Source organism: Panthera pardus, unplaced genomic scaffold, assembly GCF_024362965.1.
Source record: "Panthera pardus isolate Hobbes unplaced genomic scaffold, ASM2436296v1 HiC_scaffold_20, whole genome shotgun sequence".
Taxonomy (NCBI): Eukaryota; Metazoa; Chordata; class Mammalia; order Carnivora; family Felidae; genus Panthera; species Panthera pardus.
In genome coordinates, this window is record NW_026526766.1 from 65,055,791 (window position 1) to 65,169,360 (window position 113,570).

The 113,570-nt window shown below is 36.2% G+C and overlaps 1 protein-coding gene across 2 annotated transcripts; it reads left to right on the forward strand.

The window, feature by feature from the left end:
- Positions 1-27,427: 27,427 nt before the first annotated feature.
- On the forward strand, positions 27,428-96,729 carry SMC2 (structural maintenance of chromosomes 2). 2 transcript variants are annotated; one of them, XM_019454307.2, is made up of 26 exons: positions 27,428-27,620; positions 28,701-28,926; positions 29,871-30,020; positions 31,965-32,087; positions 33,322-33,360; positions 36,368-36,478; positions 36,657-36,701; positions 37,795-38,028; positions 38,239-38,388; positions 41,029-41,262; positions 42,664-42,823; positions 50,437-50,554; positions 51,235-51,373; positions 51,730-51,849; positions 53,836-54,040; positions 63,528-63,663; positions 65,956-66,080; positions 69,874-70,067; positions 71,035-71,178; positions 74,410-74,604; positions 77,074-77,274; positions 79,446-79,562; positions 85,610-85,770; positions 89,484-89,631; positions 90,642-90,818; positions 93,482-96,729. In XM_019454307.2, the coding sequence occupies exons 2-25, from the start codon at positions 28,759-28,761 to the stop codon at positions 90,798-90,800; spliced, it is 3,576 nt and encodes a 1,191-aa protein (XP_019309852.2). In that variant the 5' UTR covers positions 27,428-27,620; positions 28,701-28,758; the 3' UTR covers positions 90,801-90,818; positions 93,482-96,729. The 2 variants fall into 2 exon arrangements, with proteins under 2 accessions (XP_019309852.2, XP_019309851.2); XM_019454306.2 differs by lacking the exon at positions 93,482-96,729 and having other exon boundaries at positions 90,642-92,785.
- Positions 96,730-113,570: the final 16,841 nt, after the last annotated feature.

Genomic DNA, 113,570 nt, shown 5'->3' on the forward strand with positions numbered 1-113,570 from the left:
CTCATCAATACAGCTGTCTTTAATCTCTGGGGATAAATAGTGACAAATGAGGCTTAGTTTTTGACTTGTTTAGCTGCTGCTGAAACAGAGTGGCTGTTTTAATGGGGCTTTGAAGTGGATAATAGACATGCAGTAAGCATTCTGAGGTATGATAATGAGCTCTATGTATGGATGCAGGACTATATTTTTCAGTGTGTTTCTGCACAAGAAAGTATTTGCAATTTATAAAAGAATCAGAAGTCTATTTACATGGCCACTGGGATGTGTGCTAAATTTCCTTATGCATTTAAATATCCCTATTTTCACACCCACTACAACCATTATTTAGTTTGCAGATTCATTAAACTGTATAATGTGTTCTTATTAACTGCCAAAGAAATCATGTCAAATTAGGTGTGGATTTTTATTACTTAAAAAAAATAGCACACAATAATGCAACATGCTCAGATGTTTGAATGACAAAATGGGTATGAGGAGAAAAAAAATCTCTGGCTAAAAATATTTCATCCTAGCCTTCAAATCATGTCTTTAATGTTAATGCACGCCAATTACAGGAGAGTACTAGTGATTTCAGGATAGGTTTGAGGAAACCAAAACTAGATTCTCTAGTTGCTGAGCACATGAATGACTACAAAAATGACTACAACCAGAATACAGGAGCCATGGAATCCTGACAGAGAAGTAGAAACTCTTGCTGTTGCAAATCTAAATTTGGTTAGTCTGAAAGAAAGAGTAAGCAGAGGTAATAGTAAAAGCTGTGGTTGAGTGCTCAGACAAAATATTCTGATTTCCTAATAAAACCAACAAGTGGTTTCCTGCAAATAAGATAATGTGAAAACACACGCAAGAATGAAGAATGTCATAAGGCTTCATATTTCCCATTATATGTACCCAACAGAAGATGGGAAGATGGTTTTACGAAGACAATGTGGACTTTGGTGCAGACACAAAAATATTATCCTATGTATAATACTTCCTAGTTCGAGGATTGTGAGCAGATTATATATCATCTTTGTTCTCAGTTTTCTTATCAAAACGTGGCAGGGTGTGTACTTCTGACTCAACTGATCAGGAGACTTCATTCTGAAGGGACTTCTAAATACTAAACAAGATAGATATTGTATGTATATATGCTCTTTAAAATATTACTGGACTCTCAAGAAATTAAAAAAATTTTTTTAATGGAAAATAAAAAGGTTTGGTTGCCCCAGCACAAATTCTAGTATCAGACCTGCTATCAGAAGACTACAAAACATTAGCAAATCTAACAATATATAAAATACCCATAAACATATAAAAAGGATAAGACATCACGTGCAATTAAGTGGCCATATAAATAGACTAAGAAAACCTACATGATTATCTCAGTAGAAAAAGCATTTGCCAAACTTTAACATTCAATAAGAATCTAGGAATAGGGGCGCCTGGCTGGTTTAGTCAGTAGAGTGTATGACTTGGGATTGTGAGTTCAAGCCCCATGTTGGGTATAGAGATTATTTAAAAATAAAATCTTTAAAAAAAAAAACTGGAATAGAAAGGAATTTTCTGGAACATCCTGGGATTGTGAGTTCAAGCCCCATGTTGGGTATAGAGATTGTTTAAAAATAAAATCTTAAAAAAAAAAACTGGAATAGAAAGGAATTTCCTGGGTGGCTCAGTTGGTTAAGCATCCGACTTTGGCTCAGGTCATGATCTCATGGTTTGTGAGTTTGAGCCCTCTATTGGGCTCTGTGCTGACAGTGCAGAGCCTGCCTGGGATTCTCTCTCTCCCTCTCTCTGCCCCTCTCCCACTTGTTCTCTGTCTTTTTCTCTCAAAATGAATAAATAACCTTAAAAAAGAGAAGAATTTCCTTAACAGGATAAACAACATCGAAATCTAAACCTGTAGTTACTATTATGCTTAATGGTGAGAGACTGCTTTTCTCTAAGATTGAGAAGACAAGGATGTACTCTTACTACCCCTAATCGACACAAAACTATAAGTTCTGACTAGTGCAATAAAGCAAGAAATAGAAAAGACTGGTAGCCTGGATAGAAAAAATGTATGCACAGAAGACATGTTGGTTTATTTAGAAAATCGCAAAGAATCCACAAAAGTAGCTCAAATAATTGAGTGAGTTTAACAAGGTCATAGGATACGAGGTCTATATATAGAAGGCAATCATTTCAAAATGCCAGCAATGATGGGACACACATAGGCCAGACGTTCCCATTCCAAAAGGGAGAAAGGGGAAAGAATAAAGGAGTGACAGATTTCAAGTTAAGTCCAAAACCCAGTAAGGCAAACTCCATTAAACCTTAAGGCTCAAAAATAATCCTCTTTGGTTTGAAGCTCTTCCCTCCAGACCCACTGGGATGGCAGCAAGAATTTGGTTGGAGGCCATCTGGCCTGTTGAGGTGGTCATCCCAATGATCTCTGGATCACTCTTGGAGTCCTCTCTCTCCCTCTCTCTCTCTCTCTCTCTGTTTTTTGTTTGTTTGTTTGTTTGTTTTGAAGGACAGCACAAGTTCACAGCTAAATAGCTCTATGGTCCAGTTCTGTGGGATTAAAAAGTCCAGCAACTTTCCTTCATTTCATCCCACTTTCTCTGTCCTCTTAAGTTCAAACTGGCAGTGTCTTCTCTGGTGTAATGTCATCCCTATTCTTTTAAAAAAAAAAAAATTAATGTTTATTTATCTTTGAGAGAGAGGGAAAGACAGAGCATGAGTGCAGGAGGGGCAGAGAGAAAGAAGGAGACACGGAATCCAAAGCAGGCTCCGGGCTCTGAGCTGTAAGCACAGAACCTGACGTGGGGCTCGAAATCAAACTGCGAGATCACGACTTGAGCCAAAGTTGGACGCTTAACTGACTGAGTCACCCAGGCGCCCCATGTCATCCCTATTCTGTTTCTACTCTTTTTTTAAGATGACTAATAAGATCTGTGGTTCATGCCCATATTTAATATTCTTAAAAAAATGACAAACCCTTGGTGGTCTCTTTTTTTTTTTTTTTTTTTTTTTTTTTTGTAATATGAACAGGCTGAGAATTTTACAAAGCTCCATGTTCTGATTTCTTTTTGCTAACCAATTCCATCTTCAATTTATCTCTCACCTGTAATATTTTAATATAAGTAGCCAGGAGGACCCAAGCCACTCCTTCAATACTTTGCTTAGAAATCTCAGCTAAAAATACAGTTTTATTGTTTGTAAGTCCTATCTTCCAGAAAACACTGGAACACAAACATAATTCAGTGGAGTTCTTTGCTACTTTATAACAGGGATTACCTTTTCTCTATTGTCCAGTAACATGTTCCTCATCTCCATCTGGGACCTCATCAGAATGGCCTTTACCATCTGTATTTGTACCAACATTCCATACATGATTATTAATGTATTTTTAAGAAGATAGAAGCTTCCTCTATAGCTTTCCTCTTTCCATTCCAAGCACTCACCAGGACAATTTTAATTGCCTTTAAAAATCCTTTTACAGCAATATTGGATTTTGCTAGCATTTACCTCAAAACTCTGCTAGCCTCTGCCCACTATCTACTTCCAAAGACACTTCTATCTACATTTTTAGGTATTCATTCCAGTGGAACCCCACTTCTTGGTACCTATTTCCATCGTAGTTTTATCTCCCATCATGGGGTTTCCGCTCCTATGACCTCATGTAAACCTAATTACTTCCTAAAGGACCTACTTCTCAATACCATCACATTGGTGATTAGGAAGTCAACATAACAATTTTGAGAGCATAGAAACATTCAATCCATAGCACTACCATACTACCCTACCACAAAGTGTCAAATTCTACTGTTACTACCTATTCACTTTTCTACCTTCCTGTTGGACTGCAGAACAAGATCTTTGCCATTTTTATGGTCGTATTGCATGTATCTAGCACAGGGACTGTAGGCCCCAAATTAATATTTATTGCATGACCAAGGAATTGATATGTAGAATAGAGTAATATAATTTTTTTCTTTTTATAATAGAATGTTTTCAATATTTATTAATACCTCTCTAAGGGGTAGCAAATACAATTTTATTTTATGTTTTCCAGTGAATTGACACTTCTTTTCATTAATTTATCGTTTGTTATAACTTTTCCTGAGAAGCAGAAGAAAAAGAGAAATTGCTCTCAGCTTACAAATAAGATCATTGAAGCTGAAAGCGAGTAATATCTCTTTTAGAAGTTAGTGCTAGCTTTCAGATAGAAATCTCCTAAAAGTCAGCATTCAACACACAAAAATGATTCTTTCAAATGTTCAATATTATGATGGTTCCTTCTGTGATGTGAATAGAAAAAGAAAGAGCTCTGTATTTCATATAAAGAATTATAGGGTGCCTCTGTGGCTCAGTCAGTTAAGCATCTGACTCTTGATTTTGGCTCAGGTCATGATCTCACATTCGTGAGGCTCAGTGGAGAGCATGAAGCCTGCTTGGGATTCTCTATGTCCCTTTCTTTCTGCCCCTCCCCTGCTCTCTCTCTTTCTCAAAATAAATAAATCTTTTAAAAAGCTTAGAAGAAAAGAATTATATATGTTAATGTGGAATGTGAATGATGTAATCAGCTAAAATTCACACAGCTAAAAAAGGGTGTTCTCATTTTTTCAAAACATGGCCCAAAAGATATTGAAAATACCATTTTTAAGAATTCTTTTTTTTTTTCTTTTTCCCAATCCAAGATGTAGTGAAGTGTTGAGGTGAGTAATTGTTTCATCATTCATTCTAAACTCTACACAGTGCAGACTACATAAATTCAAGCCTATTATTCCTATGGTATTTATTTCAGGTTGATGTCAATTTACAGCTACAAGAACATTTAATTGAACTGTTGAAGAAAGGAGATGAAGCATTTCTGGAAATAAGAAATTACACTGATATTGGTAAACTGTAAAGAATCAACTTATAGGTGCCTCTAAGATCTGACATAGGAGTAATTAGTTCCATTTTATTAATTTCTAATTCTGTCTTCTATTTGTAGCACTAAAGGCATTATACTAATAATGGAAGAAATAAATAAAGAGGAAAATCTCTTACAATCCCACCTCACTAACAAATCCTGTGTTTTCACATTTTGTGTTCTCTTGATCAAAGGAAAACAATTTTGTGTGTTTGGAAGGATAGTGTACATTTTAATGTTGTTTTTTTTTTCACTTGACATTATGTTATAAACATTTTTATATGTTCCTCTTCTTCACAATAATACTTTTTTTAATGTTTATTTATTTTTGAGAGAGAGAGAGAGAAAGAGAGAGAGAGAGCACAAGCAGAGGAGGGACAGAGAGAAAGGGAGACACAGAATCCAAAGCAGGCTCCCAGCTCTGAGTTGTCAACACAGAGCCTGATACAGGGCTCGAACCCACAAGCCATGAGATCATGACCTGAGCAGAAGTCGGATGCCTAACCTACTGAGCCACCCAGGCACCCCCACAATAATACTTTTTACTGCATGGTTTCTAGTCTACAAATTGATATCCTAGTATTTACTGAACCAGTTCTTAGTTTTCAGACATTAAACTGCTTTCAGATTGTCACTGTTATAAATAAGTTAGCAATGAGTACTTTTGCATGTGATTTTTACTCTTTCCTTAAAATAATACCGAGTGTCAACAATAGCAACAGCAGGTCAAAAAACTTGAAAATTTTCAAGGTTTTTGCTACTTTGTGTTCAAAAAATGACTACAATTTATACTGTCAGTGGTGTGCAGTAGTGCACTGGTTTCAACATAAACTCGCATATATTTGCTAATAGTTGTGAAAAGATACAGCACTGGATTTTACTCCTTTAATAAATAGTCACATTAGTTTTGTTCTGTATCCGATTGTTGGTGTGTGGACTCATTATCCCTTTGTAGATTGTAGCTGCCTGATATAAGAACTCTTAAGACAATGACAAGTTTACAAGGGCAGCTGATAATCCTCTGAAGGGAAAGCGATCCCACCCCTAATTTACCCCTTTCCAATTTGCTGGTTCATTCTTTAAGTGTGTGTGATAGGGACTCATATTACACTGTATTCTTACCACAAAATCACCAATTCAGTATTTTCTGATGTTGGAACATGATATATATCATTTTGCACTTCATGTTGTAGAGGAAGTAGGGATTAAGATGAGTTTTTGCAGGCTCCATAATTGCATAATAGTGTACGTATTTCTGTTTGACATATAATCTAAAATTACAGAAGTACAATAAGAAGAATCCCTGCACTTATGAGCACCACTGAAATTATTCATGATTGTGTCCATCTTTGAGATCACTATTGACACTTTGATTCTAAGGGGATTTATTTTTTTTAAGATTTAATTTTTTTAGTTTTATTTATTTTTGGCAGAGAAAGAGAACATGCACATGTATGCACAAGTGGGGGTGGGGGGTGGGAAGGAGCCAAGAGAGAGGCAGAGAGAGAGAATCCCAAGCAGACTCTGCACTGGCAGCACAGAGCTCCTTGTGGGGCTTGAACTCACGAACTATGAGACCTCGACCTGAGCTGAAATCAAGAGTGGGATGCTTAACCCACTGAGCCACCCAGGCACCCCACGGATTTTTTTTAACACATGAAATGTTGAAATGTTTTTAAATTATGAAATTTTGTCAAAATAACTGCTATGTACCACGTGCTGCCTACATGCTAGATATTTCTATATACCTTATATCTAATTTTCCCAACAATCCTATGAAATACACATTCATTGTCCCCACTGTGCAGGGTAGGAAAAAAGGACTCAGGGATGTTAGGGGTGTTGTCCAGGTGCAAGCAGGAAATGGCTAAGCTGAATTTCACATCCAATGTTGTCTCTCTAACATCTATAACCTTTCATTTATATTGAAGTCATTTAAAAGTATAAGTATATTTTCTTCTCTAAACACCTATTTTTTATTATAAATAACACTTTGACATTTGTATATTTTAATTCAAAACATGATGAATTATAACCAAAGTAATCAAAACACTCAACCAGTTATTATTTCTGCTTATAAACTAATAAAAATGTCTTTCCATATGAATGAAAAAAAGAACTAGTATAAATAAAAACCACTTTGGGAGCCTTATCTCCCAGTGCTCTTTCCTGACAACTGTGCTTTGTGGGTAACAGCCTCATTGGCTAGTCTTTGAACACGATTTTCACCTTCCTGCTTTTGTATCTTAGTTCATTTTCAACTGCAAGCCTCCTTCTCCCACTATTAAGGGCACAATCCAAAGACTATCTTCCTTGTAATAGGTTTTTAAATCATGTCAATCAAAGTTGGTCTTCCCTCTTTGGAATAGCCATACTACTTTAGCCGATAACACTTCTCCATTATTCATATCCCATGCAGTGTATGGAAAGAACGTGAGCTTTGAACTTTTACAGGTGTGATTAAATATTCACCTCTAATCTAAATTATATCACTTTTTAAAGATCAGTGTGTCAGTTAACTATTGCTGTGTAACAAATCACTCCAAAATCCAGTGGCTTAAGACAATAAGCATTTCTGAATGCTTTTTTTTTTTTTTTAGAAAATGAGAACTTTTAAGATTTACTCTTAGCAACTGTCAAATATATAGTCAGTATTTTTATTTTTAATTGCAGTTTTTAAATGTTTGTTTATTTTTGAGAGAGTGCAAGTGGGAGAGGGGCAGAGGGGGCAGGGGCAGAAGATCCAAAGCAGATCTGCACTGACAGCAGTGATCCCACTTGAAATCATGAACCCTGAGGTCGTGCCCAAGCCGAAGTCAGACGCTTAACCCACTGAGCCACCCAGCTACCCCCAGTATTATTAATTATAGTCTTGTAATTAACTGATAGTCCTAGTTCTCTTAAATCTATGAGTAAGCTAGGTGGCTAATGGGCTAGCTGGGCTTATTTCTGCATCTGCAATGAGACTTATATCAAGGGTGCAACTTTACTGATCTTGGTTGGGTTCCTTTCCATGTTTGGTAGTTGGCTAGCAATAAGATGATCTGGGATAACCTCTCAGGACAACTGGTTCTTTCCACACAATTTCTCATCCTCCAGTAAGCTAGCTTCAGCTTTTCCCACACGGAGGTGAGAATGCCAAGAGAAAGTAAGTGGAAGATTTCTTAGAGCGGAGCTCAGAAATGACAGTCGATTCTACTGCATTCTATTGACCAAAACTAATCAAAAGGAAAGTTCACATTCAAGTCATGGGAAATAAACTCTACTTGATGGGAGGAGCTGCCAAAATCAGTGTAATGGGAATATCTACATTTCAGAGCTACTATAAAATAAGGTATATGAGTAAAAAGTACTTGGCAAATCCTTTGAATATATAAATTCAACACATGCTAAATTATGTGTTCCTTATACATCTTGGTCCCCACATCCTGCACATGGTAAGTCTACAAGAAGTACCAAATGAATGGATTATAGAAATCTATAATTTAGAAGACTTGAAAAAATATTTTAATAAAATTTGAAAAGTTGAAAAAATATTTTAATAAAAATACGCAATTAAATAGACACATTATTGTCTCAAAATTATATTTAATTCAAGTTATGTAAAATACCTAGCAAAATAAAAACTGATCCTAAAAGCATGACAATTTTAACCATTTTTCCTTAAACTCTTGTTTCCTAATTCATATTTTTATGTCATATAAAAAGTGGGAATTTTAAAAGGAGGTATTTGATCATTTTCAATATATAATTTGTGCAGGACCATTATTTTTGGCAATAGATTTTCTTTTATGGGAGTGAAATAGAGTATATAAATTCTGCATCGCACGCTGGGAGAAAATCAGTATGGCTACACACTTCTCATGCTTCAAGGATTTTTACTATAATAGAAATCTACAGGAACATAACACCTTCGAACTTCACTGCCTCAATGTGTCTTAGACAGACATGGTGAGAATGCATTCCTGTGAGTTTTACTTGCTGAAATAAAGCACACATAGGGTTTAGTAGCCAAACAAATATGCTGACTTTACTTACGATTTTAGAAGCTACCTTTTCTTGTCAAAGAGCTTTGCAACAATAATCTGAAAAAAAAACCAAACAAACCAATATGTCAATTTTAGAAATGGGTAAATTAGAGAAAATTGAAATACCTGTGTTTATATATGTAGTAAAACTCAGAGCTGGAATATGAGTCATACAAATGGATAAAATTTCTCTCATTCAATAAGAGAATAAAATCTTCTATCATAATGAAACCCATAATTTCCCTAATTTATCTCCTTTTGTAGGTTCATATGTTTCTACAGAATCCTGAGGTGGTAATTCAGTGTTTCTACCATGTGATTGGCATCTCATCTTTTATACATGTCAAAGGCAAGTTTTTATACCCATTAAAAAATACACAAGCTTGAATGTGCTACATATAATGTTTAAGATTTTTAAGTTAATGTTTCAAGATGAAGTAGTTCAAAAACTCAGACAACAATACTGAATAACATAAAAATCATATGCTCAGGACCTGGTTTTTTCATACTTTCACATTATTCCATATTTGCTTTTGTTGTAGTTGGGGTTCTCTCTAAAATCCTTGGTATTTCTATTACCTTTGCTCCTTCTCAGAGGTAATCTGGTCTCATTAATTCAATGTTTATCATTTATAGTTAGGTTTTCTAATATTTCCATACTTGCATTTATCTCTAATAACATATAATTTAATTTTGCAGAATTTTAAGCTTGATATAAATGATATCCTATTACAGGTATTATTTTGCAAATTGCTTTGTTTTACTTAACATTATGTTTGTGAGCATCGCCTGTATTAACGTATGTGTTGCTCTGGTTTGTTTATTTTGACTGTTATATATTTATAGCATTCTATTTTGTGACTGTATCCCACAATGTATTGTTTCTCTTATTGATGGACATTTCAATTATTTCTAATTCTTTCCATTTTCAACCAGTGCTGTGCTGCCGTAAAATCTTGAACATTTCTCTTCGTATACACATGGAAGAATTTCTCTGCTAGAAAAGAAGATGCCGAGTTGTAGGGAATATACACCTTCAACTTCACTAGACATTACCAATTTACAGCTCATTCACTGCATATGAGAGTTCCCTTTATCCACATTTTTTTCCTTAAAGTAAGTTACATGCTTTCTTGTTATAAAGTAACATACTGTGATCCCTTTCTCCTCTTTGACCTCAGGGTATACTCAGCTACGTAGCTGCCAGACACTTTCTTCATCAAGATCATGGATCATCATTACACAGTAGGGAAGAACCATATCAATTCCTCCACCATGGTTTGCAGCAAGAGAGGTTTGTTTCATTCTGTGGGAGGAAGATATCAGGAATATTGAAAAGGGGCACCTCTCCCTGCTTCCATACGGAGGGAATGTGTGATTAAAGATTGACTATCTCCAAGTGAGTCCTCTGCAAATAAACATACAGATCTCACAGGATAAGACTCACGGAATTGTGTAGCCTGGGAATCACTAAACATCCTTACCCCTTCACCCCCAGATTCTCCTAGAAAGATTTATATTAAAAAGCTCATTTTGTCTTTGGAACGAGGCACCTTTGGTATGCGTTGTGTGACCATCCGGGAGTCAGCAAATTTCCCCATCCTCCCTCCATCCCCCAGAAAGTGATAAACCTGTTTTGCCTAGTGCTCTCATTCTGATGTTCCAGGTAGCATCGGGTTTGCCTGATATTACAGCAAGACATTAACCTCTTCACTTCCTAACTGCCTCATTGATGATAGGAGAATCAGAGGGAGAGTTGGGAATCAGAGGGAAAGCATTTTCTCAACACAGCCGGAATGTAGCAAATCCTGAAATGTAACTCAGTCCTGCTTCTTAGAAAAATGTTTTTTCTACTATACCATTTTTCCAAAATGATTCCCTTCAGTTTCTCTAGTTTGTCCTCTGAGGTGGGTGTTTTTTATGTCTTTTTTTTTGGTATTTTCTAGAGAAAATTGGGTTTTATGATATATTTCTAGAAATGATATATAAGCATGAACTTTAGACTCAATATTATATAGACCCTCTGCATACAGTATTCTGTCTCCTGTCAAGTCATACAAGACACAGAATTTCAGAGCAAGAAGGGATCCTCAAAAAGATCCTCAAAAAACCCTGTATGTATGTTTGTGTGTGTATATATATATATGTGTGTGTGTGTGCGTGTGTGTGTGTGTATATGCATATATATACACATATATATATGTATACACACACACACACACACGCACACACATGTATATATATACATATACATATATATATATATATATATTTTTTTTTTTTTTTTTTTTTTTTTTAGTAGGCTTCACACCAAGCACAGAGCCCAACACAGGGCTTGAGCTCACAGGCCTGAGATCAAGACTTGAGCTGAGACCAACAGTCAGATTCTTAACTGACTGAGCCGCCCAGACATCTGGTAAAATTAAATATGGGAAGAGGGTGTCTGCTAGAAACATGCAGAGCCATAGTCATATTAATTTTTCCTTATTGTAACAGTAAAGAAAGAATAAAACTAAACTACAAAATCCTACCAAACAGAGATAACTATTAAAATATCAGTGTCTGTTTCTCCAACTGAAGGAAGCATTAACAGGAGAATAGATAACTAAATTGGGTATTTACTTAACACCACAATAATTACCATAATCCTCTTGGGTTTGATTTCAGTCTAGGCATTTATTAAAATGTCTTGAGCAAATTATTTAATCTCCCCGAGCCTCAGTTTCCCCATCTGTAAATACAGGGAAATAGTTTTGAGGATTAGATGTAATACATTAGAAACTGAGAACAATATCTGCCAATTATCAGTGCTAGATAAAGCCTAACTCTTATTCTAAGTGAAAACATAGATTGTGCTTCATTGCGATAGGAAAGATATTTTTATACTTCATGTATATTTTATTTGGCTGTATACACATAGTTTTACATAGAGTACTCTATATTTTTCAATGTGCTGTGTGTTTCTCCCTTTATTTTCTTAAAGTTTATTTATTTATTTTGAGCGAGAGAGCACAAGTGCAAGTGGGGGAGGGGGAAAAAGAGAGGGAGAAAGAGAATCCCAAGCAGGCTCAGTGCTGTCAGCACAGATCTCCATGTGGGGCTCAATCCCACGAACCTTGAGATCATGACCTGCGCTGAAATCAAGAGTCGGACACTTCACCAGCTGAGCCACCCAGGCACCCCTCTCTCTCCTTTTTTATAAAGCAAGCTATCAGATCAATCAAAAACTTGATTATGTTGACACAATTTTATCTTAGGAACTGGCATCCTGCTAGGCCACACCCAAAAAGTAATTATGTCGTGGGAAAGACAACCAGTTCGGTGGAAGCATTTATATCACACACCAAACCACAACTTCCTCTTGAGCAGTTAGATTTATATGTGCATTACAGATCAGAAAAAAGTGACAAGGTCTATAAAATATGACTTATATTAATATTAAGAATATGTGTATAATACACAAACATATATTTAAATTAGGAGAAAATATGCCAGAATGTTATCATGTACTTTTCTACATTTTCTGAATTCCCAGTATGAATTATGGTACTTTTATAATAAGAAAATTCATAAAAGAAAAGTAAAGGGATGTCTTCTCCCCTCTGTTAATTGTTTATATCTGAAACATAATACTTTTTTTAATGTTTGTTTATTTGACAGAGAGAGTGAGCAGGAGCAGAGGAGTGGCAGAGAGAGAGGGAGAGAATCTCCAGCAGTTTCATGCGGGGCTTAGTCTCACCAGCTGTGAGATCATGACCTGAGCTGAAATCAAGAGTCAGACACTTAACTGACTGCGTCAACCCAGGCACCCCAATACATTTTTTAATGGAAGACAAAGACAAGTCTGCAGGTGTCCAAATTGATATAATACTTCAATACATGACTGACGGAATACTTTATGTCATGAGTTAGGCTGCCTCTTCATGGCTTTGACTGTGCTGCTGCAACTGCCTGTATCCCCTTTTCTCCTTTTGCCTCCAACATTCCAGTATCACCTTAAAGAAGAAAATTTAACCGTATCTCCAGGTACAACTTGTTTCTCCTCCTGATTTGAGATCTTATTAATTACCAAGAATTGACCTCTCCTATCTTTGTGACCCACTGTGGCTTGAACATAAATATATTTATCATGAAGCTGAAACCATTTTTTTTGCACTTTTCCAAGGAGATACCTGTACCTTGGGATTACAGACTGTAATTCATCTTTGTTTCCCCAGTATTTAACAGAATAGGTGCTCTGTGAATATTTGTTAAAGTAGAAAGGAGAAAGAGGGAGAGGGAATGAAGGATGGATTGTGTTAAATTGGAAATAGGCTATTGTAATGGACAGTAGGGCTTCAGTCAAGAGAATTCTCTTTAAGAATGGCAGGAATTAGTTTGAAAGGAATCTGGCTGCTTTCAGTGTTAAGTTTTTATCTGTATCCATCCTAACCCAGCTATGATTGTGTATAGGTCCGGGGAGAATAAAAGGGGCTGTGTGTCAGTTGAAAGGTCTGTTTCACTAGACTCAGTAATGATTTGGGACTCCAACATCTCTGCTGTGGAATGCTTCTTTTTACAACTGAACATAACATACTTCACCAGTGCAGAGGCATTAGCGTAGTGGTGGTAGTAATGCTGGCTTTTGCCACCATAGGCCACTGGACATGGTGCCATTAAAATAAAGACAAAACAGTTTTGGAGGCCAGAAGCTGGGAAATCTCCATCATGTTAGTGATCCTGGCTGTGACATCAGCAAATCTTAAGAGTAGCTGGTATTCAATAAATAGCGGTGATAGAGATGGCCTGATTCTAAGGCCACCAAGAGCTATCTCTTCTTAGGGCAGATCCATCTTCTTGGGGCAGCATCTCTATAGAATTGTTAAGGCTGGTGGTGGCTGTGGAATCCTGAATTAGTTAAAAGAATTTAATTAGAAGTTAACTTCTTTACCAATTTATTTATCATAGTCCTAAGTTTTTGCAGGTGCTGGACACATAGGAGTGGAATGAATTTTCTTTTCTTATAGAGCTATAATTTTAGGAGGAAGAAACAGAAAATAAATAGATGAGTAAATAAATAATGTAATTTCAGGTGTTTACACCCAGGATGCAAAAGAACGGAATCCAGGATGACTTCTAGGTTTTGGAGAATGATTATGCTGTTTACTGAAACACAGAGTGCTGGGGTTTCAGTGGGCAAAATCAATGTTTGATTTTGGATAAGTAAATTTTGAGACGTTGACTTGCATGGAAACATTGATTAACCAGTTGGATAAAGGATTAACCAGTTGGATCACAGCAATGAATCTCCACTGCAGAAAGCCTGAAATTAGGGCTAAGAACATTGGTAGTGCAGCCTGGAGCAGTAAGTAAAGGCTGACAGCCAGCGGCTCCCTGGACTGACTTGTTGTCCTTATATCCCGTCTAGGGGTATTCCCACATATGTTCAAGGATGTTTGCTCTGAAAGGAAAGGAGCTGGAATTGTTTGAGGAGCACGTGGGAACTTGAAGGGAGCAAGATTTGAGTGCTAACGCTCATGTGATCTCATTGATACCTACAAATTAGTAAGGTATGGTGTGTTCTGGTAATAGATGCACATGCAAAGTGTTGCATGTAATTATGTAACAAAGTGTCCCAGTGTGATTGTGTGTTTTCACTGTATGAGTAATTCATAACATTTATTACTGTCTCCAGGTTAGTGATGTTATATTAGTGGAGACAGTGTGGTATAATAGGAGAGTACTGGATTTGGAGCCAAAGTGAGGTAATTCTCCTTGAATGAAGAACATGTTGCCTCAGCTGCTGGATGTCCTATTGGCAGACAGTCTTCAGCTGTCACCTTCAGGGATTGCTTCCATTGCAGACAGGCATGTTTGCTAAGCTCACAACCGTTCCTGGGGTGGCCCACATCCAAAGTGGAAAGACTGTTTACAGACCACAGAGAGAGCTAGGCCTCAGAAGCCCAACAGTTCTCATGCTGGATGTTTGAGTCTTCCCAGCCCAGGCATCAAATATGTGAGTAAAAGTTTTAAGGTGACCTCAGCCCCAGTGATCACCTAACTACCACTGCATGACCCCAAGTGAGGATTGACTAGCTAAGCCTAGTCAACCCTCAGATGAGCAAACTAAATGAGTGTCATTATTTTAAGCCACCATTTCAAGGTGGTTTGTTCACAGCTATGAATAACTGCAAGTATAATTGAATTATTTTACTTCTTTCTGCCTCAATCTCTCTATCTATGATATGGGAATCATTTTATTAAAACTTCTGAACCTATCTCATGAGAATGTTGTGGAAATAACCTTAATAGTGTATGTAAACTTGCTTTATAAGCTGTAAAATGCATTAGAGGTACAATTTATTATAATTATCACCATAAATCATCATTAACTGGGAAGAGAGTGTACAGAATACCAGAAGAGCATGGCTTCTGATTTCAAGGGGCAATGATACCAGCTTTCAGTTAATTATAATTTATCCTAAGCACATAAAGATTCGTGGTCTACATATGGGGAAAAATTAAATGTAAATAGAAGGGTCTTAAATGGGAAGGGGAATGGAAGTCAAGAAGTAGGTTTAAAAACAATAATGTAACATTCATTTTTCTTTATCTAGCTCTTCCATATGTCTCAGATCAGAACAGTATTTTCAAGTATACTTATAGAGGGTACAATTTTGTCCTGTCCAGCTTCAAACATAGAAACTTGGCACTTAACAATTTGCTCTTTTGCACTCACTTAGCATCGCCCCATCCTGTGTTTGTTCTCTTCCCCTATATACTTCAAATGCCTGTATCTCCAACTTGATTTAAATGTATGTAAAGAAACATTCCAGAGATTTTTCATAAACAATCATAGGAGTTACATAACACATGCTTATAAAATAAATATAAAATCTAAATAGTGCAAATGTGATTTGAAAGATAATAAAGGATCGATGATTACTTACTACCAAGCTTTTTAAAAATTTCATTGAAAATTGGGAATTCAACTACCAATGTGACCAGATTTTTAAAAAATTTTATTGATTTTCTAGATTCCAAGATTTTCCCCAAATCTTCATTAATGCAGCCTGCCAATTATTCCAGTTTCTGCTCCTTCCTTGGCTTTCTGGGCACCTCTGGGATTGCACTTCCTGAGCCCCTTATGGCTAACAGTTGTGGTAAATTGTGAGTGTAAATTATTTTACTTTGGGTGGAACATTTTATTTTTTATTTTTAAATTTTGTTTATTTTGAGACACACACACACACACACACACACACACACACACACGAGTTGGAGAGGGGCAGAGAGAGAGAGAGAACCCCAATCCCAAGCAGGATTCGTGCTGTCAGCTCGGAGTCTGATGCGGGGCTCGATCCCACAAACCATGAGACCATGACCTGAGCCAGAATCAAGAGTCAGACACCCAACTGACTGAGCCACCCAGGTGCCCAAGTTGGGTGGGGCAATTTAATTCTGGTTTTAGATCATCCCAGAGCTCATGTTCCCTCTGGAAGAGATCCCTCTTCCCCCTGCTGACCTACAGTGGATCTATAACATGAGCAAGAAATAAACAGTCGTTGCTTTTTAAACCTGTGATATTTTTTTGTTTTTGTTCTGTTTTCTTTTCCCATAACATAACTTCCTGATACAATCTTACTGATAGAGCCCCTAATACTTAGTGACCAGAACTGATTGATGGGCTTGGCAAAGCTTGAGGACAGCTGAATCACAGCTCAAGTACAATTTCTCTCCTTTCCAGTTCTTTGTCAGTGGAATATAAATTGGTTTAGTAATTCAGCACTTAATTTGAGATGCCAACTTGTTACCACAGCGAGCACAAGCCAGCACTTCTAATCATATGTACTCTTTAGGCTTTCCAAATTCTATGTTAAACGTTGCTAAAATAGGCTAGCTATAGTGTCTCAAATTATATCTGGAGTTTCCCGAGGTGGGTTCCACAGAGAATACAGTGAGACTAGAGATTGGTATGCAGAAAGTTAATGCGAGAGTGCTGTCCAGAACAACACCTGTGACCAAGTGCAGAAAACAGAAGTGGCCCCAGGGAGATGCCAAACTACGATGCAATCACAAGGCCTCAGCTGACTGTATGGACAGCTATTTAGATGGCCCTTTCTATTTGCCCTAGTTGAAGCAAAGGAGCTTTTGTGTCTATGCACCAACCATTCACTGGCGGTAACTGATCACAGAGAGGTGTCATTTCAGCTGGGCAGCTTGCTTCAGAGGAGAGCAAACTGGGAAGGGGCTCAGTTGTGAGCTATCAGCAGCCACCACTCCTGGCAGCTGAAGGAACTTCTGCCTCTGTCCTGAAGGGGAGTCTGTGGTGCAACCCAGCATCTAGTACAAGAGTAATAGAAATTCCTAATAAGATCACTGGAGCCTATACTAGGTTATCTCCTATGGAAACTGCTACCTCTTAGTTTTTGTCCACAATGATCTGTGCACTTAGACTGTTGTTTCCCAACTCCAACTGTCAGAAGCATATTTACCCTTAAGGATTCAGCTCAGACACCATCCAGGAAAACCCTACCAGGAAATACCTCTTGATGTTGTTTTCAGCTATGATTGTTTTTCCTCTTTTGGACTCTCTTGACACTCGACGCCAGTCCTGTGTTATCAGTTTGCTTTGAATGGGGAAAAGGTCCTCTAAGTGAATGACTATGAAGCTGCTCATCAAATCTGAGGCGTAGAGAATTGAAGATGGAAGATGGTAGGGTTGGGGGGATAACATGAGAAATTCAGATAGGACATTCTAGTGCCATTTGTTTCTCTGGGGTCCCACACAGATGACACTAAGCCTGGGAGACCCAGAGTATCTGCTGTTCCATGTTATGTCCTGTAAGCTAGGTTCTTCTCTCTTTCTCCATATTCTGTGGGCTTTCCTTATTATTATCCTAAAGCTTCAGTAGAAGATTGTTTACATGTACCATTCTTGACTTGTCCTTGTTTCAGAGACTTAGAGGGAGAGCTTGGCCTTGTTTCAGAGACTTAGAGGGAGAACACGTAGTTTCCAGGCCTTCTGCCCCCATTCCCACCCCTGACTCCATCCCATGATGGTTGTGGTGTTAGATATTGAAAATTTTGCTGAGGGTGAGGGAAATGTCAGAGAATAAGAATCTGAGCTGTCAGGTCTAACTGTTCTTTTCTAAGTAGAACTCCTCCCTAGAGAGTCAACCTCTGCTTATCTGTTTTAATTTTTATTTTGCAGGGAAGTAATTTCTTTATACTTTAAATTAACATTATTCATATGCACGTTTTATTTCTTCATTAGACCTTAATTTACTTGAGATAAACAGTAAATTTGGGGAAATCACTAGAAGACTTAATTTTCCCATTGGCAAAATGAGTGGCTATAATTCTTCAAGGGCTCTTCTATCTGCAGAAGTTACTAATTTTATGTGAGTCAGCCTAAAATGATAGGATGTCACAATTCTAGAAAGGTTGAGAATACCTTATCTCTGGTTTCCATATTAGTTTGCTGGCAGATATGCTGCCTACATTTTTTTGTTACTGTCAAGCGAAATAACTGCTCTGGAACAGAGGGCGAGAATAACACAAAGAAAGTAAAACAAAGAAATTGCACAACAGCCATCATCAGGAACTCAGGGGCAATTTGACTTAAAGCAGCTTGAAATTTTAAAGGAAAAACAGAAAATGCAATCTGTTTTCTCTTCTGCTTCCTGTTTCTTCTTTAAATAAGCACAGTCTATCTCCCCAAAGATTTCCCCCTAAAAAGAAAACACATTGCACAGCTTGTCCTATAATTTAAATCACAATTAAGCTTCCAGTTAGAATGTATCATCATAAATCTGCTATAAATCCCCCAGTGTTCCCTTAAATTCCCTTACCCTAAACAGCATGACCCCAGGTTTATTTTCCCTAGACATAAAAAGTTGAATTATAGCTTATTTATGAGTTTCATGAATAAGACTAATTTGATTGCCATTTGTAGAGAAATTCTCACCAGGTTATTACACTCCTAGATCCCATTAACTAATAAAAACTATACAAAATAAAAATGACTTCAAATTAGCTCAAGCAAGATTGCTGGCAACATTTCTTTATATAAAAAGAAGATGCCACTGACCATCACTATGAAGAATATTTCCTCCTGTTGCCCCTGCTCAGCACTTTGACCTATGTTAAATACAACCTACTTTTTATATACATTTACAAATCTGCCTTTTAGCCTGTCATTTATTCTTGGTGGGATATTGCTCCTTCACTGAGAATCTACTCCCTGTGAACAGTGGTTAAAGTTGTTCAGATTTTATGTTTTGACCTAAACCTGGGTACCCACTATAAATCCAGACTTGACTTGAGAATGTCCAGCATCTGGTAAAATAGGTCAGCTGAGGTTTCAATGACTCGAGGGCTTCAGTAATCACAGAGAAAGGAAAATGACCGGAGGCATTAAGACTGCTAGCTACTTCTAGGGCAGTGTAAGATTATTGCAAAAAGTCATGCTTTGTAATCAATAAAATAACAACTGATAGCCACTACAGTATAAGCTCCATAAGGCAGAAATTTTTTGTTGTACTGTTCACTGACATTGTAAGCACTCAAGCATTTGTTGAATAAATGGATGGACTTTAGTCCTGGCTTTTTTCTATGATCAAAGTCTAGTTCTGTGATCCTGCTTCTTCATCTATAAAATGGAGATAAAAATAAAAGAATTGTTGAGTTACATAAAGTAACTTTGGAGAAGTGTTTGGAACTTGTGCAGCACAAGTATAAATACATCAATATTTTAAACAATAAAATTTTTAATAACTTAATAAGATGCCTCAAGCTAAGTCTGAAATAAGATTATTTTAAATCCCTTGAAGGACAATGATGGGCAAAACTGTTTGAAATTTGCAAGCACTGTTTTTTCCCCTAAAATGTGAAGGATTAGTTAAACTTTTAGGCCTGAAAAGACTCTGTTTTTGGAGAATCCTCTGAATGGATATTCAAGTTTATACAAATGTAGAACAATGACTCTCTGCTGAAATAGAAAGATTTTAGATATACAGCATAAAGAAAATAAACAGCATGCTTAATATTGTAACATTTTTATTAATTTAGGCAGAATCTGTCTTAAAAACATGTTTCCCTACTATGTATCGATCTCAATTATTCTATGTCTGTACATTATTGCTTGTCCTTATAGAAGTCGATAAGCATTTTGTTTTTCCAAGCAGTGACCCATAGAGATTGGGAGAGGAGACCTAGAAATGGCAGAAAAGGGTGAAAGACATGATTTTCATTGCCATAGGAACACATTGTCACAAAGGACATAAAGAGAATTTAATTTGGATTGCTGAAGCCCCACATGAATATCCCACAAATGCTGTATTTTGAAGTAAAACAACAACAACAACAACCTCAAACTCTTAGAAATGTATTAATGTTACATTATCCTGGCCTGAAGTCCCTTGGGAAGCAAAGGGCAAGACCCCACCCTTATGGATGGGAGTGGGATTTGGGGAAAATGGAGTATTCAGAGAATGGAGACTGAAAGGGAATAGCCAGAGGGCTGTGGATTCTCTATCTGCCACCCACCCAGAGTGGGGAGGAGGTAGAATGGAAGTCAGTGTTTAGAGATAGGGTCAGAATGGGAAAGGGAGGAGAGTGATCAAGGTAATTCCTGAGGTTCTGTGCATGTTAATGTTTGATGGAGTATACAGGTTAACTCTAGGAATTTTTAAAAGGGCAAAAGTACAGGGGCGCCTGGGTGGCGCAGTCAGTTAAGCGTCCGACTTCAGCCAGGTCACGATCTCACGGTCCATGAGTTCGAGCCCCGCGTCAGGCTCTGGGCTGATGGCTCAGAGCCTGGAGCCTGTTTCCGATTCTGTGTCTCCCTCTCTCTCTGTCCCTTCCCCGTTCATGCTCTGTCTCTCTCTGTCCCAAAAATAAATAAACGTTGAAAAAATAAAAAAAAAAATAAAAAAAAAAAGGCAAAAGTACAACAAAACAACAACCAATGTTCATCTGAAAAATCTAAAAAACAGAATGAGTATTCTCTGGTTTAGAAAGAACGACCACCTTTATAATCTTTATATGTCCTTGTAGCTGTTCAACAGTTCAGTAAATATTTATGGAGCACAACTGTGTCAACAACTGGGCTGGATGCTAAGTTTACAGACTAATAAGGCAAGACCACTGATATCAAGGTGCTCACAGTGGGGAGAAACAGCATATAAATGATTAAATACAATAACATGTTAACAGGAGTCTGTGTGTGTAATAAAGGAGCACAAAGGAGGAGTAGTAATTATACTGGGCAACAACCAGGAGGTGGTGATATTTGAATCATATTCTTTCAGTCTGAAACTGCAGCTGTTCCTCTGCATAATAGATGCCTGTTTTTACTTTACAGGTCAAAAAAGTAGGATGGGGAAACTATATGGTACTGACAGCCCTCTGAAGCGAAACACTGGAATGTGTATTCCATGGCAGATTACTCAGTTTTGTGATTATCACAGTGGTCACTGATGGTATTACACAAATAGAACACTGCTAGCTGGCATAAAAAAATTGCTTCAATGTTATATCAGTGAGAAATAATCACTACCATTAACTTGCTGAACTTTAAAATATTGAATAATTTGTGGAATATATTAAATATTGCAATATTCTGCATTTTCAAGTATTTTTTGAAATCTGTTCTTTCCCTTTACCTTAATCAGAAAGCGGCAAATGAACCCTCTAAACTTATTCATATACAACCAATATTTATTGTCTACCATGTGCTAAGCATTGAGGTATGTCACAAAGATACGTCACAATAGGAATAAAGGTCAGAAGAAAAACCTGAATGAAGGACTAAGAGATTAAATAGGGTGCAAGTAATTCCTCCAGAAATGGATCAGATCTGGGGACTGAAATAGAAATAGAAATGCACATGGGGGGAGATATAGAGACGATGGGTATTTCAAGTTCAGCGTGTGCAAAAACACAGAGATGGAGAACATCAACATTTCAGAAATGACACAAAGTTTTTTAAAATGGCACATACAGGGACACCTGGGTAGCTCAGTCGGTTAAGCTTCTGACTCTTGATTTTGACTCAGGTCAGGTGTCTCGTGGTTTGTGAAATCAAGCCTCACAGTGGGCTCTGCACTGACAGCGACGAGCCTGTTTGGGAGTCTCTCTTCCTCTCTCTCTGTCCCTCTCCCATTCGTGCTGTCTCTCAAAATAAGTAAAGAAACTTAAAAAATAAAATGGCACATACAATGCTCCATTATCTGAGGCTTCTGTGATCTCCTACACTAAATCTTGATACTTCTTGCATCAAACATTATGTCTCTTCTATGCCCTTGACTGTGCAGTCTACTTTATTTATAATGCATTCTACTCTTTTTCTCTGGTTATGTCTTTATACAGGTCATCTCTACTCAACTATGGACTCCTTAGGGACAGACTCACATCTTATTCATCTTTGTATCCCAACACTTAACATACTTCTTGGCATAAGGTAGGCATTCTATAAATGCTTTTTGAATTCATTCATTCATTCATCCATCCATTAACAAAGTTATCACATTATCTTTTGTCATTGGTTGGTGCTTGGTTTACAGTAAGGAACACAAAAAAAAAAAGACAAGGTGATCTAAGGAAGAAACAGGAGACTGGGAAAGTAGGTTGAGAATAAATTATGGAAAGCCTGGCATGCCACCTTAAAGAGATTAGAATTAATTCTGTAGGCAATTTTCACCAAGGGTTTACACAGAATGAAGAGATATCATATTTCTGATAGAGTAACATAAGTATTTTGTAGAACTTCAGAGAGGGCAGAGACTGGCACTAATAAGTACTACAGAAGTAGGAATTTAAGTCAGAATTCAAAGAATAAGAAATACTTGTGACTCTAGAGAATTGAAAAACAATGTAGATGACTACAGAGAAAATGTTAATTACAGAAGAGGCAGAATTTGTGAAATAAAAATCTAAGGGTGAAGATGTGTTTGGATCTCATAAGAAATAATAGTAATAAAAGGGAACCAATTGGAAGAAGATAAAGCAGATGTGTATGGATTTGAAATAAAAAGATACCATCATGACATAGAGAACAATGAATAAAATGAGAATTGTATTTGAGACAAAGGAGCCAGTAATTATCTCTATAAAGGAAGGGGTGTGGCAGAACAGAAGAGGTAAGCTGAGTAGCTTTGGCCATAAACCATGGAAGTGATAAAAGCCTGGAGAGCTGAAAAACTAAAATTACAAATATGAAATAAGAAGGGGTGCCAAGGTGACTCAGTCAGTTAAGCGTCCATCTCTCTCTCTCTTTTTTTTTTTTAACTTATTTTTATTTTTTGAGAGAGAGAGGGCGCAAGTGAGCCAGGGACAGAGAGAGAGAGGGAGAGGCTGAGAGAGAGAAGCAGGGGTCACCCGAAGTGGGTGAGCTCACCTGATGCGAGACTCATCATGACCTGAGCTGAAGTCAGGTGCTGAACCAACTGAGCCATCCAGGCTCCAGTATCATATCCAACTCTTGATTTCACCTCAGGTCATGATCTCAAGATTTGTGAGATTGAGCCCCGTGCTGTCAGTGAGGAGCCTGCTTGGGATTCTCTGTCTCTCCTCTCTCTCTCTCTCTTAAAATAAACAAACTTAAAAATATACATATATGAAATAAGAAGATATTGCATTTTATGAATATTGTGTGAAAATATTTTCTTAAAGAGCTGGTTGGCACAAGACTTCTCTGTTTTCTTAGGAAAAGCTACTTTCTATATGGAATGTAAGAATGTGAAAGCAAGGCTTGAAGGAGCAAAACAAAGATCTGACTTACGTTTTCAAAAATGAGACCTCCTCTAATATGGTTGAACTTCCCTTTATAAACTAATACTGGATAAAATATAATTATTGTTATATAAGCCATATGCCAAACTCAACAGCAAAAAAACAAAAAAATATAGGAAACTCACAGTGCCAGAAATAAACTGAAAAACAGAAGAGCAGAAACTGATGCCATGGCAGCCCTCCCAACATTTTATCCTTAGTTATACGGCCCAGGAGCCAGCTGCCGGGTTCCAGTGCACAAGAACAAGGCCTTGAGCCTCAGTGAGGCAGAGAAGCAGGAAAATCCTGGAGGCTTAAACAACAGCCAGTCACTGGGACTGGAAAAATTCCACCTCCTAGTCTGGAAGAAGCAAAGAAGTTTGTTCTTTGCTTGGGGCTTTGAATAGGGGTTAAAAACAAAAGGTACCTGTGAGAAATAAAACACCTCGGCCTGCAAGATATAAATTTACAGTATCTGCATAATTCAGGAACTACAAACTGAGAAATAATCATTTACAAATGCCCCAGGATATTTAAGAGCCAAAGAACCCTGGCAGAAACAAATACATAACTGTTCTGAAGGGACTCTTTCACAACTCAGGGCATAAGAGACTTCCATAAAACAAAACAACGCCATCCCAGAACAGCACCACGGGAGGATATAAATCACTATGAGTAAAACTCAGCAAATGTTGTAAACAGTAGAGTTAGGAACTCAAAAGCTGGAAATAATAGAAGTACCTGAAAGAGAAGATAAAGACACTTGATTAAAGAGGCCAACTAATGGAAATTATGATGAAAGAATATAGGTAGATTTCACAAAGAACCAAACAGAACATGTAGTACTAAAAATAATATTGTCACTGAAATGAAAATGAATGGGTCTAACCAGATCCCATAGGTGAATGAATATAGTCACCTCTTTTTCTGTTCCTTATTTGAAATTATGCTCAGCTATATTTCTTGTCATACAGGCTATATGTGGTGTATTCAAAATGTGCTGCCATGCAGTACAATTTTACAATATGAACTTCCCATCATTATCAGTTCATGCCCTTGAACCCCCGTTTATCTCTCAACAAAATGAATCAACCTTTCCTTACATCTGCAGTCAAGGTAAACTCCTTTTATTTTTTTCTTCTGTCCTAAATTGCAGGGAGAGAGGATTCATCAACGTCCCAAGAAGAGCTACTTTAGGACTCTAAAATTAGAAATGTGCATCCAGGGAAAGAGGGTCCTTCCCAGTGCTCTGGAAGAAAAGACCAAATCTTTTTCCTAGGTCCCTCTTATGGCTTGATCAGTGCCCCTGTTGGTACTGCTGCCTTGTACATAAGGACTAAAACTCTACCAGCCTGCCCATCTTGAAGCTTTCAAAAGATTTTGATCCATGATAATGAAACAACAACAGTGCTCTATTTTTACTACATTTACTCTGCAGCCTATCTTTACTTCCAGACTTTCCCTTTCCAAATTAGGGGAGTGTTAGTGGCTTTGTGCCTTGGTCTTCTTCACTTCCCTGTGATCTTAGGAGGCAGTTGTAAGTAAGCCATTAGTTATTTTGTCATCATTCCATACGAACAGAAATTCCTTACTGTTCCTGGCCTGCTGGAAAACTAAAACAGATACATATCTCTCCCTTTATAAGCAATTTTCATTTAAGTAAGTACTTTCAGTGGGAGTAGGTATGTATAGTCTTATAACTACTCATAAGTGCTCATCCAGAAGTGCATTTGCATATGTTTTCATTCATTTGACTTAAATATATGTGAATTATTAATCTATTAAATAAGTGCAAAGGCTAATTGTGTCCATTTCACCCCAAAGAAATGTTTATTTCACAACTAGGTAAAACCCATTTTAGGGTTTGTTGGCAAATTAAAATTCTTTACTCACAAAGTGATGGAGACATAGTTGAAAATAAATGTATATTAAAATTGAATACACCATTTGTAACCAGGATGGAGCCAGACAGTAGAATGCTAAGCGAAGTAAGTCAGAGAGAGACATACCGTATGATTACACTCACGTGGAATTTAAGAAACAAACGAGCAAAGAGAGAGAAAGAGACAAACCAAGAAACAAGACTCTCAACTAGAGAACAAACTGATGGTTACCAGAAGGGAAGTGGGTGGGGGGAATGGGTGAGATAGGTGATCGGGGGATTAAGGATTGCACTTGTAATGAGCACCGAATGATGTATAGATGTGATGAATCACTATATTGAATACCTGAAACTAATGTAACACTCTATATGTTAACTATACTGGAATTAAAAACTTAAAAAAAAATTGAATAGAACCAACATATGTGAGCTGTAGAATGTAGGGAATGCAGAAACCAAGGCAAAGAGATAAATGCTTAACTAAAAGATGTTAGGCCAGTAACCACTGACATTACAGAAGGAGGTGGGATATGACAATACATAGTTCTTAAGGAAACAAAACTAACCCCCCCCCCAAAAAAAAAAACTTATTTTATCCTCTTAGGAAGAGAATGAATTTCAAAACATAGGCCCATTATTGGCGGTTCTTGATAGTTCTACTGGCGTCCAATGCTGCAAAGCCATTCCTGGGTGAAGAAATTTTAAACATATGGCTTAAAATAGCATACCAGCTACACCATCTTTTTATACCTCACATAGGGACAGCACGACAGTGCAATCTGCCGCTGTCCCTCCTTAGTAGTATCAGAACGCTCAACTGTGAGTAAACTGGTCAGTTTTGTTTGTTGATAACAGCCCACACTGATAAATACAGAATCCTATTAATGGTACTGGATTCTGAACACGAAGAGGAATAGTATATAACCATTTAACAATACGCGATATGAAGCTACACTGCTTGGGACCAAATCCCAGCTTCTCCACTTATTATTTGGAGTAAGTTGCTTGACCTGTGTTCGCTCACCTGTGAAATGAAAACAATGTCACGGGTTTCACAGAGTTGCGACAGGATTTGAAAGCCCTTGGAACCCAGCCTGGAATAAATATTAACAATCCGGTTTCCAAAGAAATTCTGTGAAATGTTAGTTCTGCCACTGCTTTAACGGAAGTGCAGGGAAGGAAACACCTATTTGCCCACCACCTGCCAGCCCCACACAATTTCCTATGGGATCAGCACAGCTCTCGACAGCGAGTACTAACGTCCCGCCCCCACGCGAAATTTGAGATGAAAAAGCCCGCCAGAGACCGGAGCCGCGAGGGGCGGAGCCAGAACGCCACCCCCCCAACAGTGCCCCGAAGTTCCGCGCCTTCCAGCACCGACAAAGCACAGATTCTATTTTTGACAAATCTGAGCCAAATCGGATAAATTCTGAGTCTTCTGAAATACACTGGTAACACTACTTAGAAGCCTTCCCGCCTCCCTGCCTTCAGGACTCTGAGAAAGCTGCCGTCCGCACCAGCTAGTTTCTCCCCTCCCTCCCGCCGCAAAACCCGCGAGACTCTGGACGGGGCGGGGCCTCCGGGACAGCCAGAGGCCAGATGGGACTTGAAGTGGGGTGGGGTTGGCGAGACGCGAGGCCCTTGGCTGCAGTATGGGGCTGCCCGTGGGGTGCCGGACGCCGAGCTCAGCAAATGCCGCTTTCTCCTTTAGTCTTCAGGTCCCAGCTCTTGCATCCCTGGAGTTACCATTGTCGTGACGCTCTTTCCTATCCCTCTGTCACTTTGATTGTTCGATGGGAGGGAAAATTAGAACCTCTAAGTTAGGCATCTCGTAGGCACCTGGCAATGAAATCTGCAGTGGAGGTGGGGTCCTTTGCTCGCGCCGAAATTCAAAGGCATAAACATTTCCGGCCTGGGTGTAGATCGCGGAGCGGGTGTCTTAGCCACTATGTTGCAATTCGCTTAGTAGCGCCCAAGGCCAGGCAAGGGTGAACCCAGTCTCTGTTCTTGTGACCAGGAGTAGCTTCTGGGGAGCCTCAAGCCCGGAGGGCCTGGCGCAGTGGTGAGGCAGGTGGGTGAGCGGGGCCGGTTGGGCCTAGTCAGGCATTCCTGGCTGGAGAGGAGGATAGGGGTGTGTGTGTGGGTGTGTGTGTGTGTGTGTGTGTGTGTGTGTGTGTGTGTGTGTGCGTGGAAGGAGGGATTAGCAAGACTGGACCTCAAACTAAAATTAGTCCTAAAGGGTTCCTGGAAGAATGTCTACTTTCTCTCCAGCCTTGGAGTGGTGCAAACAATTGTTGATAGAAAGGCCTGGTGGGGCGAGGGAACAGGCTGAGTGAAAACAGAATCTCGAGAATATATGGGATTCATCTATTTAAGTAAATGTTGACTGACTCCCCGCGCCCTCGAGTCAGGCACTATTAGGGCATACAGCGGTGGAACAGGCGAAGATTTTACAGAAACTTTCATTATGGTAGTTTGGGTAGACAAATACAAAAATACTGTTTAGCGTCATCTTTTTAATTTCTTAAATGTTTATTTATTTTTGAGAGAAACAGAGTGCGAGTTGGGGAGGGGCAGAGCGAGAGGGAGACAGAATCCAAGCAGGCTCCAGGCTCTGAGCTGTCAGCACAGAGCCCCATGGGGGGCTGGAGCCCACGAACCTGAGATCAAGAGGCTTCACCGACTGAGCTACCCAGGCACCCCAGTTTAACGTCATCTTTAAGTACAGTGAAGGAAAAGGCAGAGGGGATGGGGACAGGTGCGTTTTTATATAGAGAAGTCAGGACCTCAGTATGGTGACATTTAAGCAAAGTCGTGAGTGTAGTAAAGGAGAGTGAGTCATGTCTGTATCAGGGAGAAGGACACTGGGGGCAGAGGGAGTGGGATATGAAATAATCGGTAGTTTCTGTTAAGAGTATGATAAAGATGGAAGGGAAGGCTGGAAAATTAAGTCGTTGACTTCCAGGTTGAATTAATGGTTTAATTAACTTCTAATTAAGTTGGAAAAAGTGTCCTTACTTCAGAGGAAGTAGCTCAGCAAGTGGCTCTTTTATTTATATTAAGCCATTAAGTCGTTTTTATGTTTTAGTCTTTCTACATACGTCATGATTCCAGATTTCTGTTCCACTTATTGTATTTCTGTTTTGTACAGAACTGCTTTGTGGCCTGTTTGATTCCTAGCAGTTTACCTGTCCAAGTCAGTAGTGAAGATGCATGTTAAGTCAATCATTCTTGAGGGATTTAAGTCCTATGCTCAGAGGACTGAAGTCAATGGTTTTGACCCCCTCTTCAATGCTATCACCGGTTTAAATGGTAGTGGGAAATCCAACATATTGGACTCCATCTGCTTTTTGCTGGGCATCTCCAACCTGTCTCAGGTAAACTTTCTGATATATATGAATTATAAGTTTGGGGAACCTCAAGAGAATCCTCATTGAATTTGGACACTATTGCCAGTTTTCATTTGCATTTTTAAGTTTATGTGAATTATCTTTTTTTTTTTTTCATTTCTATTGGGTTTTTACTGAACTTAACCTACCATTCTTTGTTTAAAATTAGAATAAAGCTTGAGTTTTCTATAATCCAGGACACTTTTTTTTTGTTTGTTTTTTTGAATGAAGTATAGTTGTCATAATCTAGGGCACTTTTAAAAGCCTTGACTGCATTCACTATAGGAGGGGGGGTCAGTAAAGTTTTTTGTAAGAATCAAATAACTTGTCTTATAATATCAAACAACTTACGAGTACTTTAGTACTTTACCAAATTCTGAAATAACCATACAGAATTATTCAATATGTTTTTATATGGAGTTTAAATACAGTGCATATACTTCACTGCGGTCCTTTAGAGGTAGATGTTATTACTCTACTTTTTTTTCTACTCTATTTATAAGATGAGAAAATAGAAATTTAGTGTTGCCTAAGGTTCATCCCCTTAAGGTATTTGGAGCAACCCTCAAACTCGGGCATTTGGGAGTCTTATTCCAGAAGCTGTATTCCTACCCGCTCACTCTGCGTTATAATGCCTTTTCAGGATCTAATGGGATTGGATGAATAGTGAAATTCTTAGATGCCGTCTTCCTAAATCTTTCAAATGAACTTCAGCTACGAAATGAATAGAAAACAATCCAGTGCAGGGTTGGAACAGTTTTGTGGGGAAAGGCACTCATTTTATGTGGTTTCCCATTTTCCTTGCTTTCCTTGCCTGGCTGGCTACTTAGTGGATACTACATGGGTGGTTTTCCAACAGTAAGAAACCCATTTTTAGTGCCATTTTATGCAATATGGGGTTTTGTAATTGACAAACTTTTCTTTTGTTTTAGGTTCGGGCTTCTAATTTACAAGATTTAGTTTACAAAAATGGGCAGGCTGGTATTACCAAAGCCTCCGTGTCAATCACATTTGATAATTCTGACAAAAAGCAAAGTCCTTTAGGATTTGAGGTTCATGATGAAATTACAGTAACGAGGCAGGTGAGTGACTCCTAAATATTTGGATATCTAAGAACTTTTGTCTGACACGGTTTTTGGCAATGAGACTGCTGGAGAGAGAAAGTTTATGAGCAAAATTGATCAAAAACTGACTAGGTTTCTTAAGAATATCTTCCTTATGTTAAAAATTTGATCGTGCAAATTCCACCATTTACCAAGAGGATTGAAAGGGATCTAAAAAGCCATCAATCAGGATAAGCACTAATAACTATGCTTTAAATCTTGAACTATACTTGAATTTTCTCTGTACTGGAGTACCTATAATAGTTGGGATCTTGCCATCTTCTGAGGTAACCTATTGTTACTGGATGAGTCTAATTAGAAAGTTATTCCTATAAAATGAGCTGAAGTACTGTCATCAAATTTTACACATTAAATCTGATTCTTTGAGAGCATCAAAAAGCAAATCTAATGTATTCCATGTTTTAATATTTAGGTGTTTAAATGTTTAATATTTAAGCTAAATCTCTCTAGGTATTTGAATTGATAATTGTTTCTATTTCCTTAACTTGTCTGATCACACTGAATACAAACTTGCTCTAGGTTCTTTATGCCTTTTTTAAATTATTTTTAATGCATGGTATATCAAATTGCATGTCCCAGAATTGGTCTCCTTAGGACAGGATTAAGCAGAATTGTCACTTCTTTCATTTTACGTACTCTTCTATTTTCCCCAGTATGTCTTTGGAGAGTTCATAATATGTTATGAGTTCATATCCACTTCACTTAAACTCTGATTTTTTAAATGTGTGTTATTAGCTGTGTTACTGCCATTTCTGTATGTAAGCAGGTTTTTGAAACCAAAGCAGGGACCATACATTGTCCCTTTTTCTTACTATAGTCCTACAGTGTTTTTACTTTGTCAGTTTTATGTTTAAAAATTCTGTTAAGTCCTTTTGACTCTCCATCTTAGCATTATGTAATTTATTGATTCCCTTTTCTATTTTAATAAAAACCTCTAGTTAAAAAAAAAAGTAAGGCATTGACTAGTTTGAGACAAAATCCTGTTCTTTGTCATTAAGCATCCATCAAATACTCACCTTTTAGGAATTTTTAGTAAGTCTCCTACTAATCTACCTAAAATTCCTGTCTTCATATAATCCATATGCCTATATTTTCACCAAATTTTTGTTAGAAGGACTTTGTTAAAATACTTACGTGTATACTAGGTTTATTGTTCCAAATATAGTAGTATGTGATCTATCAGCTTAATGCTTCTGTCAAGAAAAGAACTGAATTAACACTCATTCAGTATTTTATTAAGTGTTTGGTATGTGCTGGGCAATCTTGAAAGCCCTGGGAAATACAGATAGAAGAAGGACCTCAAAATAGGATGGGTGAGATGATTATGCCCAATAAGTGACAATGTAAGTGCTATAGCAGAGTGTGAACACGCTGATGTCTGGTATAAGTTGTTCTTTGAAGCTCCATAATTACTCTTTTTCTTTCAAGTATTCACAAGTCATGTCTTTATTGACCCATTTTAGAATCTTGTCAAGGATCAAACTATCACACTGCTATCAAACTCCTTGTCTTTAGTTTTTAGTATCTGACTTCTGTTTTTTGGAAATTAAAAAGTGGAGGAAGGAGGGGTTAACCTCTGAGGGTGGGAAAATTCTAAAGAATGATTAGGTATAGAATATGTTTTATACATACTAGGAAACATAAAGTCAAAAGTGACCTTAGAGATTTAGTCCAACGCATGAGAGATTAGGAGGCTTGTGTGTGGAATGTCCTTGGATTAGAAACCAATTGACCTGACTGTATTCTTTTTGACCATGTCACACTTCCTCCATTATTTATTCAAGATTGGTTTTATTTATCATTAGTAGGACAGAACAAACAAGTGAAATATATTTGGAAAGGTATCATCTTACTTCAAGATTTATATATTCATTTATATCTTTTAAAATATTTCCCTTTTAGGTGGTTATTGGTGGTAGAAATAAATATTTAATCAATGGAGTAAATGCAAACAATACCAGAGTACAAGATCTCTTCTGTTCTGTTGGCCTTAACGTTAACAACCCTCACTTTCTCATCATGCAGGTATTTTGTTTGTGGCCTTTATATACACTTTGACATTGTTTATTTTTTATGATACTATAATACGGGAATTGCTTCTTTTTGGGTTTTCCGTTTTTTATATACCATTACACTGGTGTTTGGGCACCTGTTAAGAGGTTGATTTAGTTAATATGTACTGATGTTCTAACATACACATTTGAAGTTTGAAGAATGTCTAGAAATAATTTTCCTTGACTTACAAGAATACACTATAAAATTTTTTAAAAAGATATTGTCATAATATATTCCTTTTAAAGGAATTCCTTTGAGTGTTGGACTCAAGCATTTTGTTATTTCAAATATATATTAAATTTTAAGAAATGTTTTTACTTAGGGGCACCTAGGTGGCTCAGTCGGTTAAGTGTTGGACTTCGCTCAAGTCCTTATCTCACGGGTTCATGAGTTCATGCCCCGCATCGGGCTCTGTGCTGACAGCTCAGAGCCTGGAGCCTGCTTCAGATTCTGTGTCTCCCTCTCTTTTTGCCCCTCCCCCGCTCATGCTCTGTCTCTGTCTCAAAATTAAACACTAAAAAAAAAAAAAAAAAAAATTTTCTTACATGGAGACTTATTCAAATGAAAATTAAGTGCTAATATTATCTTGTCCTTACTTGCCCCATCCAACTGTCCTCTTAAAAAGTTACAGCAAGGTCAATGGCAGGATCCTGATGGGACCAAAATAACGTTATTTTCAGTATATCACAGCCTCAAGGCTGAAAATTTATTTTAAATGAATCGAAATCATAAGTAATATGATGGTCTGAGAATTGGGTAGTGGAATTTTGTTTTGGTTTTTTTTGGTACTGATAATCTGGCATTGAAATAAAACATGTAACTATTCTGTTTGAGGCCCAGAATTTCTATTTCTAGAAATTATCTTGGAGTGCAGCAAGTAAAAAGAAAAATCAAAAGATGTCCAACAATTATGCTAAATTGTATATACTTATGTATTTATATACTTATTGGAGACTTCTGTATCATTAATATTGTTTCAGAAATATGATCTGAGTTGACTTTGTGTTATTTAAAAACTATATTACTGGTAAGTGAAAGTGTGAATAGCAGAATTCTAGAAGAAACATCTTTTCATGTAGGTAAGAGAAAGAATTCCCAAAAGGTTGGTATATTAGGATATAACAACTTCAGTGCAGGTAAATGTGTATGCCTTTAGTTGACTCTAATTTGTTATCATTACAGTAACTGCCATTTTATTTTTCAGGGCCGAATTACAAAAGTGTTGAACATGAAACCTCCAGAGGTAAAGATACTATTTGTAGACAATAAAAGTAATAATTGTAGATACTGTTTTAATCTTCTAAGTCAATTTTTAAACATAATTTCTTCTATTCTTAAAATTCTTAGGAACATTATTAAGAATAATTAGTAAAGAAAGTTTTTTGTTTTTTTTTATTATTTGGCACTCTGGCCCCCTACCTTTTTAAAGCTATATGACATTACCTTTCTGAGCTTTAGTTTCCTCATCCATAAATTAGAGTCAAGAGTCCTTACCTCAGGTATTTTTTGAGGATTAAATGAGAATGTATAAGAAAAGGCACGGGTGGAACATTGTCGAGCAGATTTTTTTAACATTTTTTTTTTAATGAAGGTATAAGTGACCTATTAGTTTCAGGTGTGCAATATAGTGATTAATATATGTAGACATTGCAAAATGATCCTTATAAGTCTAGTTAACATCCATTACCACATAGTTTCAATTTTCTTTTTCTTATAACTTTTAAGGTTTATCTTCTTAGCTCTTAGCAACTTTCAAATATAGTATTATTAACTGTATTTTTACAGTTTTATTAACTGTAGTCACCATCCTATACCTTATATCCCCAGAATGTTTGTAACTGGAAGTTGTACCTTTGATCACCTGTACCCATTTTGTCCACCCTTTAACCCCTATTTCTGGCAACCCCTAATATGTTCTCCAGGATCTCATTTTTTTTCTTTTTAGATTCTACATACAAATACGATTATACAGTATTTCTCTATCTCTGCCTGACTTATTTCACTTAGCATAAAACCCTCCAGTTCCATCCACATTGTCACAAATGGCAAGATTGCATTTGTTTTAGGGGCGCCTGGGTGGCTCAGTCGGTTAAGCATCCGACGTTCGGCTCAGATCATGATCTCACGGTCTGTGAGTTCGAGCCCGGCGTCAGGCTCTGTGCTGACAGCTTAGAGCCTGGAGCCTGCTTCACATTCTGTGTCTCCCTCTCTCTCTGCCCCTCCCCCACTCGCGCTCTGTCTCTCTCTGTCTCAAAAATAAATAAACATTAAAAAAAAAAAATTTAAGATTGCATTTGTTTTAAATAGCTGAATAATAGTCCATTGTGTATATATACCACATTTTCTTTATCTGTTCATCACCAACACTTAGGTTATTTCCATGTCTTGGTATTATAATGCTGCAGTGAACATGGGGATGCAGGTATCTTTTCAAGTTAGTGTCTTTGTTTTCTTTGGCTAAATACCCAGAAATATAATTGCTATATCATATGGTGGTTCTATTTTTAATCTTTTAAGGAATCTTCATAGTTTTCCATAATGGCTGCACCAATTTACATTCTTATCAACAATATAGAAAAGGTTTCCCTTTTCTCCACATTATCACCGGCACCTGTTATTTCTTGTCTTTGTGATAATAGCTATTCTAACAGGTAGTTATCTCATGGTTTTAATTTGCATTTCCCTGATGTAATGATGTTGAATACCTTTCATATACCTTTCATCTATCTTTTGTGAAAAAAATGTTCGCATCCTCTGCCCAGGTTTTAATTAGATTGTTTTTTTCCTATTGTGTTGTATATGCAAGTTTTTTATGTATTTTGATATTAACCCCTTAGCAGATTAATGATTTACAACTACTTTTTCCTCTTCCCTAGGTTGCCTTTTCATTTTGTTTATGTTTTCCTTTGCTATGCAGAAGGTTTTCAGTCAGAAGGTAGTTCAGTCAGATAGAGTCCCACTTGTTAATTTTTGCTTTTGTTGCCTTTGCTTTTGGTGTCAAATCCAAAAAATTTTTCACTATGACCAGTGTCAAGGAGCTTAACTTCTGTGTTTTCTTCTAAGAGTTTTATTGCCCAGTATTAAAAGAAATTTTGACTGTATCAAGCAGCCTTTCTCAACCAGTGTTCCATGTCAGACTTAAACCCTACAGAAAAAGATTTCAGTGAAATTAATTCATTGCATTCAGTGGATTGCTTAGGGTATTAAGACTTAAAGTTTTTTTTTCTTGGAGCCCCCTTGAAAAGAGTTGGTGTAAAGGAATGAATGTTTTCAACAAGAACAAAGGCTCTTTAGTTACTATTTTTTATTGAGAACTAAGGGGAAAACTGATAATTGGTAATAGCAGTCTGATTTGAACGTAGGTCATGCATATTTTCTTTAGATAATGTCTTAAGGGAAACTTCTAATTTGAAACCTGCCAAATACATAGAAATGAGAATAGTTTTGAGAGAAATAATCCTTTTGAGATAAGGATTGATGGTGTGTAGAAGCTTCTGAAAAAGGAGTGCTGGTAAAATTGTTTTACTTAGGAAATTATAATTGATAAGTACTTGCCTTTTTTAGAGTGCTTTTTACATGAATTGTTTTGTGTAATTCTCAACAGTGTTGTGAGATATTATCCATACGCTATGGATGAAGAAACCGCAGCACAGAGAAGATTAAGTTATTTGCCCAAGTTCTTAAAGCACATGCCACAGTTGGGATGCACATGTTATGTCATGCTTCATCCTGTTGGCACAAAATGGCTGAAGTCTCTTGGAACAATTTTAAGTAGAAGCTTCTAAAATGAAAACTGAATGTTGGTAGCCTTTATTTTTTTTAAACTTATGTTTGAAGGAAAAGAGGAATTATTGGCTTCAGTTTTATTTTTTTATTTAAAAATTTTTATTTTTAAGTAATCTAAATACCCAACATGGGGCTCAAACTCAACAACCCCAAAATCAAGAGTTGCACGCTCTACTTGCTGAGCCAGCCGGATGCCCCTGGCTTCAATTTTAAAAGAGATTTACTCTGCCTCAGTGTTGCATGAAGTTCAATTTTAGAATTGGAGTAAAGGCCAGAAATGTTTCTTGAATGTTAGGGCTGTGGGCAATACGTGCGTTTTTATGTACTTAATGTCTCTGGTCCATTTGGGCCTTTTTTTTGATAAGCATGCTTAGTGAGGTTAAGACCTTAAATGATATACTTAATGTAAACTCCAATGAGATTTATCTTGTGTTCTTGAAACATTAATGTAATTATCTTTCCAGATTTTATCCATGATAGAAGAAGCAGCTGGAACCAGGATGTATGAATACAAAAAAATAGCTGCCCAGAAAACTATAGAAAAAAAAGAGGCTAAGCTGAAAGAAATTAAGACGGTAATTAAATTTATATAAAATGTTTGTAAAGAGAGTAATTTTGCATTTAGAGTTTCCCTGCTGTAAAGAGGAAATTTCCCCTCCCCCAGTTTTCCTTAAACTTCCATGCTACTTTTCCTTTCAGATTTTTTAATGGTACTTTACATACTGAAAATTTTGATTTTCCTTTATTTTCCAGATACTTGAAGAAGAGATTACTCCAACCATTCAAAAATTAAAAGAGGTATATACTGTGTATGTGAGGACAGCCATCTAGAATGTCTCTCAAAATTGGTGACAATTTTTCATTGTATTCAAGATCATACACATAGAGATGAAATGTACACCACTTCTCAGGAATTTTTCTATGGGATAAGATAAGGAGTTAGAGTTGGTACTTGTTAATCAGACTTCTGCTTATAGAGGACATGTACTTCATTCATACCTATTAATCATAGTGATTTTGGAGATTGCTCTTCATAATCTCAGAAAATGATCTCCCAGATGGAGAGGTAGAATTGAGCAGAACAACATTTCTTGAGGACATGACACTCCTAGTAATCCTGTTGGTAGAGTGAATAATTTCTAGGATAATAGGGGCTACCACTGCAATTATTGCTGTCAAGACCATTGATAAGTGAAAGGTACTAAAACAAATGTCCAGGTCTTTTCTATCATCTTTGTAGCTTCTGACATAATATTTCAGTGAAAAAATGCATTTATAGCACATTGGTTTTAAACTTTCACATTTAGGATTTCATTAAATGCTCATTAAAATTTGATACTTCTCAGAGTTGTATTCTGAATCCATAAAGTATTATGGATTTGCCAATAATGTGGATGTTATTGGCAAATCTGAAAAGGTGTGGTTAGGGATTTTGATTATTCTGTCTGCCCTAGGGGGTCCTTATCAGAATCAAGTTTAATAATGTGTGAGCAAATGTTTGTAAATAGTTACATGATTGAATGTTGGGTAGGCATCCTGGTAAATACTATTTCAAAATACATGTAATAATGTATCATTGGTGGTTGTGTAGTTTGTAGACTACTTACTACCCCCCAGTCTGTGAACCTTGTGTCCACATTTCTTTGTTAATCTCAACTGCCTGATTATATATTAAAAGAAACAACCACACAGGATTCACTGGAGATGGTATAATGGTATCTGAAAAGCTAGAGATCTAATGTTAAAATTTCTATAATCCATGATCACTAATCTAAGACAAAGTCTATTATGTGATGGGAAATTTTATACATGTTGCTGTAGTTTGAGTCTTTCTAAGTTTGTTGAAAATTTTGAAGTTTGAGTTATACTTTATTGGTGATTTCTCTTCCAGGAAAGATCTTCCTACTTGGAGTACCAAAAAGTAATGAGGGAAATAGAACATTTGAGTCGTTTATATATTGCTTATCAGTTTTTGCTGGCTGAAGATACAAAAGAACGCTCAGCTGAGGAGTTACAAGAAATGCAAGATAAAGTTGTAAAGCTTCAAGAAAAATTGTCTGAGAATGATAAAAAAATAAAAGCACTTAGCCATGAAATAGAAGAGTTGGAAAGAAGAAAAGATAAGGTCAGACATAATATGTAAGAACAGATAATATACTGTAGGAAAAAAAATTGTAATAAGTGAGGTCCACTGGCATTGTCTTCTGTATTGATCATCTTAACGTGTGATAATAACATAGCTTATAAAAAGTAAATCTTACAGAAGTTATACAAGAACATGATGACATGAACAAATTACAAGTATGCTGATTGGATTGGCTGCATTTGATTACAGGAAATTGGAGGTATACTCCGATCTTTAGAAGATGCTCTTGCAGACGCTCAGCGAGTTAATACTAAATCTCAAAGTGCCTTTGATCTCAAGAAGAAAAATCTGGCAAGTGAAGAGAACAAACGCAAAGAGCTGGAAAAAAATATGGTTGAGGTAAGTAAATAAGCTTGATTTAATTTCTCTTGGTTAACACTTATCCATTTTATTAATATTTATTGAGTGTATGCTACGGACAGTATAGTTGTTTGGGCTGGGGATATAGCAGTGGACAAAATGACAAATATGGACAAAATGCCTTTTGGGTATTCATTCCAATGAGGAGAATGATGATAAAATAAATGAAATCTGCAGTGTGTTATATAGTGATAACAGATTTGGAGAAAAAGCAGGGTAGAGTTTTAGGAATATAAGGGAGGTGGGTAAGGTGTGGGATTTTAAATTGGGTAACCACTGACGGTCTCATTGAGAGGGTGCTATTTCATTAATAAGACCTGAAGGAAGTCAGAGAACCATGTAAATAAATTGGTTGTGGGAGAAGATGTACGAGGCAGAAGAGCAATTGCCCCAGGTGCCAAAGATATTGGAAATATAAGATTGATCAGTGTGGCTCTTCAGCACTAAGTAGTAGGAATGCAGAAAGGTAAAAGGTGTAGGATCACATGTGATTTTATAAGACACGTGAAGGACTTTGACCTTTATTCTGAGTGACATGGGAAGCCACTGGAGTTGGCTGAGCAGAGGAACAACATTTTTTATATTTTAATCATACTTTTCTTGATGTTTAGAGAATAACCTAACGGGAAGAAGCAGGGAGGAAATCCAGGTAGTAGGTACCAGTCTAGAGGATAGCCCTTGGATAAATGCAGTATATAAGCAGGTGTATTGAGAGAAGTTTTGGGATTTTATGAGTATTGTAAAGGTAGGTCCAACGAGTTAGACCTGGCAGATTGGTTGTTGAGTTGGTTGTTAAAAGGACTGAAGGATACTGCAGATTTCTCTCCTTGACAATTGGAAATATCGTTAGCTTAGTAGAGAATAGGAGGAAGTACGGTGTGAACATAATAGGCTTGAGGTGCCTGTTAGACGTCTAAGTAGATCTGTTGATTAGGTAGTTGAATATAGGAATATTGAAGCCAGTCTAGAAATAGAAATCAAAATAACAGATGTTGGCATGCCCCTGGGCTAGTGCAGACTTCTTTTATATACACTCCTTTCTCAGCTAATTCCATCCAGGCCTGTAGCCCTATAATATTTATATGTTGATGCCTTTCAGATCTATAATTAGCCTTGACTCCTTCCCTGAATTCTAGATTTTTTTGTCCAGCTATTTAATTGACATTGTTACATAGGTGACTAAAAAATGTCTAAAACTTATTTGTCCAGTTATTTAATTGATATTTTTACATAGATGACTAACAAAAAGTCTAAAACTTTACATATCCAAAATAAAACTCTACCTACCCAAACCTCCTTGAGTTATTGAATTTTTCCCTATGTCAGAAAATGGCGCCACTATTAATTTAATTGTTCAGTCCAGAAATCCTAGAGTCTTCTTCATTCCCCCCTTTTTCTCAAACTCTGTATCTAATCCATCAGCAAATTCTCTTGACTTTAAAAGTACTTCCTGAATATAGCCACTTTTCATGTCTATCGCTGCTTTACTGCAGGCCATCATTCATGTCTTAGGAGGGATGCTGTAATGATGTCCCTGTTAGTTGCCTTGCTTTTTACTCTTGCCATTCTACAATCTGTTCTTTACAAAAGCTAAAATATAAACTGGATCACATCACTCTTGTTCTTAAAATTCATTAATGGTTTCAAAGTCACATGTATAATTAAATTTAGTCTTCACCATGGCCTATGAGACCCTAGCTCCTTTCCACTTGCTCACGGTGGTCCAACACCAAATAGTTCCTCAAACACCCAAGCATATTTCACAGAGCTTGCCTAGTGTGGGTCCCCGTAGTATTAGCATGATCGATCACTCCTTTTATTTCATTTAGGTTTCTGCTCAAAATGTCATCACAAAAAGGCCTTCCTTCATTGTTCTTAAAATAGTTTCCATCAGTTTCTATCCCTTTACATTGCTTTATTTTTTTACTATGCTTCTCTAGAATATAGGGTCCCTGAGGAATCTGTGTCTTTAATGTCTAGAACAATGACTGATACATGGTAAACCTCTAATAAATATTTAATGAATCATGAATTAAACTTGTGAGCCAAAATTTCTGGTCACTCTCATGTAAATAGTATAGCTGGATTTTTTTTTTCCAGTGTTGGTATCTTAGTGTTTATGGTGTTCGTGTATATAACTTAAAAGGGGTTAATTATTAATAATGCTGTTTCCACTAGTATTTAATATTTAAATTTTATGGTCTTTAATAGTTTATAAATATGTTTTCATGTACATGCTCTTCATCCTACAATCTCTGCTTTGAAGCTTGGAGTAGGATAGTTATTAGTTCAATTTTAGAGCTTTAGGAAGTGATTTTTAGTTGTTTCAAATCGTTTGTTTATGCTGTTTTAGCTAATTTCTAGATTAGACCGTAACACACAGAATGAAAGTATTTCCAGTAGTATTTGGAATACTAAGGACACATTTATCCTAAAAACAGGGTGAATTTTAAAATGAGGATTAAGTATTTAAAGTTGGGATGGTTAAATTATTTTCCTTTTAACCATGCCCACTTCAAATTGCTATGAAATTTGATGGCATAAGGGTATGGGTAGATAAGAAAAAATGGATGTGTTTCCTAAAATATAATACTCTTCAATATTAAAATCTTCCTGAAGGATTCTAAAACTTTAGCAGCAAAGGAAAAAGAGGTTAAGAAGATAACAGATGGGCTGAATGCCCTTCAGGAAGCAAGTAATAAAGATGCTGAAGCTTTGGCTGCGGCACAGCAGCACTTCAACGCTGTTTCCGCTGGACTGTCTAGTAATGAAGATGGAGCAGAAGCAACTCTTGCTGGTCAAATGATGGCCTGTAAAAACGACATAAGTAAAGCTCAGACAGAAGCCAAACAGGTAAATATAGACATTCAGCGCTGTGTGATTGCATTTTTTTAGAAGCTCCACATTATGGTGATCTGATTATTTTCAACGTTTTATAACCATTGCCAATGTCAAGGAATTTGTTACTCTGCTACTCAGTAGCGCTCAATGCAGTGAAATTCAAATATGCTAACTGCTAAATATTGATGATAGTTTAAGATGCTATAAAATATTAAATACCCTTATAGGTTAGTTGAAATTATAAATGCAATAAATGCTTTATTCTATTTTGTAGTATTGTACGGAATATTTGAGGTTAATTTTTTTTTTGCGCTCTTTTCACTTTTTTATTGACAACATAAAGTCGAAGTCTTAAGCTTTAACAGGAAAACAAACATCCTTTCCATTTCTGTGGTCACCACACTTAGTTCTTACCTTTCATCCTTGGAAGTATCTCTCCCTCCCACTTACCCCCTTCTCGTCTTTGGTTTCCCTATACGGATTTCATAACCTTTGAAGCTTGTCAGTAAAGACTTTCAAATTTGTTTAGATAGTTGTGCATCTTTTAAAGTCCTATGAATGCAACAGTTTTGATTGCAGAAAAAAAAAAATATATATATACACACAGTCTTTATTTTTTTAACAGAGGGCTCATCTTTACAAATATACATGTTCCTGTGTGTGTTTGTATTAATCATATTCAGCATTTTCTGTTAAATGTTTGCAATTTTTCCACTCAACACTGAAGGTCACAAAAAATTTGTGAGAAATCAATAACAGAAAAACTTTTAAATCCTCTCAGTTTTTCTGTTAACTTATTATATGTTGGGAAAAAGCCATTACTCAGTTTTAGGGGGAGGAGACATCCAGCCAGATCTCAAAGTACTAGTTCATGCTTTTAAGGAACGGTACTCATTTATATAAACTAGCATTCGCATATCAGACTCCAAGCATTGAAATTTCTCTTGTCAGCTTAAGTTCACTTTCCTGTATAATTTTCTTACTGCTCAATACAGTCTCTCCACTGTTAATTGAACAACACTCACAAATAGTATACAAGTACAAATATGCATACCTAAGTGGAAAGGAAGGGAACTAGTTAGTGTTCTGATTAGTCGCTTTCTGATGTGTTTTTAATTTAATCAGCTAATGACAATTACTCTTTCATATAATTTTTGGACTCATTAATGTCATCCTTTGTAAGTATTAAAAATATGGAGTAAATAACTTAGTGATTTATGTTAAGCATATATTTTATACTCTGAGTAGTTTTATGAGCAGAAAGTATTGGGAAATGATTGATTTCTTTAAGATATTAATGCAAGTGACCAGTTACATTTTCCAAGCTGACGTTTCTTAAACTAATCTGCATCTGTGGCCATTTAATCACTAGCACTATCTGCCTCACATAGTCTATTAAATTTTCAATAACAGGCTCAGATGAAGTTGAAACATGCCCAACAAGAATTAAAGACTAAACAAGCTGAAGTTAAGAAGATGGATAGTGGCTACAGGAAGGATCAAGAAGCTTTAGAAGCTGTGAAGAAACTTAAAGAAAAACTTGAAGCTGAAATGAAAAAGCTAAATTATGAAGGTTTGCATTGAAACACATGATATTAAATCATTAGGAGGTAGTGATTGTTGATAAAAACTAAATAAAGGAAATAGCAAGTAGGAGTTTGGTTTTTTTACCGTATTAATGGGTGTTAGTATAAGACATACTCGTAAATACAACTGATCCCTGAACAACACGTTTGAACTTGCATGGGCCCACTTACTTGATGCTTTTTTTTTTTTTTTTTTTTTTGATAAATACAGTTGAGTACTGTAAGTGTATTTTCCTTATGATTTTCTTAACATTTTCTTTCTCTAGCTTACTTAATTGTAAGAATACAATATACAATACATATACAATGTGTGTGTAATGTTTATGCTACCAGTAAGGCTTCTTGTCAGCATTTCGCTATTAAGTTTGGGGATCAGAAGTTAAACACAGATTTAGGGGCACCTGGTTGACTCAACTGGTAGAGCATGCAACTCTTGGTTTCAGAGTTGTGAGTTCAAGCTCCACAGTGAGTGTAGAGCTTACTTAAAAAAAAAAAGTGAAACATGAATTTGGAACTGTGTAGGGAGGAGGTGTCTGTCAGTGCCCCTGATCTCCTGCAGAACAACCCGGTTGTTCAAGGGTCAACTAAGTATAAAACAGGTCTTTGATTTTTTTTTTTTTTTTTTTTTTTTTTGCAGTGCTATATTAGTGTCAGGTATAAAACCTAGTGATTCAACAGTTCCGTTCATTACTCAGTGCTCATCATAAGTGTACTCTTAATCCCTATCACTTATTTCATTTCACCCATCCTCCCACCCACCTCCTCATCAGTTTGTTAACTATAGTTAAGAGTCTGTTTTTTGGTTTGTCTCTTTTTTTATTGTTTCCTGAATTCTACATGTGAGTAAAATCATATCGTAATTGTCTTTTTCTGACTGATTTATTTAATTTAGGATTGTAATCTCTAGATCCATCCACATTGCAAATGATACGATTTCATTCTTTGTGGCTGAGTAATATTCCATTGTATATGTATAGCACATCTTTTTCCATTGTTCTATTGATAGACATGTGGGCTGCTTCCATAATTTGGCTATTGCAAATAATGCTGCAATAAACACAGGATGTTTATATTTTTTCAAATTGATGTTTTAATTTTCTTTGGGTAAAAACCCAGTAGTGGAATTGCTGGATTGTATGGTAATTCTATTTGTAATTTTTTGAGGAACCTCCATACTCCTTTCCACAGTGACAGCACCACTCTGTATGCCCATAAACAGTGCATGAAGGTTCCTCTTTCTACATATCCTTGTCAGCACTTGTTTCTTCTGGTTTTGATTTTAGCTATTTTCACAGGTATGAGGTGATAACTCATTGTGGTTTTGATTTGCATTTCCCTAGTGATTAGTGATGTTGAGCATCTTTTCATGTGTTTATTGAACATCTGTATGTCCTCATTAGAGATACCTCTTTTCATGTCTTCTGCCCATTTTTAATTGGATTATTTGTTTTTTTGGTGTTGAGTTGTATAAGTTCTTTGTATATTTTGGATACTAACCCTGTATCGGATATGTCATTTGCAGATATCTTCTCCCATTCCATAGGTTGTCTTTCAGTTTTATCATTTGTTTCCTGTGCTGTGCAGAAGCTTTTTATTTTGATGTACTCCCAAGTTTATTTTTACTTGTTTCCCATGCCTCGGGAGACTAGAAAAATGTTGCCATTGCCTGTGTTGGAGAAATTACCGCCTGTGCTCTCTTCCAGAACTTCTGTGGTTTCAGGTCTCACATTTAGGTCCTTAATCTATTTTGAGTTTATTTTTGTATAGGGTCTAAGAAAGTGTCCAGTTTCGTTCTTTTCGTATAGCTGTCCGGTTTTCCCTACACCATTTTTTGAAGAGACTGTCTTTTATATTGCATATGCTTTCCTCCTTTGTTGAAGATTAGTTGACCATATAACCATGGGTCTCTGGGCTCTGTCTTCTGTTGATCTGTGTGTCTATTTTTGTGCCTGTACATACTGTTTGGATTACTATGCCTTTGAAGTGTGTCTTGAAATTTGGGATTATGATATTCCCTGTTTTGTTCTTTTTCAAGATTGCTTTCACTATTCAGGGTCTTTTGTGGTTCCATGCAAATTTTAGGATTGTTTGTTGTAGTTCTGTTGGTATTCTAATAGGTATTTCATTAAAACTGTAGATTGCTTTTGGGTAGTATGGAAATTTTAATGTTATTTTTATTCTTGTCTATGAGCATGGAATATCTTTCCATTCATCTTCAGTTTTCTTTAATCAGTGTTTTATAGTTTTAAGAGTACAGGTGTTTCACCACCTTGGTTAAATTATACCTAGGTATTTTATTACTTTTGGTGCACCTGTAAATGGGATTGTTTTCTTAATTTCTCTGTTACTTTGTTACTAGTATATGGAAATGCAACGGATTTCTGCATATTGATTTTTGTATTCTGCAACCTTAGTGAATTCTTTGATCATTTCTAGTAGATTTTTGAGGGAGTGTTTAATGTTTTCTATATATGGTATCATGTCATCTGCAAATAGTGAAACTTTTACTTCTTTCTTACCAATTTGGATGCCTTTATTTCTTTTTGTTGCCTGATTGCTGTGACTAGGACTTCCAGTATTATGTTGCGTAAAAGTGATGTGAGTGGGCATCCTTGTCTAGTTCCTGATCTTAGAGGAGAAGCTGTTTTTCCCCATTTAATATGATAGCTATGGGTTGTTCATATAAGGTCTTTTTATGTTGAGGTATATACCCTATAAACCCACTTTGATGAGGGCTTTTATCATGAATGGATGTTGTACTTTGTGAAATGCTTTTTCTGCATCTACTGAAATGATTATATGGTTTTTATCCTTTATCGTGTTGATGTAATGTGCTAAGTTCACTGATTTGTGAATATTTAATGTTCTTTGCAACTCAGGAATAAATCCCACTTGATGTGAGTGATTTTTTTTAACATATTGTTGAGTTCAGTGTGCTAAAATTTTGTTGAGAATATTTGCATCTGTATTCATTAGAGATACTGGCCTGTAGTGTTTTTGTTTTGGTTTTGGTTTTTTTTAGTGTCTTTATCTCGTTTTGTAACAAAGCAATGCCGGCCTCTTAGGAGGAGATTTGCAAGTTTTTCTTTTCTATTTTTGGAATAGTTTGAGAAGAATAGGTATTAACTTTTCTTTAAGAGAAGGTAGAATTTGCCTGTGAAGCCATCTGGTCCTGGACTTTTGTTTGTTGGGAGTTTTTTTGATTACTGATTCAATTTCATTGATGGTAGTCAGCCTGTTCAAATTTTCTTAAAAAAAAATTTTTTTTTTAATGTTTTTATTTATTTTTGAGGCAGAGACAGAGCATGAGCAGGGGAGGGGCAGAGAGAGAGAGAGAGACACAGAATCCGAAGCAGGCCCCAGGCTCTGAGCTGTCAGCATAGACCCTGACGCGGGGCTCACAGGCTGTGAGATCATGACCTGAGCTGAAGTCGGACGCTTAACTGACTGAGCCACCCAGGCGCCCCATCTTTTTTTTTTTTTTTTTTTTTTTTTTTAATTTTTTAAAATTTTTGAGAGAGAGAGAGAGAGAGAGACAGAGCATGAGTGGGGGAGGGGCAGAGAGAGGCAGACACAGAATCCAAAGCAGGCTCCAGGCACTGAGCTATCAGCACAGAGCCCGATACAGGCTCAAACTCATGAATCGTTTTTCTTGCTGAATCTTTCTAAAGGTTTGTCAATTTTGTTGATCTTTTCAGAAAACTAACTCCTGGTTCCTTTTGTCTGTTCTACTGTTCTTTTAGTTTCTATTTCATTTGTTTCTGCTGTAATCTTTATTATTTCCTTTCTTCTGCTGGTATTGGGTTTTGTTTGTTGTTCAAAGCTCCTTTAGGTATAAGGTTAGATCCTTTGAAATGTTTTTTGCTTCTTGAGGTAGGCCTGTATTGCTGTAAACTTCCCTCTTAGAAATGCTTTTGCTGCATTCCAAAGATTTTGGACCATTATGTTTTCATTTATGCATTTTCTTGGTTGACCCATTCATTATTTAGTGGCATGTTTTTATCCTTCATATATTTGTCCAGACTTATTCTTTTTTTTTTTTTCCAGACTTATTCTTGTGGTTGATTTCTAGTTTCTTAAGTGCTGTGGTTGGAAAAGTTGCATGGTAGGACTTTCATCTGTTTGAATTGAGACTCCTTTTGTGGCCTAATTTGTGATCTCTTCTGAATATATTCCATGTGCACTTATTTGAAAAGAATGTATATACTGCTATTTTAGGATAGAATGTTCTGAATAATATCTATTGGATCTATCTGCTCCAGTGTGTCATTCAGACCCACTGTTTCCTTGTTGACTTTTTGTTTGGATGATCTATCCATTGATGTAAGTGGGGTGTTAACATCCCCTACCATTATTGTATTACAATCAGTTAGTTTCCTTTATGTTTGTTATTAGCTGCTTTATGTATTTGGATGCTTCCATGTTGGATGCATAAATATTTATAACTGATATATCTTCTTGTTTGATCGCTTATATAGCACCCTTCTTTGTTTCTGTTCACTTTTTGGATGATAAATGCTTTTCTATCCCTTCACTCTTAATCTGCATGTGTCTTTAGGTCTGAAATTAGTCTCTGTAGGCAGCACTCTTGTTTTTTTATCCATTTTATTACCCTGTATATTTTGACTAGAGAATTCAGTCCATTTACTTTCAAAGTAATTATTGATAGGTCTATACTTATTGCCAATTTGTTACTTGTTTTTATAGTTCTCTGTTCCTTTCTTCTCTTGCTCTTCTCTCATGGCTTGCTGGGCTTTTTTTTTTTTTTTTTTTTTGGAATATACTTGGATTCCATGTCTTTATTCTTTGCATATCTATTACTGGCTTTTGATTCGTGGTTACCATTGGGTTTGTATATAACATCTTAGTCACATAGCAGTCTATGTTAAGTTGATAGTCGCTTAAGTTTGAACCTGTTTCCCCCCCCCCCCCCCCACATTATAGGTATACTTCGTTTTACTGCTTCTGTACTTATTTTTCTTATTTCTGCTTATGGTCTTTTCCACTCAGAGTCTCCTTTAACATTTCTCGTAGGACTGGTTTAGTGGTCATGAATTCTTTAAACTGTTGTTCATCTAGAAAACTCTTTGTCTCTTTCTTGGGAATGATAGCCTAGAATAATCTTGGCTACAGGTTTTTTTTTTTTTCTTTCAGCATTTGAATGTATCCTGCTACTCCCTTCTGGCTTGCAAAGTTTCCACTGAAAAATCAGCTGATAGCCTTATGAGGTCTTCTTTGTTTGTAACTATCTTCTCTTAATTGCTTTTAAAATGTTCCATATATCACTGTTTTTTGCCATTTTAATTACCATGTGTCTCACTGTGGGCTTCCTTGGGTTGATTTTGTTTGAGGGTCTCTGTGCCTGTTGGATCTGGATTTCTTTCTTCTTACCTAGATTTGGGAAGTTTTCAGCTATTATTTCTTCAAATTTTCAGCCCCTCTTTTTCTTCCAGGATCTTTATAAAGGGAAAGTTATTACACTTGTTGGTATTGCAGAGCTCCCCAAATGTGTTTTCATTTTTTATTATGTTTTTCTACCACCTGTTCAGCCTGATTGTTTTCTGTTACCCTGTCCTCTAGGTTGCTGATCCATTCATTTGTCAGATTCCTCTTGTGTGCTATGTGTGCTATCTAGTGTATTTTTAATTTCACTTATTGAGGTCTTCATCTCTGATTGGTTATTTTCTATGTTTTCTATCTCTTTGTTCACTCTTAAGTCCAGTGAGTATCTTTATGACCATTTCTTTAAATTCTCTATCAGACATATTACTCATCTCCATTTCATTCAGCTCTTTTGCTGTGGTTTTACCTTCTCTTTCCTTTGGGATATATTCTCTTGTCCATTTTGTCTAACTCTGTGTGTCTATTTCTACATGTTAGGAATACTAGTTATGTCTCCTGCTCTTGAAAGTAATGACCTTATGAAGAAGAGTTCCTGTAGTGCCCTGCAATGCAATGTCTGTTGTGCACTAGAACCTGATGCTTTAGCTGTATCTCCTATGTGTAATGCATGTACCTTAGTATTGTGACTAAGCTGTTTTTGCTTTCAGTCCAGTCATCTGGAATGTTTCTGTTTGCTTGTCTTGGACAGGATTTGGTCCCTGTGTTGTTAAGAGGGCCAGTCTGGAGCCATTGTGGGCTTGAGTTGAGTCAGATCAAGTGTTTGCCAGAGATGCGGTAGCACGGAAGTGTTTCTTGCTTTCCCTATGTTGTACCCTGAGAAACTTTCTTTGGTGGGTGAGGCCTACAGTCAAACCAGATATCTGATTGTAGCCCACTGCTAGGGCTGCAGTAGGACTGATATGTGTAATTATCCTCTCTTCTCCACAGTGTAGCTGTTATTTTGGAGTGGTATGGGTCCCCTGTCAGGGCTACTTGTACCCTGCCTGGCTTATAGCACTGGTTTGGATGAATTCCAACCCAGGGCATATTGGAAGCGGTAGGCCCACAGCCGAAAGTGGGGTGGGGCAGCAGAATTATCAAGGTTTGCACAGGTCTGTTGTGGGAGGGGACCTGGAACAGAGGTCTGACTAGAAGGGACAGTTTTATAACATGGGGTTGAGCACTGTTAGCAAAGCTAGATAGAGAGCTGTGCTGTTTCCTGTAAGTGTCTGTGTGTCTAGGCCGAGGGACTAAAGAAGGAAATGGTGCCTGCCAGTTCTTTTGTTCCTGGAGAAGTCTCTCAAGGATTCCTGCCCCTCCAGCACATTCTTTGAGATTAATAAACAAATCTCCCATCAGTATATTCCAGGCGTTTTTCGAACTGCTACTGTTAAATGCTATACATCTGCGGGGCTGTTTGTTGTGCTGTCTTTTTAAGGGTGAGGAGTTAGTTTCCTCTCAATTTCTTGGCTCTCTTAGAGCTGACCCTACTGATTTTTAAAGTGCCAGGAGTTAAGCCCTGCTAATGATAAGAACTTGTGAAGTTATGCCCCTCTGGTTTTCAGAGGCAAATATTATGGGGATTTGTCTTCCCCTTATGGGTTCCTTGCGCTTGGGGTGCCTGGTGTGACTGAAGGTCCATTTCTTCTGTTTGTGCCCTTAGTGTCCTTTCCTCCCATTGGCATTCCTGCAGTTCTGTTTGGCTCCTGACTCTATCTCTGTCCTTCCTACCCTCTTCCTTGTGGCCTCTTCTCTACATTTAGCTGTGGAGAGTCTGTTCTGCCAGTGTTTGGGCCATTTTGGGTTGTTTACACTTATGTGGGTGTTATCTGGTAGCATCTGTGGGACTTGGTGAAGTTGGGATTCTCCTATTCCATCATCTTTCTAGCTCTTTGAAGTTGTGAAAACTTACTACTGACAGTTTCCTGCTTCAGTTACTGAAGTGCCACTAGAGAATTCCCAAAATGTTATTTATTTCCACATTAGTGGTTATTCAATTCATATATTGTTTCTTAGAGTGAAAATTACTGTTATTTGTTGGTAGTATTGTCTACTTGACTCTTCATGTTAAGCATGCTTTTTATTTGATGCCAGAAATTTGTATTTTGCTTCTAGGAATGCTTTGGAAACAGAGGTTTCCAAAACTGATAGTTTCTTTAAAACAGAATATTTGTATTTTTAAAATTTTGTTTCAATTTACTTGTAATTTACTATTCAGAAAACAAAGAGGAAGGACTTCTGGAAAAGCGCAGGCAGTTATCTCGTGATATCAGTAGATTGAAAGAAACATATGAAGCTCTCTTAGCCAGATTTCCCAATATTCAATTTGCCTACAGGTAAGAGATTTAAACCTAAAATTTTAATGTAGCAATAGCCAAGATATATTTTTATTTAAGCTTGGAAGACAGTGAAAATTTCATTTACATCAAGTTTTTTGTATGAAAGTATTGTAAGCTGCTTTTCCTTAATTGGGATTTTTTTCCCTAAACATTTATTGAAATGTTAACCAAGATATATTTTCATTTAAGCTGGAAGGCAGTCCGAAAATTTTGTTAACATTACGATTTTTCTATGAAAAATATTATAAGTTGCTTTTCCTTAATTGGTATTTTTTTCTTAGATGTTTATTGAAACGTTTCAGATGTTGGCAGGGGAATTCTTAAGATCAAAATGAGGGAAATTTAGTCCACAGTTTCTGTAAATATCTATATTAGCATTTTACAATTTGTTTTGCTACATGGGTTTTTTTTATGGAATACTCAAAGTAATGTGTTAAAAAGAACATCAACATTATTTTTGCTATGTTGAAAACAATATATACTGAAAGAGTTTTTGATTGACTTAAAGCAATAGCTGACTAGTCATCCGGAACATTTAAAAATTTTTGTTTTTCTTAAAACTGTATATGCTTCTCTTTCGAATGAATGTGTTGTCAGAAAGAGCTCTTGACTAGTAAAATATAACTTAATCTGTTTTATTGTTTCACATTAATTTTTTGTCATCTGTTGTATTTTAGGGATCCAGAGAAGAACTGGAATAGAAATTGTGTGAAAGGACTTGTAGCTTCTCTGATTAGTGTGAAAGATACTTCTGCAACGACAGCTTTAGAATTGGTGGCTGGGGAAAGGCTCTACAATGTTGTAGTAGACACAGAGGTAAATTAATTATAATGAAAGAAAATTTACAATTGCTCTTTAGCTGGAAAAATTATGAGTTTCTACAATGGAGTACTTTCTTTATGTTTTAAGCTGTTCCTAAGGTTTATAAGTACAGTAATTCAGTTAATGACTTTTATTTTATTACTGATTATATCGTATTTGATTAACTGTATTCCCAAAGAAGTCACATGCTTATTCAGGAGCCCAGAATGCTTATTATCAGTCTTAGACTTTTGATTATTTAGGATGGTAGGCACTAAATATTTAATTTTGGATTCCTAAACTTGTACTCTTTCCATCTGCATATTTTCTGTCATTAATATTTTCTTTATTTCAAATGCACAATGTTTTAGGTGACTGGAAAAAAGCTACTAGAAAAGGGGGAATTGAAGCGTCGATACACTATAATTCCACTGAATAAGATTTCAGCCAGATGTATTGCTCCAGAAACTCTGAGGGTCGCACAGAATCTTGTAAGTCTTATTTATATGTTTTATGTGCATCTTACTTGGTTTATTTAGTTAGGGGACATTAACTTGGGGGACATAATCATATATGGAACCATAAAATTGTATTGTTACCATACTTCAAATAGTTAAGCTACAAAAAAAAGTAAGAGTTGACTTATGTGAAATTAGATAGAAAGAGAATAGAAATGGGGGAAGACAAACTCCCTTTGATATTTCAGAGTTGTAATGTTAAAATGTCTTTAAACCTTAAGTGAAGTCACATGACTATCACATAACATTAAATTTCTGATCTCTGAGTTGTTAGATATACAAAGCTTATAAATACCAGAATTCTTCAGTTTTTTTTTTTTTTTTTTTCCTGTCAGGGACAAAGTGCCCACAGTGACAATGGTTTTGGAAGGTGTCCATCAGTCTTGCAGAGATGCTTCTCTATTAAAGTATCTCTACATTGCCTTCCAACCTCTGGGCATACAAAGGCAGGAACTGGGATACCCAGTCAGGTGCTAAGGTAGACCTAAAGTGGTATTGCTATTAGTTAAAAAACAAAAACAAAAACACACACAACCCCCCCTCCCCCCAAAGGAGTACAAGACCATACATTTGGTTATGGTTGTGTGACTGTAGGTAATAACATGAAGCCAATCCTAATGTTCACCAGTGATACCATTTTTTTATTGAGCATCAGTTGAAATGGCAGTTAGGAAACCTAGAAATGCATTTGTATTTAAGATACTAAATGTATACTCAGTGTTCTTGCTGATGTTGAGAAGCCTTCAATGAAAATTATTTCAAAATACAGTTGTATTGATACGTATACTATTAGGAGAAGGAAAATGAGTGCAGAGTAATTAAAAGGTGGTGTTCTAGTTAGTACTTCATTTACTTTAAAAAATTACCAATGGGTCTGGAAGGTTTTGGAAGTTATTTCAGCTTTTGGACAAGTCCGAGTGTAAGTAGTAAATTGGGATTTCAGGTAACGGCAAAAATACTTATATTCAGATCTCTTAGACCTTTTTAACGGTAGCTGCTGTGTCAGAGAACAATGCTGAACATTTGTTAAACAGCTGCCTTCATTTTGATTTCTCTTGCTACTACTAAGCTCCTTAAAGAATGCTTAGTTATTTTAAAAAGATGAGCAGAAGAAAATATTATAAACAAAAGTTGAGAAGAGGCAGTTGGATTAAAAAAAAAAATGAAGAATTAAAAAAAATTTTTTTTGACTCTTGCAATTGTTAGTTGTGTTTTTACTTTGGTAGTTGGTAGGTGGCTGCCCTAGCATGTGTTTTTGTTGGTCTGTTTGTTTGCCCTAGCATGTTTAATTTGAATGAAAAAGTATTCACTGTGGAACAACCAAATTACTAATAGTTGAAATAAAACATTTTATATAATTGGGTTGATCCAGCAACAGCTGTATTTAAATTTTTTTTAATATTTATTTATTTATTTATTTATTTATTGAGTGAGTGAGAGAGAGAGAGAGAGAGAGAGAGACAGACAGCATGAACAGGGGAGGAGCAGAGAGAGGGAGACAGAATCGGAAGCAGGCTTCAGGCTCTGAGCTGTCAGCACAGAGCTTGATGCAGGGCTCAAGCTCACAAGCCATGAGATCATGACCTGAGCCAAAATCGGACGCTTAACTGACTGAGCCACCCAGACGCCCCAAGCAACTGTTGTATTTTAATTAAGAGAATGTGTCCATAGTCCATTTTGAATTTAGAAACTTTGTACTGGCTCTTGCTTAATAGACACTCTCATAATGCCTGGTGCCTTAGCTAAATATTTTATGTAGCTGTAGAACTTTTAGTGTTTAAACTTGAAATTTGTTCTAAAACTCTTGAGTTTTCCATAGCATTTTAGAAAGTTCGAAAGGAATTATAGTGTTCGGTTAAGTATTACTTAAATTTCTAGTATAGCACTTCTGTTTTATAAAATAATATTTGAAATGAAAGGAGTAGTATTTACTGTGATAGATCTGTTGTTTTTCCATAGGTTGGCCCTAACAATGTTCATGTAGCTCTTTCCCTTGTTGAATACAAACCAGAACTTCAGAAAGCAATGGAATTTGTCTTTGGAACAACATTTGTTTGTAATAATATGGATAATGCAAAAAAAGTGGCCTTTGATAAAAGGATAATGACCAGAACTGTTACTCTAGGAGGTGATGTATTTGATCCTCATGGAACATTGAGTGGAGGTACGTTATGTGTTTGTTTTTTTGCAAAAAATAAAAATAGTTAACATTTATTTAATTCATATTATGCCAGGTGCTTTACAATTTGCTTTTTTTTTCTAAAAAAATTTTTTTTAACGTTTATTCATTTTTGAGAGAGAGAGAGAAAGAGAGATTGAGACAGGGCATGAGTTGGTGAGCAACAGAGAGGGAGACACAGAATCTTAAGCAGGCTCCAGGCTCCGAGCTGTTTACACAGAGCCCAATGTGGGGTTCGAAGTCACAAACCACAGTATGATGACTTGAGCCAAAGTCAGACACTCAGCTGACTGAGCCACCCAGGCACCCTCATATACATATTTGCTCTTTTTTCTCATTCCTTACAACTATTTTATAAAGTAGTTTTTTTCCCCATTTTTTTTTAGGGAATTAAATGAGAAAAGTTTAGTAATTCACTCAGTGGCAAATAGTGTTAGAGCTAGTATTTTAACTCAGTTGGATTACAGAGCTAATGTTGAACCACTACTATGGTTTCCTCTGTATGTTTATTGATAACTTATGATACTCCAGGAACCATGCCATTAATTCATTTAACGTTTCTATAGCTTATCTATGAGATAGGTATGATTATAAAAAGTAGAAGTAGAAAACAGTTATTAAGCATACTCGTTTTCTAGTGACTTGAAAATCTTTTATTGAAGTGCAAAGATCTATGGATTTGACTTTCTGTTTATTTACTTTTAAGGTTGATTGTGGTTTTTTTGGCTTTATTTACTTTTGGGCTTAAAACTAAATGATGAACAAAAAGGTAAAAGTAAAATATTAACAAGATACACAAGGTATGAGATAAACAGCAACAAAAAGAAAGCCTAGAAGACAAGAGTAATACCAAAAAAATACTCAGTACTAAATGTATTAAAAGAAAAATGATCATGCTCTATTGATTATATAAGTTTTTTTTTATTAAATTTAATTTTAGCATAGTTAATATAGTGTGTTATATTAATTTCAGGTGTACAATTTAGTGATCCAACAATTTCATACATCACCCAGTGCTCATCCCAACAAGTACACTCCTTAATAATCCCTGTCACCTATTTCACCTATCACCCTACCAACCTTCCATCTGGTAGCCATCAGTTCTCTATAGTTACGAGTCTGTTTCTTGGCTTCTCTTTTTTCCTTTGTTCCTTAAATTGCATGTATGAGTGAAATTGTATGGTATTTTTCTTTTTCTGACTGACTTATTTCACTTAGCATTATACTTTCTCAGTCCATCCATGTCCTTGAAAATGGCAAGATTTCCTATTTTATGATTGAATATTATGTCTATATATATATATATATATATGTATATATATACATATGTACATGTACACACACACCACCTCTTCTTTATCCATTCATCAGTTGACAGACACGTAGGGCTGGTTACATAATTTGGATATTGTAAATAAAGCTGCAATAAACGTATGGGTGCATGTATCCCTTTGAGTTAGTGTTTTTGTGTATTTTTGGTAAACACCAAAATCGTACCAGTAGTGCAATGGATGGATGATAGGGTGGTTCCATTTTTAACCTTTTGAGGAACCTCTATACTGTTTTCCACAGTGACTGCACCAGTGTACATTCCCACCAACAGTGCAAGAGAGTTCCTATTTCTCCACATCCTCTACCACACTTGTCTCCTGTGTTTTCATTTTAGCCATTTTGACAGATGTGAGGTGATACCTCATTGTAGTTTTGATTTGCATTTCCCTGATGATGAGTGATTTTGATGAGCCTCTTTTCATGTGTCTTTTGGCCATTTGTATTTCTTTGGAGAAATGTCTCTTCATGTCTTCTGCCCACTTTTTAGTTGGATTTTTTTGTTTTTTGAGTCAAGTTTTGTCAATTCTTTATATTTTGGATACTAATCCTTCATCAGATATGTCAGGTACAAATATCTTCTATTCTGTAGATTCTCTTTCAGTTTTGCTGATTGTTTTGTTCACTGTGCAGAAGCTTTTTATTTTCATGTAGTCCTTTCCTTTGCCTCAGGAGACGTATGTAGAAAAATGTTGCTATGACCTATGTCATTGACATCACTGCCTGTCCTCTCTTCCTGGGTTTTTATGGTTTCAGGTCTCAGCTCTGTCTTTAGTTCATTTTGAGTTTATTTTTGTGCATGATATAAGAAAGTGGTCTAGGTTTTTTTTGTTGTTGTTTTTGTTGTTGTTGTTTTTTGCATGTAGCTGACCAGTTTGCCCAATGCCATTTGCTGAAGAGACTGTCTTTTTCCCATTAGATATTCTTACCTTCTTTGTCAAAGATTGACCATATAGTTGTGGGTTTATTTCTGGGCTTTCTGTTCTTTTCCATTGATCTAGGTATCTGTTTTTGTGCTGGTACCATACTATTTCCATTCCTACAGCTTTGTAATCTAACTTGAAGCTGATACCTCCAGCTTTGCTTTTCTTTTTCAAGATTGCTTTGGTTATTTGGGTCTTTTGTGGTTCCATATAAATTTTAGGATTGTTTGTTTTAGTGCTGTGGAAAATGGGTTGCATTAAAAGTGTAGATTACTTTGGGTAGTATAGACATTTTAATAATATTTTTTCCAGTCCATGAGCATGGAATATCTTTCTTTGTATCATCTTCAGTTTCTTTCATCAGTGTTATAGTGTTCAGAGTACAGATGTTTCACCCCCTTGGCTAAGTTTATTTCTAGGTATTTTCTGTTTTTGGTAGGATTGTTCATTTCTCTTGCTGCTGCTTCATTATTAGTATATAGAAAGTGCAGCATATTTCTGCACATTGATTTTGTATCCTGCGTCTTTACTCAATTCCCTGATCTGTTCTAATAGTTTTTTGGTGGAGTTTTAGGGTTTTCTATATATAGTATCATGTTATCTGTAAATAGTGAAAGTTTTACCACCTCCTTACCAATTTGGATACCTTTTATTTCTTTTTGTTGCCTAATTGCCTGAGCTAGGACTGCCAGTGCTATGTTGAATAAAAGTAGTGAGAGTAGGCATTCTTATCTTGTTCTAGATCTTACAGTAAAATCTGTTTTCCCATTGGATATTATATCAGCTGTGGGTATTTCATATATGGCCTTTATTATGTTGAAGTATGTTCCCTCTAAACCTACTTTGTTGAGGGCTTTTATCATGAATGGATGTTGTACTTTGTCAAATGCTTTTTCTGCATCTGTCGAAGTGATCATATGATTTTTATCCTTTCTCTTGATGATGGATCACATTGATTAATTTGATTATGGTCAATGACTTTTTTCATGTATTGTTGGATTCGATTTGCTAGTATTTTGTTGGGGATTTTTATATATATATGTTCATCAGAGATAGTGGCCTGTAGATGTCTTTTTTTTTTTTTTTTTTCTAGTACCTTTATCTGGTTTTTGTATCAGGTTAATGCTGGCCTTGTAAAATGAATTTGGAAGTTTTCCTTCCTTTTCTACTTTCAGAATAGCTTGAGAAATGTAGGTATTAACTCGTCTTTAAATGTTTGGTAGAATAAGCCACTTTGTCCTAGACCTTTGCTCTTTGGGAATTTTTATATTACTGATTCAGTCTTCTTGCTTGTAATCAGTCTGTTCAAATTTTTTATTTCTTCCAGTTTCAGTTTTGATAAGTTATATGTTCCTAGGAATTTATCTGTTTCTTCTGCATTGTCCAATTTGTTGGCATATAGTCAATATTCTCTTACAGTTGTTTGTGTTTCTGTGAGGTTGGTTATTCTCATCTTTCATTTGTAATTTTATTTGAGTCCTTTTTCTCTGTTATTTCATGGTTCTGACTGAAGATTTATCAATTTTGTTCATCTTTTTAAGGAACCATTTATCTGTTTTGTTCTTTTAATTTCTATATCATTTATTTTTGCTCTAATATTTATTTTCTCCCTTCTGCTGTTTTGAGGTTTTGTTTTTTTCTTTCTTTAGCTCCTTTGGATATAGTTGTTTGAGATTTTTTTTTTTTTTTTTTTTTTTTTTTTTGCTTCTTGAAGTTGGCCTGTATTGCCCTAAACTTCCTCTTAGAGCTGCTTTTGCTGCATCCCAAAGGTTTTGGACTGTTTTCATTTTCATTTGTTTCCATGTATTTTAGGATTTCTTCCTTGATTTCTCGGCTGACCCATTCATAATTTAGTAGCATGTTTTAATCTTCCATATGTTTATTGTTCTTTCTAGACTTTTTCTTGTGGTTGATTTCTAGTTTCATAGCATTGTGGTCAGAAAAGATGCATGATATAACTTAAGTCTTTTTGAATTTGTTGAGACTTCTTTTGTGGCCTAATATGTGATCTGTTCTGGAGAATTTTCCATTTGTACCTGAAATGAATGTGTATTCTGCTATTTAGGATGGAATGTTCTAAATATATTTGTTAAATCCATCTGATCCAGTGTGTCATTCAAAGCCACTGTTTCCTTGTGGATGTTTTGATCTTTCCATTGACATTAGTGGGGTGTTAAAATCCCCTACTATTATCGTATGACTATTGATTAATTCCTTTATGTTGTTATTAACTATTTTTTATATTTGTGTATTCTCATGTTGAGTGCATAAATATTTAAAATTGTTATGTCTCCTTGTTGGATAGTTGCTTTTCTTATTATATAGTGTCCCTCTTTGTCTCTCGTTACAGTCTTTGTTTTAAAATCTATTTTGTCTGATATAAATATGTCTACTTAGGCTTTCTTTTGACATCCATTTACATGATAAATGTCTCTCCGTTCTCTCATTTTCAACCTTCAGGTGTCTTTAGGTCTGAAATGTGTCTCTCTTTTTTTTTTTTTAAATGTTTATTTTTGAGAGAGAGAGACAGAGGCTGAGTGGGGGAGGGGCAGAGAGAGAGAGAGAGAGAGAGAGAGAGAGGGAGACAAGAATCTGAAGCAGGCTCCAGGCCCCATGCTGTCAGCACAGAGTCCAACATGGGGCTTGAACTCAAGAACCGTGAGATCATGACCTGAGCCCAAGTCAGATGCTTAACTGACTGAGCCACCCAGGTGCCCCTGAAATGTGTCTCTTGTAGGCAGCATATAGTTGGGTCTTTTTTGCATTCTGTCCCCCTATGTCTTTTGATTGGAGCGTTTAGTCCATTTACATTCAAAGTAAATATTGACACGTAGGTACTTATTGTCGTTTTGTTTCTGAAGTTTTTCCCTCATGCTTTCTCCTCTTTCATGGTGTGCTGGTTTTCTTTAGTGCTATATTTGCATTCCTTGTTCTTTATCCTTTGCATGTCTATTTCTACTTTTCTATTTGGATACCATTAGATTTGTATATAACGTCTTTTGCATATAGCAGTCTATGTTATGTGATTTGCTTAAGTTTGAACCCATTCTTTACTGCTCTCCTCCCCACCTTTTAGGTATTTAGTGTCACATTTTACATCTTTGTATTTTGTGAATTCTTTGACTGATTTTCTACAGAAATACTTAATTTTGTAACTTCTGTGTCTCCCGCTTACATATGGTCACTTTTGGTCTTTCCTTTCCAGTCAGTTTCCTGCAGGTCTGGTTTAGTGGTCATGAACTCCTTTCATTTTTGTTTCTCTGGGAAACTATTTTTCCTTCTATTCTGAATGATAGCCTAGCTTCATAAAGTAATCTTGGCTGCCTATTTTTCCCATTCAGCACTTTTAGTGTGTTAGGCCACTCCCTTCTGGCCTGCAAAGTTTCTGCTAAGAAAGCTGCTGATAGCCTTATGGGGTTTCCCTTGTATGTTACTGTTATTTTTTGTCTTGCTCCTTTTTAAAATTGTTTACCACTACATGTTGATATTTTAATTACAATATATCTTTGTGTGAATCTGCTTTTGTGGATTCTGTTGGGGGTTCTCTGTGTCTCTTGGAAGTAGACATGTTTCCTTCCCCAGATTAGTGAAGTCTTCAGGTATTATTTCTTCAAAATTTCTGCCCCCTTTTCTCTGTCTTATTCTTTGGGATCCCTACCATTCAAATAATATTACATTTGATGGGGTCACTGAGTTCCCTTAGTATACTCACTTTTTGAATAATTCTTTTATCTCACTTCTGTTCAGTTTGATTATTTTCCACCCCTCTGTCTTCTAGGTAATTAATTTGTTTCTCTTCCATTGCATCATGGGTGTTTGTAATCTCATCTATTGCACTCTTCCTCACTGATTGGTTCTTTTTATCTCTGTATTAAGGGTCTCACTGATGTCTTCCACTTTTTTCTCAAGTGCAGTATCTTTATGATTATTACTTTAAGTTTTCTATCAGTCATGTTACTTGTATGTGTTTTGTTTGGATCTCTGGCTGTGGCATTGTCATGTTCTTTCATTTAGGATAAATTCCTATGTCTTCTCATTTTGTCTAAGTCTCTACCTGTTTCCATGTGTTAGGAAAGTCAGTTACATCTTCTGTTCTTAATGGTAATGGCCTGATGGAGAAGAGTTCCCTGGAGTATAGCATCCCCTGTTCTCCAGGTTTGGAGTTTCTGGGAGTATCTACAGTGTGTCCTGTGTACGTTCTGCTGTTGTGTACTGGCCTCTTTATCCTTCAGGCCAGTGGTCTACAGCAGCTCTTTTTGCCTGTCATGGGCAGTGTTTGGTCTCTGGCCTGAATGTGAAGCATTTTATTAACTAGGTATGCTCTAGTCTCCTTGTGAAATGAGACCTATTGCCAGTGGAGTCGAGGCTGCATAAAATCATAGGTTTGGAGGGACACCTGGGTGGCTCAGTTGGTTGGGTGACCAACTTCGGCTCAGGTCATGATCTCAGTTCTTGAGTTCGAGCCCCGTGTCGGGCTCTGTGCTGACAGCTCAGAGCTTGGAGCCTACTTCAGATTGTGTCTTCCCTCTCTCTACCCCTCCCCTGCTGAAGCTCTGTGTCTGTCTCTCAATAATAAATAAACATTAAAAAACAATTTTAAACTCCTATGTCTGGAGATATGTGTTGGCAAGGGTTGGACTGGTCTTTTGGGGCTAGGAGCCTACAGTGATGGGACTTGAGGCAAGCATGACTGGGAAGGGTGCATCTACCTGGGCATGGGAGATGGAACTTGGTATAAGCATGTTAGGTAGCAAGTGTCTGTGCTGTATTGGTTTCCACAGATGGCCCTGTGTTTATGCTGAGGAGCAGGGAGGGAAATGGCGCCTGCTAGTTCTTTGTCCTAAAGGGATCTCTCTGTGAATGCTGCCTCTCTGGGACAAGCTTCCAGATGAGCTCACAGCTTCCCCACCATGTGCCCCAGATGCTCTTCAGAAAGCAGTTACAATACTGTTTGTAGCAGGCTGTTTGCCCCACTGTGTCTCCAAAGAGGGGCTCCAGTACCCTTGGGGCTTTCCCATAGCCAAGCATGCTGACCTTTAGAACTCCAGGTTTTAATCCCCACTGGTTGCCACAACTCACAAAATTTGGTCCCTCTTTCTTTTGAAGCCAATTGCTACAGGGATTTGTATTCTATGTGCTCGTGCGTCTCTGTGACTGCAGCTCCCACCCCACCACAGTGGCCACAATCTGTTTCTCTCCCAAACTGTGTCTCTACACTTCCTGCCTTCTTTGATGTGGTCTCTTCTCTGCCTTTCCTTGTGGAGTTTCTTCTGCAGTTCAGGTCAATTTCTGGGGTATTTCAGGTGATTTGATTAGATTCAGGGGCCGAGGTGAGCCTAGGGTCTTCCTACTCTGCTTCCATCTTCCCCACAAATCTTGAAGGTAGGTTTTATATCATTTTGTCCTCAAAATTCTGTGTGGTAAATAGGATGGGGGTTTTTGTTGTTTTGTTTTTAAAATAGGAAAGTGTGGGTTTGGAATGACTTAATCCAGAGTTCTATTCCTAATTTAAGGATTGGGTTTTCTTTTGAATACCTACTGTGTCACAGCTACTTAATAATACTGAGAAATTATAAAGTGTCACAGCCCTCAAGGAGCTCACAGCTTAGTAATCAACAGTATTGCTTTCTTCTGTTCTTCTCATGTAGTCTGTTCCTGTTTTGTTTTTATTTTGTTTTTCTTGCATTTTGCCCTATTAGGATATTCTAGCCACTGGGAAATTTTTTTATTCAGTACATTTTTACTTTGCCCACTTCATCAGGAAACACTAACTTCGAATTTTTGTATGTCACTTCTCCTTTCAAAAGTAAAAGAAAAAATTAAATCTACCCTTGAGAATAAGATAATGATCATATTCTTCTTATGTTTGTCACATTGAATTTGCAGATCTATGTTGAGTGGTCGAGTAATAACAGACTGAATAGTACTTAGTACCAGACAACACTGTAAGACTGTGCTGTCCAGTACAGTAGCCATACGTGGCTGTTTACATTTAAATAAGATAAATAAAAATAATAACCTCGATTGTACTAGTCACATTTCAAGGACCCAGTGACCATTAATAGTTAATGGGTAACTGGGCAATGCAGATAGAGGACATTTTTATCCTTTAATGAAGATCTATTCTCAGTGCTTTTTCATCCTTATAGCAACTATATGGGGAGTATATTACTGTCATCTCCAGTATGCAGTGAAATAACTTGCTGGTAAGTGGCAAAGCCCAGGATTTGAATTCAAGTAGTCTGTTTTTACAGTTTGTGCCTTTAACCAAACCAAGAGACTGAATAATGCCTGTTAAGATACTAAGTGACATAATTTCTTTCTAGGCCAAGAAAACAATAGCCAACAAAGAATACAATAAGAGGATTAGTATCTGCAATTGGAGGATAAAGAGAGATCAAATATTAAGTATCTAAAATAGGAGAAACTTTAGATTTCATTGATTTGGATGTTCTTGAAGTTCCTACTTAGGAATGGCAAATATGCAACTCTTTATCATATTAACAAATAACAAAGTGCTCATAATAGCATTGCTAATTGACTTTTGTATTCTCCCATCAAACCTAGAGTATTCTTGCCAATGTAACCTAGTATTGTCAGACATTCACAGTTGTTTGTAAAGTGAAACCAATTTAGCTGCTTCCTCTGCTATATCAAAGTTCAGGCCAGGTTATGATGTGGTAGTAAATAGCCCCCAAATCCCAATGGTTTACAAGTTCATTCAATAATTATGCTTCTTTACCTGTAGATCAGTTATTTCTGTTCAGTGTTATTCTCATTGTGGGACCCAGACTGAAGGAAAAATAGCCCTTACTTTGAACATGCTTTTCTCATGGGAGAGAGGAGACAAATGATGAATTATGTGCTGCCTTTTAAGCTTACTTTCAAAAAAGGCACATTTTTCATTTCATTGGCCAGAGCCAATCACGTGGCTAAGCTGATACTATCGGAGAGATTAGTGGCCCTGGGAGGGGTGGGCCTAGAAGGCAGGGGCAGTGATTATTTGAATGAATAATCCATCACATCTTCTTAGAAGCATTTCTTATCAAGTATGTATGTCCTGAGATTCCAATGATGCATTGAAATCTGTATCTTCATAAGCTCACTATAAAAGATTTGCTGTTGAATCTTTTCAAGTATAATTCTCAGAAATTTTTTTATTGTTTACTAAACATGTGGTAACTTAATGACTAAGGTCTGTTTCAATTTGCTTCAATCAGGTGCTCGATCCCAGGCAGCTTCTATTTTAACCAAGTTTCAAGAACTGAAAGGTGTTCAAGATGAGCTGAGAATTAAGGAGAATGAGCTACAGGCTCTAGATGAGGAATTAGCAGGTCTTAAAAACACAGCTGAAAAGTAAGACTTTGTTGAATTAAGTTGTATTTTTAAGTTTCTTTTTGGTCAAAGATTTGCATGGTAGAAGATGAAAGAATTTTAGCTAAAGAAATACACCTTCTGACTTTTATCAGTTAGCTTTTTCTGATAAGAATGTCATTGTTATAAGAAATTAGGGAAAGCTAATTAAAAGGAAGAAAAAACATCAGCCAAATATTTTTCTTTCCCTGTTGAGATACACTGTTAACATTCTACTGGGATTGGTGGGGAAATCCATACTCTGGATGTTGATACCAGAGGGTACTGGAGTCTTTGATTTGAAATGATACACAATGTAGCATTGATCAGATACCAGCATTAAGTTTAGTAGCATCGTGGCTATCCTATACATTATTAAAGATCACTGAGCTGCCTACTGAGGCATGTAAGAAAGTCACTGTTAAAGTGTTTCCTTACTGTGTTTCTTTTGTAGGGGTATGGGTATGCATATGTATGTGTACCTTTCAATATTACTTCTGTTTGTGTATGATACAAGTACATTTTTTTTTTTTTTTTTTTAAATTGGCGTCATGCTACCTCATGTATCTTTTCATCACTTAACGTCAGTGCCCAGTACTCTTGTAGGAGCTGGGAATACAGCAGCGAACCAAACAGATAAATCTCTTCCTTCTTCTTGCTTTCAAAGTTAAATTGGTAAAACATGTTAGGTAACACTGAGTTCTAAGAGGAAAAATGCCACAAACCTACAGTCTCCAAAGATGACAAATGGGAACTGAGTTAAAATCAGACATTTTATTCAGAATTCACAATACTGAACAAAGGTTAAAAATCATATATAAATAAACTTCAAAATATATATGGTTTTGTAAATTTTAAACATTCATCTTCTGAAATTATCAAAACTTAGAATGTTGCCAAGACTTTTTTGGAATATTATATGTATAGAAGAGATGCTCATATTTAGTCAAAGTGGTCATTCCAACATAGATATTATATCAAAATGTCCACTCTCAAACATATACATACAAAGCCTGCTTTTACCTTCTTTAACATAAATTACCAAAAAGTGAATATCTGTGGAAACTTTGGCAAGGCAATGAGTTTGCAGCTGGCATTTGGCTTGGTGCTGTTACCTTTATTCAGTAGTATTGGATCATTTATTTTGCAGAGTTGTCTTGTGGACTGATAGTGGCATTGAGGTCAAGGAAAGGAAATAGATTTTTAAAAATATGAGAGTGGAAGTATCAACTAAAGCCATTCTTTCACAGACCATATCAGGAAAATAGCTTTTATCTTTTTTTTTTTCAAGTTTCTATACTCCCCATTTTTAAATGAATTGAAAAATGGCTTTAAAATTACAGTTTTAATTGCTGTCAAGCATTCTCAGCCAAGAATACTCAAGGGAGTATTTATGTTTTATAAGTTGCTTCCTTTTTCCTCAGACCTCATGAATTTCTAGTGTCAAGCTGCCTTGTGAATTTATTACAACTTGATATTTCACTGCGGCTGAATTAGCTAAATACCTTCCAAAGAAAATATTAAGCAGCTAGAAATGGGCTAGATTACAGGGTTTGCAAGAAGAGCACAATGTAATGTTTAGTTCAGTACTAGGTCTTTTAAAACTATCAGTCTCATTACAGAATGTTGGGGGGAACTTTTTATTAGTATTTGAAAATGGGAATTGATAACCAGATTTTTGAAATTTTGTGTGATTGTTGCATATTAATGTATTCTTGTGGGAAGCTGTTGTGGAGTTTGGAGTTTTTCTTCTTGGTAAGGCTCAGTAGAAGAGACCATTTTTAAGGAAACCTATTTATTTAAAGGTTATATTTAGTGCTTTCTAAAATTAAGAATATTTCTGTAAATAGTTGTCAGCCTTGGCCGTTTAGAGTCGTTTACCTTCGGTGATCAAATCAGACTTGAATTTGATTCCTCAAAAACTGAGTCTTCAAAACTATTCTTGTAATAAGTGGCATCTTAACATTGTTTATATTGAGGGGCACCTGGGTGGCTCAGTCGGTTGAGCAACCAACTTCAGCTCAGGTCATGATCGCATGGTTTGTGAGTTCGAGCCCCACATCGGGCTCTGCTGACAGCTCAGAGTCTGGAGCCTGCTTCGGATTCAGTGTCTCCCTCTCTCTCTGCCCCTCCCCACTCATGCTCTGTCTTTCTCTGTCTCAGAAATAAATACACATAAAAAAAATTGTTTATATTGTATGTGAGTTTATTTTAGGTAAGAGCCTATTGTTTGAATGCATGTCTCAAATATCAGAAAAGTTGTGATCATTTATTGTAAACTTCTTTTTTTCTAAGGTATCGCCAACTAAAACAGCAGTGGGAGATGAAAACTGAGGAGGCAGATTTATTACAAACCAAGCTCCAGCAAAGCTCCTATCACAAGCAACAAGAAGAATTAGATGCCCTTAAAAAAACCATTGGTAAGATAAAAACATTCTGTGCGTCCTCTGTTTATACTGATAACCTTACTTTAGATATTTAGATCTCATCTTTATTATATATTTGTTTGAATTAGTTACCTTAAATATTTTAATTATTAGATACTATTATTATATTGCCAAGTTCTGCCCATTTGGAGCAGTATACATTTCACCAGTGGCATATGAAAGTTGTCAGTTCTCTAAATCCTTTCTTTTCTAGAAAGTCTTTAAAATATCTCCAATGTGATTGTTAGAAAGAGGTAACACATTACTGTTTTCACCTGCAGATATTGCAGGGGAAGCCTAGAATCTATTTGATCTGTTCCTCAGACCTTTTGGTTTCTACTTCTGTGAATATTCTACTTCTTTCAACCATTTTTCCTATTGACTTGCTTATGGTTTGTTTCTATTCTCATACTTAAGAGTTACGATTTCTTATAGATTATCTGCATTATGAATATCTTTTGGTTTATGTGCTTGTCTTTTAATTTTGTTCATAGGATTTTTGTTAAACAGAAACTTTTAATGTTTAATTCAATTTATAGCTGCTTCTACAGAACCCTCATTTTAAGAACTTGTCTTACACTTTTAATTAGAATTTAATTGTATAGGGTAGTTTTAGTTTTTCTCATTCCATAGGACAATATCCACCTACCTATTACCCACTAATATTTTCTTTCCTTTTTATAAAATTTAAAAAATTTACCCATTTTGTTTACCCCCTACCTCTGGCAACCACCAATCTGTTCTCTGTACTAAGATTTTTTTAATTGGTTAAGATTCCACATGTAAGTGATATTATATGGTATTTATCTTTCTCTTTTTTCCATTTAGTATAATGGCTTTGAGTTCCATCCATGTTTTTGCAAATGGCAAGATCTCATTCTTTTTTTTATAGCTGAGTAATATTCCAGTATATATACACACACATTTTCTTTACCCATTATCCATGAGTAGATGCTTACCTAAGTTGTTTCCATATCTTGGCTATTGTAAATAATGCTGCAGTGAACATTGTGGTGTGTATATATTTTTGAGTTACTGTTTTGTTTTCTTCAAATACCCAGGAGTAGAACTTTTACATCATATCTATTTTTAATTTTTTGTGGAACCTCCATACTGTTTAACATAGTTGCTGCAGTAATTTGCATTCCTCCCAACAGTGCATGAGGGATTCCCTGTTCTCCACATCATCTCTGACACTTGTTATTTCTTGGTTTTTTTTTTGATAATAGCCCTTCTAACGTGTATCTATCTTATTGTGATTTTGATTTGCATTTCCCTGATGCTTAGTGATGTTGAGCATCTTTTCATGTACTGGGTGACTATGTATCTTCTGTAGAAAAAGGTCTATTCAGATACTCTACCCGTTTTTTAATCAGACTGTTTGGCTTTTTCTTTTGAGTTGTAGGAGTTTCTTACATATTTTGGGTGTTAACCTCTCATCGATATGATTTGCAAATATTTTCTCCCATTAATTATGTTGTCTTTTCAATTTGTTGCTCTATAGAAACTTTTTAGTTTGATAATTGTCCCAGTTATTTTTGCTTTTGTTGTGTTTGCTTGTGGTGTGAAGTCCAAAAAAAATCACTGTTAAGACCAGTGTCAAGGAGTTTATCACTTATGTTTTCTTCTAGGAGTTTTATGGTTTCAGGACTTACATTCAGGTCTTTAACCTATTGAGTTAATTTTGATATGTAGTATAAGATAATGGTGCAGTTGCATTCTTTGGCATGTGGCTGTCCAGTTTTCTAAGCACCATTAATTGAAGAAACTGTTCCTTCTTCATTGTATGTTCTTGGCTCCTTTGACCATTCATGCATGGGTTTATGACCATTTATTTCTGGGCTCTGTTTTGTTCCATTGATTGGTGTGTCTTTTTTTTATAATTTTATTTTTTTTTTAATTTACATCCAAATTAGTTAGCATATAGTGCAACAATGATTTCAGGAGTAGATTCCTTAATGCCCCTACCCATCTAGCCCATCCCCTCTCCCACAACCCCTCCTGGTTTGTCTATTTTTAATGCCAATTCCATACTGTTTTGATTACTATAGCTTTGTAATATAATTTAAAATAAGGAGTGTGATGCCTCTGCCTTTGTTATTCTTAAGATGGCTTTGGCTATTCCATACAGATTTTAGGATTCGTTTGTTTCTGAAAAAATGCCATTAGAATTTTGATAGGGATTTTTAACAGATCTGTAGATTGCTTTGGATAGTATGGACATGTTAACAGTATTCTTCCAGTCCATGAGCACTGAATATCTTTCCATTTATTTGTGTCTTTTTCAGTTTGTTTTATCAATAAGTGCATTATAGCTTTATGTGTACAGTTCTTTCTACCTTCTTGGTTAAATTTATTCCTAGGTATTTTATTCTTTTTGATGTAATTATAAGTAGGATTATTTTCTTACTTTCTCTGATAGTTATTATTGTATAGAAATGCAACAGATTTTTTTACATTGATTTCATATCCTGCAACTTTACAGAATTTGTCTATTCTAACAGTTTTTTAGTGAAATCTTTAGGGTTTTCTATATATAATAGATCATCTAGAGAAAGTTTTACTCCTTTCGAATTTGGATGCCTTTCTCTTTTCTTTCTTTTTTTTTTTCTCTTATGAATTCACTCAAATGAATTCAATCAAAAATTCAGAGATTTTTGATTACTGATTCCGTCTCCTTGTTAATAATTGGTCTGTTCAGATTTTCTGTTTCTCATGATTGTCTTCGTAGGTTGTATATTTCTGGGAATTATTGTTTCTTCTAGGTTGTCCAATTTGTTGGCATATAATTGTTTATAATACTCTCTTGGGATCCTTTGTTTCTGTGGTAGCAGTTGTAGTGTCTCCCTCGTTTTTCTGATTTTACTTGATTCCTCTCTTGTTCTTAGGCTGGCATGAGGTGTATCAATTCTTTCTGAGAAGTAGCTTTCACTTTCATTAATCTTTTCTATTATCTTTTAGTCTCTTTCATTTTACTTTTGCTCTGATCTTTATTTCCTTCCTTCTACCAACCTTGAGCTTTGTTTTTTGCTTTGTAGTTCCTTTATGTGTCAGGTTTTTTGAGATTTTTCTCCTTCCTTGATGGAGGCAGCACTATAAACTTCACTCTTAGAACTGCATTTGCTGCATCCCATTAAGTTTTGGTATGTTGTATTTCCATGTTAATTTGTTTTAAGGTACTTTTTAAATTTTTTCTTTGATTTTTATTTGCAGTGATATTGTGCACTGAAAAGTAGCATAGGATATTATGTAGTTAATGGTCTCCAGGGTTGTATTTGTATCTGCATTCTAACACAGTGTATGGCAATTGTGACACTAATCTACTCATTTTATCTTGCTTTTTTTCCTGTACAAATTAGAGCTAAATAGGCAAAGAATACAATGTAAGTTTGTTTATGAAATTAAGCTTTTTGTCCACTAAGTAAAGGAGAAATACCATAGTTATACTCTTGATTCTGGCTTAGGAAGCATATTACAAGTATATTAAAAGGTGGTCTGTGATCTTTTTAATAAGTTAAAGACAAAATTTGTTACTCAGTTTCATAGGCTGGGAAATAATTTCCTCATAGTCTTTAGGTAATTCAAGTGTGGTTCTTAGGCAGGGTTTATGTTTCAACGTAGCATTTCTGGAATAAGGTTGGAACAGTTTTTTTAAATTTTAGCCTAAATTCTTTAGATCATATCTTCTATTAAAAGGTGAATTCATAAGGCACTCATAAACCATTGCCTGTAACTGCTAATAGTTCAAGGACCTCATTTAGCTACATTTGCCTGCTTTATGATGCAGAGGAAAGTGAGGAGACTTTAAAAAACACCAAAGAAATTCAGAAAAAAGCAGAAGAAAAATATGAAGTATTGGAGAATAAAATGAAAAATGCAGAAGCTGAAAGAGAGAGAGAACTGAAGGATGCTCAGAAAAAACTGGATTTTGCCAAAACAAAAGCAGATGCTTCTAGCAAGAAAATGAAAGAAAAACAACAGGTAATACCTTTCTTGAAATGGAACCAATCTTTAACATCAGTATAGAGCTGAAGGTGGTAGAGCATCTTGGGTTAGCCTCACTCATCAGTGTTCATCACAAAATCTAAAAGCACAATATGCTTCTTTAGGAAATAATTATGCGTCGTATGAGTCAAATTAAAACATTCCGTTCTGAAAACCCTGTAATGGAGTGTCATAATGGTAAGGATAGGTTGCATTGTCTTTCTAATTTTAGAGAAAGAGCCAAATTGCCTTTTGGTAAATGCTGCACTTAAGAGTAGACCAAAGCTTATGTCATGCGGTGGAGGTATGTCCTATCAGCTCCAAGTGTTGACATTTCTGTTTGGTGATCATCTATGAATGGATCCTGTGAAAGATTGATACATGACAAAGCATGTTATATTTACAAAGTACCATTCAGTTGTAGACTGGTGATACCTGGTTTTATCTTTCGATAGTGCCACAGATGGAATTTGAACCTAGCCTTGTCTGCCTCCAAAGGCTTTGTTCTACATCACTTTTCTATATGATTCTATTTAAATCTGCTTTTCTTCATATTCTGTCACTAAATAGCTGCACAAAGTATTTTCTAACAAACTAAAGGCTATAGAGGGAAAGAAGAAAATTGAGCAGCTGGGTTTTTTTGACATTTAAAAAAGGCTTTTCCTTTGCTAATTTATCTGTTACGTAGAATTCTAGATTATTTTGTTATTTGTCCAGGGAAAAACAAACAGTTTATGCCCAGTTCTTTGAACCTGTAAAAACTGTACATACATTTGTAATGTTTAACTAAAGGAAAATAAATTTCCTTTCTCCTCACTTCTTCTGGAGAAGCAGCTTACATGTGTTTTTGGTAGTTGAATAAGCTGTGGGTGTTACTTGCATGGGAATCTTAATAATTTTGTTGACATGTATCTATTTTTCAGTAGTTAATAGTCTGTTGAATGTCTGAATAACATTCTTTTAGGAAGTTGAAGCTATCACTCTGGAGCTGGAAGAGCTCAAGAGAGAGCATGCATCCTATAAACAACAGCTTGAAGCTGTAAATGAAGCTATCAAATCCTATGAAGGTCAGATTGAAGTAATGGCAGCTGAGGTGGCTAAAAATAAGGTACTTACCGTGCTGGAGAAATTACAAATGTTAATCCACTTATGAAATGTTGGCTTGAAGATGTTTGACTTTAGAAGTCTTGATCTCTTCATTCTTTACTTATTGAGAGAGAGAAAGAGCATGAGTGGGGGAGGGGCAGAGAGTGAGAATCTCAAGCAGAGTCTGATGTGGGGCTCAAACTCACAAACCCTGAGATCATGACCTGAGCCGAAATGAAGAGTCGGACGCTTAACCGACTGAACCACCCAGGTGCCCCTCTTCATTCTTGTCTTGATGAGAGGCAAAAAGGATGATTCCTGATCCAGAAAGAGTCCTGAAATAATATTACTAATTGTTTTAATCTGGGTCTACTCAGAAGACGAAAACTACACAGTAATTTGAACAGGCAGAGTTTAAATAAAAAATTTAACTACAGTAGGAGTTTGGAATGATAACGGATGATCACTAAAGAATAAAGAGAATTCTAAATTATATAGGAATAGCCCTTACAGGGAATAGCCACTACCACCCTTAGGGCTGAGGGAGTGCACCCATGGAAGGAACAAATTGGAAAAGAGCCATAGCAACTATAGGCTGAAAACCAGATCTAGTTGAAGATGTAACTGTGGCCCCCTGGTTGTGAAGTTTGCTGGAGTGCCATGGGTAGTGCCACGTGGGATGTAGGGGAAATTAGTCCATGTGAACATGTTGCAAAGCCCTGTTCCCCTCTCCCCATCTGCTGGATGTCAGGGAAGCCATGTAGGTTGCTGGCCCTTGCACATGACAAACTTGCCTTTGAGAAAAGCACACCAGAACTGGGAAGTAAAGCCTCTTCTTTCTACAGTTTCCTTACAGCATCCTTTACTGTTGAGGCTGACTATAGTTGCAGCTGGTTGGGGAGAAATGTTCTATCAGAAGCAGGGAAGTGAAGGATGGATTTAGGACTGAGGGTATTTCAAATGTTATGAAGACATTCTGTCACCTGCAAATTCATACTGTGGTATATCTTTATTAGAGATTGTCCCTAATGAATATTGGAAATTCTCTTGCCCCTTTCTTTGATTTTGTCTTTGAATTGCTTTGTTTCATATTGAGGTATAATTGATCTATATTAATTTCAAGTATACAACATAATGATTTGTTATTTGTATATGTTGCAAAAAGACCAACCCATAAATCTAGTTAATCCCTCACCACACAGTTACAAATATTTTTTGTGATGTGAACTTTTAAGATCTACTGTCTCAGCAACTTTTAAATATACAGTACCACTGACTACACTCATCATGTTTTTTAAGTTTTGTTTTGTGTTGCTAATTGATACCGTTTGTAACTAACATTGATTTTTATGTTAACTGAATGTAATAGCTTTCAACAGGGTAGTTCCATTCAGTTTTCAGTGTGGTATTTTTGTCTTGTTTGTGTCCTCTACATGCTTTTATGTTTTCCTTTGATATGATTGTTGTAATTGTTGTGGCCTATGGTGTTTTTGGAAAGTAGGTCTTTCCTCTTGATTCTCTTCATGGATAAATTCAAGTTTTTTGTTTTTAACCCATTATTTATCAAATCAATAGAACAGTTTTTAACTACTTTTTTTGAAGTTAAGATCAAAATGCTTTTCAACTGTGTGTTCTGTGTTACTGATTAAATTTTTTAATTTCTGTTCAGTTTTTATTTTGCCTCCAAAGTAAATTTTAGTTTTTAAAAATATTTTTAGCTCCCTTCTGATTTGTTGTCTTAATCTCATTTTTCCCGTGCATATTTTTGCTGTCTTTCATGGACATCATGTTGTAGAATTTTAAAAGTTAGATATGTTTTTAAAGATAATTGTGAAAATAAATAAGCTACTCCTTTCCTGATCTAAATAAAGTCCGAACATGTACATACTTCCATTTCTCTTTATGGAGAAGTATAAAATAGATCACTTGGTTGTTAAAGGTTGTTTTTTTGGGCTCTGCATTCTAAATTGTTTCCTTTGCAGATAAGAATATCAAAGCAAACTCCCAGGGAACTAAGAAAAGAAACTACCTACTAATTAGACAAACAAAACTAAAATTTCATTTCTGTTCAATCTTAAGTAACAGATTTCCTATCATTGTAAAAAAAGGTTAAAACAGTGAAAATTGCATTGCAGTTTTTAACCTGTAGGCATGAGAGAATCTTCTTCATAAACACTTTTTTTTTTTTTTTTAAAGATACAGTGTTAGTTAATAAACTTATATTTCCCTTTGGTTAATATCTTAAGCAGAGTATTTTTCAGTTTCTCTTCACAGGTTTCAAAAAGCTAAAATATCTTCAGGTTTTTATATGAATGTCATGTTTTATTTTCTTTCCTCAAAAGACCTCTGATGACACAGATTAAACATTATAGGGAAATTAAGGCACTTTGAGTACCCTAACCATAACATCAGGTATTCTTTGTTGCTCATCTTGTTTCCTAATGAGCATGCCTAAAAACATTCCTAAATTTTTCCTTGTGGTTTGCATCATGAAGATCCATTCTTCCTCAGAAACTTAAAGCAGGTTGTCCTACTTTGGTTTTCCCCCTACCTAAATATGGGTTGAACTAGGTTTTTTTGGTTTAGATATTTGTGTGAGTTCTTTCAAGATTTGGGTGAAGCAATGGGATTTGCAGGGCAGGTTGGTGATAGACTGAATTGCAGTTACAATTACCACTTCTGACATTGAGTAGCTCCAACCTTGGGAGGTAGGGGGATATTCAAAGTCAAAGCAAGAAAGTTTTTCTTTGTGCCACAAATCTATTTATTGAAAAAAGTTTCTTGTATTTTTCTGTTTTGACCCTTGTGCTAGAACCAAACATTATGACCTTCTGTTGCACCGATAAATATGGCTTATATCTACAAAGGGAAGAGCAGAAAACCCGGCCTACATCCTTCCCTTCCTGATAAATGACATGTGGGGATCTGGCATAGTATCTTCTTGTTAACTACCCAGAAATGCCACTTTACTGAGACCTCACAAGTCAGTTTCCTGTAGTTCACTGTATCCCCAGAAACTTTGTTGCTTCCAGCACGAACACTGTATCCCATCTTTTTTCTAGTGATAGAACAAGTTTTCTCCTGTATGCCAATTAATTAGTCATTTTAATGGGGATATACAATGTAGAGGGTTAGGTGACCATCTGCCTGTAATCACATTGCCATCTTGCGCAGACGCTTTTTAGATGATCTTTTAATAAACTAAAAATATGCCCACATTACTTTGCTATATATCATCTTCTATTTGTTCCAGGAGTCCGTAAATAAAGCTCAAGAAGAGGTGACCAAGCAAAAAGAAGTGATAACAGCCCAAGACAATGTAATTAAAGCTAAATATGCTGAAGTTGCAACACACAAGGAACAAAACAATGATTCTCAGCTTAAAATTAAGGAACTGGACCACAACATCAGCAAACATAAACGGGAAGCTGAAGATGCTGCTGCAAAGGCACGTTTGTGTTGCTTATTTCTACTCGTAATCAGATTTTTGCTTCTGAGTTGTTGAGATATTCTGGTAAAGTGCTCAATGGAGAATTCAGTATAAATGGCAGAAATGTGGTATAACAGAATTTTGAGGCTTACTGCTATTTTAATGGCTTCTCAGCAATGCTTATTTTTACCACCTGGCATAAATCTTTCTAAATTTCAAGTATTTATTCCTATGTATAAGATGTTTCAGTGGTCTCCCATAGAACTAGCCATTTTTTAATCCCCAGATATTCAGATTAATATATTAGTTGTGATTATATATTTTGTTGCCTGTGAGTTTTCAATTTATTTTGAAATAAGGTAAACGATATATATTTACAGGCAACTTCCAAAACCTGGACTTAATTGGCTTCCAGATGTCCTTAAGAGGATCAGTATAGTCAATTTTGCAGCCTCATCTGAAATCTGATGTTGTGCTAGCAGCCGTCTTTTTTGAAGTTATCTCAGTTTTTTGTTCACTCCTGAAAGTTTCTTTCTGGGGCACCTGGGTGACTCAGTCGGTTAAGCGTCTGACTCTTGGTTTCCTCTCAGGTCATGATCTCACAGTTCATGAGTTCGAGCCCCACATTGGGCTCTCTGCTGACAATGGGGAGTCTGCTTAGGATTCTCTTTCACCACCTCTCTCTATCCCTCCCATCCCCCTCAAAAATAAATAAGTAAACATTAAAGAGAATACATGCTTTTGCAGAAATTCGCTGCTTGGTTAAGAGGCTGCACTCATGAAATCTTAGTAATTTGCCCATTATGTTTTCTTACGAGTGTGTAACCGTTTGATGCCTTTTAAATCTTGTTTAGCATCTTAAAAGTATGAGATTTAACTTCAAAAAAGTCAGAACATACAAAATAGTCACCCCACCCTCTGAAAGAGCCCTGTGTGCCTGTTCAGGCTCACACTTAAAGAAAATATTTTTTCATAGCCACATCATTAATTTCCTAATATTTTTTTGTATTGATTTTCCATTAGCCTGGTAGCCTAGTATTAGTGGATTCACTGAAATGTTACCAATGTTAATATTACTGTTAATAGGTTTTTGGTAATTGAAAGTGCTAGTAGTGGTGATTGCTAGGGGATTTTGTTTACGGTTAAGGTGAAAAGGAGAGTTAAAAGTGGAACTGCTAAAAAGTCCAGGATTCTTTGAAGTCTATAGTTGGTCAAATATTAATTACATACCAACTAGTATCAGATAGTAGTAGGCCAGGCACTAATGATAAGGATGAGCAACATGTACCCAGAATGCTTTCATTGAGCCTATGGATCAGCAGGGAAGGTAGATTGGAAATGATCATCTTTGGAGCCTGGAGGTGAGACTGTTCCCCTGGAATTAATGAGGATAAACAGACTGACAAGGATTAGACTCTATCAGTCAGAACCAACCTTGAACGATTTTAGTAGAAGAAAGTCTTCTTTAAGCACTAAAATCTAAAATTTTTTTTTAACTCTTTTTACCATATAAAGAAATACATTACTGTGCCTTGTCAAAAGAGGGTGACTAGGCAATGGAGTCAAAGTTTAGAGCAGCTTTTTATTTACCTAGTATATTTTAGAATTATAATTAGTCAGGGGCGCCTGGGTGGCTCAGTCGGTTGAGCTTCCGACTTTGGCTCAGGTCATGATCTCACAGTCTGTGAGTTCGAGCCCCACGTCAGGCTCTGTGCTGACAGCTCAGAGCCTGGAGCCTGCTTCAGATTCTGTGTCTCCCTCTCTCTGACCCTCCCCCGTTCATGCTCTGTCTCTGTCTCTGTCTCAAAAATAAAATAAAACATTAAAAATTAAAAGAATTATAATCAGTCGGAATTAGGCTTCCACAAGTTTACCAAATCTATGACTTCAGTATTCTTAGGAGAATTTTAATTTTCACAAATTATTTTTGAAGCAATAGATTGAGTTTGGTAAAATCTGAAGGAGGCTTATATTTATTCTAATGGAAATGATTTACATGTATAAATTTCTCTGAGCTAGCTTTTCTTTTAATGCTTAAGTAATCTTTTTCCTATACAATTTTTTTTAACCTATTCTCTAGGTAAAAATATTCATACTTAATAGTAAACCTATACTAACAGTGAACCTCATTTTTGCAGATGAGTCATTGTGGGGTTTTCTCCTAAATACTTAAAATTTGTAAACATTTAAGAAACTAGTTTTTGTTTTTGTTTTTTAATTTTTTTTTTTTAATGTTTATTTTTGAGACAGAGAGCATGAACAGGGGAGGGGCAGAGAGAGAGGGAGACACAGAATCTGAAACAGGCTCCAGGCTCCATGCTGTCAGCACAGAGCCTGACGTGGGGCTCGAACTCACGGACCGTGAGATCATGACCTGAGCCGAAGTCGGATGCTTAACTGACCGAGCCACCCAGGTGCCCCAGAAACTAGTTTTTAAATGTCGGTTTGTAAACAATGATAGATTCCTCCATTATCCTCCGTGGCTAGGTCTCCAAAATGTTGAAGGACTATGACTGGATTAATGCAGAGAAACACCTCTTTGGGCAACCTAATAGTGCCTATGATTTCAAAACCAACAACCCAAAAGAAGCTGGTCAGAGACTTCAGAAGTTGCAAGAAATGAAGGAGAAACTAGGAAGAAATGTCAACATGAGAGCTATGAATGTACTGACAGAAGCTGAAGAGCGGGTAAGTCCTTTTCCTTGGACTCTCTGGCCTCCTTAGGGCATGAGTAGCACTAATAGCTCTCTGTGACCCTTGTGGCAATTACTAGAGTCAATCTTTGGCTTGATGCTCTTGATACTGGATTTGTTTTCTTGTTCTCCCTTTTCAGTTCTCTCTTATTTGTTTTTGCATCAAATATTTATATAGTCCATTGTCCCTTGAAAAGCTTTTCTCCTGGCTTTGCCCAGAATACCATCTATCCTTTTCTTATTCTTGGTATAAATAAAAACATTTTTTCATGATTACTCCTCCCATTTCTATAATTTCTTTCAGTTGCCTTGAAAAGGCCTTGAAAAATAAGGCTACTCTGCTGTCTGCCTCCTTACCAGTCATTCCATAAATATGGTGTTCCTTTTGACTCTAGGGTATACTAGAACCATTACATAAGTAATGACTAAAATTGTTATATGCATAACCACTCCTTTCCTAATCTGTAAATCCATCATCATCTTCTGTTTTAATGTTCACTTACGCAATGTTATCATCTCCCCAACCCTGACAGAACTTTGAATCCGCTGTGTCACTAGAAAAATCCACAGGGAAAAGCAATCCGTATTCTCAACAGCTCCATAGGAGATAGCAGTCTAATTTTATATAATGCCCTATACTTTATTTTTTCTAAGATTCTGTTTGAATTTGTATCAGAGAGTTATGAGAACTCTCTAAAAGTGGCAATACTTATGAGCTCCATTACTTCTAAAAAGTTTTGCTGTACTGGGTTTTTTTTAAATTGTTATTGACATTACTATCTACAAAGAACCTGTATTATGTTAGATACCAAACAGGCTAATAATGCCCGTGTTGTGATCTCTCTATAAATGTTCCCGCTGGTTTTTATTTCTCCATTAAAGCTTTGCAATATATGTTTTGTGGAAGAAAATCTTTCGTCTGAATTTGAACTGTGTATCGTGAAACTTGTTTGGTTTTATTAGATAATAATAATTGGGTCTTTTTTTGTTTGTTTGTTTTAAAGAATTCACCAACTCGCTTTCTTACCCAAAGGGAAGGCTCTATTGTTGATAAGCAAGATGGCCTTTTTTTTTTTTTTTAATGTTTATTTATTTGAGAGACTGAGAGCGCATGGGGGAGGGGCAGAGAGCAGGAGACAGAATTGTAAGCAGGCTCCTCACTGTCAGCGCAGAGCCTGATATGGGGCTTGAACTCACAAACTGTGAGATCATGACCTGAGCTGAAATCAAGAGTTCGACGCTTAATCGTCTGAGCCACCCAGGTGACCCTTGTTTTGTTTTGTTGTATTTTGTGTCTGTACACATAAGAAATTGAATTATGCAAGGAATAAGAGAAAAATGTAGAGGAAGTTTTAGGAGCTTTGCTATAAAGGAGGGAGACAGCAAGGAAGCTAACAGGACTGGTTACAATTTAAGGGAGAATTTGAAGACTACTTGAAATGTGAGGCTTTGAGGAGAAATGAGTTAAGATTTTCATAAAGTTCTGTTGCTACTTATGGTGTAATAATTCTCCCTTTGCAGCCTCCTTTAAATTTTTTTCCCAGAGTTTCTACATTAACCAGGAAAAGCCCATTCTGAAGATGTGATGTTTGAGCTGAAACTTGAAGCACCAATTCTGTCGTATACAGAAAAAGAGCATTCAGGGAAGAGAGAACAATGCAAGGGCTATAAGGCTATATAATGAGCTTCTTATGTTCAAGTAACTGAAAAAAGACCACATGGCTGGCCCCTGGGGAGGATTGGGATGTCAAAAAGTCAGAGATAAATAAGGGCCCAATTATGTAGGACTTGGACATCATGGTGAAGAACTGAAACTTTGTGTTACTGCTAAGACTGACCTCAAGAAGAAAGCATGCAAGGCTACTTTTGAGTTTACATACATTTTCCTTTTTGCCTTGACTGCTAGAAGGATATGAGAATATCAGTATCAAAGTACCCCAGGAGCTTGTCCTATAAATTCTTAATTATGGCAGCTAAATTTTACATATAGGCGATATATTTACCTTTCTCATAACTTGGTTCACATTATGACTCTTAATGAAGTGTATCTTTCTGGTAAACAGAAGTGTATATATTCTACATACAAACTAAACCTCTATTCCTGACTGAATTCTAGAATAGAAAATTTTACATTTTTTCAATTAAGCATGCTTTTTATCTTACCAGTATAATGACTTGATGAAGAAGAAGAGAATTGTAGAAAATGATAAATCCAAAATCCTTGCAACTATAGAAGACCTTGACCAGAAGAAAAACCAAGCCCTAAATATTGCGTGGCAAAAGGTATTTGAACCCAAAATATTATCATTTATTCTTTGTGAGGCAAAGATGAAGAATACTGTCAATAGATTTATACTCTAAGATGAATTTGAAATGGCTGATTTGTGTTTGAATGAGGCACACGCCTTAATTAAAACCTCCTGACTTTTAAATGCATTTTGTACTTTTGGACTTGAGTACTACTGATAATGCAAAGCTAAGTTTGTGTCTCTACATCATAGTCTCACAGTCTACTTCTCTGGTCCTTAAGTTATATTAAATTTCTGACCTTCTAGTTTTCTTTATTTTTCATTCTTACCTTGTTTCCAGGTCTGTGTTACCTTTAAGGGAGATGCTATTTGTCTGAAACCTTGGAGTCTGTCCAATATGTGCCATACCCCACTCCCTCTGCTTGAAGCTGGAAGCAAGCTCGGTTTTGCACTGGGAAAGCTCTGATTGTTGGAAACTTCCCAATGATCCGTTCTGTTCTAACTTCCTTGGTTTTTCTTACCCAGACTCAACAGAGCTCAAATATTTGTTATCAGGACATTTTTCTAACAAGATTGGCATATTCCTTACCACTTACAAGTTATTCATGGCATTTCAGAAATCATTAAGAATTGTGTAGATTTCTGGCAGAGCATTTTGTACATGTTATTAGTTAACACATATGAAGCAGATACTCTGTTTTCTCTTAAAACAATTCCATAACTGATAGTTAACCATCCATATTTTATAGATGAAGAAATCAAAGCTTAGAAAGGTTAAATCGATCCTTAACAAGATACTAGCCAACCAGATCCAACAATACATTAAAAGAATTATCCACCATGACCAAGTGGGATTTATACCTGGGATGCAGGACTGGTTCAATATCCACAAAACAATCAGAATGATACATCACATCAATTAAAGAAAGGACAAGAACCACATGATCCTCTCAATAGATGCAGAAAACACATTTGTCAAAACACAGTATCCTTTCTTGATAAAAACCCTCAAGAAAGTAGGGATAGAAGGATCATATCTCAAGATCATGAAAGTCGTATATGAAAGACCCACCCCACCCCATCCTCAATGGGGAAAAACTGAGAGCTTTACCCCTAAGGTCAGGCACATGACAGGGATGTCGTCCACTCTTGCCACTGTTATCCAACCTAGTATTGGAAGTCCTTGCCTCAACAATCAGATAACAAAGAAATAAAAGGCATCCATATCGGTGAGGAGGAAGTCTAACTTTCACTCTTTGATACTCTATATGGAAACATGATACTCTATATGGAAAACCCAAAAGATTCCACAAAAAACTGCTATAACTGATCCATGAGTTCAGCAAAGTCGCACAATATAAAGTCAGTGCAAAGAAATCGGTATAGGTTGCATTCCTGTACACCAGTAATGAAGCAACAGAAAGAGAAGTCAAGGAATCGATCTCATTTACAGTTGCACAAAAAACCATAAACTACTGAGGAAAAAAACGTAACCAAAGAGGTGAAAAATCTGTGCACTGGAAACTATAGAAAGCCTATGAAAGATATTGAAGAAGATACAAAAAAATGGAAAAAGATTCCATGCCCATGGATTGGAAGAACAAATACTGTTAAAATGTTGGTATTACCCAAATCAGTACATATTCAATACAATCCCTATCAAAACAGCACCAACATTCTTCACAGAGCTAGAACAAACAATCCTAAAATTTGTATGGAACCAGAAAAGAGCCTGAATAGCCAAAGCAATCTTGAAAAAGAAAACCAAAGCAGGAGGCATCACAATCCCGGACTTCAAGCTGTATTACAAAGCTGTAATCATCAAGATGGTATAGTACTGGCACAAAAACAAGACACTCAGTTTAATAGAACATAATAACCCAGACAGAAATGGACCCTCAAATGTATGGCCAACTAATCTTTGACAAAGCAGGAGAGAATGTCCAATGGAATAAAGACCGTCTCTTCAGCAAGTGGTGGTGGGAAAATTGGACAGCGACATGCAGAAGAATGAACCTGGACCATTTTATTACAGCATACACACAACTAAACTCAAAATGGATGAAAGACCTAAATGTAAAACAGGAAACCATCAAAGCCCTAGGGGAGAAAGCAGGCAAAAACCTATTTGACCTCAGCCGCAGCAACTGCTTAGTCAACACATCTCTGGAGATAAGGGAAACAAAAAGAAAACTGAGACCTCATCAAAATAAAAAGCTTCTGCACAGCAAAGGAAACAGTCAGTAAAACTAAAGGGCAACCAACAGTGGGGGTGCTCCTGGGCAGCTCAGTCGGTTAAGCTTCAGATTTTGACTCAAGTCATGATCTCACAGTTTGTGAGTTCCAACTCTGTGTCGGGCTCTGTGCTAACAGCTCAGAGCCTGGAGCCTGCTTTGGATTCTGTGTCTCCCTCTCTCTCTCTGCCCCTCCCCAGCTGTGCTTTCTCTCTCTTTCTTTCTCTCTCTCTCTGAGTAAACAGTAAAAAATAAGAAAATAAAAGGCAACCAACACTGGGGCGCCTGGGGGGCTCAGTCGGTCAAGCGTCCAACTTCAGCTCAGGTCATGATTTCACAGTTTGTGAGTTCCAGCCCCGCATTGGGCTCTGTGCTGACCGCTCAGCGCCTGGAGGCTGCTTCGGATTCTGTGTCTCTTTCTTTCTCTGCCCTCCCCCACTTGTGCTCTGTCTCTCAAAAATAAATAAATGTAAAAAAAAAAAATTTTTTTTTTTCCAAAAAAGGCACCAGCAGAATGGGAGAAGATATTTGCAAATGACATATCAGATAAAGGGTTAGTATCCAAAATCTACAAGGAATTTATCAAACTCCACACCTGAAAAATAATCCAGTGAAGAAATGGGCAAAAGGCATGAATAGACACTTCTCCACAGAAGACATCCAGATGGCCAACTGACACATGAAAAAATGCTTAATATCACTCATCATCAGGGAAATACAAATTAAAACCACAATGAGATATACCACCTCACACCTGTCAGAATGGCTAAAATTAGCAACTCACGCAACAACAGATGTTGGAGAAGATGCAGAGAAAGAGGATCTCTTGCACTGCTGGTGGGAATGCAAACTGGTACAGCCACTCCGGAAAACAGTATGGAGTTTCCTCAGAAAATTAAAAATAGAACTACCCTACAACCCAGCAATTGCACTACTAGGCATTTATCTAGGGGATACAGGTGTGCTGTTTCAAAGAGACACCTGCACCCCATGTTTATAGCAGCACTATCAACAATAGCCCAAGTATGGAAAGAGCCCCAGTGTCCATGAATGGATCAAGAAGATGTGGTATACACACACACACACACACACACACACACACACACACACTGGATATTACTTGACAATCAGAAAGAATGAAATCTTGCCATTTGCGACTACGTGGATAGAACTGGAGGGTATTATGCTAAGTGAAATTAGAGAAAGACAAATATATGACTTGTGAGGAATTTAAGATACAAAACAGATTAACATAAGGGAAGCAAAAATGATATAAAAACAGGGAGGGAGACAAACCATAAGAAACTCTTAAATATAGAGAACAAACAGGGTTGCTGGAGGAGTTGGGGGTGGGGGAATGGGCTAAATGGGTAAGGGGCATTAAGGAAGACACTTGTTGGGATGAGCACTGGGTGTTATACATAGGGGGTGAATCACTGGAATCTACTCTTGATATCATTGTACTATATGCTAATTTGGATGTAAATTTAAAAATGAATAGGTAGGTAGGTAGGAAGGCAGATGGATGAGTGGGTAGATAATGCATACATACATAGATGATCTAGCCTAAGATCAGATAGCCAGAGGTGGAAAAACTGGGATTCTCTTTTCCTAAATTAAGACCAGTTAAAATTGTCTTTAGTTGCCAACTCCTGTCACCCTTGTTGCTCTAAATTTGGGGCAGTAAGCAAAGAGGTTTAGAATTGTTTTTCACCGGATTCTCATTCAACAAAATCCCAAGTACGTTTGTTTTGTTTTAGGACAACTTTGGCAAATTTCACAGTTCTTTACTTTTATTTCTGCTTCCCTAGTTGCATATGTTTGTCTCCTTTAGGATAATTCCCTATCCACTTATGTGGAAGTTTTCCTGTATCCATCCTAGCAAAAGACTCTCATTCAGAAGATTCCAAACATAGTTACTATGCTGTTTGGTACTTTAACAGTCCCATGCCTCTGGGATTTAATTGGGCACCTTGCCTCTTTTTTGCTTTTTAATTCTGTAATTATTCTGAATTCTGAAAACTTCATTTTTAGTAATGGTAGTACAATTATCCCTTTCAGTCACCTGGTTTTTAGTACCCTAGGACTTATTGTCAGTGTTCCATCTCCCTGTGGTGTTTGTCTCTTTTTAAATGGATGCATAAAGTTGGCCCCATTACTCTTGTATAAGTGTGGATATAACACTAGGTCTGAGAGGTTTTGTCACTTGTTTTCCACGTGATTCCTGGATTAATGCAAGTACAAATTTATCCTTTAAATTGATGTTCCCCCAATTTCCAGAGTTGTCTCAAAGCAGGTAAATTTATTGAGTACTTATTATATGTCAGGGACTATTCTCATAGTAATTTTCTCACTTAATCCTCATAATAACCTATTGAGGTAATAGTGTTATCAGTATTATATACTTCCTTCTGGCTTCTAGCATACTCAATTCACAGAGCCAGAGTATTTTCAGCACTGGCTGTGTCTTTTATTTTTCTATTTCCTTCTTAACCATATTAGATTTCCAGAATTTGATTGCATTTCATCTTTCATCTATCCGTGAATATAATGCATTTTCTATCTTGAATAGGGCTATATTTTGCCTATAAATAAGTTTCTCTTTTCTTCTTTGGAGGAGTTTTCACTTGGGTTCAGGGTTGAGTAGCATTCCACTATTTTAATCCTCTCTTTAGTGTCTTTCTCCTGCCTGGCCAAAAAATTAAAGAAAAGCAAAAGAACCAAAACTGTTTATGAATACTCTGCTATCTTCATCATTCTCAAAAAAAGACAGCGGTCCTCTCCCATTGTGGTGAACCTCACTTAGCTGTAGAAATGTATCCCAGATAAAACTAAAACCTGTTTCCTCTGTGTAGGGTACTGCCCAGCATGTATTCAGTTGCTCTTAAAACTGTATTCCTTGATAAATCTGTATTCAGTAGCACTGATTGTTGGTATGTAGAGGTCCTTATTACTACAAATATTCATGAACTGTTTATTTGCACTTGAATTTAGAGATTTCTCTAGAGAACATGACTGTCAGATCCTCATGGTTGTGCATGTGTATGTATACACTCTCAGATTTCCTGAACTAAGGTTATTAGTCACGTATTTGAAGACAGGTGGCCAAATTCTCAAATCAAGTGCGTATGCACAAAAATTACCCAGTTTCAAACTAAAATATTGACCCTAAGTCTCTCTGTAATCTACTGGGGCTTGATGGGATAAGCCAAACAGCTTCTTTAGTCTTTTTCTGTTGGGGTCCAATCCTTTTCCTGTCTTTTGACAACTTCTTTGGCTGAGACACAGCCTATAGAAAAGGACCAGTCAACACCTTGAACAGATCTGGTTGTTTGATTTCATGACTCTTTTTTTCCTAGACTTTACCCTCATCTTGGGCTTTTTAAGGTTAGCTGATAACCACTGGCCTATCAAAGCAGTCAAACGAGAACAAGATTTAGAAGAGAATATGTTATGCCAAAAAGTTTGTTTCTGCTTCTCCAACTCCAAGCTCAGTGTCTTATACAGTTGTATGTCTCTCAAGATTCCTACAGTATGGCCTACAAAGGTATCAAAAGTTAGAGCAGAGCTCAGTAAATTATTTCTGCAAAGGAACAGGTAATAAACATTTCTGGCTTTGTGAGCCATATAGTCTCTGCTGCAGTTACTAGATTGTTGTTTTAGTGCTAGCAGCCATAGACAAAACATAAAAGAATGGGCATGGCCAGATTTGTCACATAGGCCATAATTCGCCAACACCTGAGTTAGTAACAGACAACAAAATGCATCTGCTGGATTGAATATACACATATCAAAATTTGATTCTTTGAAAGCCTTCTATAATATTTTATTTATTTATTTAATCCAGGTTAACAAGGACTTTGGGTCTATTTTTTCTACTCTTTTGCCTGGTGCTAATGCTATGCTTGCACCACCAGAGGGGCAAACTGTATTGGATGGTCTGGAATTCAAGGTTGCTTTAGGAAATACTTGGAAAGAAAACCTAACTGAACTTAGTGGTGGTCAGAGGTGAGTAATCCCTTTACAGATTTAGAATTTCTCAATCCTCTTTTACAATCCATCATCTCATTGCCGACCTATTTGCTGTTTTGTTTTGCTTAGCTATCTTAAATGTAGAATTTAAGGAGGTTAATATGTAAGACTGCAGATTGTAGTTAGAACTTGTGATTAAAATAGTAGGCAACAAAGGAAATAAGGGTAAGCAGCTAGAAAATGAGATGAAATGTATGAAAAACAATTGATTTCAGACATTGGGAAATTAGTAGCCCAAGAGTATGAAACCTGTGAGCAATAAAACAAAAGTGCTAAGCTCAGGGTTCATGTCTGCCTTTCTCCATAGAATTTCTGGATTGCAGATGCAGGGAGGGGGAATCAACACAAATCATAGTAGTTTCACTAAATTAAAGAAACAGATTAGAATTTTGGGAGGCCCCAGTAAGCTGCACCCTAGCATTCAGTCTGTAATGTCCCTGAAGTGAAGGCTAGTCTTTACACACAGCAAAAGTTCATTGTAAGCCTTGAAGAAGTCAAGCTGATCCTCATGTAACTAAAGTGTTTCTCAGAACAAAGCCTAATGCTTTTAAAGAAAGACAACAAAATTTGAGACTGTAATGGAACACAGTGTCTAGTATCTGATAAAAAGTACTGGACAGAAATCAAGAAAATGACGTGTAACTTAGAGAAAAATTATTCAATGGAAACAGACCCAGAAATGACAGGTGATGAAAATAGCAGACAAGGAAGTTATAGTATTACATTAATTAGATCTAAGAATTACAAGGAGAAAAGAATGTGATGAGAAATGTAAGCTATAAAAAAAAAAAAAAAAAAAAGAATTTAGGGGGCACCTGGGTGGCTTGGTCAGTTAAGCGTCCAACTCTTGATTTCGTCTTAAGTCATGATCTCACGGGTTGCAGGTTTGAGCCCAGTGTTGGACTCTGCACTGACAACGCGGAGCCTGCTTGGAATTCTCTATCCTCTCTGCCTCCCCTGTGCCCCTGCTCACATGTACTCTCTCTCCCAAAATAAATGTTTAAAAAAAATTTTTTTAAAGAATCTAGTAGAATTGCTAGAGATAAAAAATATGCCCAAAAGGAAAAGCTCACATGACATTAGCAGATTAAACAGTGTAGAAACGTGAGTGAATTTGAAGACACAGCAATAGAAAGTTAAAGCTAAAGTGAGAAGCACAGAACTGTAAACAGTGACCTGCGGGGCAATATTAAGCCATCTGACATATATGTGATTGAAGTTCCAAAGAGAGGAAAAGATAAAGAAAAATACTTGAAATAATGGCCCCAAATTTTCCCGTTTTGATGAGTTCTATAAACCCACAGACTTAATGTCTATGAAACCTTGGTAGGATAAACACCACACAACCTCTCCCGTGACATACATACAGTAACACAGCAAGCCATGTTATATGAAATTGTGATTTGTCTTCAGGCAGCCAGAGGCATAGTATTACATACCAAGGAACAAATATAAAAATGACTTCAGGATTATTGTCAAAAACTATGCAAGCTAGGTATCTGGAACAACATCTAGTAAGTGCTAAAAGAAAAACGTGGCAACCTAGAATTCTGTGTCTAATCAAAATATTCTTCAAATGGAAGTCAACGTAAATATTTTTTCAGAAAAACAACAGCTGGAGGAATTTGCTCTCAGCACAACCGTACAAGTTAAAGGAAGTTTTTGGATGAAGGGCAGATGATACCAGATGAAAAAACTCAGATCTGCATAAAGGAATGAATAATGTTGGAAATAGCATGCTGTAGACTTCAGGGAAGTTTTTCCCCAGCCTTACATGGTGATTCAGACAATCGGCATACTAAGGAAAAACTTAAGAGGTCATGTGGACTAACTCCTTACCTGCAGAGAGCCAAATAATTAAAGCCTACTGAGAGAAAATTGTGAATATTCACATAATTAAAGACCGTTGTTAATTTTGTATTTTGTCCCCTGTAGGATGTGCAATCTGTAATTCTCAAATTGTTCTCATGTGCCCTATGATGCCATCATGTAACTTTTATGTATGTAGAAAATACCAAGACCTGTTAATTTCCCTAAGGAAGGCCTTTGCCATTTTTATGAGAATAGTACTCCCCTGATTGCATTTCATTATGATAAAATTCCTAAATATTTTAACAGTCTAAGACACCTTCTGGTGCCTGTTAACCAAAGTTGAATTCTACAGTTCAAATCCCAACATCTAACTTTTTTGCCAAAGTCCTAGATAATGTTTTGAGGAGAACAGAAAATATATGCTTACTTTCTTTTTGAGACCTGAAAATTATTTCTATAATTAAGATGATACAATTTTCACATAAATACCATTATTTTACATACATACCCAGCATACTAGTTTAACTCTTGATGAGAATTTTTTTTTCTTGGTGAGGTTTTTTTTTTTCCCCCCTGCAAAATTAAGTTGAAAGAAAGCGCAATGCCTTAAACATTTGGTACAGAGAAAGCCAATAAAAAATAACTTTAGGTTGCTTGAGAGACCTCAGCTGCCCTTTATAGAAGTAGATATCAATCTCACTGTTGTTTTTTATGGTAAAGAAAAAAATCTAAGAATTATCATGATACCTGATTAGAAAAAAAAACAGCTACAGTAACTGGGATGGTTAGCTAGAAGAGAACTGAAAAAGAGCTATAGAAACTCAGATGTGTAACCGCAAATTTTAAATAAGGTGTATTAGGATTCTCCAGAGAAACAGAACTAGTAGGGTATGTTTGTGTGTATAAAAGGAATTTTCATCTTATCGTGGAGGCTGAGAAGGCCCACAGTTTGTTGTCTGCAAGCTGGAAACCTAGGCAGGCCAGTGGTATAATTCAGTCCGAGTCTGAAGTTCTAAGAACCAGGAACACTGAGGCTGAATATCCATGTCCCAACTCGAGTAATGAGGCAGGAAAAAACAAATTATTTCTCTACCTTTCTTACGATTCAGGCCTTCAGCAGATTATGTGATGTCCAACCACATTGGAGAGAGCAAACTGCTATACAGTCTTCCAATTCAAATGCTAATTTCACCCGGAAACATTCTCAGACCCAGAAATAAAGTTTAGCCTAATATCTGAGTGCTCTGTGATCCAGTTAAGTTGACACACAAGATTAACCATCATACAATTGTTTGAATTTCTGACACTGGGAATTACTTACTCGGTCATAATCTATACAATTTACTCTTAAATGGTGCCAATAAAGAGTGTGTGTGTGTGCGCGCACGTGCACACACACACACACACACGCACACACGTGCACACACATGCAGACATAGTAAAAGTTTGAAAGAGGGTACCTAAACCAGTTCTATTACAAAGATAGTAGCTGTTGACTGTATACTTACTTGTTAAGACTTCACTCGCCTGCTACCAAGGCATCTAATAGCAACTGGGGAAGGAAAGAAAAAAATTAACATGCTCTTTCCTTAAGGATAAGTGCCAATTATAATATCCTGATTATTTGACGGGAAAGAATGTAAACCTGTTTCAAGATAAATAAGTTTCAAAATAAAACTTGAAGAGAAAAACTGAAAAGCTGAAATAAACATTTTAATACCAACAAAAGTGTTGAACTTTGAAACTTTAAATTATTTCCATGGCAGTCTTTCAGCTAAATCTGCACTATCCATAAAAGGACAGCAGATTTGCTTCAGTATTTTGGTAAAAAATGATAAAATCAAATTTTGATAACTTTTCTTCTGGTCTTTTCTTAGGTCTTTAGTGGCTTTGTCATTAATATTGTCCATGCTCCTCTTCAAACCTGCTCCAATTTATATCCTGGATGAGGTAGATGCAGCCTTGGACCTTTCTCACACCCAAAACATCGGACAAATGCTGCGGACTCATTTCACGCATTCTCAGGTGAGAACCAGGAAGACAATGTCTCCGTGATAGTTTTCGTATAGTATGTGTTTATTCAAAAACTATTCTTTAGTAATGGCCAATACGAAGATATTTAGGATTGAAGAATATGAAAGCATTGTATCTCTTTAAATATACAGTGATTATTTACACGTATGCACATTCGAATAAGGAAAGAAGGTTTGGTTTACTGTTACAGAAAGAGCCAGGCATGACTATTGTTGGTTGTATCATGAGGGAGAGTCTAAGTTTTTCATAATTAGAAATTAAATATGGTTAATGTCATTATTTTCTCTAGCTTGCTGCCAAAGGATACACAATCAAAGCAAGACTGGCCTAGGAACATACCTAGGCATCAGAAAATCATGTGGTACTTGATGGGGTACCCGTCATTTTTCCTGGGTCGGAAGTAGAGAAAAGCCCCTTTAAGAACAGTTAGTTTTTATTGAACTGTTGCTGCAGGAGCTGGGGCTGCCAAGTATGGTTATATAGATAATGCAGTGTACAACTCGGGGGTTTCACTTAATCGTAGTTAGCATAGACTTATTTATTATGGTCCATTTTTACCAGGTAACAGTGAAGTGGTACCTATTTTGAATTCTATAAGTGTTCCATTTGACTAGTGGTAGTGCTGTGGGAACTTGTAGCCTTTGATATTTTTGCAATATCACAAAGAAAAATATTTCACCAGAGCATTTAGAGCTAGCAACAAAACAGTGATGCCAGCTGCAGAGGATAGCAACAAGCAGTCAACCAGCAGGAAATAGTAAACTTGGGTAATGAAGCACTCAAGGTAAAATTAAGACTCCTAAAACCCAAATATAGAAAGCTAGAATTCATTTAGGTGCCTAATATTATAACTATTTGTTACTTGCATTTGCTTTGAGCCACGCATTGAAAGAAATAAAATCAAAATATCTCTAGACAATTCTTAGTTCCAGAATAAAAACAGGAGTGCTTTTCTTCAAATTACAAAATACCTTTTATGCTTTTTTTCTTTTTCCCTCAAGTTCATTGTGGTGTCCCTAAAGGAGGGTATGTTCAACAATGCGAATGTCCTATTCAAAACCAAGTTTGTGGATGGTGTTTCTACAGTAGCCAGATTTACTCAGTGTCAAAATGGAAAGATTCCTAAGGAAACTACATCCAAGGCAAAAGGACCCAAATGACCACCTTTGAAGCTAAAAGTACAGATTTACTCCTTTACCTGACCTGTTTTTTTAAACATAAAGACCTTGGGATTTACTTATTTATGTAAAATGTAATGTTGTTTTGTTACTTAACCTGTATTTTCTCTTCCTTTATGTAATCACTTATAAATGAACATAGATGCCTCTTAATCAGTGTAACTATGGTCCAGTTACTGTGATTGTGATTTTATGCATGTCCTCAAATGTTTTTTCTTACACAATTCTTTATACTAGGGAGCCGGAGATACCTGGTTGGTGGTGCATTGTTTGTAAAAGCTAAAAATAAAAAGAAACAGATGGAATTAAGTTATAAGATAAATATAGCTGATAGTCAGCTTTTAATTAGTTTAATTCCTAAGGTAATATTAATGTGTTTTCTGTTGTTAAGAACGTCATTTAGGTAAGAATTATAAAGCAAGTGTCTGGACCAACAAAGGGAACACACAGGAAGCTGTTAGGCATGCACCAAGCTATTTGTTGTTAGTTCTGTGAAGATACAATGGCAGAGCCCTGATTGAGACCCAGATGGGAAACCTTTTGAAAGATTCTCTCACTTTAATGATGTTTGGAGATCATGTTTCTGTATGCTTAGTAATTGGTCTGTGCAATCTTAAGTTTTTAAAAAATCTTCACTAGTATTTTAATAGAAGCCTGGGAGAAGTTATGTTGCATTAAGTCTCCTCATGTTTTCAAAGATTTTTGTTATTAGCCTTTTCATAATCCAATTAATAACAGTCTTTTGGTGAATGAGAATGTAGAAGCCAGCAGACTAAACCAAATTTATCTTTTTCCTTGAAGTCTGATGCATATATAAATAGATCCACCCATTCTACTGAAAGAACTCAAAATTTGATGATGATTATATATCTTAGTGATTTCTGCTTTCCAGGTCAAAAGGTTGAAGTTCCTTTAAGAACTCAAAAGAAGCGCTAACAAACAGCATTTGGTTACTATGTGTAGTTCTGCATCACCAGAGTGTCTCCAAACTCTGAATTTTGAAAGCGCTCACATGATCTAATCTGATCTTGAGTATATTATTTTGGCCCTGTATCCCTTCTTGATACTCAGTTCCTTTATGTTACCCTTTCCCTAATATATGCTTATGGTTCTTGGCTTTGGCTTTAACATTCCTCATCCTTCTCATACACAACTGAGGATGTCAGATAACATCCAGGTAACTGATACAATGGGACACACTGGAAAGGACTGAATCTGGAATTCATTCTGTCCACTATGGGAGGAGAGGGAGACAAAGTTATAAATGCTGAGTTACAGCAAGTCTGATTTCACCTATAACAGACAGGAGTTTTTTATTTCCTTTCAAATGTATTGAATATTATTTGCCAAAACAGTTCAGTCGGTTCACACTTGCAGTAAGATCACATATCTGTTGACCACAACCCAGTCAGCACTGGCTGTTAGTCTTATTATTTCTGATTTACTAGTTATAAAATGGTAGTTCATTGCTGTTTTAACTAACATTTGATAAGTAACTTGTGAGGTTGAATATCTTGACATCTGAACTAATTTTATTTACCTCAGATTTTCTATTTGCTTCCTTAATTTTTGTCTCCTATATATCATGCTTTTTGATGATAATCCTCAAACATATTAAATTTTTATGAGTAATGTCAGTATATTGTGATTAGAAGACGACATGAAGGGGAGAGTCGGGGACCTTTAAAGTTCTGCAATAACATAAGTAACCTTTACAGAGCTCTTTCTAGACATCAGAGGCTATTCGTATTTGCATCTGTTTTCACATTTGAGTAAGTACTGTTGATCGGCATTACATAATTGAGGAAATTGAATTGAGCACAAAAGTTAACAGACTTGTCTGTGGTGATAGTAGTTAGAGGCAGAGCCAAGATACCAGTCTTGGCAGTTGGGTTCCAGAATATTACCTTTCTGACAGTTTGAACATTTGTGTTCATTGTACATAATAAATTTAAGACACACCTGGGTGAGCAGTATGCACAACATGAGAAAATTATTTCTAGGAAGAATGTCAAACATTTGAAAAGGATTCCTTCTGGGTTTGGGCCGGGGGGGCGGGGGGGGGGGTTTGTTTTGGCATTTCATGTACCCTAACAAATGCAAAAGCAAAAACTTGAGATTCCATTCTCTTCTGATACAGTGAGGTAATCAAATAGGCCAACCACTCCCGCAATCATGTCGTCTGCAAATCAGGACAGGTTTTCTTCCTTTTTGATCTGTGGGCCTTTATTCCCCTTTCTTCCTGTACTGGCTTGAAGTTCCAGCACTGTGTGGTATAAATAATGAGAGCTGGCATATCTTCCTTTTCCCCAAAATTCTGAGGAAAGCATTCAGTCTCTCACCACCTAAGTATAATGTTAGCCATAGGCTTTTTGGTTTATATTCTTTATCTAGTTAAAGAAGTTTCCTTCTGTTCCTAGTTTGGTCACTTTTATCATGGATGGGTTATTGAATGTTGTTCATTGCTTTTTCTGCATTGATTATGATCATGTAAGTACTTTAGCCTGTTAAGAAAATGAATTACATTGCTTAATTTGTGAATATTAAACCAGCCTGGTATTCCTGAATTAAACCCTGCTTGGTCATGGTCTATAATTCTCTTTATGTAGAGGCATACCTTGTTTTATTATGCTTCACGGGTAACTGCGTTTTTTTTTTTACAGATTGAAGGTTTGTGGCCACCCTGCACCCACCAAGTCTGCCAGCACCCTTTTTCCCCACAGCATTGGTTCACTTTGAGTCTGTCACAGTTTGATCTCACATACTTTCAAACTTTCTCCTTGTTATATTTGTTATGGTGATCAGTGATTATGACTCACTGAAATCTCTGATGATGGTTAGCATTTTTTAGCAATAAGCTATTTTTAAGATACATACTTTTTTAGACCTAATGCTGTTGCCCACTTAATGGATTACAGTGTAAATATAACTTTTAAATTTAAATATTGGTTTCAGGAGTAGAACTCAGTGATTCATCACTTACATACAACATCCAGTTCTCATCACAAGTGTCTGCCTTAGGACCCATAACCCATCCCCCAACCCATGGCCCTCCATCAACCCTCAGTTTGTTCTCTATCAGTAAGTCTTTTGTGGTTTGATCTCTTTTTGAGTATTACTCAGCCATCAAAAATCAAATGTTGCCACTTGCAACAATGTGGATGGAGCTAGAATGTATTATGCTAAGTGAAATAAGTCCATCAGAGAAAGACAAATAGCATCTGATTTTAAGAAATCAAAACAGATGAATATATGGTAAAGGGGGGTATAAATAGAACTTTTATATGCACTGGGAAAGCCAAAAAAATTTTTTTGCCTTGTTTTGCTTGCTGTATTGTAGTATCAAACTGAACCCAAAATGTTTCCAGGTTATGCCTGTTTTATAGGATTCTGTTTGCTAATAGCTTGGTTGTGATTTTTGTGTGTGTTCATTAAGGGCTTTCGTCTGTATGGGTTTTGTTTTGTTTTGTTTTTACTGGCTTTGTTTGCTTTTGGGGTAATACTACATAAAATTAATTGGGAAATGTTACCTCTTCTATTTTCTGTATAATTATATAGAATTTGTGTTAACAATTCTTCAAATATTAGATAGAATCCTCCTATGAAACTCTCTAGGCCTGGAGATTAGGGGGCGGGATGGGGGGAATAGAAATACAATTTCTTTAATAGTTATGGGAATGTTTAAATTATCTGTTTTACAACAAGTGATTTGTGATAGTTTGTGTTTTTTGCTGAATTGTTCCATTTCATCTAAACTGTCAAATTTGTGTGCAGCAGTCATGGTATTTCCTCATTATCCTTTTGATGTCTTCAAGCTCTGAAGTTATCACTTGTTTCATTCCAGATATTGGTAATTTTTGTTTTTTTCTGTCAGTCGTGATGGAAGTTTGTCAATTTTATTGTCTTTCGAAGAACCAGTTTTTTATTTCATTTACTTTATTGTCTTTCTGTTTTCATTTACTGATTTTGTCTCATTTCCTTTTTTCTGCTTTGGGCTTATTTTGCTCTTTTCTAGTTTTATGGTAGAGGTTTAGATTGTTGATTTGAGATCTCTTTTTGTAGCAAGCAATTAATGCTATCATTGGCCCTCTTAGGTAGTAATCTTTTAGCTTCATCTCACAGATCTTGATATGTTGCATTTTCAACTTTAACTTCAAAATATATTCTAATTTGCTTTGACATTTCTTCTGACTATTGAATTCTTTTGGACTCTATTTAAGTTTCCAGATAGTTCGGGATTTTCCAGGTAGCATTCTCTTACTGATTTCTAGTTCTGTTATGTCAGGAATCCGTTTGTTTTAATTGTTAAAAAAGGATAGATTTAGAAAACAAAATAGGTACAAATTCAGTGGTCTAAGGTTCTACCTTAATCTATATTCTAGATAAATAAAAAGTAAACCCAAATTAAATAGAAAGGTGGAAATAATAAAAGGTAGAAGTCAACATATACAGGACAGAAAAACAATGGAGAAAATTAAGCTGACATATTGATTTTGTTGTTTTGAGAACCAGGTATCTGTAATTAGACCATTCAGGCAAACCAGAGAAATTACAAGTCACTAATATCAGGAATGAAAGAAGAGTTGCCACTGTGGCTTTTACCTAAATTAAAAGGATGCAAAATTATGATGCTTTTCATGCCAGTAAATTCAATAACTTAGACAAAATGGAAAATTGGAAAAATAAAACTCACTAAAATTGACAAGAGTAGACAGAACTTGAATAGCTTCACATCTGTTCATGCAATTGAAATGATTAAATATCTTCTCACAAGGAAAACTTTAGTTCCATGTGGTTTTATTTGTAAATATTACTATTCAAAGACAAGGTGGGGGGGGGGGGGAGGGGAACACTTCCAACCTGTTATAAGGCCAGGGTTCTAATACTAAAACTTGACAAAGACATAAAACAAGAAAATTACAGCCTGGTAGCCCTCATGGTCTTAAGAGCAAAAACCCTGAAAATATTAGCAAACTGAATCTGATAACATTTACAGGCGATAATAAGCCATTTTCAGTTTTTTTTCAATAAATGGTACCAACAGCTAGGTATTTATACAAAAAAAAAAAAAATTGCCCTTCACAACATACACAAAAAAATAACTAAAGATGAGACATAGGCCTAAAAGTAGTAGTTATAACACTTCTAGAAGAAAACAAAATTTTTGCGACCTTAGATTAGGCAAAGATTTCCTAGGACACACCAAAAAAACACAAACCTCAAAAGAAGAAGAAAAGTATCAAGCAACATTAAAATTTTAAGAATATTTTCAAAAGACAGTCTTAAGAAAATGAAAAGTCAAAGCACAGAATAGGAGAAATTTGGAATGTTCGGAGCTGACAGAGTTGGGTGCAGAATGTGTCAACTCACATGTTGATGTTGGCATGAATGGTGGGCAGAACTGTCACCTAGGCATAAACCAGGGTGGGGCAGCACTCTGTGCTAGCAATACTGATAGCATTTTCACCTCCATGCATTTGAATGTTTTTGTTGTTTTTTTAATGGTGGTCTCACTTAAAAGTGTCTTTAATGAAGCTATAAAATTTTTTTATCCCCCCCCTCCTGAGTACGTCTTTTAATAATCTGATAAAATGGGAGTTATATTATAAAGCATTTCTGCATACCAAAACATGGTTCTTTTGCAGAAATGCTCTTATTTCTGTTGTAGTCTGAAATAACTTTTCATGGAAAAGCATTTTTACTTGGACAGGTGACTAAGACAAACTATGGTTATTAAGTCTATGGCATTTGGTTAGACATTTCTTAAAAATGAACAGAATGAACCTGTCATATTAACCTGACATTTGTTGCAAATACTAAAATTGTAGCTTTCAAATGAAAATTAGAATTCTGGCAAACTTGTATTTGTCATTGTGAGCTGGACATCTCAATAAAGACTGTTCTGATAATACTGGTGGTCATATTAACAGGATTTTTTTTATATTGTATTGTGAAATGTGTTAACATTTTGAAGATCTGCATAACCCAATCAATGGTGGTTTCCCTTGACTAATATGTGATGCTACAAAATCCTGCATGGGTAAGTAAAATAGCCATTCTAAGTACAGGAATCACCCGTTAATTTTAATGGTATAAGGGGCAATATTTTTATTAATGGAGTTTCAGATTCCACATGGCAACTAAGAAGCGATCCCTTGTTGCATTGTGTTATTTGTATCAAGAAAGGATTCTCTACATTATGTAATACTCCAACTACATATTTATTCTCAACTGTAGCAAACAGAATCCTATAAACCAGGCATACCCTGGGGACATTTTGGGTTCAGTCTTATACTACCACAATAAAGCAAGTAAAACAAAGCAAAAAAAATTTGGGGGGGTTTCCTAGTACATATAACTCTAGGTATGAAACTTGAATAACTTGTCTAAACTTCCACAGCTAGAAAATAAGGGGTGGGAGAGGGGAGCCAGGATTTACACTCAAGACTGTCCAGATAAAGAGCCCATACTCTTAGTCCTTATAACAAACTGTGTTAGGTATACTCCTGTGTTTGTGCCTGGAGCTCAGCTAACATTCACATTCTGCCTTTAATAGACAAGATACTTGTCATGCATGGGTGGGAGCAAGGAGAGATACACTTACATCCATTGTAGAGAACAAAGATTGTGATTTAATCCTAAAGCTCATGCCACTGGTCATTTTATACCAATCTAGTGAAATGTGGCTAATAATCCCTTAATTGTATGACAGAACAGTAGGCATAAGCTGCCCCTTTTCTTGCCATCAGTTAAGGGCCAGAGTTTTCTTTGATAGGTTAAAGCTTTACATATTATCCTTTACACAACTTTTCTGATGTGGTTTGTAGGATGGGCTCTTATTGATGGTCATAAGCATCTTCTCGAGTTTAGTGTAAGTCTCATTACTCCTTTCTGCATCTTGCTCCTCACGTACATTACTACACATTTAACAGTTTGGCATTCTAAGCCTCTAACAGCCCACTTTATGGAGTTTCAGCTTATCCTAAACTAACTGCCTTTGTGAACCCTACATGCCACCCAGTCTGCAACAGTTGCCACTCCTGAATACAGCTTTCTTGTGTTTGCTCATGTTCTTAATGCTGTGTCAACCTCCCAAGTTGTACTTAGAAACCACCATCTCTACAGATCATTCTCTATTCCCATCCCCCTTTCATAAGGCATCGAAGAGTATTGGATAATAGTAGTAAATGAACACATCTTAGTTCTAGTAGATTGTAAACACCTGAGTGCAACTCTTTAGAGCCCATAACCTATTAATGGCTTGAGCTCAAAGATGATTTTAATTTTTTTTTAACGTTTATTTATTTTTGAGACAGAGAAAGAGTATGAATGGGGGAGGGTCAGAGAGAGAGAGACAGAATCTGAAGCAGGCTCCAGGCTCTGAGCTGTCAGCACAGAGCCCCACACGGGGCTCAAACTCACAGACTGCGAGATCATGACCTGATCTGAAGTCGGACACTTAACCGACTGAGCCACCCAGGCGCCCCAAAGGTGATTTTCTTAATGAGAGTGTAAGAACTCATAAAAGTTCAAGATGAAATAGACCATGGTATTTAGCTCATGTACCACACTATGGATTAGTAAACTAACTAGAATGAAATTATCAGACCCATATGCACTCTGAGAAGTTCCTATTAGGGTTTTGTCATACTATCATACTTGTAAGGAAGTCTCCCAGTAAAATTCTATAAGCAACAGAGACTTTTCCTCCAAAGAATTAATAGAATCTATAACAGCCCTTTTATATGTTGTGTCCTACTCTATTTTCGTAGGTGTGGAAAGTCTGAACTATTGTGTCCCAAAGTTGAAAGGTTTTTATTTCACATTTGTCAACTTTAATAAAAATTGAGTATGACACAAATAGAAATATGTTTCATGCCCCTGGATCAGAAGAATGCATGTTGTTAAAATGTCCATACTACACAAAGCAATCTACAGATCCAATGCAATTTCTATCAAATTACCAATACAGCATTTTTCACAGAACTAGAACAAATGATATTGAAACTTGTATGGCACTACAAAATAGCCAGAGCAATCTTTACAAAGCTGGGAGTATCACAATCCCCAGTGTCAAGATACATTACAAAGCTGTAGTAATCAAAACAGTGTGTCACTGGCACAAAAGTAGACCCATAGATCAATGCGATGATAAAGAGCGCCTAGAAATAAAACTCATACTTATCTAGTTAATTCATCTGACACAAAGGAGGCAAGAATATACAGAACTTTAAATCCCTTTGTAATTTAGGTAAAGAAGTTTGCTTTTGTGCTAATTACTTGGGATTAAAACTTCAAGGCATGTTTGAAGAAGAGAGAAAAAAAATCTGAAAATTATTACCTGAGATTGCTTCCAGCTCAGTAAAAGGAATAAGGTATTATTTTTTTAATATATTTTCCAGTTAGCTAACATACAGTGTATACAGTGTGTTCTTGGTTTCGGGGGTAAAGGAAGCAGGTGTTAAACATCCTGAGTACCACGGCTTTTGGGGACCAGGAAAAACATGAGTATTTTATTAATTCCAATACTTTAAGCTTTATTTTCCACTCCCTCTCCCATCATTTTTATCAGGGTTAAATGAACCAAAAATGCACTGTGATGCTAATCCATAGCCTGTGTTATTCCCTGCTTGCTGCTGAAAATTTTAGGTTCAGGATAAGGAGAAAAGAAAACAAGCCTACAGTTACTGCACCTAGTTTCATCTATGACCTGATTTTAACAGCTCAACAAAGTTGCTGTTATTTTCACAGAATGAGAAAACACTGGCTCAGAGAAGTTACTTGCTCAGTTAGGTGCAGCTGGTCATAATTTGATTATGTATCTAATTCCAAGGATCCTGGTCTTTCAACTACACAGTTGTTTCCAATACATTATTTAATAATGTAAAAACCATTTAAAGGGAGAAACTTTTCATACAAAATTTAGACATGTGTGAGCATAAACTTTACAATGAATTCCTTTCACTTGTATTCTTATAAAACCAAAATAAATGGAAAATACAAAATATAAGTAGAAACCACAAAACCAAAATTTAGCTCAACATTTATCTACTTATGCAGATGAAGGGTGAAATAAAGTTGTTGCTTTGAATGAGACTATGATGCTACCTTCTAAAGAGCAAATTCTTTTAATTTTAGCACATTAATGTGAACCACAATTAATTTTCCCCAACACTTCCCTCACTATGCACCACAATAAAACCTTGTACAGTGTATCATAAAGGCATTTAGTCATCACCTACCCATGTATATATTAACAACTCTGTTCTCTTGAGCAAGGGAAACAAAAGCAAAAATAAACTATTGAGACAACACCAAAATAAGAAGCTTTGGCACAGTGAATGAAACCATCAGCGAAACAAAAAGGTAACCTCCTGAATGGGAAGAGATGTTTGCAAATGACATATCCAGTAAGGGGTTAATATCCAAAATATGTAAAGAACCTAGGCAACTCAACACCAAAAACAAACAAAAAATAACAAATAATCCTATTGAAAATGGGCGGAAGACCTCAATAGATATTTTTTTCAAGAAGGCAATATAGATGGCAAACAGACAATGAAAAGATGTTCAACATCACTAATCATCAAGGAAATGCAAATCAAAACAATGAGTTCACCTTACTCCTGTCAGAATGGCTGAAGTCAAAAAGACAGTGTTGGTGAGGATGTGGAGAAAAGGGAATCCTCATGCACTCTGGTGGGAATGTAGATTGGTGCAGCCACTGTGGAAAATATCACGGAGGTTCCTCACAGAATTAAAAATAGAATTATTCTATGATCCAACATCCCACTGCTAGGTATTTACCCAAAGAAAACAAAAACACTAATGCAAGAAGATAGATGTGTTCAGTTACTATTATGGAATTTTTTTGATGCCTTACAAAAGGGGGATGGGAGGGGCGCCTGGGTGGCTCAGTCGGTTGAGCGTCCATCTTCGGCTCAGGTCATGATCTCGCAGTCTGTGAGTTCGAGCTCGGCGTCGGGCTCTGTGCTGACAGCTCAGAGCCTGGAGCCTGCTTCGGATTCTGTGTCCCCCTCTCCCTATGCCCCTCCCCCACTCATGCTCCGTTTCTGTCTCAGAAATAAATAAACATTAAAAAAAAATTTTTTTAAAGGGGGGGGATGGGAATAGAGAGGAATCATAGAGGTGTCTGTTGAATAGAACCTTGAATATACCATTCTTTCCAACAGCATACCCAGGGTGATTTCTTCACATTGAGAAGAGCATGAGCAAAACCAGACTGAAATCACAAGGCAATGCCATTCCAGGCAAAAGGGAAGAGCATGCATAACGCATGAAAACAGGACACTGAATGTTGGAGAAATGAAAATGTTTCTATATGCCTGGGTTATATTTAGATTGTATAAATAGAATCAAGAAATGAAGCTGAAGAGTAAGGAGGAAAAATGAACCTTGGGCCCTGTTAGTGGAAATATAAATTGGTGCAGAAACTAAGGAAAACATAGTTTGGAGGTCTCTAAAAAATTAAAACTGCCATATGACCCAGCAATTCTACTTCTGGGTTTTTAGCTGAAGAAAACAAAAACACCAACTTAAAAAGATACATGCATCCCCATGTTCATTGCAGCGTTATTTACAATATCCAAAATAAAACAACCTATGTGTCCATCGATGGATGAATGGATAAAGAATGTGGTGTGCGTATATACAGTGGAATATTACCCAGCCAATAAAAAAGGAAATCTTGCTATTTATGACAATATGGATAGACTTTGCATTTTGCAAAGAGAAATAAGTCAGGGAAAGAGAAATACTGTATAATCTCATATGTAGAATGTAAAATAAACCAACACAAAATCCCGACCTCATAGATAGAGCAGATTGGTGGTTGGCGGGGGGGGGGGGGGGGGAGGAGGGGTTTGTGTGTGTGTGTGTGAGATTGGCGGTTGTCAGGGTGTGCGTGCGTGTGTGTGTGTGTGAAATGGGTCAAAAGGTACAAACATCTAGTCATGGGGTTGTATAGCATAGTGACTATAGTTAATAATACTGTATTCTATATTTCAAAGTTCTTATGAGGTATCTTAAAAGTTCCCATCACAATTTGTAACTACGTATAGTGACAATGTTAACAAGACTTATTGTGGTGATCATTTTGCATTATATAAAAATATTGAATCACTAATTAGGCTTATTGTGGTGATCATTGTGCAATATATACAAATATTGAACCATTATGTTGTATACCAGAAGCTAATACAATGTTAAATGTCAATAAGAAGCTGGAAAAGCAGTCAAGGACTGGACTCAGAAGTCTATTTGACTTTAAACTGTCCTCTTAACCAAATTCTGGTTTGAATGGAAAATTGATGCTAGAAAACCTCATCAGAAATCAGGAAAATAAAATTGAAACGCCCTCCTAAAATATAAAAGGAAAATAGTCAAACAGGAGAAAAACAATGTGAAAAAAATAATTAATATGTGGATATGGACCCAAGATCCAACCTTGAAATTTACACAATTCTAACAAAAATAGTAACTAGGGACATGGTTAAAATCTTCCTGAGTGGGGAGAAAAATACTGCAAAGGCAGGTGAAAGATAATTCATGGATTTTGGGCAAAATTGGTGGAAAAGAAAACACACTTTTTCTACTTCCAATTTTCTTTTTGTCATAAAGGCATCATCCACAACTAAATTGAAGTTTGATATATTCAAACTCGAATTCATGTATGTCAATTGTCAACTCACTAACTCTTCAACTCCCAACACACTGAAAATCTACGACACTTTTTTGGATGCCTCCTGCTTTGTCTAAACTACAGACATGACAACAGACCAACTCAGTTACCCACTATAGGAATAAAGTTTGGCCGAAATTAGGTGCTTAACCCCTGGAGACGGTGACACACTATCAGAGTCAACAAGTGGCTTTAAGTTGCCTCTCTGTTTCATCCGGTTCAGGTACCCTCCTCTTTTCCTTCCTCCTGAGCCTGTCCAGGCAAGTCTTGCTGACAAACCTGATCTCACATTTTCACCGGGCCTCCTTTTGGTCTTTCAACACTGCCAAGCTCTTGTAGGTCCCATGCCACTATTCCTGCAGGTCATTTTTTTTTTTTTCCCACAACCAGTTTTTTCCCCAAAGCTCTGCTCCTACCAGACTCCCAGGTCCAACCTTAGCTTCTAGAACAAAAATACTGGCTAGGCTAAGCCTTGGATCCCCTGCTTGTCTGGGAAAGAAATATGGACCCTTGTAAATATTTTTAGCAACAGTTACCTAAAAAGCAATTTGAGTCATAAAGTTTTTTCTTTCTCTAAAAGAACATCCAAAGTTTGAAAGAGTAGTGCCAACTAATCTAAGCAAACATAGTTATTACAGAATCCCTTAAATAAATCATGCCCTCTATCACTGGAAACATTAGCAAATAATCCAGATACAAATGCTTGTTGCACATTACGTTTATATTATTTAGCAACTGCCACAAATGGAGCAATTTCTTAGCACAGAATCATTCAGGATGAAAAATACCAGATTAATGTGTTGGTACAAAGGCCTGTTTATTCATGTGCAGTTTTTACATATTCCACTGAAACGCAGTTAGCAGTCTTCATGTACATCTTTCCTGAGAACACATGCTCATCATAGCTTTGCAGTCCTAATTTTTGACTTCTCACCCAAATTGCCATTTCTTTCTCTTTTTTTATGTTTATTTTGAGAGAGAGACCACATGTGTGTGTGCATGGAGAGGGCAGGGAGCGGGTGTGGGAGGGGGTGTGGGAGGGGTGAGAGATAAAGAGAGAGAGGGAGAGAATCCCAAGCACTGGCAACATGGAACCCAATGCAGGGCTCAGTCTCATGAACCCCAAGATCATGACCTGAGCCAAAATCAAGAGTCACTTGCTCAACGGGCTGAGCCACCCAGGTGCCCCCCAAATTACCATTCTTAATCCAAATTCCTATTTGCAGAAAACACCCCATTTCAATTTGTATTTTCTCATAGCATGTATATATTACTCAATGTTAAAAGGTTTCAAAATGAATTTTTATTAAAACCTACACCTTCATTTTGATCATCATGATAAAGGATACAAAATAAGTAGGCAGCAATTATTTTGAGAGGGAGTGGCATCACTTTGTGCATCGATTCTGTTAGAAAATATGGAGGCAAGCTATATGCTGAATACTTATGCTATCTGCCATGTCATAAGAAAGCAAAATAGCCCCAAACATAGTTTTTCCATTCCATTTATATATGAAATGAAAAAAGTACTAATAGTAGTGCTAGGATTTTAGAATTATTCTGGAGTATTCCTATTTTTTTTTATTTTAAATTGCATCATTAAAATCATTACAATTTTAAAAATTTATTCTAAGTTATAAGAAAAATGTATGTGCATAGCAAAAGAAATGTAAAATTTATATCTATAAATTGAAAAGAAAATTCTTTCTCCCCGTCTCCACCCACATTCCTATTTCCATACTCACCACTTGAGATCATTTCTGTTTTAGTCTTTCTTTCCTAATTAATATTCCCTTACTGTGTTAGTATTATGTGTCAGTATCACAACGTTCCAAGGTTTTATTTGAGCAAGTTTCTCTTTTTTATTAATTTTTTTGGTTTAAAACCATTTTTTAAATGTTTATTTATTTTTGAGAGAGACAGAGTGTGAGCAGGGGAGGGTTAGAGAGAGAGGAAGACAGAATCCGAAGCAGGCTCCGGGCTCTGAGCTATCAGCACAGAGCTCAATGCGGGGCTCCAACTCACAACTGCGAGATCATGACCTGAGCTAAAGTCGGACACTTAACTGACCTAACCACCCAGGGACCCCCAAAAATAATGTTTTTTTTAATGTTTGTTTATTTTTGAGAGAGAGGGAGACACAGAATCTGAAGCAGGCTCTCACCACAGAGCCTGACACAGGGCTCAAATTCACAAACAGGGAGATCATGACCTGAGCCAAAGTCATACACTTAACCAACTGAGCCACCCAGATGCCCCAAAAATTATGGTACTGAGGATAACATTGTTAAGAAGTCTAGGAACAATGATAGTTTATATCTGAATTGGATGCTGGGACACAAAACAAGTTAAAGAAAACTGATTTAAATATAGAAGCTGCCTAGTGACTAATATGAAATTTCTCTGCTTGAACTATCCTTAACTCTTTTTCCAAATCAGCCTAGTCTGAGCTGATCATAGTCGTAGCAATTTATTAGCAATCATCTGAAGGAAGATTCTAACAGCAATGAAAGTGGATAGAATGTCTAAGAAATAATCACCTACATATGAGTAGCACTAGGCTGTCAGAAGCTTCTAGTAAAAAAATTAACAACAAAAAATCACTTAGAATATTGTGTATGACATGATATACAATATAAACATAATATGTAATATAAAAATAGTAAAGTACTTATAATACAGAGAAAAATGCTTCAAAAATTTTAAAACAGTACTAAATTGAGGAATTAGGTAATTCCTTTTCCCAATATATATGAAACAAGAAAAAAAATTATAAAACAAAATTTTATTAAATGAAACAAGAAACTGAAATAAAATAGTGCTGAGAGGCAGACAAATTAAAAGAAACTGCATAAGATAAGTTATAGTGACACTAAAAAGCAAATAGAATTAAAATTTCCATTACAAGCAGTTAAGGTCAGTCTGAAAAATCAAATGAATAGGACAAAAAGAAAATGTAAGGTACTCTTTTACTCACAGAAAAAGAACAGAGAAAAAGAAAATTAAAATAATAACGTAGAGTTTAGCCAAAAGAGACTTAATACAAAATAATTAGTTCCTGAAGAAGAGTCCAGAACACATGGACCAAAAAAATAAAGATATAAAAGAATATTTTCCTGAGGTGAAGAAAGATTTGAGCTGAAAATGTCTAACTGAATGTTTAATGCTTAATAAAAACACATGGATAAATCCTTTAAATATATAAATAATATATAAAATTTAAATGTAAATAGATAATATAGAAATATTACCTTATTTAAAATATAAATAAAGAATTTATATGCATTTTGGCAAAGATGTTGTACAAAGGGGAAAACCTCTTGACTGGCCTTGATATCCCCTTCACAATAGTATATATCAGAAGATATTTAGAATCTACATGGGACAAAGTTGTAACAGATGAATTGTATATTCAGCCAATTTGTTAATCAGGTGAGAAAGCAATAGAATAGTACCTGAGGTGTGCAAAGTTAAAAATTTTATATATATATATATATATATATATACACACACACACATGTACATATATGTATATATATACACACACACATATGGCACCTACAAAATTATTATATGGCACCTATAAAATTATATATTTATGTATATATATACACGCATACATACATACATGTGTGTATACACACACACACACACACACACACACACACACACACGGCACCTACTTAGTCTTCCTGGGAAAGTAAAACAAACCAACAATGAAACGCCTCCAATAAATAGTCTAGCTACAATACAGAATCAGGAGTACCTGAGTGGCTCAGTAGGGTTAAGTGTCAGACTTCATCTCAGGTCATGATCTCATGGTTCCTGAGTTTGAGCCCTATATCGGCTCTATACTGTCAGAAGTTGGAGCCTGATTTGGATTCTGTGTCCCCCTCTGCCCCTCTCCCACTCACACTCTGTCTCTCTTTCTCCAAAGTAAATAAACATTAAAAAAATTAAAAACAGAAGCCAAAATACAGTATCAAATAGGGAAGATACAGTTTAAGATTTTAATGGTGACCACTGAAATCATCATTGAAATTATTCTAAAATAAAATTACAATACAAATGTAAAAATAATTACTGAAAGAAGGCAATCAATTGACCATGAGATGTACCTGGCCAACAAAGGGAGCACTGTAGGCAGAATCGATCTTTGATGTGTGCCAAAATAGCACATAATTTTATTAAAGAATTATTTATCAGGAATGTTAATTGGATGTTGCAGGGAAGGGCTTTAATTCTGCTTCCATATATGTATGCTAACAAGTACTGATGTCCTATTTGTCCACAGGAAATGGGATAAAGTGGATAGAAAAATTTTTTAGTTCATATTTGTGTAATATCTCTACTAGGCTCTTTACTCTCTACTGGGTGCTATTTTTGCGTGCTTAAGTCTGACAACATCCTTGAAAGGTAGCATCATCAGGTCTGTTATACAGAAGTAGACAACAGCTCAGAGTCTGGAACCTACTTTGGATTCTGTGTCTCTGTTTCTCTCTATGCCCCCATCCCCCACTCACAGTCTGTCTCTCTCTGAAAAATAAATAAACATTAAAAAAAAACTTTTTTTTTTTTTTTTTTTAAGAATCAGGTTGTTTAAATAATGTACCCAAGGTTGTATGGATAATAAATGATAGAACTGAGATTTGAATACAGTTCATGTCATTCCAAAACCTGGGTACTCCCTGTCCACATTATACCATTCCCATCAAAGTCCAAGTAAATAATTTCACCAATCACTCAAGATGGAAACTTTTTATCTTCAGCTCATCCTAGGCTAAGCTTAGCAGTTTAACATTGAGAGGACTCAGTTTTTCCCCATATACAGTGTGTAATTTATAAGTCATTCCAAGGTTATACCTGTTTGACCAGTTTTAAAATGCATGATGATTGTTACCAAAAATCATCACAGAGAACCATACACTATATATATCACCTTTAAAACAGACAGTCCTATTTGTGATTTCACACAGCAAAATAATTCCAAAGCAAAGTTGCCATTTAAAATTGCATATAGTCTACAATCTATAGACTTAATGCAATCCCTATCAAAATTGCATTTTTCACAGAACTAGAACAAAGAATCCTAAAATTTGTATGGAACCACAAAAGATCCCAAATAAAGCAAACTTGAAAAAGAAGAACAAAACTGAAGGCATCACAATGCCAGATTCAACATATACTATAAAGCTGTAGTAATCAAAACAGTATGGTACTGGCACAAAAATAGATCAATAGAACAAAATGGAGAGCCAAGAGATAGATTATGTCGCAAATTCATTTTCAGTTAAGGAGGTAAGAACATATGATGGGAAAAAGATAGTCTGTTCAACACTGTTGGGAAGACTGGACAGCTAGTTACATGCAAAAGAATGAAACTGGCACACTTTCTTACATCATACACAAAAATAAATTCAAAAGAGATTAAGGACCTAGATGTGAGATCTGACACACACACACACACACACAAGAATAATAATAAAAATTAAAATTAAAAATTAAAAAAAAGAGCACAGGCAGTAATTCCTCTGACATTGGTCGTAGCAACATTTTCTAGACATGTCTCCCAAGGCAAATTAAACAAAAGCAAAAATAAACTACTGGGACTACATCAAAATAAAAACCTTGTGCAGATAGAAGGAAACAATCAACAAAACTAAAAGCTAACCTATGGAATGGGAGAAAATATTTGCAAACAACATATTTGATAAAAAGTGTCCAAAATATAAACAATTTATACAAGTCAACACCAAGAAAAAAAACCCCACAAATAATCCAATTAAAAATGGGGCTCAGTTGGTTAAACGTGCAACTTCAGCTCAGGTCATTATCTCATGGTTCATGAGTTTGAGCCCCACACTGGGCTCTGCACTGTGAGTACAGAGCCTGCTTGGGATTCTCTCCACCCCCCTGCCCCTCACCCACTTGTATGTGCTCTCTCTCCAAAATAAACTTGAAAAAAATGGGAAGAAATGAACAGACATTTCTCCCAAGAAGACATCCAGATGGCCAACAGACACATGAAGAGATGCTCAACATCACTCATCACTGCATTTGAAATGCAAATCAAAGCCACAATGAGAGGTCACCTCACAGCAGTCAGAATAGCTAAAATCAAAACACAAGAGACAGCAAGTATTGGCGAGGATGGAAAATGAACTTCGTACACTGTTGGTAGGAATGCAAGCTGGTGTCACCACTATGGAAAAACAGTATGGAGGTTCCTCAAAAAATTTAAAAATACAACTATCACATGATCCAGTAATTCCATTACTGGGTATTTACCCAAAGAATATGAAAGCACTAATTTGGAAAGACATGCACGCTTGTCTTTATTGCAGCATTATTTACAGTAATCAAATTATGGAAGCAACCCAAGTGTCCATCAATAGATGAATGGATAAAGATGTTGTATAGATACACAACAGAATATTACTCAGCCATAAAAAAAAAAAAATGAGATCTTGCTATTTGCAACAACATGGATGGATCTAGAGAGTATGATGCTAAGTGAAATAAGTCAGAGAAAGACAAATAACACATGGTTTCACTCATATATGGAATTTAAGAAACAGATGAACAAAGGAAAAAGGACAAACTAAAAAACAGATTTTCAACTTTAGGAAACAAAGTGATGGTTACCAGAGGGGAGGTAGGTGGGGGGATGGGTGAAATAGGTAAAAGGGATTAAGAGTACACTTAACATGATGAGTACTGAGTAATGTATAGAGTTGTTGAATCACTGTATTGTACACCTGAAACCAATATAGCACAGTATGTCAACTATATTGGAATTAAAAAAATTTTAATTGTATATAGTCCTTATTATATGCAAGTGGTGCCCAATTTAAATGCTTTTCCTTCTGATTTTTAAATTTGACATACTACCTGAAAAGAATTCAAACAGGCTAGATTTACAATGCGCAACTGAGTTTCATAAAACAGAGAACCTATATAGCATAGTAATGTTTACTACATTTCCATTAGAAGTCTACATTCTAATTATTAAGTGGTCACAAATCTCTGTTTCATGCAAAATAAAAATTTGTTAATATCATAATCATAATTATGCTACCTTAAATATATTGGGGCTTTAAATTTTATTAGAAGCATTAAAGTGAAATTAGAAACAATTTAGCTCCCAATATACTGACATACTGTTAAAAGAAAAAGTGGACTTCGCAGGCCAAATTAACTCCATGTGTGCATTTAAGTATTAATTAAGTGCATGTGGTTTAGACTGGTGCCTGTGGATCTGGATTTAGAATGAATACTTCAATGGTATGAACTTGGAGACAGTCATTGTCTGGCATAAATCACTCTGGTCTAAAGCTAAAGTAACATTCAGAAATTCAGGAAAAGCATGGATGGAACCAAGATTCAGATATTGATACTATAAAGTTGAAAAGATTTATAAGTAACCATCACAAATAGTCACCAATTCAAACACAGGCAAACATTCACACTTCATCTTCCATACATAGGTCATAAAATAGATGATACAAATTTAATTGGCCTTTGCAACTTCATAAAAAGAGGGAAAACTTTTGACTATATATTTTTCAACAGTATTTTTCTCTGTACAAAAATATGTGGTTCACTATAGAAAACATATTGAAGACAATAAAAATCACTTGCAATATCATTACCCAGTTATAACCACTCCATATGGTCATGTTTTCGTACTTCTCTTTTATGTATGGTATATACATTCTTTTTTTTTTAGTGCATATTTTTACATTATTTTTTCTTTAACAACACGTAAATAAAAACTTGATATCTTTCAATGTTCTTTTACTATGCAATTTAGAATTATATGTATAATTATACATATACATCAGTTATAGCCTTTATTTTTATATGCAACATTTTAATATACACATATATGTTTCAGTATATATACATGCTGTAACTATTATAACAGCACTCCAACTGGTCTTAAGGGTTAACTTGCTTCAAGTTTATGCACTCCTTGCTTGTTGACTTAAGTCTCTTGGTTTGTAGCAGAACTTTGTGATCTGCAGACAAATGGCCTCTGAAGAGTGAAGGACCAGACTTCCCCAGAAGATAAAGTCTGACTACCTTCTCAAACAGCTGCTGAAGATGCCAGCAGGTCTGTTCAGGGTCATGCCCACATATGAGTCACTACCTGTGCACCTGCTTTTTCTGCACCAGCCCCCTCCATGTTTCTCATGCCTTCCCCTTTAAAACCCTCTGGCTTTGCCTGGATGGAGAAGATGGACTTTGAGACATTAGTCCACCATCTTCCCAGATTGCTAACTTCCTGAATAAAACAAACTTTTCTTTCCCACTATCACTTGTCTCTTGAATATTGACTTTTAAGCAGTGAGCAGCTGAACCTGAGTTTGGAACCAGATCGTTCTCTATCTGGTAACATGATGGAATGCATTTACATTTAAATGACAAATAATTATAGAAATTGTTCGTATTTTGTAAAAAAAAAAAAAAAAAAAAGAAAGAAAAAAGAAAAGAAAAAAGAATGTATAAAAGTCCTATGCCTTTTAAAAAAGAAATTCTATGTATACATACTATATGTATAGTGTGTATGTATAAAATAGAAAAATAGATTCTTTTAGGCAACCTAATAATTGTGGGTCCTTTGATTACTTGCAGATTTTTTAGTTCTAAGTAACTTTGCAATGAACAGTGCTATAATTAAATCTTTGCACACATCCTATATATCTGTTTTTTTTTTTCACTGCTTGGTAGATGATACATATGTAACAGGTGTTTATTAAATGAATTATTTTTCAAAGCCTTTATAGATGTAATTTCAAACATCATTCTGCCTTTGATAAGATCTTTCCAACACTGAAAATATGTTAAATATGATAGTATTTCTATTTCTGAGATTTTTTGCTATGGCCTTGTAACAGTCTCATCTTTGATTTCTTCATGAGTCCATTGCTCACTCTACTTCCAGTATCCTTCTAAAATGCAGAACTGATTATCTTATTCCCTTAAAACTCTCTATTCATTCCCTAATGTCCACAAACTGAGTATACAAGGCAATCATATTTAAGCTGTGGTCTGCACTGCCAGGCCAGCCTCCATCACAGGCTCCTGTGCTCCTGCAAACCTTGCTCCAGGTTCAGTGTCATGCACACACTCATTCTTGCCCCACACGCCAGGCAGCATTTCTTCCTGCCGATCACTTATTCTTGAAAGCCTAATGTAAGCATGCCTTTCTTTGCATCATGCATTTCTCCATACAGCTAGGCTTCCAAGAAGCTAGTTCTTCTATTACAGCCCTTATGACTCTAAACAATATCTATTTGTTTATATTTCTATATCCTAAACTAGACTGTCAACTGCTTGAGTTCAAGAACAGTCTATTCACCTATGCTTCCCTAGCACCTTCATGACAGTTAGTGAATAATCATTTTCTTCACTGTGTATTCAGAATAAATAGTAACTACAATGTTTCACACACTTCTGATGATTTTTGTGCCCCGTTTTCAGTAATCGAAGTGACCAAACCCATTACATTTTACAGAGCAGAACTGGTAGTCTCAGGAACTTGGCATTTACAAAGTCCATTTTTTGGGCAAAGAGACAGGACACTACAACTGACTTCCATAGTTCACCTATCTCCAGTTTCAAACAAAATGAATTTAAAATGTAGCCTCTGTAATATGGTTTCATTTTTTTTTCTTTGATCGAGCTCTGTATTCCTCTGTGTGAATAGGAGATAAATACACACACACACACACACACACACACACACACACACACACACACACCAAAACCAAAAACCAAAAACCAACATCTCTACAATATTTAGAAAGTATGGTTCATAGTAACCTCAGAGCATCCTAAAGGAAAGAGAATTAAAGTTTTATCTAAGATAGCGTGGTTTATGTAGATTAGGGTTATTCGGTCTTCTTGTGATATAATTTATCTATAGACAATTTTTACTCTTGTCCTCCAGATTTATCCCTTAAATGAGCTTTCCTGATTCATGGGAACTAGTAACCTTTTCACACTCAGCATTTGCTCACCCCAGCCAACAAGGGGGTCAGGTCAAGATGAACTTTAAATAACAGTAGTGAATATGTTTTATGACCTGCCTCAACAGTAGAGAACGGAAACATTTATATTATGTGAGAAAACGTTTGACATGGCTATAAAAGGCTGCTGATTTAGTCATATTGGGGTCAATACAAGATTGGGTGTTCAAGAGGGCACAGGAAGTGGGGCAGGGCCTACAAAAACTGACCCTGATGCAAGCTGATTCTTAAGAAGGCACCAGGGTTGAAGAGTCCTTATTCTGTCACCTGGAGATGCCAATTAGGCAGTTATGGACATAGTAAAGAAAATCTAGGCATGATGGAATACCTGGGGTCACAAAAAGGCTATGGAAGCATCTCATTAGAAAAGTATCAGGTAGCCATTTTGTAAAAACCATTGCTGGGTTAACTAAAGGCAAGATTCATCATCTCTGGGGGCTTTTCTATCCGTTTGCCTTTGTACACACACGCACACACACACACACACACACACACACACATACACACACACACACACCTCTCTACACCAGAGATCAGTGTATCCAACCCCTCTAAGCAGCTTTTATTAGTCCCTTCAACCATCTAGACTTTGTCTTCCCAAATCTTATTTCCTTTAAGATATAAAATCACCTTTTCCACAACCTTGGTGTTTTGTACTCAGCCCTCTTGTTATTTGCTTCTATTTTTTACTCTAATAAACATCTTGTTAAATGTAACATGCTAAAGAAAAGCACACAAGTCATAAGGGTATAGCTTGATGAATTGGAATGAATGCATTTACCCAAGTGGTTGGGGACATGTTGGCTCCAGAATACCTGTACAAGGGCAGTTGGGACTGAAAATATTATCGGAGAGGGAGGTAGTCCTGGGGCCATGACTTGAAGGAAAGTAGAACATGAATAGTAAATAAGAAAGAAACTCAGTCCTAAGAACTGGGCCAAGGAGGGAGTGAATAAAGAGTGTTATGATTCAGTCTGAGGGACCCAGGGCTTATCACTGATGTGCTAAGGTATTCTG

Excerpts from the sequence above, each read along its gene's own strand:
- SMC2 (XM_019454307.2), top strand. The coding sequence starts at position 28,759 with ATGCATGTTAAGTCAATCATTCTTGAGGGATTTAAGTCCTATGCTCAG. Across the intron at positions 41,263-42,663 it reads CTCAGACAGAAGCCAAACAG|GCTCAGATGAAGTTGAAACA; the intron begins GTAAATATAGAC and ends TTTCAATAACAG. Across the intron at positions 89,632-90,641 it reads CTCATTTCACGCATTCTCAG|TTCATTGTGGTGTCCCTAAA; the intron begins GTGAGAACCAGG and ends TTTTCCCTCAAG.